The sequence below is a fragment of the Gopherus flavomarginatus genome, chromosome 4 (genome assembly GCF_025201925.1).
Source record: "Gopherus flavomarginatus isolate rGopFla2 chromosome 4, rGopFla2.mat.asm, whole genome shotgun sequence".
Taxonomy (NCBI): domain Eukaryota; kingdom Metazoa; phylum Chordata; order Testudines; family Testudinidae; genus Gopherus; species Gopherus flavomarginatus.
The window spans coordinates 184559112-184700872 of record NC_066620.1 but is presented as its reverse complement, the minus strand read 5'-3'; the positions used below and the strand labels follow the sequence as shown (position 1 = coordinate 184700872).

At 44.1% G+C, this 141761-nt stretch overlaps 2 protein-coding genes across 4 annotated transcripts; both read right to left on the bottom strand.

Moving 5' to 3' along the window:
• Positions 1 to 20775: 20775 nt before the first annotated feature.
• On the bottom strand, positions 20776 to 127663 carry RNF144A (ring finger protein 144A). 3 transcript variants are annotated; one of them, XM_050950952.1, is made up of 9 exons: positions 127298 to 127391; positions 106775 to 106940; positions 61572 to 61717; positions 35165 to 35269; positions 34912 to 34972; positions 31744 to 31951; positions 28763 to 28910; positions 26802 to 26891; positions 20776 to 22539 (listed from the first exon to the last, which is right to left on the bottom strand). In XM_050950952.1, the coding sequence occupies exons 3-9, from the start codon at positions 61704 to 61706 to the stop codon at positions 22408 to 22410; spliced, it is 879 nt and encodes a 292-aa protein (XP_050806909.1). In that variant the 5' UTR covers positions 61707 to 61717; positions 106775 to 106940; positions 127298 to 127391; the 3' UTR covers positions 20776 to 22407. The 3 variants fall into 3 exon arrangements, with proteins under 3 accessions (XP_050806909.1, XP_050806908.1, XP_050806910.1); XM_050950951.1 differs by lacking the exon at positions 106775 to 106940 and having other exon boundaries at positions 127298 to 127663; XM_050950953.1 differs by lacking the exons at positions 61572 to 61717; positions 106775 to 106940 and having other exon boundaries at positions 127298 to 127385.
• A 1343-nt stretch (positions 127664 to 129006) lies between these two features.
• RSAD2 (radical S-adenosyl methionine domain containing 2) lies at positions 129007 to 139344 on the bottom strand. Its single transcript, XM_050950937.1, has 6 exons — positions 138972 to 139344; positions 137712 to 137873; positions 137094 to 137323; positions 134891 to 135040; positions 133506 to 133538; positions 129007 to 132856 (listed from the first exon to the last, which is right to left on the bottom strand). Exons 1-6 carry the CDS (start codon positions 139300 to 139302, stop codon positions 132692 to 132694), a joined length of 1071 nt encoding a protein of 356 aa, XP_050806894.1. The 5' UTR covers positions 139303 to 139344; the 3' UTR covers positions 129007 to 132691.
• Between the last annotated feature and the right edge of the window lie 2417 nt (positions 139345 to 141761).

Here is a 141761-nt window from a genome sequence, read left to right as displayed (position 1 = left end):
TCACATGGATCAGTTCCTAGTATTTAAATGATATTTAAAAACCATTTTATAGATTAGATAATAAGTTGATTGGCAGCAAAATAGTGTTAGCTGACATAATTTTTAAGTTAGTTTTTTAACCCTGTCCTTCCTGTAATGTATCTGAGACACATGGAAAGCTCCTTTAGATTGCTTATTGTACCAAATGGCTGAAACTCTGCCCCCATTGAAAACTCCCATTGGTTTATTAGGTGAAATGAACAATAAGAACTATAAGACATAGCATTCATATAGCATTTTTATCTATGTATCTCAAAGCTTATAACAAAGATAAGTATCCATATTCCATTTTACAGATGGAGACATTGAGAGCTTATGTGACTTGCCTGCGGAGTCAGCTGCAAAACTGGAACAGAACCAAGATCTCCAACTCCCAGTCTGTTGCCCTATCATGCGCTCTACACTGCCTTTGAGTCAAGCTGAGGTTGCGTTGGCTGTCTCAGGGATTTCATGAAATTTCCACGAGAGGTCATTATAAGTAGGGCTCCATGTCTGTCATGGAAATCATGGATTCCGTCACTTTCCACGACCTACATGACTTCTGGAGTGGCCAGTGTGGCTGACCCCAGGACCGCCCAACCACTTGGCTCCGGGGCCAACTGCTCAGGTGGCCCTGGGGACAGCCACACCAGCCGCTGCTTAGGTGGCCCCTCGGCAGCAGTCCCAGTGCAGCCAGAGCTGCCATGGTCTGGCCCCAGGCAGAGGTCCCCGGGTAGCTGGTGAGAGCAGCCACTGTCCATGGCCCCAGGCAGCGGTCCATGGGCAGCTAGCCAGGGCAGCAGCAATTCTCCCCGGCCCCAGGCAGCAGTCACCAGGTGGCCGGCCCTGGCAGCGGTCCCTGGGCAGCTAGCTAGAACAGCCATGGCCCCAGCAGCAGTCCCCAGGAGGCCGGCTGAAGCAGCTGTGGTCCACAGTCCCTGGGAGTGATCCCTGGGCAGCTGGCTGGAGCAGCCGCAGTCCACAGCCCCCGGCAGCTGATGACGCTGGCTTTGGGCATCCTCCCCTCTCCTCCCACTACAGCGCCCCCCCGGAAGTCTTCCACCCCAGCAGTTCCTCCATACCCCCAAGATATAATCACAGATGTTTTTAGTGTAAGTCATGGACAGGTCACGGCTGTGAATTTTTGTTTACTGCCCGTAACCTGTCCATGACTTTTACCAAAAATATCTGTGAGTAAATTGTAGCCTTAATTATAAGTAGAATTGACATGGCCACTAAGTGTTCATTGCTTGTCCGTACCAGAAACATACCTACACTACTTCTGACAGACTGTTACAGTACTGGCAAATGCAATCCCTGAAACGGGTCTCCATAATTTTAAGAAATGGACAGAACAAAAACAAAAATCCTCCTCCACAACCCAAAGTAGATTTATACCATCCTGGTTTTAAACAGATGAGCAAGGAGAAAACTACCAGGCAACCTGAAGCACCACATTAAAATGATCTAAAAGAGCTATACAGTAGAACCTCAGAGTGACAAACATCACAGGAATGGAGGTTATTCATAACTCAGAACAAAACATTATGGCTGTTCTTTCAAAAGTTTATGACTGAACATTTACTAAATACAGCTTTGAAACTTTACTATGCAGAAGAAAAATGCTGCTTTTAACCATCTAATTTAAAAGAAACAAGCACAGAACCAGTTTCCATACCTTATCACATTTTGTTTTTTAAACTTCCCCTTTATTTTGTAGTAGTTTATGTTTGACACAATACTGTCCTGTATTTGCCTTTTATTTTTGGCCTCTGCTGCTGCCTGATTGTGTACTTCCCTTTCCAAATGAGGTATGTGGTTGACTGGTCAGTTTCTAACTCTGGTGTACATAACTCTGAGGTTCTACTGTAATTAAAACAGGTATATTGCTTTTTTTTTTTTTTTTTTTTTTTTTTTTTTAATAAAAGTAGTGTGCATTCAGGAAGAAGAAATTCCACATATTTTAATGGTTTTCAGTGCCCACAATAATCCTTTGTTGTCTATAATCTCAAGTCCACAACCACTGAACATCTGAAGTGTGATGTGGGAATAATAAAAACCCTCTCTCTCTCATTACAGTAAACAAAAGAGCAACTAAATTTAGCACCATCCTGCAAAGAATGAAAGTCATGACTGTGTTTTTCAAAGGACGAGAGAAAGAGAGAGATTGGGAATGCAGCTACAAAGTCTTTGCTCAGTTTTTATGAGGAGGGGGTATATCACATCACCCAATTGCAAAACCTCTGGTAGATATAGGGGCAATAAGGAGGTAGGAAAGCATAGGGGAAAAAGAGATCCCTTACATCAGTGAAGGTCTAAGAAGGGCTCACAGGGAAAAACAGTAATTAAATTATATTAAACTTCTCTTTATTTTTACTTCATTAAGGCTGGTTTTGGACTCAGCCTACATACCCATGCTAGTGAAGAGGAAGTAATAACCCACCTTAGGACCCTAGGAGGGGCACCCAGACTTCGTGTTCAGGTGTTCTGAGTTGCTGGGGGGTGCCCAACCCTCGCTCTAACCCAGGCCCTGCCCCCACTCCACCCCTGCCCCCAAGCTCTTACCCCTGCCCCACCTCTTCCTGCCCCCATCCTGCCACTTTCTGCGCTGTTCTGCTCCCTCCCCCAAGCACACCCTGCCCGTGCCCCTTCCCACCCAGCGCCTCCTGTATGTTGCTGAACAGCTGATCGTGGAGAGCTGGAAGTGCTAGGGGGGAGGAGGAGGAGCTCATTGGGGGGCAGCCTATGAGTGCTGAGTATCCACTACTTTTTTTCCATGGGTGCTCCAGCCCTGGGGCACCCACGGAGTCGGCACCTATGATAGGAGTAAGTGGGGCTACTTGCTTGCTTTTTCTCTCTATGGAATGAATGGGAAGTAGGGAAATCAATGACCTTCAGAGAGATGTGTCTGAGTCATAGAGCGTCCCGGAGCTACTCCTGGGTTAGTGCAGCTGACTTACCACCTCCTGCTTAGGGCTGGTTCTTAAGTCAAAATCTAGTTCTAAATTATTTCATTTTCTTTAGCAATATCTTGTATGACATGCACAAAATATATGTCACCTGTGAGATCTCATTAAAATAGTTATTTCCCTGTTTCTGCCTCCTCAAGACAGAAGAACAGCTAACGATAGCCTAGCATTTTTTTCTTTATTTTGGAAGGTTTTTTAAAATTATCTCTTTCTCTATATAGTTCCTAGGGCTGTTCTCAGTAATGCTGTTGCTTGATTCTGGTTCGCATAAATTCCAAACTATTGCTTTTAATGGAGTAACTTTAGGGATAGCATTGGCCCAATATTGAGCTGAGCAAATAAATTATAGCAAATAATCTGTTTAATAATTTGTGGCTTTTCAGCTCATGAATTGTCTTTGAGCAGCTAATGATATTCTCAGATTTATTTTGATTTAGAAATTTTTAACATTTCAGTAAATAACTCTTGTTCTGTGGATTGCACATGTGCAATATAAGCCTTGTAACATTTGGTGATTTTCTTAAAACCCCCAGCTCTGGGAGTCAGGTGATTATATGAGAGTCTCAACTTTCATTTCATAAAATAATATGTTTCTAGCTCTCGTTGTGGAGAAAAGCCTAAAAATATGAATCCTAGTGACAGAAAACTAGGCAAACAAAGAATCCAAAAATTCTTATTTTTTAAAATGCTATGATTTTTATATCATATTCTTGATTTTTGCAGGTTATGAGTTCTGAAGAGTTGTGATTAGCAATAATGCTTTGTCATTCAGAAATGGCCTTAAGAAATTGGTAGTGAGCTGCGAGATCTGGTAGTCATGGCAAGCTCACAGGATCTCAGGTAAAGGGAACCATAAATAATCCCTCACTGTTAGGGCAAATCAGTGTGACAGATATTCAGAGCTAGCTTTCAAATGTAACAGAATGCTATCTTCACCATAAGAACGGTTTAAAATTACTTTTAAAAATGAAAAACACTTGGATTTTGCAAGGAACTCACATCTAACAATCTATGTAATATGTGAATCCTAAGCAATGCCACTGACGAAGAGAACATAAATAAATTCTGAAAGCAAATTGTTATTTTGTGGAGCAGTATCAAAGAAGAGCAGCATAGTATTGAATGAATGAGTGAAACACCTGTTATGGTCCAAAAAATTGAGTTTTGATTTAAGGTTTCATTGCACAATATCAATTTGTTGTTGAGGCTGAAGTATCACCTAATCAAAAGGAAGTACCAAATATTTCTAAACTGAAACATGTTCTAATGTTATGTATGCATACAAAAATAATCTCTGTTATTTGTGCTTTTCCTGCTTAAGAGCACATATTTTGGTTTCACCTACAGAGTTGAGTAAAGTTTAATAAGATTAGTTTAACTTCATCATTTCCTGCTTTTTCTTCCTTTTCCTTTTTAATCTTGTTTTGTCTTGTGTCTTTTTTTAAAATCTTACTTATTCTAAATCATAATTTCCATTGACAGCTTGCTGCATGCTCAAATTCGTGACCACAAGACTTACCCACTGGAAAACAAAATCCTTAGCAGCAAAGAATTCCATTGATCTTGTTTTGGCACAAATAAAATCACAAGGCAAGGATAAAACCAACATCTAATATAAGTAGAGGCCATCTTGTCTGGATTATGATTAGTTTTGAATTCTTCCTGTTGCCATGACACCATGTATGAAAGGAAATCAGAAAGGCATTGTGTCTCACTCAAGAGCTTGTTTTGTTGTGTTTAAAATTACAAGAAAACTCAATTTTAGTAAAATAAACCACAAGAACACCCACCTTTTACATTTTCCCAAAAGATGATCAATTTAGCAGCTAGCCTGTGTGAAGGAATATGTTCAAAAATCTTGCTGGGTTAAACAAATTAATTGGGAAATGTTGCTTATTTAATCTTTCTGTGGCTGTTTCTGTTGCCCTGAAGTGAGGTTTGGTAAACACTCCCACGTTTAGAAACTGCTCTGATAACTAAGCTGCTGAAATCTGTCCCATGGGCTATTGCAGTCACTGAGACTAGCCAGAACACAGTGCTCTCCAGACATGCCCTTGTACACTCCCTATGCTGGGGGCTGCAATGGCTCTGCATCACTGGGAGAGTACCAAGAAGGGAGTGTTTCTCAGTGAAGAGACCAGCCTGCTTTACAGCCCTTTTATAAGCAGCATGGGCCAAAGGGGCAATTGAGATTCAGGCCCTCAAGTGCTGGCTGCTGTTTATGGACTTAAAGAGACAGTGATCAGAGCTGTTCCATGAGTACGGCAAATCAGGGTGACTAGGCCCTGCGCTTTGGGGGGCCCAGCACTTCGATAAAATCATGAGGAGGCAGGCAGGGAGGTGAGGCGGGAGAATGAATGGGGTCAGGAGGTGGGCAGAGAGGCAAGCAGCCGGGGAGTGAGGAGGTAAGCAATGGCCAGTGGCAGCCCCTACCAGAACCTCCCACTCTCCCCAGTGCTTCCTGCCTGCCGGCAGGCCCCACCAATCAGCACCCCCCCTCCCTTTCAGCGCCTACCACCTGCCACGGATCAGATATTTCGTGGGCTCAGGAGGTGCTGGGGGCAGGGAGGAGGAGCCAGGATGCAGCGCGCTCAGGGGAGGGAACTGGGCGGGGAAGAGGCGTGGTGGGAAGAGGTGGGGTGGGGCAGAAGCAGGGCGGGGTTAGGGCCTTGGGGACAGGGGTGGAGTGGGGACAGGGCCTGGCAGAGCCCAGGGGGAGCACACACACCCCCAGCAGATTAGAAACTCAGCATCTATGTCCCAGGCCCTGCACCCTCTCTAGGGATGGCCCTGATGGTGATACCTTCTGTATAGAAGAGGGGTTTGCTCCCAAGGTGCTGTTTCCCCTCCCTGAACACTGCTGTGCAATGTGCAGCACATCAGCTGACTGTACCTTCTATTCCCAAGCCTTCTGCAGTTCCATAGGATTCTCTGCACCCAATTTGTAAAGTGCCTTGGAATGAAAGGCCCTATAACAATGTAGAGTTAAACTGGGACATCAGTGGCAACTCACCTGATTCAGCCTAATGATTACGAGAGATGACTGCTGGTCAAACTGGGACTATAGGGACATCAATTCCATTGACTAGGGATGCCAGGTGATTCTTACTGCAGGATATAAAGTGATTTACAGGTTTTAAAACTACAGTGAATGCTGGGAGAGGTGCAGAGTGTTCTCAGCTCACTACACTTATAAGATAGGCCAATGCCTTGTGGACTAGCTACAGCGTCTTTGTGAGTTTCTTGTGTGAGGTGGGGTAGAGAATGTTGCAGTACGTCCAATCAAAGGGAAAAAATGCATAAATTAGTACAGCCAGATCTTCACCCAAAAGGGTGAAACAAGCTTCTTCCTAGCCACAGGTAGCAGAATGAGACTTACCTCTGTTTGTAAAGCACTTTGAGATCTACTGAGGAAAAAAACTGGGTATTTTTATTACCACCAGTTCTTCAGTCTTTCCTGGCTTTAATTGAAACCAGTGCTTTCTGGTCCATGCGCTCCCCTCCCCCTAGTTTTATTCCTGAGACGGAAGTGTCTGCACTGGATAAAAAGAATACACCTGCACAGGGCCGGGTTTAGGAAGTGCGTGGCCCAATTCGAACAGTTTCGACGGGGCCCCGGCAGGGATGACTATACATAAAAAAATAACATAACACACACATGGGGCTTGTATTCACCGGGCGGTGCTCCGAGTCTTCAATGGCACTTCGGCAGCAGGTCCTTCACTTGCTCCAAGTCTTCGGTGGCACTGAAGGACCTGCCGCCAAAGTGCCGCTGAAGACCCAGAGCAAGCGAAGAACCCACCGAAGTGTCACCGAAGACCTGGAGCACCGCCAGGTGAGTAAAAATTAAAAAGGCACCACTAGCCAGGGAAGAGATTCTCACTGGGCGTGGGGCCCTCTTAGGCGCAGGGCCCAATTAAGGAGAATTGGTGGAACTGGCCTAAAGCTGGCCCTGCACCTGCATGTCTTCATCACATCGTTGCATAACTGCCACTGTTAACTGAGTATCTTCCCCAGTGGTTGTACATAGATGTACAGAGAGACTAACGTAGTGAATGACCCCTAATGGACTCTGCAGGTCTAGCCATTGGCCAGGAGGCACAGCACCATCTTCCAGGCATTTTGGGAGCAATTAGAAAGGACTGAATGAAGGAATCTTCCCAAACTCCATTGACTCCTGCCAGGACAAGTAGGCTGGTTAGCAGCCACCTGTGAGTGAGCAATCAATGTGACCAGTAGATAGCATCGTATCAGAATCATTGTTCCATCTCTATCTGTTCCCATGAAATGGTTACCCACAGTGCAACCAGAGCTGTTTTAGTTCCATTCTCTAGCCTGGAGCCAGACTGAGAAGGGTTCAGGATGTTTGCACAGGTGATGGTGTCATTGGCATTGGTACACACCCACTTTCTCCGTTGTCTTTCCTAGGATGCACTTTCGCCATTAATAGGCTGGAAGTCTCTGTCTCTAGGCCAGCGATTCTCAAGCGTAGCCCTCAAAGACTTCAGGTGCAGCTACCGTGACTTTTGGAGTCCCAGATGTCCTTGCCCAAGGCCACTGGCTTTGCTCCCTGCAGCAACAGCAGCAGCTCAAGCCCAAGCTGGGCCTGGCTGTGTTTTATTATAGTGTAGCACCGCTTCTGCCTCTGGCTGTGAGAGGGAACCAGTCCTCTCTCCCTACCCCTTTTGCCTTGATTGACAAGGGGGCAGTGGCAGGGCTTTGATTGGCCAGAGTTCCCAGCTTGCCTTCCTTTAGAGGAGGGGAGTGTTACTAATCACGGGCCACCTGGCTGGCTCTGGGCTAATCAGCTTGCAGGGGGGAGGAGCCAGGCAGAACCTGGAGAGGTTGCATGGTGCTGCTGCTGTGGGGCTGAATCCCAAACATCTCTCAGGCTGGCAGCATTGGCCAGGGAATGCAGGTGCTACAGTGACTGTAGGGGCCCAGCAGGGAGCTGCAGCTGCTGCTACGGCAGGGATACAGCCAGACAGAGCTGGAATACAAGGCCAGGGACAGGCCCAAGGAGCAACCTGTATGTGTGGGAAGCACAAGCGAGCCCAAAGGTTCCAGTTGGTAGGAACCACTAGCGAGGGCAGCCCCCACCACAGTAGCAACTTCACATTTTTCATTTGCTACTATGGCTATACAAAACTTGTTTGCTAAAAAGGAAGCACAAAAGCAACCAGCTTATATTGAACCCACTGTGAGTAACAACAGTAACTCTGGCTTGTTGGTACCACTTTTTGCTAGGGAGCCATGACTAATGCAATGAAAAGAGGGTATATAATAGCGAGGAGGCAGAAAAGTATTGAGTTTTGTTGGAATCAGTTCATCCAAAACCCTTGCAATTTGTACTATATGTAAAACAGAACGTTGTGAGATGAAATTGTACGGCACACGCAGGGTCTTATAAAACTCATGAATCAGAAGTAGAGAAATATTATGGTGACAATTTTCTCTGTAAGAAAACTCTTGCACAAACTCAGAAGTGAAATAATTCAACAGCTAAAGAAACTGAAGGACTTTGCTTCCTGAAAGGATGAATTACGTCTAGCAACACTTAAGGCAAGTTATTCCATTGGCAGCACTGCAAACCATTTTCAGATGGTGAATTCATCAAACCTTCAGTGCTTTCTGTTCAACCAGACAATCGTTTCATGATATAGCCCTTAGTAATGATACAGTGCAATGACGAACTCCAGAGCTTGACATGAGAAATTTTGTTACAAACTTTTTTTTTAATTGATGTACTTAGTAATAACTGTGTAACTTTTGTGGTATTATTAATAGTACATATTACTCTTTACATTGAAAAGGTTTATTATTTTATTTACTTGGCACTTCCAAGTAACTAGACTATCTCTAGTATAATATTTTAACTGTCACAACTGCAGCTATTGGGAATTTCTGCAGCAACAGCAAAAAATGTGTTTGAGAGCCACTGATCTATGCCAGCTTTACATAGCCAGTGGCCCTGCCCATTTGGGTATCGGTCTGTTGTAATCCACTCACAGCTTACTTCCTGACAAGGCCTCCCTTCTTTGCCTTGCAGATTCCCGGTCTCAGGGAGACATTGGAAACTGGTATAGCAAAGATCCCCCAAAAAAGCGTGACAGTTCTGATCACTGAAATTTGAAATCAATGATCAGTAGGGGACATAATTTCTTTCCCCCAATTTTCTCTCTCCATTGATCTTTCCCTATCTCTCCATTCTGTCAAGTCTACACTTACCTGTCTGCTTTTAATTGCTTCAAGCAGTAGAAAACTTCAGCAAGCCCCAGAAGTCCTGCATCTTCTACAAGTTACTGGTCCAGAGACAGCAGCTGTCCATCTGTCCTGCAGCACATCTCTTAGATGGGGGAGAACAGGGAAGAAAGAGGAAGAGTCACATCTGGCACCAAACAAGCTGCAGATGAGTTTGAGTAGGCACATTCTCTCTGTATGCCATCCTCTACCACATGGGTATAGCTGGCTGTGCAGGCAATGAGAAGAGAAGTCATCAGCTGGGCAGCAGCGGATGGTATATATGAAAGCAGTACAATGGTAAGATGGTGAGAGACACTGCACCACTGAAAATTCCTAAAAGCAGTGTCCCATGAAAAGAAGAATACTTGACAGATCTGTCAAAGAAGATCATGCAAAGGAAGAAGGGAGTCCTTAGCCAAAGAGAAGCACAACTTGTTCTTCACAGGGGTCCCAAACAGGTTTCACTTAAGATCCAGAAACTCTCTCACCACTATTGGGATGGGGAACATTTGCCAGTCCTCACGTGACATGTACATGGACATTGCAGCCCCAAAGATTATTAATGCACATTTAAGAAAAGTTACAACTTGATGTTGGTATTGACAAGATTTGGATATACAACTTAAAGACATGAGAAAAAGAAAGAAACTAACATTTTATTTTGTTTATTACTCTGTCTGTCTTGTTCAGATAGACTATTTTTGGGAGAAGAGACACCAGCACTGGAAGATGTATAAATAGATCTAGTAAAATTGAAGCAGAAGGACTCACAGCAGGTACCCACAGTAGCTTGACTTCTCAGCCAAATTTCATGTTGTGACTGTTAAATGGAGAGAAAATTATCATTTTAACAGTTGCATTGTCTTTGCTGAACATCTGTATTTAGAACCATAGCTATCGAAGCTGGGGATGGTGGGTGGGTGGGTGAGAAGGCAAAAGAGAATAATTTCTCTGTTGTGAGTTATGAGATCTGTCAGTTCTGCAATATAGGCACTTGCCAATGCATAAACTGTTTTGGACTAACTGCTTTTTCAGATCTGGCACTTGTTCAGTGCCCTTTGACCAGGCCATCAGGTAGAAAAGACCTCTTTTTTATCTACATCTTTCTTCTGCTGTCTGTGGACACCAAACTTCTCTCTATACCTACTTCAGTTTCCCGAAAGAATGTAGTGATTTCTTGTTACAGTTGGTGCCTTTCTGAAAAGGATCCTCTATTCTTCACAACCAAAGAACACTGTAACATACAAAGAGAGAGAGAGTGACTGCAGTACAAGCTGGCAATGTCCATCATTAACTTTATTTTTAGCTATTACATCATTGCAATTAATTCTGTGCCACTCCTTATTCAAATTAAGGCTAGAACCTCTGCTTGAAGAGTATGAGCTTTCAGTGAGATTTATTCATCTGTATTTATATCAAATATTGACAAAGGCATACTTGGTTTTTACTTTTTATTTTTACTTGGTTTAATATTGTGTTCACAGAGTGCACCCTGCTGGCTCATAACAGAACCAATGAAAATGAAAACTTCAACCAAAAGTCAAGTTATAGATTTGGGCTTTTAAATGTGTATTAGAAAATCCTAACCCTATTCTTTTCTTATTCAGGTATCATTCACTTGGCCCTACAGCTAGGCAGTTCTACTGCACTTAAAAATGAACACACTAACAATTAGTGAAGTATTAAAAAAAAATTGCTAAACTATAGCCTTCTGCCCTGACAATTTTAAGCTGGAATTCTGCAAAATGCTTTGTGTTTCTCTTGTGGGTAATCCCACAAAATGACAGAGTCATTTGTGAAGTATAATGGGACCTTGGGCTTTTTAGGCAGCACAAGCATTTCTCCCATACATGAAAACCCACAATCATCAGCTCAAGGGACGGAAGAAAAACATAATCTATTTGTTTTTAACCAGCTTCAAGAATAAAATGCAGCAAGGTTTGATTTCTGGATCTCCACACAGTTTAATTTCGACTACTTTGAGAAATTTAGGCCTGCAATCTTCTAGGCAGAATGGACTATGCTTTCTCCTTCATATACACCTCTACCCCGTTATAACGCCACCTGATATAACACGAGTTCAAATATAACACGGTAAAGCAGCACTCCGGGGGGCAGGGCTGCGCGCTCCAACAGATCAAAGCAAGTTCCATATAGCGCAGTAAGATTTTTTGGCTCCCGAGGACAATGTTATATTGATGTAGAGGTATGTGTCATTTTTGAAGTCAGTCTGTTCTATTCTACCACATTAAAATAGGTCCTGATAGTTGAAGCAAACGACTTTTGATAAAATCATGTCAAACATTTCTCTCCTACAGGAGATCTGTAGGAGTACAAAGAGGAACATGTAGTCATTTATTGCTCACCTAAGGCCCAGTTCAAAGCTAACTGAAATCATAGAAAGACTAATTGATTTCAGTGGGCTTTGGACATCCCGGAGCACCCAATTCTACAAGATTCTTTCTCAGACCATGTTGCACTTCCCCAAACTTCCAGTTGGAAGGAGTGTAAACAAAAATGAAATTACCAACACTAAAAGGGTAACAAAACATCTGTTACAAAAGGAATGAAATCAGTACCTCTTTCAAATAATATACAATATTTCAAAAAATGTCATAACACCTGTCTCAGTACATTTGTTGCATACAATTAACATTGCACTAGGAAAAACTGAATTAGTTGTGCTAAAGAATTATAGCTGGGAAAGAGGGCTCTCTTTTCCAGCTAACCTAAGTGTGCAATGCATGCTAGAAGATACACAAATGATGACTGTGTGTGTGTGTGTGTGTGTGTGTGTGTATATGAGAGATGGGGTGTGTGTGTATGCAAGTGTGAGAAAATTTGTTGTGCATGAAAATGAAAAACTGGGGTCTGGTCTACACCTATACTTAGGTTGATCCAACTACATCACTCATGGCTGTGAGAAATTTCTCACACTGGGCATTGTAAAAGGTCAACCTAACCCCCAAAATAGACCCAGTTAGACTGAGAGAAGAATTATTCCATTGACCTAGCAACTGCCTCTTGGAGAGGTGGATTACCTACATCAACAGAAAATCCTTTCCATCAGTGTAGGAAGTGTCGACACTACAGTGGCACAGCTGCAGCACTGTAGCTGTGCCATCGTAGTGTAGACATACCCTAAAAATATTGGTTATACCTAGATATATTCACTCAGATCCTGGAAACCAGCACAAAGCCTGTGTAGCCAGACAGTATATGCTGGGGATCTCCTCTCTCCTGAAATATTTTCCCATTTTAGTACTTCTGCATTGATTTAAGTATGAATTTTATTTTGGTTTTGAAAAACAGATCACATTTGGGGACACCAGAAAAGAAACTAATTAGCAGAAGAAGTTTTACATTGTTCCTCTTGTGTGAGCAGCAAATAAATGCCTGAAATACTCCCTCTGAGCTATTTTCTAGAAGAGACGATTGAAAAGAGTTTCTATTCAAATAGGAAACAAATAGCAGCTAACAATGAAGCGAGTTTGTTTGATTTGCTTTAGCTAAAGACTATGTGGCATGTGTACTCATTATATAAATATCACACAGACACAGTGATGGAACTAATCAGGAAACAACATACAGTAGCAGAATAACCTGGCTGTGATTTGTTTTAAGTAAATTCTTCAAAAACATGTGCGTGCTACAAAAGTGGCATCTTTCAGGAGGTACTCTTTGTTCTAGAGCCAAATAAGAATCCTGGTTTTAAGGTCCTCCCCAAAGTGGCCTCTGTACGGCTAAAGGAACTGGTTTCAAAATACAACCTCACTTCTCAAAGTTACTATTTTAAATCAAGCCTAGGTCAGGAGTGACCAAAAGTTTCAATCAGCTGTTTTATTGCCTAAGTAAAATGAGTTAGTCTCATCCAAATTGCTGTAAAAACTTCATAAAAACTGCTAGTGTGATTGGCATCCTTCAATCTCAGAAGAAAGGTCAAGGACAGAATGGGCTTGGAGGATGGAACCACTCTCTTGTGGTTCTGGATTAGTGTTGGGAAAGCCTGCACTACCTCTGTATCTGTTGTGTATAAATAAGTCTCTGGCTGCCATTTTAAGATGAACCTCAAATGTGACAGACTGGACATATTGCCTGAGGTTTGTGCTAAAATACCTCACATGCTCTCTCTGGGATGCAGTGAATTCCTTGACTGCTGAGATGCCATACAGGAGGATGATCACACAGAGCCACAGCTCAGGAAATCCTTCTAAAAACAGAATATGTTGAAATCTGCATAGTGGCTGTGGAAATGCCCATGAGACTGAACAATTGGACTGCACATCTGATGGCAAGCTGCATACTTCTCTGAAAACTTAACCTCTTCCCTAAAGGGAATTACTTACCAAAACAAATCCTGATTATGAACCATATTCTGCTGGAACAGAAGGTGGAATTACCAGAGAATAAGGATTGTTCCCGCACTGGGCAAGTGTTAGAAATACAGTCTGAATAATAATTTCAGGAAGCCCTGTGGTATTTACAGAACCATTTACCCAAATGCTTGACTGAAACATCTAAACCGATTGTGTGTGAACAGTTGCCACATTCAGCTACAAAGGAAGGATGAAAGGAATAATAAGTGGGCAGTCATCCTGTGGAGTTGACTTTTAAAATGTACAGAAGTTGTGTCTCTGTTTTGTATGCAATAAAAGCAGGTACTTTTCTGTACAAGTGGCCATTTCCTGTGCAAGTGGCCCATTAGATGCATAAGTAGCCACTGGCACACACAATCATCCCATTCCCCTGCACGCTGCTGTAATTGCACATATAATTCTTTAACAAGTTCAGGCATTGTAGCTTTCACGGATATGGGAGACAACGTTTGTCCAGTGAGAAAGACCCTATGAGGTGCAAGAGAAGAGAATTGTATTTCCCCCAACTTCTGACCAGCAACATAGCCAAAATTTAACGTATTTAATGCAGGGAAATTTTGGTCAGGGACACTGGAGTAAATATCTGCTCTTATAAAGAGGTATATATAACCGCTGGTATTCAGACAAAGCAGAAGACAGGACTTGGGTTTTAAAAGGTCTCATCTAACTGGCTGTTGAGCTAGCAAATAGGATCAGCAAACAGGGGAGCTGAGCAAGGGAATTCTTCAGATGAAGGAGAAGAAACTATGTGATCCTTGGGGTGAGTTTGTGGTCTGTTTGTTGTTGTGTGCTTGCTTGCCATGTGCCTTCTTTATTGAAGTTTATAGGTCTCTGTTGGGGCCTGACAAATTTTGTGTGTGTTTGTATACAAATGCTAGAAGTCTAAATACTAAGATGGGTGAACTAGAAATGCCTGGTATTAAATGATATTGATATAATAGGCATCACAGAAACTTAGTGGAACAATCAATCATAATCACTGGGACCCAGTAATACTAGGACATTTTTATATATATTATATATATATGAATGACAGAGTCAGAGTACGCTGTGCTGGTAGGGGAGTGGCACTATAAGTGAAAGAACGCATAGAGTCAAATATAGTACAAATCTTAAATGAATCAAACAATACCACAATGTGTCTGTGGATAGAAATTCCATGCTTTTGACTAATAAGAGTAAAGCAGTAGGCATATACTATTGATCATCTGACCAGGATGGTGTGATGGTGACTGAGAAATGCATAGGGAGATGAGAGGCTACAAAAACAGAAAACCCAATAATAATGGGGATTTCAACTATCCCCATATAGACTGGTAGTATCTCATCCTGAGGTGATATGTTGAGATAAAGTTTTTAGACACCATTAATAACTGCTTCTTGGAGCAGCTAGTCCTGGAACCCACCAGGGGAGAGGCCATTCTTGATTTAGTCCTAAGTGGCACACTGGATCTGTCCAACAGGTGAATATAGCTCAGTAATAATGACCATAATTAAATGCAACATCTTTGTAGGGGTGAAAATACTAAAGAAACCCACCATAGTAGCATTTAACTTCAAAAAGGGGAACTACACAAAAATGAGGAAGCTAGTTAAATGAAAATTAAAAGGAACAGTCACAAGAGTGAGATTCCTGCAAGCTGCATGGAAACTTTCAAAAAACACCACAATAGAGGTTCAAACTATATATATACCACAAAATATAAAATACAAAGAAAAACCCCACAACCAAACCAAACCAAACCAAAAACACACACACACACACCAGGGAGCCAAAAAAGCACCACCATAGCTAAACAATAGCGTAAAAGAGGTGGTTAGAGACAAAAGGACATTCTTTAAAAATTAGTCAAATCCTACTGAGGCAAGTCAAGTATAATTAATCAGACCAAAAAAGAATTTGAAAAGCGACTAACAAAAGCAGAAAAACTAACAGCATTTTTTAAAAAAACACAAGAAGCAGGAAGCCTGCCAGACAGTCAGTGGGGCCACTGGATGATTGAGGTGCCAAAGGACCTTTCAAGGAAGACAAGGCTGTTGTGGAGAAGTGACATGAATTCTTTGCATTGGTCTTCACTGCAGAGGATGTGAAGGGGATTCCCTGAGCCATTCCTTTTAGGTGATGTATCTGAGGAATTGTCCCAGGTTGAGGTCTCAGCAGAGGTGGTTTTGGAACAAATTAATAAATTAAACAGTTAATTGAAAATATTAACTGTGGTATATAACCTGTTGCTTAAGTAAGTCTTTATAGCTATCCTCAAATCATCTGATAAATGTGATGCTGATTTTTTTTTAAAAAAGGCTCCATAGGCAATTTTGGCAATTACAGGCCAATAAGCCTAACTTCAGTACCAGGCAAATTGGTTGAAACTACAGTAAAGAACAGAACCATCAGACACATAGATGAACATGATATGTTGAGGAAGAGTCAACCCAGCTTTTGTAAAGGGAAATCATGCCTCACCAATCTAAGAGATTTGAATTCTTTGAGGGTGCCAGTAAGGGTGATCCAGTAGATGTAGTGTACTTGGACTTTCAGAAAGCCTTTCACAAGGTCTCTCAAGGAAAGGAGTCATGGGATAAGATGGAAGGTCCTCTCATGGATCAGTAACAGATTAAAAGGTAGGAAAGGGTAGAATAAAGAGTTTTCACAGTGGAGAGAGATAAACAGCAGAGCTCCCCAAGGATCTGTACTGAGATCAGCATTGTTCAACATATTCATAATATAATCTGAAAAAGGGGTAAACGGTGAGGTGGTAAAGTTTGCAGATGATACAAAATTACTCAAGATTCTGTTAAGTCCAAAACTGACTCCAAAGTTACAAAAGAATCTCACAAAACTGTGACTGGGCAAGAAAATGGCAAATGAAAATATTAATATTAATAAATGCAAATAATGCACATTGGAAACCATAATCCTAACTATACATACAAATGAAGGGGTCTAAATTAGCAGTTACCACTCAAAGATATTGGAGTCATTGTGGATTGTTCTCTGAAAACATCTGCCCAATGTGCAGCAGCAGTCAAAAAAGCTAACAAAATGTTAGGAACTATTAGGAGAGAGAGATAAAAAGACAGCATTATGATATTTTCTACTATGTAAATCCATTGTATGCCCACACCTTGGATACTGCCAGCAGTTCTGGTCATCCCATCTCAACAAAGATTTATCAGAATTGTAAAAAGGACAGAAAAAGCGTAACAAAAATGATGAGGGGTCTGGAACAGTTCCCATATTAGGAGAAATTTAAAAGACTGACTGTTTAGCTTGGAGGAAAGATGACTAAAGGAGGATATGAAAGCGGTCTATGAAATCATGCATGGTACGAACAAAGTGAATAAGGATGTGTTATGTATCCCTTCACATAACACATGATACAGGGGTCACGGAATGATATGAATAGACAGATTTAAAACAAATGTAAGCAAGTACTTCACACAATACACAGTCAACTTATGGAACTCAATGCCTGAGGATGTTTTGAAGGCCAAAAGTGTAACTGGGCTCATAAAAGAATTAGATAAAGTTCATGGAGGACATCAACGGCTATTAGCCAAGATGGTCAGGGACACAACCCCATGCTTTGGGTGTACCTAAACCTCTGACTGCTAGAGGCTGGGACTGGATGACAGGAGATGCAGCACTTGATAAATTGCCCTGTTCTGTTCACTCCCTCTGAAGCATCTAGCACCAGCCACTGTCAGGATATTGGGCTACATGTACCATTAGTCTGACCCAGTATGGCAATTTTTTGTTATTGCGTGAAACACCACAGGCACTGGATAGACAGGAACTCAAACTACCCAACGTGGGAAGGTGATGGGCAGAGCTGACCTTGTTGTGACCTGAACCTGTGGTGCTCTGGATAACAGGTATTCCAAACTGATGCTGGGAGCACCAAATTAACCCATTTAAAACGTACTCCAACTGACTGAAACCATCACTGGATCGGACCCATAGCGAGTGCTTTCTCTCTTCTTTGTTCTGATGGAAGGAGCAGATGATATAAATAACTACTGTAACAATATTTAATTTTTCTTTAATTGTATTAATTGTGTATTAATAATTACAAGCCACTACTCTGAAGAATCACAGGAGACGCATTCTTTTAAAATATCTATTGAAATTACAAATTAAACTTTCAGTATGATTCAAAGTACAAAACACAACATTAAAAGGCATTCAACAGCTCTTTTATACATCACAGTGTTAGTGGCACAAAAAGTACTTACATTTCAAATACCATAAACAGAACTTATTTTTACACTGGTCAAATGCATCATCATTTATACATATGCATGACTCCTTCATGCGTATCTCTATACAAAATTAAAATACATCCACGGTAAAATAAGCAAGAAAGGTTCAGTTATGTAGCACGTTCCTGTACCTAATGTTCCCGGAATTCTGTAAAAGAGAGACATAAATCAAAGCAATTATGAAGATCACAGGGCTTTAAACAAAACAGCATGCTTTACTTAGCAAAGAAGCACTGATGCAGGCTTTTCTTGATATCTTTTATGTCACTGTGTGACAACTTCCATGTTCTGTCCATTTTTGTAAGACTTTAGAATATATAGATATATAGGAAACATACGGAGTTTGGTTTCAAAAAGCAAACTGGCATGAAGCTTTATGCATACTGTACATTACCAGGATGAAGAATACTTTTTATTAAATATATGTATATCCTTAATAGGAAAGGGAGAACCTAGAAAATACACACAACCCCATTTTTGATTTCCTACACACAAAATTTTAAAATCACAAAGTGTAATAGCCTCATCTGATCTAGGAATATCGTTCCCCTCGTCCTTCCTCATCAGACAGAATATTTTAGGAATCTTAACTTTAAATATTTTCTGCAGGTCAGGTCATCAATTCTGTGCTAAGAACTGGGCCATTCAGTTCTTCTTTGTGATCCACCATGATTTTAAGATAAATATTCTAGGATAGATTATGATGATTGAAAGAAAAAAATAGAACTTTGCATGATACAATATGAGGATCCATGCTGAAGGTAGTTAGAAACAACTGAAATATTAACGTAAAATAACACTGTTAAGTACTTATATAATGTCCTCTGTCAGATAATCTCAAAAAGCTTTAAAAATAATTAAGCCCCACAACAACTCTGTGAGGTAGGTGAGCATTATCCATCTGTAAAATAGGTGGAACAAACTGAGACTAGGGAAGGATAAGTGACTTGTCCAAGAACACTGTGAGGGCCCAATCCTGCACCCACTGAAGTCAAAAGGAGCACTTTGCTACTCTTTTCAGTTGGAACAGGTCTGAGCCCCAAGTCAGCAGTAGAGCTGGAGGGAAAAAAACAACTACCCTGGCTCCACTCTGTCTTTTCCTCTAACCACTAGAAACTCATCCTTCCCAATAGCACATGCAAACCATGTGCTCTGTTAAATGTCATTAAAAACAGCATTTAAGGCAATGCGAATGAAGTAAACAGTAGAATAGATATGAAACACAATTGGGATTAACTGCATGGTTTCTATTTTCTGATGAAGGTTTATAACAGATTGTATGAAATCTGTTATAAATATTTTCCTTAGAAATGCAACAAAGGCATGAGCATATTTAAACCCACTATTATGGGGCAGTAATGTCAGAGTTTAAAACAATACATTCAGGGTAGTAAATGCCACAGCATCAACAGAGCTTGTAAATCAGTGATTACTGAAGACATCCACTCTAAGGAAACAAAACTGTAGTGGTAAAATTTAAAAATAAGATGTAAGGTTATGATATTCAGCATGCCTGAAAGTGATTACAGAATATTTTTTGTGAACATGCACACATTATTATCCAAATGTCAAGAAGCTGTATCAGCTGACAGCTTGGAAATCTACTATCGTGAACCCAAGCATGCTGAGATCAGACACAGTCCTATATGTTGGATATGATCAGATAAACCCAGGCATTTGTGTCTGTGTTAATGGTGATCATCAATTGAAATCTAACCTTTTAAAAATGTTTGCATCTATAATGCACTGTGGGATTTTCTTCTTTAATTTTGAAGTAAATTTAGTACTCTGCAAAGCTGTCAGTGACAAATGTGAGGAGTGAAGTTCTCTATCAAGGGCATCACAGAATCTCAACACTGCCCTGCTTCACCTCTGATCTGAAAAGACTACTTCTAAGAAAGAAAGTACAGGTTAATCTTTATGCCACAATACCTCAGATACTATATTGATAGGCCCCCTATAAACCAGTTTCTTGGCTGGAACTGCCAATTAGAACCATTTGTGATTTAAAGGAAAATGGTGTGTTGCTAACTGCTCACACAAGTGGGGTGCAGAACTGCTAGTCCAGGAAACCTGGGGTCTGTTTTGCCCACTGAAAAAGTTCTCTGATGCTGCAACTGGATCTGTTCGGTGCAGATCAGGATTGAAGAATAAGGGCCAGAATTCAAGCCTTCCCACACTACCTTGATACCATGCCTCAGATTTGGAGAAACTAGTTATTCATCCAGCGGTACATACCTATTAATCATATACCTCAAAACGATGATTCAAGACAATGTGAGTTAAGTACTATCCTGAATCAGGGTGCTTTTCTAATTCGGTCAGTCTTTTGCAGTAAGGACACACATCCTGTAGGAGGAGCTGGACTGAGACTGAAAGCTCATTAGCCAGTGAAACCAGGGCTGACCAGTGGTGACTAGTTAAAGTATGCCTGTACCATTGATAAACTCTTGTGAGCCATCCAGCCCTCCCATGTTATTTCTGAATAACTAAGCAAAAAAAAAAAAAAACAAACAAAACCCTCAATATCAGGATTTCGCCATTAAATTCTGAATTACACACTGTAATACAAAGCTAATGACGTAATTTACAACTAACATTGCTTGTAATCAGATTGCCATCTTAAAAAGGTTGAACATCTTAAGACAAAACAATTTCTCGATCTCCTGCAAGCATTTCTCATTTAGCCAGTTTGAAATACTAATATTTTTTAAAATCAAGAATATGGAGGTTGGACAGAGGAGAAAATCTTCAAAAGTACCTAGGTGATTTAGGAATCTATTTCCCATTTTCAAAAGTGACTTATGCCCTTAGGAGTCTACATCTCACTGAAAGTGAATGGGCTTTCAAAAATTTTTCCCTGCAACATTTCTGTTCAAATAATAGATATGCGAACTAAAACTAAACAGTTTTTTTGCACTGTCAGACTGCTGTTATGTTTTGTGGCCTTGATCCCGCCATGTCTTAGGTGGTGAGCCCCACTGACTTCCACATATACAATCACTGCATCATTTCCTACTCCATTATATCTTTAGGTTCTCAAACACAGTTTAACTTCCACTAGCATGCTCTGCAGAATAGAGGGCTCTGTGTGGACACAGATCTGCCCATGTGTACCACATTCCATGATCAGGGCCATTACATTAAATTTTTGTCAAATTCTTTTGCTGTTTTTGAAGCCTGCATTTGCAAAGGGGTCTCTTACAGTTTTCTACAAAATACTGCAGAAGAGTAATTTCTGTATATTAACAATATGTTAATTTGGACATTTTACTACCCTGGAAAACTTACAACATTGTAAATTAAAAAAAAGAGAAGAAAAATGATGCCACATAAGGTAATGTTGGAACAAAACAAACTAATCCTTGAAGAGAAATTTGTTTTGTTTTCTCACAGTATGATTATTAACAGCACATATGATATGAACTCTGGGAAATGGAGTATATATTGTAAATGGTAGACAGACCTTTCACGAACACCCCAGGTGCTTTAATTACTAATTATAAGGATGTCTAGTACTTTTCATATATTGTAAAGACAGAAATCATTGTTGAGCTGAGAATCTGGTGATAAGCAGAATAAGTCCTGTAATTTTTTTCCCCAATATCTGCCTTTAAGACAGAAGCGAGCTATCTTGAACTTCCAAATATTCAATAGCACAGATATTTACACATTTGGTTTAATGAGGATTTTTTAATATATAAATAAAAAACTGAGATACCTGGATTAGAAGTTATGTAGCTCTGTAAGTGTACCAGACCCCTTAACAGCAAAAATTAACCACACAGAAAAAGACTTGTGATCCAGTGGTAATCAACACCAACTATACGTTTTTAAAAGAATCTTGATTAGGTAGCAGGTTTGTGACACCACTCAATCTTGCAGCTTTCATATATTTATTTTTTAAAATGTAGTTTTTGATTGAATAGCATGTAAAACTTCTTAAAATTCCTGGAAGGCAGCAATTCCAGCTGTATCCTCCCCAAAATTCAAGAAAGGCATACGATGGCCAATATGCACCTTAATTATTTCCATTATACTTGCAAAAACAAGTACTAAAGAGGCTTTTGCCATTGCAATATTAATAAAAACACAGTTGTAATAAACAGATATATTAAAGCCACATTTAAATGATAGGTGACTCATAGGAATATCAATAAGACACCTCATTTTGATGCAAATGTATATGTGAAAAAATTAGATTTGATTTGTTTTTAGGTTGTTTTGCTGATGCACCATAGCACAGTTCCTAGTCCACCATTATAGCCTCTGTGGGCAACATGAAACCATTAGTTTTATCTAGAGTATCTTCATCTCTTAATTTCAGACACTTATCTTGTTCCACAACATCCTCTAAACACCTGATTTGCCTTCCACTATTTTACCTATTAGTACTTGGTCTATGTAACTGTACTAACAACAGTTCCTGGAATTATGGCACTGTCACAGAAAAGCAGGATGGGGGAAGTAAGGCTACAACAATGTAAGTGCAAGAGGGGGAAAAAATGTGTGTGTGATGAGTCCCATCTTCTCACGATCTAGGTAGGTAGAGGATCATCATCTCCTTTATTACATTTGCACTTGCAGCAAAGGACAAATGGGGTAGCAAGTAAAAGGAAAGGTGAAGCCACTAACAGCAGTAGACCAAATCCCGCAAAGATTCCCACCACCTGAAAAAACAATGGAAAAATGACATGCGTCAGTACTGCAATTGGCACAGCAGGGTTCAAATTCTGCTCCAACACAAAGTCAATGCACTAGGGGAGAAATCTTGGCCCCACTGAAGTCAATGGCAAGACTCCCACTGATTTCAATAGAGCCAGGATTTCACTATAGTTGTACATCACAGAAGATTTTTGTGTTTAATAAAACGTATATAACTACAGTTAACAGGTGATTACTAATTTTCAGAATGGGAGAATGGTAGCAGGCTCTAATCTTGAGAAAATAGTTACTAGACTGCAATGGTCCTTTTCCCCTGTATCAGTCTGAATTCACATCGTGTTGCCTACAAAGTTCAATAGTGCCCGCATGCATACGTTTACACACCCTAGATTAAACAGATGTTAATTTGCACTGAACAAAAAGACAAGGATGGCTTTTCTATGTCTCCTGCACCTACCCACTCTTATTCAGTTCAAGTGGATAGTTCTACCTTTCTTTCTTGCTCAATAAAATGGGAATTTTAAGCCTCTAGCATCTGAGGTGTTTGAGGAATTCTGCTACTAAGGGCAAACATGTTTATACTGGGGAAGTTCCACTGACAGATTCTTACAGATATTCAAGAAGGGACAATGTTTTCCTTTCAGAGAGCAACTATTTGGTCTTAAACAATTTAAAATTCAGTGTGAAGCCATCTTAGATATTTCTATAGTACCTATCAGTACACAAGTAGTTATATGAAATGTTGACTGACATTTTAATGTAGTCACATGCTGTTTGCAAGCAGTAAACACACATTTAAAGTTCCCTTGAAAGATTTAAATCTTTATACAGCTGAGGTTGCTAAGCACTACCTGTGCCAACACATCTAGAGTTTGAGTTCCTTTATCTTTCCTCTGTCACTGAAAAAACCCAATACAATCACCCACACAGCTGATAGAAAAAGGGGAAGGTGTTGGTTTTCCTACCAAGGAGCAGTCTCTGGGACTTTGCTCTGAGGCACCAAACTTTGCATCAGCTTCTGGCTAGCAGGTACATAATACATTTGATCCCCCATCTCTCCCCTCTGATTGCTGAAAGGGAGGAGTATTTTCTCTCCTCCTTTCTACTCTCTCCTCCAACCCGAGCTTCCTGACGGCTAATAGAATGGTAGGGTGATCTCACCATAGTCTATTTCTCCTTCAGCTTCCTGGCTGCTACAAGGTTGTGAGTGGTTCTATTCCTCCCACAGCCTCCTTTTTTTTGAGCGCTTCTCAATGAACAGCTCTAGTGCCTGCTGCAGCACAGAGTGAAACTGACCTATTTCTCATCAGTTTCACTGCTGCCCACAACCATCCCAACAGCAGTAGTGGAAATCGACAGTTTAGGAGCTAGAGGGCTGCTCGGGCAATCTATCCGACCTGAGCCTGAGAAAGTTCAGTTGTTTTACAATCCAACCCCAACACTCCCCTCACCCCCTCAAATTTGTCACTGATGCTACTGCCTCCGGCCAGTGGGGTCAGTGTGGCCGCTGTGAGCCCCACTTCTGCCAGCCGCTGCTCCCTGATGCACTGGGAGCTCTGTGGAGCAAGAGGCACTGCATCTCACTGGCGCACTCACCCCACAGCGCACACACTGCAACAAGTTGGCAGTTGCCAGCAGGAGTCAGGCATGCTGCTGCTGCTGCTGCACCAACCCCACGGGCAGGAGAAGATACTCAGAGGTTACCCGACCCAGCCTGAGCCTGAGAGGGTTGGGCTGGGTTGTTTTCTGACCCAACAAACCCCAATCCAACATTTGTAGTTGGGTCCCACCAGTTTTGGGTTGGGTTGCTGGGCTGAGCAGCAGAAACACCACACAGTTAAGTGAGGCAACTCTGCACTGGTTTCCACTCATTTCACATTTGTAAGATTATAGGTTTTTCTTAAATTGATGATAATTGCCTGAGAAAGCTTCCTACATGCCCTAAGCAAACGAGAGAGTAGATTTTGGAAGGCCTGCTTGCAACAACCTGCCTGCAAGTTATTCAACAAACCTACCAAAAATTATTCACAGAATAACTGTGAACAATGAATACCTATGAAAAATCATCATCTGCTCATGAACAATTGCAATTTGAATGCTAGGGCTCCCTAGGCACTACGGTAATACAAACTATAACAACTACCATCACATTATTCATTAGGAATTCTTCTCCCAGCTCTCGTCAGATACTAAACTTTCTGATTAATTGGCAGATATTTTATTTGCCATAGTGTAGGAACTATACTCTAAACCTAAATTAACAGGCTGACTGATACCTCCTCTACCAGGGACTATTTTTCATCCTGAACACTGGATTTCTTTTTGCAATTTCCTTTATCCAGCTATTTTTTATTCCAGGGCTGAAAATCAATCCTGAGTTCAGCAGGTGGCGCTGTTGAACAAAATGAAGTTTGAGAAGTGATTGCACACTGCTTTATTATGTAATAGTAACAAGGATTCTTATTTTAAAATAAAAAGCTTAGCTGCGGCTCTCCAGAGACACCAATCTCAAATTTCTTTGTCCTAATATTTTTATTTTTTGCCAAAAGACAATTACTTTAAAATATGATGTGATAAGTACCTTTCACCACAGGCAGCTAATCTGATGTGTCTGCGCTTAATGTCTTTGGGGCACCTGCTGACACTGAAGGGTGAAAGCAAAGCCTAGATTCTTCCCTGAGCTTCCTTTAAATGCTACTGAGCTGCAGCTGTGGCCCATACTGTTCTTTGGCAATGGCACATAACCAATTAGCCACCATGTGCAATCTTTTCTGTGTGCACTATGGGGCGCCATTAGCTGAGCAGAGCCAAGCGGAAATTTAATAATATAGTAGACTGGCAAACAGCGCTCTTTACAATCAAACAGGAGGCCAGCTCACATTTTCCTTTCAGCTCAGATATGCCAGTCAGTTAATTTACCCAGGATTTTTAAGATCAGGTCAATAGGTTGTCTGGTGAGAATCAGTGATACATGTTTCACTGGGTGGATTAAGCTGCTATTGAACAACAGGCTATTTCCTAGCACATGTAATGTCTAGAAGTGATTTTTGCACTGGAAGTACATCACTTTGCATTACAGCATCATGCCTTTCACTCTGATGTTATGTTATGCTCCTCTTGGGTAATACTCCCAAGAGTGCTTAACGTAAGGGTCCCCATCCTGCAAACACTAGCAATCGTAGTGCTCACTAACCTGGCTTCAATGGGAATTCTCAGAATATCAAAAATCTCAAAAGTCTCAAATTTAGGATTGAGCATAACAGCTCTTGTATGTCATCCAATTAACAGATGCTCGTGCCACATTTCTTGACACCTCGGTTTTTCTAATTAACAATGCCAGCAACATCAGTCATGTAACCAATTACACCCTAGTGCAGTGTAGCAATCATTACAATGATGGAAGAAATAGACATGGGCAAATATTTGTAACAAGAGTTCTTTTCATTCAAAATCCGCCTGTTTTAGAGTTTACTAAACTTCAGCAAATGTGGGGCAATTTTACAAATCCTTTTAATGCAATTCTGTCTCAAATGTTTTCTACTCTATTTATAAAAATAAAAAAGCTACCTTTCACTGAAGCATTCCCCTAAGAAGAGAGAGGATAGTGCGCTGACAACACATGAGCTGCCTAGTAGATTACCACAGGGCTAGAAACACAGAGGTTCCAAGTTCTAGCCCTACTGCTCACACCTAGTACCAGCATGACAACCGTGAAATGGCTTCTTACATCAAGGAACTGTATCCACTTTTCCCCTGCAGGGCTTGCCAGGCCCCCAAGTCACATGCTGCATCCTCCACATTTCTTGAAACTGACACAAAAAAACAGAGGGCACCTCAGCGAGATATGCCTGTTGCCTGGTTCACTGTGAAACAGGGAGAGACTGAAATCTGAAGCAGGTGAAGAAGTGGGGCAGGGTATAAAAATCCTTTGCTCATGATTGGTTCTTTACTGCTTGACTGACACCAGAGGAGGGAATTAACCTAGTGTCCATGCAGACTCAGCAAACCAGGAACAACTTTATAGTAATAAACTCAACCAGTCACGTCAGTTAGGAGTCAAAATCCAGGATGGAGTCTGACTGTGTTATTCCCTGGTTAATGTCTATCCTTGTACCACAATGCCCTTCCCTCAACTGCTGAATGGTTAAGACACTTTGACTCACATGCTTCATTTGATCTCTTTGTAGATACAACAGAAAGAGAGAGAGAGAAAAAGAACCCATTTTACTGTGAACATTTATGAAGTTTTAAAAAGCTCTGCACCTACTTGTGTTCTGTGCCAGATAACAGATGCCCTGGAGTGACCTAACTTGTTTCGACAAGGTCCTTTGTCATAATGTATAAGGAGGAAATCATCCTATGAAACATTAAACAGAAACATTAGCAATTAATAGAGAGTCTCTTTTCCTTCAAGATGGAGCAGATAGCGGCAGCAAAACAACAACAAAATATCATGGAGGGGAGCAAGTTTGAAGATCCCTGCAAAGCACTGAATATGAAGAGAAAAGTTTCAGAGTGGAAAACCAACTGAAATTGGATTTGTATTCTTGCAGGAGTCAGCGCTGAACAGCCCTTACCAGAGTTGCTCCCCACTGGGTTACTATGGAAGTAATTTCATAAGATAGAACATAATACAAATAAAGCACGTGTTGGTAATAAAGAGAATGAGTGTGCTGTGCCTGGAGGAAAGTCCAATGCAGATCAGAGTAAAGCACTGTGGGAACCCTTCAGCAAGACGACAACAGCAATAAACAAATGAAGAACTAATCTCTCTATTTTTGTGTCTTTTAGATTTCCATGGACCTCAAGTTAATATTGTACTCCCCCTTCCTTCCCCTATTTGATGTCAGGTCACGTGGATTTCCCTGTCTAGCAAAGCCACTGGGTCTCAAGTGCAGCTAAGAATCCTTTTTCTCAGGAAATAAAAGGTCATATCTTCTAACCAGGGAATGAACTGAAAGGAAAAGTGATATCATATAGATAAAAACATTTTCAAACCTGATTGCTTACAGTCTAGCACCTTAATAAGCAGACTGGTTTCCATAGTGCTGTGCACCCACACTTGGAGTCAATAGAGTAGTTGGTGCTCGGCACTTCTGAAAACAAACCTGCTTATTTAAATGCCTAAATAGGAGTTCAGGCAACAGAATTTGAAAATACTGGCCATGCTAGGTCTAGAACATGGGAACAGGAAAGCTACTTCTTGGATCCCAAGCCTCTCAAATGTGGCACTTCTTTTGCAACTGGGAAAGCAAACCAAGGCAGATATCTACCCAGTTCTACAGAGAACGATGTGTCTGCTTCTAGATCTGGATTGGTCACACTTCAGTACAGCAACCAACGCAGGCAAAGGGGACCTCTAATTTTAACTAAGCATGGGAGTACCCAGGATTTAAAACTTAACCGTAAGGCACTCAAACATAACAATTGCAGGATTTGGAGTAGTTCGGGAACATTTTTGGGACATGAAACATTTCCTCTGCCATTGTTAACTAGACTTTGCAATAAAACATTTCCTTGGCTAATATGTGGAAATAGATGTAACATATTGTATATACTCCAGTGCTTGGGCACAATAAGATATTGGCTTGTTTGTTCTTCATACATCAGTTCATTGGCTTTTTCTCTTACTTTGTCCTGAAGAAGAGATCTAATAACCAAAACCAGTCAACATCAAGAAACAACTCTCACTACCGAAGTTCAGCACTAAAATGAATACTGACGCTCTACATGGGATCCTGTATTTAGGGCTACCTTACACTATCATGCAGAGCTAAAAGAAATACAAATATATTCATCCTGAAAACACTCTTTAGAATATACATTCTTCAGGAAGGAGCTGTCTGATGTGTGTGTACATGGTATAGTATTCAGCACAAAGTGAGAAACAAACTATGTAGCTGCAACATGGAGGTGGCAAAGGAAGAATAATTTTCATCAAATTTCAAATTACACTAACTTCTTTCCATCTCATTTATGCAAAGGGTGAACAGCACAACAGCTCTTCAGGCGGGGCAAGTAAGATCAAGTAACCAGCTAAGGTCCAGCTCTGCCCTTGCCTATGCACTTTAGCAAAGAAATAGCTGCTAACAGTAGTGTTACAGAAGGTTCAGAAGAAACACAGAATGTGAAAGAGCAGCTAGTGAGGATATCCATAGGACAGTCTCAAGTCAGCATAACAAACTTGTAAGCTTACAATGTCCACCAGAGCACGCAGTGTATACTCACATCAAGAGATTCCAGACAGTACCAGCAAAAGGCATGTTTGCAGTTTTTACACATCATTTGGGCACAACCCTCATCTCGCTCAATATAAACTTTGCACTTTGGACAGCGTTTGATGGGAGCATCATCATCTTCCATTTTATACACAGAACTGTGGGAAGACATTTGCAAAAGTCTATAAGGTGTGCACCCGTGTGTGTTTGAAGCAAAAAAAAAAGTCCTAACTGAAAAAAATCTGGGTTTGCATTTTAGTTTTGTTATCCGCTTTTTTTGTTTTGTTGTTAAGTACCCAGAAAGCAGCTCTAGTACAACAATTAATTTTTATACTGCCTATCAAACAGCTATGCACTTACCAGACAAAACACATCTCTCATCTACCAACTGTTTTCTGTGATCTGTGACATCAGTGTGTACGTACAATGCTCTCAGCTGAGCATGTGGGAACCAATCTGGAGTCAGGTTTTTACATGCCTAGTCCGTCTGCCTTTCTCCTCCTCTTTTGTTTCTTATGGGAGAAGGAGAAAGGATCTCAGTGTGGAGAACAGGGAGGCTGACAATGCCCAGCTGACCCAGGCCATGGCCCACGGGCCTAGGGATTCCCTGGATGAGAAGGCAAAGGGAGAGACTGAGGGTGTCTTGCTTCCATGAGGATCCTCTCCTAGGACTCTCCTCTCCAAGCCAAAGTCCATTGGGTTTTCCTGGATACCCTGTTCCTCCAAGGCTTGAGTTCTCTGTCACAGTTCAGGGCAACCGCATCTGCAGTTTCCCTCTGTGATCCACTGAGAGCACCTACTTGAAAGCTCTCAGTTCCTCAGCTGTCACTCTCTTGGGTAGACTCCATCATAACCAGGGTTTCTCCGGGCTGCACAGTTCCCTGCCTACTCTGTGATTGCCCCAGCAAGTCAGACTGCCTAAGCAGGCCAGCATCTGCTTTCTCTCCGAAGGACAAGAGAGGAACTGCCCCCAGTTGTAAGTTACCACACAGCTCTTTATAAACAAGCACATTTAATCTTAAAGTGAAAGCATTAGAGAGAAAATATATAAAAACAATACAAGTTCCTGTATGCTAAAAGGTTACCGGGGTCACCCCTCAGTTTTGTGGGGCCTCAGTGGGCCAAAGTCCTTCCAAACCCTCCCAGGAAGGATTGACCCCACCCCCTTTCAACAGCAGATCCTGTCCATTTGCTGGATCAGAAAGAAGGTCCTGAGTCAGTTTAAACTCAGGGTATTTATCCCTTTCTATGTCTCTTGATCTCTGGATAATCCAGTCTGAACCATCAGATATGAGCCTCTGCAAGGGCTGGCCCCCCTCTGGAGGTTTTACAACCTGAGTGAACTTGCCTCATACCCCCTACTGTTCTTGGTTCCTAGAGGAGATGTGGTCACTCTCCCGCAGGGAATTACATGCAATTCCTGGCCCATGACGATACATAAACTTCATACAGTAAGATCTCCCCAGAGATACTGCAGGAAATTGCCTTATCTGTGATATTCCCTCTCTCCAGTGCTGGCAAGGAGTTGCTGAATCACAGTGCAAACACCTGGTTCACAGTGCTGCTTCTCGATCTCACTCCTGCCTGCAGTACTATCACACAAAAGTGGGGGTTCACGCCACATGGAACGGGTCCATGTCAAGGAGCAGGAGTGAGAGGGCATCCAAGGAGCATTTTTTCTTCCCTGATTTCCTGGAAGAAACTTCAAGCTCCTCCTGCTCAGTGAAGGCTTTAGGACTCTGTAAGGTCTGGAAAAAAGGACGGAGCCTCAGACAAAGGTGTTGACAGCAGCTACTCCAATGGGAGGCAGGAGAACAACAGGAGGTTTCTCAGCCTGTAGGATGATGAGAGGTGGGGAGGGGACTGGACAAAGTCCTGACTCCAGATTGGTTATTACTTCCTGACTGATAGATCAGAGGAGACACACCCCCGTGACAACCATGCCATGGGAAAATGTTCTGAACACACAAATTACATTTGTCATTCCCAGCATGTGCTGGCACAAACTGCTGCTGGGACAATGGTCGCCAGCAAGTTGTAAGGACAACTGCCAAATGTTCTAAACCTACAGAAAAGAAACACAAATCAAGAAAAATGCTGAGCACAACATACAAGTCTGTATCATGCCATGAAGCTCACCACACTTGCGCTTTGGCTGAGCGTGAGTGAGAGCACGTACCAAAACTAGGGGTGCTGAGAGTCCCACTGCAGGCTCTGTAGGGCTTTACCCAGGAACTGAGAACAAGAGCAACCTAGCCAGTCAGCTGTCACTACAAGATAGAGGGGGAGAGGCAGTCTTGAGAATAGCCAAGCTCCAGACCATTCATGGCTTTAACGATCATGACCAACATCTTGAACTGCTACAGGAAGTGAACAGGGAGCCAGGGATGAAGCCTGAGCACAGGTGTTATGTACATACAGTGACCTGCCCTATTCAAGTGGGCAGCTGCATTCTCTACCGGTGGAAATTGCTAACTGGTCTTCTAATGCTGCCTTCAACAGGGCTCAAGAATCACTCCCTCACTCCTGGAAGAGCAGCAGTCATGGTGCAACTGACAAAGGCCTCCTAGAATAGCAAACCAGAATCAACCAACCCTCAAGCCCCTGGAACAGCAGCAGCAGTGGGGGGCAGGGGGACATGAGGTGGCTGAATGTGTCTTTGGCATCAACAGAACAACAGATGGAAGGGCAAGCAGAGCTGCAGATGGTGCCAGAAGCCTTGGTCGTCTCTCTGTGCTGCTTTAACTGTCTCCACCTGCTCCCTGATGGTGGCTGGCGGTGGGGCAGCCAAGCCACCAAGGGAGCCATCACCATCCATCTCTGTGTCAAGCACAGTGTCTTAAAAGAAAAGAATTGGAATGGCTGCTGAGGACAATCGCTTAAAAAACTAACAGCAGAAAATGGACTCTTGATTGGAGACAAGGTTATATTCCTCTGTTACACATCAAGTAGACCTGTGCTGCTGTCACTGGGCAAGTTGCAGTACTGTACCTTGTTTCTCCTGGGAGTAAGGTGATTGGCATATTCTCTTGACAGCCTTGTCCTGGATGCCAATTGGATTTACAAGATGAGCAGAACTCTATGTCACAAGCTTTGCATTGGACCAGCTGGGGATTTTGAGGCCCTGATTCTTGTAGTTGGCAAACTGCCTGGCAGGCAGAAGATGGACACCAAGTCCGACATGGATCCAAAAGCACTTCTGCAAAAAAAAAAAAAAAAAAAAGAGTATAAAATAACCAGAGTCAATGACAGCTACAGGAATGTCCTTTAATTATATACGGCTTAAGAATGCTCACATGCTCAGATTGCTCATCAGACCAGCTGTTTTCAAAAGAGGCCTCCAGTTTTGTCTGGCCAGTCACTTATGGCCTGATTTGCAGATGTGTCCAGTATCAGAGATATTTAAAATTAGAGACCACTTTTGCAAATGCGGGCCTACCTCCCTAACACTGCACTTCTGGAGATTGCCTGAACTAATTGCTTTTACATTGCTCACAGAATCACAGAACCACAGGGAACACAAAGGTCATGTAGTCTAACCCCGGCCAAGATGCAGGATTTGTTGTGCCTAAATCATCCAAGACAGATGGCTATCCAGTGTTGTGAAAACTGAAGTAGCTTCCACAACCTCCCAAGACAGTCTGTTCCATTGTCCTACTGTTCTTACAGTTAGGGAGTTTTTCCCAAGATTTCATCTAAATCTGCTATGCTGTAGTTTACATCCATTGCCTCAAAATAAATCAAATTTTTCTCCAATCTTTTTTATAGCACCCTTTCAAGTATTTGAAGACCACTATCACATCTCCACTTCATCTCTTCTTTTCCAAACTAAAAATACCCCCAAGTTCATTCAGACTTTGCTTATATGACTTGCATTCCATCCCTTTGATCTCCTCTGTTGTTTGCCTCTGGATCCTTTCCAGTTTCTCCACATCCTTTCTACATAGTGGTGACCCAAACTGGACACAGTACTCCAGTTGAGGCCTAACCCGTGCTGGGTGGAATGGTGCTATCACCTCCCACGACTTACATGCTCTGCCTCTGTTAACGCAACCAAAAATTGCATTTGCTTTTTTTGCCATAGCATTACACTGACGACTCATGTTGAGGCGGTGATCCACCACAACTCCCAGATCCTTGTCAGCAGTACTGCTGCCAAGCTAGTTATTTCCCATTCTATATTTGTGCATTTGGTTTTTATTCTCTAAGTTGTAGCACCTTACCTTTGTCTTTGTTGAATTTCATTTATAGCCTAGTCCTCCAGTTTCTCAAGATCCCTTTGAATTTTAGCTCTACCCTTCAAAGTGTTTGCAACCCCTTTGTGTCATCTGTAGATTTGATCAGTATGCTCTCTATACCCATCTACAGGTAATTAATAAAGATGTGAAATAAAAGTAGCCCTGCAACAGATCCTTGTGAAACTAATTGAGACCTCTTTCAATCTGACATAATTCCATTAACAGTTACTATTTGTTTGCAGTTGTTTAACCAATTATGTAACCACTTAATGGCAGTTCTACAGAGCCCGCATTTCTCCAGCTTACTTATCAGAATGTCAGGTAGGACCATGTCAAACCCTTGCTAAAGTCCAGGTACATTATGTCCATCGCATGCCCCCTATCCACCAAACGAGAGATCTTGTAAAAGAAGGATATCCAGTTGGTTTGGCATGATTTGTTGTTATAAATCCATGCTGGCTGCTAGTGATTACCCCTGCATCCATAAGGTATTTGCAAACTGAATGTTCTATACATTGTTCTAATACCTTCCCAGGTATCAAGGTCAGGCTGACTGGTCTATAGGTCCCCGGTGCCTCCTTTTTAAAGATAGGCACTACGTCAGCCCTTCTCCAGGCTTCTGGGACCTTTCCTGTCATCCATGAGTTTGCAATTACTATTGCTGGGGCTCTGAGATTTCTTCAGTTAATTCTGTCAGCACTCTTGAGGTGAATAGCATCAGGCTCTGCTGATTTGAATTAATTCAGATTGGTCAGATGATCTCTGACGTTTTCTTTACTTACCCGATCTGCATCCCTTCCCTTTTATTGTCTGTAATAACTTTGTTAGTCAAAGTTAGTGTTCATTTTTAATTTATGGATTAAAACCGTCTCTGAGAAGGGGAGGGGATATTTTAAATTTTATTGAACAAAATTATGCAATTAACAGATCTTATTTCAGATTGGTCGACATGTGAAATTCTCACAATAGAAGTGTTTGTACAACGCCCAGCCCACGGGGGCCTCATTTAAAGTTGATTGGTAGGCACTACCATAATAAAGATGACAAATTAATAAAATAAATAAAAATAATGCAAAAGAACAGTATCTCGTTTTCCTGGAGGCTGGTTTACTGGTAACTCAGGGCCTGATCCAAAGCCCAGTGAAGTCAGTGGAAAGAATCTCATTGAATTCAGTGGATTTTGGATCTGTCGCTAAAAGAACCATAACCAAACATAAACCCCAGTCTAAGTTCTCTCCCCTAGTGTTAGCAGTTCTCAAGCTATTCCACCCAGACTCAAGTTCCCTTTGCCTCTTAGAGTGCCACACAAACCCCTCATAGTCAGAGTAGAATCAACAAGATGCACCTGTCACTATGCCTCACCAACAGTTACCCAAGACCTGAAGAAAGCTCTGTGTAGCTTGAAAGCTTCTCTCTTCCACCAACAGAATTTGGTCCAAAAAGAGAGATTACCTCACCCACCCTGTTTCTCTGCTCCCCTGGGACTCAACACAGCTATAATACTGCAAACACTAATTTTCTTGCAGGATTCCAGCACCCAAACTTAGATTGGCTCCATAGAGGACCCCTACATTTCTATACAGTCCCAGGTACTGCCATCCTACCATCAGTGCTATATAAAGCATACAAGCGCATGATGCCCAGAGAATTCCCCTTTCAGTAACATACTAATACAATATGCAGCAGTTTTCTGTCTGCAGCTCAGTTTCCATCACATGGTACATGGTAACATGCATGCACTAGCAGATAAAGGAAGAAACAATTTGAGCTTTCTTCTGCTCACAAATCATATAAGGTTCCAACAATACACAGGACCACAGTATGATCTCTGTGACATGGATCAATGTGGGGGTAACACTATTCCCATAGATTTGGAAGCCAGCCATTGGTCTGGAGTAAAGACTGATGTTTCATACTGTACCTCTTTCAAACTGTAGCTTCTTGTACCTTTGCATGATTTCCGATGCAACCATACACTCAATCTGTTAAAATAAAAAAAGAGAAATTACAAATTAGAACAGCAATAATCTAAGCCCTTTCAAATGAATGGAGACCCAGCATTCAACCTTTATAAATGATTAAATCATATGCTGGCAATAAACAACAGCTGTAATATGCCCTGAGCAAGACACGTCTGAATATACTGAAAGAACCAACGTGCAGTAAAAACATACCTCATATTCTTGTAGATGACCTCGTTTTGGGCAGGAAGCATCAGGGCAACTAATTGCTGTTTCTAGACCTTCTTTGATCAAAAGTTCCACATACTGTTTCAGGCACTGTAAAAGAGGAGAGTGTAACTATTCTTCCAAATATCAATTTTTCATGCTTTCTTTGACTTGCTCATCTGAAGGTTTAAAATCACTTTGCACAGGTGGGTAAATATTATCTCCCTTTTACAAATGGGGAAACAGACTAACACATTCAGAGACTTTCCAAAGATATACACTAAACTAAGTAAGTGGCAGGAACTACATCTCCTGAAATACATTTCCATGCTCTAGTCATTAGACAGCTCTGCCTCAGTTACAAAATACACAGTAAATAAGAGGCAAGTAAAATGGAATGTTAGGAAAATAAAAGATAAAATTAGATTAACCAGTCTTCATAAATCCCTCAGATTTATATCACCGGAAACCATAACAGCTTAGTAAGCAGTAGCTACCCATTAACAGTCATCTGTCAAATACAACAGAATGGGAAAGGTTATTTGGCTTGTTTCCCATTACACAGAAAATAACTAACTGAACTTCTTGGTGAGGATATATTTCATTCTCAATGTGAAGGAAGAATGCACAAATGAGGACTCAAAAAAGAATAGCTATTTCTATATCAATGTCCTGCATAATAAAACAATTATAAAATTAATAAATAATAATAATGCTGCATATAGATTGATAGATAGATATAGTATTCTTCATCCCAAAGGATCCCACTGAGCTTTAGAGATAGCAGAATTGAAATTATGGTCTCTAAAAGGGTCGTATAAGGAAAGGAGTGGTTTGGGCTAAGGGCAAACCTCTTCACTTATGAAAAGAGCCACAGAGGGATCAGATTAAGCCAATATTATGTGATGTACTAGCTTTTCTTTTTAACCCTTAGCCAGTCTTATTTCCCCTCAGCTGTCATCTTGCCCTGGCTCTCTCCTCAGCTCCGCTCTTACCAGCTTCCACCTTCTTGATTTATGATGTCAGTACCATAGGTCAACGGCAGAAATTTTTAAAACTTGGCTGTGTCTAACTTTTGAGTTAAAGGCTTGATCCAGATCCAGTCCCCTCCCCAACCTCACCCTCTCCCATGTGGAAGAGAGGGCTACCACCACATCAATATGCGCCAAGCTGCTGCTAGAGAAGTTGGACCTCCTCTTTCCTTCACAAAACTCTTCTTTGGAATCAATCTTCCCCTCCCACAATCTGCCTTGGAACAGAGAAGGGCTGAGTCAACCCTGCTGGAATATAAGCCACCGATTCCAGAGAGCCTAGGTGAAGATCAAACTACTAAACCATCCTACTCCAGTTCTAGGCAATGGAAACAAAATACCAAAATTATAAATAGCACTTTAGTCCTGCCATCTCCTAACTGATAGAAGCATCCTAAGCATCAACATCTCACTTTTACTTTTTTACTTCACCTCAAATAACTGAGTATTTTCAGTGCAACGGTAAGTATCTGAGAAGCTGAATCAAACTAACCCAACCAACCTAGTGCCAGAAATAACATGAGTCATGTAGACTCATGTTATGCTTAGAAATACAATAGCAACTCAAACTTCCCTCTCTGCTCTACAGGGGAGAATCACAAGTAAATAAATAAATAAAACTTTAAAAGAACTCTCAATTGGCTTTCAACTGAAATGAGTGGTGAACAATTTCTCCAGTCTTAATCATACCAATACATATAATGCACCCAGTAACTGCAGAGATCCACATTTATATTCTGCTCCTTCAGTCTTCCCTATGCACACTGTGCATTCTTTAAGCCTGCCTGCATGGCTCCTTTGTGAGGATTTGTTCTTAATCCCACACAGATATTTTGACTTCCTCCTCTTGCGACTGTAGCAAAATCCTCGCTTTCTCCCAACATCATCATTTCAACTACTGCAGTGTGTTACTCCACTGGTGGCAATATAGCCCTTTATAGCCCAACAAATTCTTTTGTCAGATTCCACATTATGAGGGGTGCTGTGTTTTTTTTCCAGAAGAAACAATAACTCAGTTTCTTGGAGAAAAACAGAAAGAAACTGAATAGCTGATACTTTTAAAAATTACTGTTTCCACAGCAACGGTAACTCCGCATCTTTGCAGACAATATATTAAGGCCCAGCTCCTTGCCTTTGTCAGAACAAAAGCAACGAAGACAGGGATTCACTTCAGGAGATGCTTGGCTCCTGGAGCGTTTCTGAGCTACAGTCTCCTGCTCTGCTGGGGTTGGGGCTGCTGGAAGTATGGCTAGCAACTACACCTCTATCCAGATATAACACGATCCTCAGGCACCAAAAAATCTCACTGCCTTATAGGTGAGGCCGCGTTATGTTGGGTTTGGTCCAGTACGCCGTCCCGGACTGGACCAGCTTTCCCGGTGGGGATTTAAAGGGCCTGGTGCTCCAGCTGCTGTGGGGAGCCCTGGTCTCTTTAAATCACTGCCAGAGCTCTGACAGCGGGGCTTGGGGGGGGATTTAAAGGGCCCAGGGCTCCCCACAGCAGCTGGAGCCTCTGGCCCTTTAAATTACTGCCCAAGCCTGGCTGCCAGAGCCCCGGTGGGGATTTAAAGGGCCTGGTGCTCCAGCTGCTGTGGGGATACCACAGGAGCTCTGGCAGCGGGGCTCGGGTGGGGATTTAAAGAGCCCGGGGCTTCACAGAAATTTCGTTATAACACGGCAAAGCAGCGGGGCTCGGGTGGTACTTAAAAGGGCCCGGGACTCCCTGCTGCTTTACCGCATTATATCGGGTCGTGTTCTGTCGAGGTAGAGGTGTACCACAGACAGCTGAAATCTGTGAGACCAGGGCCCTGGGCTGTGGATCTCAGCACCAACAGTGGCAGGGGTATCAGTCCTACCATGGTGCCATTGTCGGCTCTTCCCATCCCCCCCATCTGTAAATGGTGAGCGTGGATTCAGATGAAACAGCATACATATTTAATGACAACGCTTAGCACTTAAAAGAACGCTTTTCGAGCTCAGTGCACTTTACCATCATTAATGATTAATTTGGCAATTCTCTTCACCACCCTGTTTGGGACCTTTGCCAAAGCCAGTCAAACATTTGATTCCCTTTTCTAACATCCTCTAGGAAAGGGAGTAGCTCATCTCTGCCTGTCCAATAGTCAGTGCCTTCTCTATCCACTAATTTAACACTGAGCTTCCCATACTCTTAATACTAGCCAAGCCAAAATGTGCTTCTCCTGCTACATCTGCTTAGAAACTGCCTTGAAGCCAGTAAGTGTCAGGCAGAATCTGTCCCAGGTCCTGTCCCATAGGGGTTTTATTTCAGGCAAGGTTCTGTTCAAAATTCCCTTTCCCATAAAACAGAGGCTCCTGGGGCTGAAGAAGCAGCAGTGTGAGCTCCCTCCTTTTGGGTGGATCTCTCCTCCACCCACTGCCTGGAAGTGAATGCATGAGGTGCCACCAGCGTTAGAAAACCAAAACTGATAGCACAGTTAGAAATTCTCCACTGCATCAGCACATCACTATGTCCACACAGGGAATGAAATACAAAACGGATTATGGTGCCCAGTTCACAATCCAGGGCTCAGTAACTAACCTTGATGCTATCTCTTTTAAACCATCCCAGTAAAATTACTGTAGGATTTTCCTCCTGTTATACTTTTTGTAAGATTACCCCTTTGTTCTTCTAGGAATAAAGTGATTTAAAAAAACCAACCATCCATGAATTGCTATTTGAATGCAATCACTGAAAATTACCTGTAAAATGATCAGTGCAACGTAATAAATCTCCTAGGAGGGAAGGGGAATTGAGATTAGCTGCCTACTGGCTGGAATGGGTGAGAGAAAGTGACAAAGGCATCCACTTGTTATATGCAGGCTCTTGTGAATACCAACATGTTAAGCAGCTTATTTATTTTCCTTGTAACTGGACTAAGAAGAATAATCTGTATCTACAAAAACCAATATCCATTAACTTGGTCATGTGTCCTTACTAACAATACTTAAAACTTGTAAATAAACAAACAAAATTTAAACATACCATTGCAGATGCGTAAACTTGGCAACTGTGAACTAATTATACAAACATTAATTCTTTAGTCTCAGTAGATCAGTATCTGAGGTGATGGAAGTCCTGCTCAGAGAAGTTCTTCATAACTACATGCATCCGACGAAGTGGGTATTCACCCACAAAAGCTCATGCTCCAACACGTCTGTTAGTCTATAAGGTGCCACAGGACTCTTCGCTGCTTTCATAACTCATGATATCTTTGTTTCTCAGCAAGGGAGAGTAAAGCAGCCAGAGTGTGGCCAGTTTCCCCCAGCTCCTGACCTCCACATTCCTCTGCACATGTGCACACACTACCATTTTCCCTGCCTTTTCCACTTCCTTCTGTCCTCACTTTCCGCCTCCCAACACAATTTGCCAATCCACCATATGAGCCGAGGCATTAAAGGCTGTTTAAGTAAATGAAAAATAATAAATCCACTGGTCCCAATCCCTTTCCAACCTATGTTTTCCAACATGGAGGAAATCTCATGCACAAGTTCTTTGAATTTTTCCTCACATATCTGGCTTCAGGAAATGATAACGCAACAACTGAAAAATTCCAGCATTGTCACCATTTATAAAAAACTCGAAGAGCAACTGTGATAACTCTCTCAGTATCTCTTTGCTTTCTGTGGTCTGCAAGATTCTTGTACGGATCCTCTTGAACCAACTCCTGAACCAAATCATCAAAAAAGTTCTGAGTCACAATGCTGCTGTTGTGCTCGGTGGAGCACTCCTGACACGACTTTCATAATTCAATAATTACAGGAAAAATGTAGGAAACATCACCAGCCTTTGTACATTGTGGTTCTCAATCTAAACAAGGCATTGTATGCAGCCCACTGCACTGCCCTTTGGAAACTGCTGGCTAAATTTGGATGTCCAGACAAATGTATTAACATAATTTGGCAATTATAACAGATGCATTTCCAATCATAAAAGCGGTAAAGCAGGGATGTGTCCTTACTCCTAGCCTTTTTGGTCTATTCTTTGCTGTGATGCTGAAAGAAGCCCTTTGTGGTGCTTTAAATGGCGTCTTTACACACCTCTGCGCTTGTAAGCTCTTCGATCTTGCTCATCTATACACAAACACCAAGGTGACAGAAATGCTGATCCAGGAACATGCTGGATAATTGTGCCCTGATGGTGCACTCTGAACCAGCACTAAAAGATCTCACAAACAGCTGTGCTTATCAACTTACTAACTTTGGCCTCGCCATCTGTCAAACGAAAACTAAAGTTCTGTATCAGCCAGTTCTTCAACAACCTTACCAAGATCCCTCAATAAGCCTGGAATGTATCATGCTCCAAGCTGTCAAATAATTTACTTATCTTAGCAGCATGTTGAACAATTAAGGGACAATTGACCGCAAAGTGGATGTGCGAATTAAGAAAGCCAGTGTATATATGGTCACCTCTCTCATTGAATCTGGAAGCAACATGGAATCTGTGCAGATAAAACACCAAAGTCTATAATGCTGTTGTCCTCATGACATTGCTCTATAGGTGTGAAACATAGGCCTATTAACAACACATTAAAAAGCTAGATCGTTTCCATCTGTGATACCTACAGCGATTGCTGGGCATCAAATGGCAGGACCAGGTTTCCAATACTGAAATCCTGGTGAAAGCTGACTTGGTCAGCATCGAGACTAATATGATCTGCGCCAGTTGAGATGGACTGGCCATGCAATTTGAATGCCTGAGACCTGTCGACCTTTACGGTCCCTTTTAGCCCTACAATGCTATGGTTCTAACACAAGTCTTACATTCTGAATTAAACCCCCGCAATTGTAAGCGAGGAGGGCACATGAAATGTTTCAAAGGCACTCAAACAAAATCTGTGCAAACATACATTTCTTTGAGCAACTGGCGACTGATAGTACTGCATGGCACCGTAAGGCTGAGTGTCCATGACTTGGAGAAGAATCACCTGGAAGCACAATGCCAGGCATGGAAATAGGGCCGGCTCTGGCTTTTTTGCCGCCTCAAGCAAAAAAAAAAAAAAAAAGAAAAAAAAAAAGAAAGGGGGGGCGGAGTGGCAAAGCAGGAGGGACACCTGCAGCACGGGGAGTGGCAAAGAAAACAAAACAAAAAAACGTGTGGTGTGGCCGGAGTGGCAAACCAGGAGGGGAAAAAATCAAAACAAACAAAAAAACCTGCAGCGTGGCCAGAGAAGCAGGGGGGGAGGGACCTACAGCGCAGCCAGAGCGCCAAAGCAGGGAAACAAAACAAAAAGAAAAACCTGTGGCGCGGCCGGAGCAGCAAAGCAGGTGTAGAGGGGAACCTGCAGCACGGCCGGAGTGCCAAAGCAGGGAAAGAAAACAAAACAAAAAACCTGGGGCATGGCCGGAGCGGCAAATCAGGGGGAAAAAAAAAACCAGCGCGGCTGGAGTGGCAAAGCAGGAGGAAAAGAAACAACAAAAAAAACCCTGCCGGGCAGCCGGAGCCAGGGTGCAGGGGGACACCCTGTGCTGCAGACGTGCAGCGGAATGTGCACCCAGTCTAGTGGGGAGGAAGGGGAGGGAGTGGGGAGAGAGAGAGAGCAGGGGGGGCGGCCAGGGCTTCAGCGGGGCACTTGTCCCGCACTCCTGACCACTGTGCCGCCTGCCGGGAGGGCTCTGCTCCGCTCCAGTCGGCGGAGAGGGAAAAACGGGCTGCCCTGCCCAGTTTGCTGCAGGGCACTCCCCTCCTCCGCAATGCCGCCCCCTACAGGGTGGCCGGAGCGGCAAACCAAAAAACAAACAAACAAAAACAAACAAACAAAAAAACCGGCCGTGCTGCCCTAGGTTTGGGCGGAATGCCGCCCCTTAGAATATGCCGCCCAAAGCACCAGCTTGCTCTGCTGGTGCCTGGAGCCGGCCCTGCATGGAAACAACTAAGCAATCAATACAACTAGGCAAATGGCTCTGTGGCCAGTTCAGTGAAGGGTTGTTCTTCCCAAACTGGGCTGTGGTGTTATGCAAAGACCCATTAATACAAACTATGATGGTTGACAAATCCTCAAAAATCGAGGTGACCATCATCCTCCTCCTCCTCCTCCTCCTCCTCCTCCTCCCCCCCACACACCTTCCCTGGTCCAACAAATCTCCTTACACACCACCCTTGACCCTTCCTCCAGGCTGCTGTCTGGAAGAATTCTTGATTCATGCAGTGGTCCAGGATTTTGAATATAATGGATTTTGTAGGAATGCTGCTGTCCTTTGACTGCTTGCTTTAAGAGGAGCCTGTCTGCTGTCAGGAGCATTGTTTCTTGAAGAAGCTCCCTCAGTTCAATCATACATATGGTTGCAGGATGCAGGGGGAGCTGCCTCCTGTTTTCACTGCCGCTGGAGGCGATGCTCTCATTACTCCCTGGTGTCTGCTGGGCTAGATGCAGGAATTACTAGTTGACATTTTAAGTTCTATGTTAGGAAGGAGGTTGAACTAGATAACCATAATAGTCTCTTTTGGCCTTAAACTCTGTAAAAGAATGAAATCTGTGATGTCCTATGTCTCAGAGCAGTTTACATTTGGTTTGTTACAGCTCCCAATCTACATTCTGAGCCATGTGTAACTCTTCTGGTGAAACGATACTAGACAGCTGCTCAAATGCTACAGTGATGAGTTTAGAGAGACAGATGAGAAATGGAAGTAACAGATACACAATGTTATCTCTCTCTCTCTCTTTTTGCAATAGTTAAATTTTACAAAGTTGTGTGTGTTTGCTATGAAAGATGATCTTCTGCTTTACAAAACGATCATTCTGTGTATTTTTGTTGCATATCCTCACATGTAAAATTATTTTTCTCTTATTTGGGGAGAAGGAATTCCTTTCTAAGGAAGACTCAGCAATGCTGTATTTATGCCCTTGCTGCTGCACATAGCAAGATATCCTATGTAACATTAATCATCATATCAGACTGACAATTTCAATTTCGCAGCCAGTTTAGCAGATGAAGTGGTTAAACTGGTAGACAGTTTTACCCACCTCCCAGTGTCTGGCCTTTGACTTAACAGCAGAGCTGGGACATGGCATGCAATGTATTCCTAAAGCAAAATACAAGGAAAATACAAAAAGGTAGTTTTGTTCGCTGTTTTTAAGCTTCTCTCTCATCTAATAGCTTGTGTGGCTCTACTGTGTAAAAGGCTGGCAGCAAAGCTACCAGCATGACCACTGCTCTGTAATCACTGAAAGAGAAAGTCCTTAACCTTGAGAAGCTCCAGTATACACCCTTCCCCCATCACTGCTTCTTCAGTGTGCAAGATGCTCTGTGGCATCTACAAATCTAGTTACATTTCTTCTTAGCACCACACTAATCCTACTTGGCTGACAAGCAATTTACTACACAACATCTATGCACATTTAATCATGGAGAGATTTGTAAAAAGCAACTGAAGTGACTGTGGGAGGGATTCCTCCTTAAAACAGCAGTGATTGACCATATGTCTACTAAAAAATCAAGTAATATATTACAGCATCCATTCCCATAGATCACCTAGATACCATGGTGACAGACGTGTGCTAGACAGATCTTTATCCCAGTTATTCCTTTTTGAAAATGATCATTTTTATAGACCTGTTCTTTGAAACAAAGCTCTATATTAAGGCTAAAGGGGACAAGGCCAGAAGCCATGACACCCTTCTAGTGTGCATGTGGCTTTCTGCAAGGTCTTCTCCATCCATCTTTTGTTGGATCCAACACAAAGCTGGTGGGATAGTATGGACTCCAGCATATGGTGCAGATGGCAAAGCCACCTGAGCTGACATTGTCACTTGGGAAGACATTGGAGGCTAGTTGTTCCAGCGCCTGACATCCTCATTTGTAACATGATGACATCACCATTTGCCTTCAATGTATCATTGCTGTTTCACAATGAAAGCATTCAGCACTGTGTCTTTGTGGAGGCCTCTGTTTCAGAGCAATACAAAAGGACAGAAGCCACTGCTGTTTGATAGGTACACATCTTAGTCTGAGTTGACATGTGGCCCTGAGACAGAAGACACCATCAAAGAGCATCCATAACACCCACAGTCTTCCTGATTCCATGTTTCATGTCAGCAAAGCAACTCCTCTCCTGCGTGACAACAGAGCCATGATACTCAAATGAGTGGACAAATAATGCTGGTTGGCATAAACCAGCACTACAGGTCCCTCAGTACTGAGTGGTCTGCTTAGAATAGCGGCTCCAGTGAAGGAAGGTGCCCACAATTCCAGCATCAAAGACCCAATATGGTACAAAAAGTAGGTGGCACCAACCAGGGAGCACATTGATCCACTAAGCAGCTTCAGCCAGCAGGACTTGTATGAAACCTTGGACATAACTTAACACTACCCCTCAACTAGTAGAACCAAGGGAAGTAAAGTGGCCAACAGACCTCCAGTTGTGCAAATTCACTAATTAAAAAAAACACTCGGTGCGGGGGCAGAGCTACCAATATAGTCCATGGACTGTACTAGTAAGTCCTGCCGAAGCTCTTCCACTACCCAGGGGTTTTTAGCCAGCAGATCCACATACTCATAAACCCCACTAAGCATGTGTGGAGCACTACCAAATTCACAGCCATGAAAAATGCATCATGGACCACGAAATCTGGTCTCCCCCGCCGTGAAATCTGGTCTTTTGTGTGCTTTTACCCTACACTATACAGATTTCATTGAGAAGACAAGCATTTCTAGAGCTGCGTGGCCGGACAGTGGTGGCTGCTGATTGAGGGCCCAGCTCTGCAGGCAGCATCACAGAAGTAAGGGTAGCAATACCATACCACGCCATCCTTACTTCTGCACTGCTGCTGGCAGCGGCTCTGCCTTCACAGCTAGACTTTTGGCTAGTAGCCACCAATCTCCAGCTGCCCAACTCTGAAGACAGCGCCGCCGCCAGCAGCAGCACAGAAGTAAGGGTAGCAGTACCGCACTCCCCCCCCCACCCCCGCTTACAATAACTTTGCGACCCAATCCTCAACTCCCTTTTGGGTCAGGACCCAGACAATTACAACACTGTGATATTTCAGATTTAAATAGCTGAAATCATGAAATGTACAATTTTAAAAAAATCCTATGACTGTGAAATTGACCAAAATGGACCGTGAATTTGGTGGTCATGTGCCTGCTCCTTTTCCCACTGATGCAGCAAACACCCCCAAGGAACATCTGTGTGCGCTATCCAGAAAATAACAGTGTTCCTCTGTGTTGTGCCTTGCTGCAACCTTTACCCTGGGCAGAACAACTGCCATTCTACTGCATTAAGGGATTTCTGCACTAGTTTGGGCAGAGGGAGGTGGTCCTAAAACCATGGCTGTCAAAGTCATGTACAATCCTTCTTGCTCCATCATCGAGGATGGGGTTGTGTAGAAAAAGATTTCTGTAAAGAGAAGCCCTGTTGGCTTCTAAAGCATTAGATATGTAGTAGAGCTGAAGCTAAAAATCCTTTGAGACATTATAACTGATCGCTGTGGAAATCATTAGCATGCCAGGTTAGGACCAACAAGCAGGAAACAAATGAGCTCAAAAACAAAAGCCTGTTTCCAGTCAAATATCTCAAGTAAGACGAGGAACGGAAACACTGAGCTTGGAAAGTCTCGCTGATGTGTATGTAAGACTAACACCCTCAGGATTCATCTTTGCTGCAATGCTTGTAAGAAATCAGCCAGTTTATAATGTCTGGAGGAGCAGATGGGGATATTTGGCATTTTATGTACTTAGAATTATCAGGATAGAAGTTGCAAGTGAATCTACATATACAAAAATTCTACATATTTGATTGTCACCCATCACTCCTACCCTAGTAAATCACTTCTTTTCTCAGAAGATGAGCACAGAGACCATATTTCTTTGGGTGTCTGCACTGTGCACAGTACCATGGGGCCAAGGGCCTGACCATAATAATGGAAAATAGATAATACTCCGGTACATACACCAAATCAGTTCTAAACACAGTGCTCTACAGCGTTCCCCATAAGGTGTTATTGGGTCACCATGGATAGTCTGTTCACACAGATAGTTGGTGCATTACAACCTACCTGGCTAGGTTCCACCAACATTTTGGGCCTTGGTATCCAGGCACCTTGTCCATCTGTACAAAGACAACATACAACAGCTGGGAGCTGTGTGATGTTTTTCATTCTGGTCACACTGTGGTGTGATCGGAGAGAAAGTACTATGAACCAGGGTGCTTATCCCTTATGCTCATGCTCTGGCAACAAATAACTGTGAACTGGGCCCTCTGCCGTCACTCTCTCACTGCTGTGTCCCATTTCCAAATAAGAGTTCCAGACATATTCACCTACATTTTCAAATTAATTTCAGGAAGCCTCCCCGCTCCCAACCGCCCCCCTAGCCCTTCCCTCAACTCCCTTTGCTAACCCTACTGCTCCCTCCACACCACCAACAACTCCACTGAAAGTCCCACTAATACCGCCTGTCAAGGTTCCTCCCCCACTCTGAACTTTAGGGTACAGATGTGGGGACCTGCATGGACACTTCTAAGCTTAATTACTAACTTAGATCTGGTAACACTGCCATCATCCAGAAATTTCAGTGTCTGGAACACTTCCTGTCCCCCCAAAACCTTCCCCTCCTTGGGTAGCCTTGAGAGACTCCTTCACTAATTCCCTGGTGAACATGGATCCAATTCCCTTGGATCTTAAAACAAGGAAAAATCAAATCAGGTTCTTAAAAAGAAAGCTTTTAATTAAAGAAAGAAAGGTAAAAATCATCTCTGTAAAATCAAGATGGAAAATACTTTACAGGGTAATCAGATTCATACAGCCCAGAGGAAACCCCTCTAGCCTTATGTTCAAAGTTACAGCAAACAGAGGTAAAATCCGCTCAGCAAAAAGGAACATTTACAAGTTGAGAAAACAAAAATAAGACTAACATGCCTTGCCTGGCTGTTACTTACAAGTTTGAAACATGAGAGATTGATTCAGAAAGATTTGGAGAGCCTGGATTGACGTCTGGTCCCTCTTAGTTCCAAGAGCGAACAACCGCCAAAACAAAGAGCACAAACAAAAGACTTCCCCCCACCAAGATTTGTAGTTTCCTGAGGAAACTACAATGCATTGGTGACCTTCCAGAAAACACCATCCTAGCCACCATGAACGTAGAGGCTCTCTACACGAACATCCCACACACAGATGGAATACAAGCTGTCAGGAACAATATCCCTGATGATGCCACAGCACAACTGGCTGCTGAGCTCTGTGCCTTTATCCTCACACACAACTATTTCAAATTTGATGACAATATATACCTCCAGATCAGTGGCACCGCTATGGGCACCCGCATGGCTCCACAATATGCCAATATTTTTATGGCCGACCTGGAACAACGCTTCCTCGGCTCTTGTCCACTCACGCCCCTTCTCTACCTACGTTACACTGATGACATCTTCATCATCTGGACCCATGGGAAGGAGACTCTGGAAAAATTCCACCACGATTTCAACAGCTTCCACCCCACCATCAACCTCAGCCTGGACCAATCTACACGGGAGCTCCACTTCCTAGACACCACAGTGCAAATAAGTGATGGTCATAATAACACCAACCTATACCAAAAACCTACCGACTGCTATGCCTACTTTCATGCCTCCAGCTTCCATCCCGGGCACATCACACGATCCATTGTCTACAGCCAAGCACTGAGGTACAATCGCATCTGCTCTAACCCCTCAGACAGAGACCAACACCTACAAAATCTCCACCAAGCATTCTCAAAACTACAATACCCACATGAGGAAATAAGAAAACAAATCAACAGAGCCAGACGTGTACCCAGAAGCCTCCTACTGCAAGACAAGCCCAAGAAAGAAACCAACAGGACTCCACTGGCCATCACATACAGTCCCCAGCTTAAACCCCTCCAACGCATCATCAGGGATCTACAGTCCATCATGGACAACGATCCCACATTTTCACAGGCCTTGGGTGGCAGGCCAGTCCTCGCCCACAGGCAACCTGCCAACCTGAAACATATTCTCACCAGTAACTGCACACCGCACCATAGGAACTCTAGCTCAGGAACCAATCCATGCAACAAACCTCGATGCCAACTCTGCCCACATATCTACACCAGCGACACCATCACAGGACCTAACCAGATCAGTCACACCATCACCGGTTCATTCACCTGCATGTCCACCAATGTAATATATGCCATCATATGCCAGCAATGCCCCTCTGCTATGTACATCGGCCAAACTGGACAGTCGCAACGGAAAAGGATAAACGGACACAAATCAGATATTAGGAATGGAAATATACAAAAACCTGTAGGAGAACACTTCAACCTCCCTGGCCACACTATAGCAGACCTTAAGGTGGCCATCCTGCAGCAATAAAACTTCAGGACCAGACTTCAAAGAGAAACTGCTGAGCTTCAGTTCATCTGCAAATATGACACCATCAGCTCAGGATTAAACAAAGACTGTGAATGGCTTGCCATTTACAAAACCAGTTTCTCCTCCCTTGGTTTTCACACCTCAACTGCTAGAACAGGGCCTCATCCTCCCTGATTGAACTAACCTCATTATCTCTAGCTTTCCTGCATATATATATATATATATATATATATATATATATATATACACATACACATATACATATACACATATATATACATATACACACACATATATACATACACACACACACACACACACATATATATCTTCCCCTGGAAATTTCCACTACATGCATCTGATGAAGTGGGTATTCAGCCACGAAAGCTCATGCTCCAAAACGTCTGTTAGTCTATAAGGTGCCACAGGATTCTTTGCTGCTTTTACAAGATTTGAAAGTATCTTGTCCCCTTATTGGTCCTCTGGTCAGGTGTCAGCCAGGTTTACTGAGCTTCTTAACCCTTTACAGGTAAGAGAGACATTAACCTTTAACTATCTGTTTATGACACCGCCACTGACAGCCTGTTGCCCCCCAGATACCCCATTCAGTCTCCCCCACCCAGTGCTTTGTACTCCAAAGAACACACAGCGAGGTGAGCAGAGTTGCAACTCACCTCCCTCAGGCTATAATAAGCTCATCCATAGGTGGCATTTGGGGAGGTAGGGCCGCAATTAAACCCAGGGAAGAAGGAAAAGATGCTCGCTCTTAGCAGGGTGTTTGAGGTAGAATAGAAAAGTATGGGCCCAGTCCCTCTCCTCCTGCATCCAAAAGACTGGGGAGAACAGGGCATGGACTCCCCCCCACACCTGATACTCAACCCCCCCTTTCCCCGCTGCACTGAGTCCCAGAGTGAGTCAGCCTGTTCCCCCTCTCTGAACCTCCCTTCCCCTACCTGCTACAGCCAAGGCCTTGGGGAGAATCACCCCATCCCTGACTTACTGACCAGCCCCAGTTCACTCACCTCGTGCTGCCTAGGCTCTCAAACACCAGTGCATCCCCACACTTCATATCTAGGTTTGGTCTCAGGTCCCCGTGAATCATGCTCTAGCCCTCTTCTGAAAATTGTTTTAAGTCAGAATTATGACATGAGAGTGCCACAAACTCATTAACACTGCTCAGTACTGTGAATCACCACCAGCAGTATTTCCAAGCCAGAATCCAAGGCCACTGTAGCAATATCAGCTGCTCCTATATATACTTTTTCAGCACTTCTATTATAAAAAAGGAAAGAAAACTGCAACTTTTCCAAAGCAATAGTAAATAAAAGGGTTTGAGGCTTTTGTTGAAGAAAATACATATAATAGGTCAAGATAACAGCTAACAATTTTATTTTGACTCATATCAACTACATTTAAAAACTTTAACTAAATATTTTAGTCTGTTTTCAACAACTCCATATGTGGGAAGGAATTCTAAAACCCTTGTTATGTAAACAGAATACATATTCCCTTATGATGCAGTTTGAGGAAGATTTCTTGTGACAGAATAGGATGAATGCTGTAGGAATTGGAGAAATGTATAGCTGCAGGAAATGACTGGCCTTCACTTTACATATTCCAACCCACAGATAACAACCCACTAGTTTTCATGACATCCAAATGATGAAGATAAGTATTAATCTCATTTTGCAACATGATAGCAAAGAGTGAGGTGAACTGACTGGACCAAGGCCTGACAGCAAGTCAGGAGTCCACGATTCCCAGCTGCAAGTTCATTCCTCTAGGATTAGACTATTTCATTATTATTAATTATTATTATTATTGTTGTTATTATTATTGTGGTAGCACTTCAGAGCCCCTGTCATGGATCAAGAACTGATTGTGCTAGATGCTGTAGAAACACTGCTACAAGTCTGCTTTATTCATTTTGCCTAAAGAGTGTTTGTATTTGTTTAGTGAAAGGTGAAGAATAATATGCCTGTTGAAAAGTTACTAGTTCTTGTGAATATTCACAAGGAAATTTTCTTTTCTTGTGTTGGGGTGCCCTCCGGTGTTTATTGTTTGAACTGCAGGCTCTGTTGCCTCCTGGGGTCTGCCTAGCAACAGTGCCTTTTTCCCTGTCTTCCTAGCTAATTTTTTAATGTAAAGTAAACCAGAAAAACCACTTTATTTGCATGAGTATAGTGCTGGTATCTGCCTCCTAATGGGAGTGCTATTGTCACAAAAGACCCTTAACAGTTTCTTAATGGTTGCTTGCTTAATATGCAAGCCACAGCTGCCAGAGAGAGCAGAGAAAAAAAAAATTCTCTCTGGTTCCCTTTTAAAACCAAACGTTCCTCTCTGCTAAAAAGCCCCTAGCAGAGAAAAGAAAAATATAATATTCCTAACTGGCTTCTGGATTCTATCTTTCCCATAAACGCTGCCACCATGTCAATAACCTAGTCCCAGATTTGGACCTTAGCGTCCAAAATATGGGGGTTAGCATGAAAACCTCCAAGCTTAGTTACCAGCTTGGATCTGGTACTGCTGCCACCACCCAAAAAATTAGAGTGTTTTGGGGCACTCTGGTCCCCCCAAAAACCTTCCCTGGGGACCCCAAGACCCAAATCCCTTGAGTCTCACAACAAAGGGAAATAAACCTTTTCCCTTCCCTCCCCTCCAGGTGTTCCTGGAGAAAGACACCGAAGTAACCTCCGTGAATCTAAACAGAGGGATTCCACCCTCCCCATTCCCAGCCTGGAGAACAGAATTACCGAGAGTCAATCTCTCTTCCCCCTTCACCCAGAGTGAATGCAAAGTCAGGCTAGTACATCTAACACACACAGGTTTTCCCCTGACTTCTTCCTCCCACCAATTCCCTGGTGAGCTGTAGACCCAATTCCCTGGAGTTCCTCACTAAAGAAAAACTCCAACAGGTCTTAAAAGAAAGCTTTATATAAAAAAGAAAGAAAAATACATACAAATGGTCTCTCTGTATTAAGGTGACAAATACAGGGTCAATTGCTTAAAAGAAATATGAATAAACAGCCTTATTCCAAAAGAATACAATTCAAAGCACTCCAGCAACTATAGACATGTAAATACAAAAGAAAAAAAACCATATAACTCACTATTTGATCTCTTTGTACTTACAACTGGGAAACAGAAGATTAGAAAAGCAGGAAATAGAAAAATCCTTCTCTAGCTGAGAGAGATTCAGGCAGAAGACAAAGAACTCAGACACAAACTTCCCTCCACCCAGAGTTGAAAAAAGTCTGGTTTCCTGATTGGTCCTCTGGTCAGGTGTTTCAGGATACTTTTTTTTTTTCAGGTGAAAGAGACATTAACCCTTAGCTATCTGTTTATGACACTAACAATCAAACCAAACAAAAGATCTGAATGCGAATATTCTTAGAGCAAAAATTTGAGGCCCTTGATGCACTTTGATCCCAAACAAAGTAGGATTATGGTGCTCATAAGTACAGTGTTTAGGTGCTAGTTTTAAAAGGAAAAATGTATGGATTTATTTTTCCAGCTCTAGGTGACTATTAATTGAACCACCACATCCCCAAAATTAGGATTGTACATTGCAGTGAAGACTTAGCACTGTATGAGCGGTCTGCTGTTCCCTAACTTTCACTGTTGAAGGTGACTAATAAAAAAAGACAGTACAATGACTTTAAAAATCTGCAGTTTGAATACAGACGCCAACATAAATGCAATTTAGCTTTAAAAATGATAATAGCTTAGACACAGTTTGGCTTCCAGGAGGACAAAGATAACAGCTTTTCTTGTGACCAACAGTCAAAAGGATATTAACAGCAGGTAGTTTATTTTCCTCACATTTCCTAGATTCCTGCAACTGTACCACACTACACAGCAGCTGAAATATTCCCAATGGATTTCACTGTGTACACAAAATTTAGAGAGCTCACAGTCATTGTATGTGCATTAACAATCACACTGAAAAAGCCCATAATGGAATACTGTAAAAACAATCACAATTGACTAAATATAATATGATCGGAAATTGTAGTGTCTTTGCCACTCCTCTGCTGATAAGGCATAATCGGCTCCATTCAATTCACTGGCAAGTCAGCCAGTATGCAAAAGGAAACAATACCCACATTCTATCTTTCCAAATAGCAATGTTGTGGTATTGTGTTAATGTTGGGAGGAGATAATCCTTCATGAGATTCTGACACTAGCACTTCCGGGGTCATATAGGGGTCAAAGACTCCTCAACGCTATAATATTTCTGTCTGTGCAAATCAGCACATTGATCTAAGTTCTGCATTCATTCTGCTGGTACCGCACCGAAAGACCGCTTTGAGAGTAAAATATTCTTGCTCTCTCTCTCTATATAGAATATGTTAGAAAGTGACTCTAGAACTAACACCGAGAAAATCACCACAAAAATACCATTCACATTTTTTAACCAATGTGCTATGATATTTTTTTCATTCTTATTCTGTATTTCCGTCATAGCACTTGGACAAAAACTTTGCATGCACTGGTTTGTGAAGAGCTTAAACACATACTGAGTTAAACATTTTGCTGGTGTATTTTCACTGACACTGGATGAGTTGTACAATGGATTCACTAGTCTACTGTATTTAGGGCGTAATCCAAAGACTGATGAAGTCAATGGAAGCCTTTCCACTGACTTCAATAGGTTTAGGATTTGGCTCTTGGTAAAATCAATTGCAGTCTTCAACGCAATTTGTTAAACAGTAAATGCTTCAGGGCAGAGACTGAGGCCTTGTGTTTAAGGCATTCATGAATTCTCAGTTGAATTCCCAGCTCTGCCCCAGACTTCCTGTCTACCACTTAGGGAAGTCAGGCTGTCTCAATTCCCCATCACTATAAGGGGGATAATATATCCCTATATCACAGGGAGCTTGCAAGAATAAATGCATTCATGTTTCTGAGGTCCTCAAACACTACTGCGCTAAGGGCCATGTAAGTACCGAGAGAGATAGACTGTTTAGGTTTTTGTGTAATGCACCATCCTGAGCAGACTATCGAGGATAAACAAATACTAATTCTAAAAACTGATTAATGTACCTGATTGAATTGGAGACACTAAGTTAATGTCTCCGTGTTAAGTTTACTTAAACTGTTCCTTGGGCACAGTTTATCAGCACTTCCTAATGATTTATCTAGAAATAGAAAGCAATAATGATATTCTACCAGGAAGAATGGAAGAAGTGAGCAACAGTAGGGAACATGTCAGGGAAACATACCTGGTGTGGCAGTTCTTCTCTGGGCTATCATTTGGAAGTTACAGTGAAATGAAACTAAAATATCCAGCAGCTGATTTAGGGAATAAAGATGTGCAAAACCTAGCTGTGAATATAAAAAACTATCCTATGGGCAACAGACTGGTTTTGCATGGAATTATTTCATACCCTTTTGCATACTTGACCAATCGCTCCCTAAACAAGGGCACAATGAAGCAATTCTTATTTTAACTGAATAGGCACAGTATTTGTCCCAGGTCTCACACTCGCATTTTTTTCCCCAATTCGAAATCATGGAATTATGATATTAAGAAGAACTTGAAGAAAGAAGTGACATCGAGGATAGAAAATGCATCCACAGCATTCACTAAACTCATATGGAAATAAAAGATTCACAGCACAGAACAAAACTGAAATTTTTCAACTCAAACAATCTCAGTGCTAGTATACAACTACAAGAGCTACCAAAATGGTAGATGGGGAAAAAAAAAATTACCTACCTTTTCGTAACTGTTGTTCTTCAAGATGTGTTGTTCACGTCCATTCCACATTAGGTGTGTGTGTGACGCATGTATGCATGAGTGTCAGAAATTTTTCCCTTAGCGGCTCCCGTTGGGCCGGCAGGGGGCCCCCGCCTGAGCAAGAGCCACTGCGCCGTGCATATATACCCCCGCTGGCCCAACCCCCTCCAGTTCCTTTTTGCCAGCAACTCTGACAGAGGGGTAGGAGGGCAGGTGATGGAATGAACATGAATGACATCTCGAAGAACAACAGTTACGAAGAGGTAGGTAACTTTTTTCTTCGAGTGCTTGTTCAAGTCCATTTCACCTTAGGTGAATTACAAGCTTACTTTCGGAGGAGGGTAGGAGTCATGGAGCAATTGATCGGAGGACTGCCCTGCCAACCGCCACGTCCTCTCAGGCCTGCTGGTCGACCGCGTTGTGGGTCGTAAAGTATGCCCCAAGGACCAGGTGGCTGCTCTGAGATCTCCTGGACTGGGACCTGTGCCAGGAAAGCCGCTGAAGCTGCTTGAGCCCTGGTTGAGTGGGCTGTGACCACCAGGGCCATGACCCTCAGAGGTCATAACATGCCCGAATGCAGTCTGTAATCTAGGAGGGGATCCACGGCGCCGACACCGAGAGGCCTCTCATCCTTTCTGCCACGGCCACAAACAGCTGTGTGGATTTATGAAAGGCCTTGGTGCGCTCCAAGTAGAACACTAACGCTCGACAGACATCCAGGGAGTGCAGACTGTGGTGACTCAGGTCTGCGTGGGGTTTGGGAAAAAACACCGGCAGACAAATATCTTGGAATTGTGAGACCACCTTTGGGAGGAACTTGGGGTGTGGGCGGAGCTGTACCTTGTCTTTATGAAATACTGTATATGGCAGCTCTGAGGTGACTGCCCTCAGCTCAGATACCCTTCTGGCCGAGGTAATGGCCACCAGGAATGCCACCTTCCAGGAAAGGTGGAGGAGAGAGCAGGCAGCAAGGGGCTTGAATGGGGCCCCATGAGCTTAGAAAGGACTAAGTTGAGATTTCATGGGGGAACTGGGGGACATGAGTAAGGGAACGCCCTCTCCAGTCTTTAAGGAACTGCCCCACCACTGGGTGGGAGAACACCGAGCCCCTGAAAACCCCAAGTGGAAGGCGGAGATGGCTGCCAGATGCACCCTGATAGAGGACGGGGCCAGTCCCTGCTTCTTGAGGTGCAGTAGGTATTCTGGAATGGTAAGGACCAGAGACTGGCGTGGCTGGACCTGTTAGGGCCCCACCAGCACGAGAACCTTTTCCCCTTGGCCAGGTAAGTCGCCCTGGTAGAGGGCTTCCTACTACCTAGTAGAACCTGCTGCACAGGGAGGGAGCACGGGCTCTCCAAAGCGTTCAGCCACAGAGCTTCCATGCCATCAGATGCAGTGATTGCAGGTCGGGGTGGAGGAGCCGCCCTCCGTCCTGCGTAATGAGATCCCGGTGTAGAGGCAGGGTTACCGGGGCTTCCACAGATAGTGCCAGGAGCATGGTGAACCAATGCTGGCTGGGCTAAGCTGGGGTGATAAGGATGACCACCACTCTGTCCCTGCACACCTTGAGCAGGACCTTGTGCACCAGAGGAAGCAGGAAGAAGGCGTATTTTAATTGCAAACACGTCTCCTATTGAGCCCGGGTTGCTGGCCTGGAACAAGCAGAACTGTGAGCACCGGGCGTTGCCCTGGCAGCAAACAGGTCTACCTGGGGAATCCCCCACTTGAAGAACAGCGAATACATGATGTCTGCTCTGAGCGTCCACTCCTGTATGCGGTACGACCTGCTGAGGTGGTCCGCCAGTTCATTCCACACCCCTGGGAGATGTGACGCCTCAAGGTGAATGGCATGGGCTATGCAAAAGTTCCAGGAGGAGGAGAGCCTTGTGGCAGAACGGCAAGGAATGGGCTCCGCCTTGCTTGTTTATGTAAAACATGGAGGTCGCCCTGTCTGTCAGAACTGTCAAGCTGTTACCACTCGAAGTGGAGTGAAAAGTCTGGCAGGCTAAACCAACTGCCCTGAGCTCCTTCATATTGATATGGAGCGACTGCTCCACTCCCGACCACAAGACCCCAAGAAAGCCGCCGCCACCGCTATGCATTTTGTGAACACCTGTGGTGCCGCAGCTAGGCCAAACGGGAGAACTGTGAACTGGTAATGTTCTTGGTTCACACTGAGGTGCAGGAATCAGCGATGCGCTGAGTGGATGGCGATATGAAAGTACGTGTCCTTCATGTCGAGGGCAGCGTACCATTCCCCGGATCCAGGGAAGGGATGATGGTGCCCAGAGAGACCATGCGGAACTGGGCCTTGACCAGGAACTTGTTGAGCCCGCCCAGGTCCAGAATGGGACGAAGGCCTCCTTTGGCCTTGGGAATAAGGAATTAGCGTGAGTAGAACTTTTCCCTCTTAGGTCCTTTGGCATCAACTGTACCGCCCCCGCCTGTAGGAGTGTGTGAACCTCCTTTTCCAGGACGTGCTCATGAGAAAGGTCTCTGAAGAGGGACAGGGAAAAGGGGTGAAGGGTAGGCAGGGAGGAGAACTGAAGCCTGTAACCACTTCGTACCATGCGTAACATCCAGTGGTCCGACGTAATACTGGACCACACACAAGAGAAGCAGGACAGGTGATCCAGGAAACAAGGAGAGGGATCTGCTGATTGGTCCGGTACGCTGTTCTCGAGTGCACCTTCAAAAGCCTGGTTTAGGGTCGGGTTCAGACTTATGTTGGCCTTGGCTCCGGCCTGGCCTATTGGAGCTATTGTTATTGCGCTGCCTCCTGTTATCCCCATTTCACTTGTGGTAGGACTCCTGCCTAGGACGAGGTTGGTAGCAACACTGAGGAAGCGGCTGCAGATTGAAGGGCTTTCTTTGGGTCGCCAGGGTGTGCATACCCAGCGACCTGAGTGTGGCCCTTGAGTCCTTGAGGCTATGCAGCTTTGCGTCCATCTGGTCCGAAAAAAGTCCGGACCCTTCGAATGGGAGGTCCTGGAGCGAGTTCTGGACCTCAGGCAGCAGAACTCCTGCAGCCACGCCGAATGTCACATGACCACGCTAGATGCGATTGTCCTGGTCGCCGTGTCCTCCGAATCCAAGGACACCTGGAGAGAGAGGTCTTCGCTATGGCCTTGCCTTCGTCCACCAGCGCCGTAAACTCCTGTTGGGAACTCTGCGGGAAGCTGTCCTTAAACTTCCCCACTGCCACCCAGGAGCTGAAGTTATGCCTGTTGAGGATGGCCTGTTGGTTAGCAATCCTCAACGGGAGGCTCCCTGAGGAATACACCTTCCTGCCAAACAGGTCCAGGCGCTTTGCTTCTTTGGCCTTAGGGGCTGGGGCCTGCTGCCCATGGCACTCTCTCGTTTACTGCCGAGTACCAGGGAACGTGGGCTTGGGCGGCAAAACAAGAAGTCGTACCCCTTTGACGGGGCGAAGTACTTGCGTTCCACACCTTTGGCTGTTGGGACACTGGAGGTCAAGGTCTGCTATACAGTCTTATAGTTCGACTGTATGGTCTTTGTCATGGAGTATAGGGGAGACAAGGCCCTGCACCCCTCTTCCTGAGATTCATTGAGACTCTCAGCCAACCAGTAAAAACAGAAGGATTATTAGACAACAGGTACACAGTTCCAAGCAGAGCGTGTAGGTACAATCAGAACCCCTCAATCAAGTCCTTCTGGGGGTTTCAGGGAGCTTAGACCCCAGCTTGAGGTTCCCTGCGTTGCACCACCCAGCCCAAACTGACCCCCAAAATTCCTGCAGCAGCTTTCTCCCTCCCTCCCCTCTGCTCCTCCTCTTCTTTGTTCTGTCTCCTGGACAGAAGGTGTCGGATCGGGACCGACGCCGTGAGCCTGAACGGCGTCTTGAAGCTGAGCGTCTGTCGGACCGCGACCTGGAGCGGTGCCGGTCTGTTACACTGACCGAAGCTGGTCTGGTCAGGGTCGGCTTGCCCATAGAACACAGGACCCGCACCGGCGGTGCCGGGGGTAAGGGCATGGGTGCCTCCGTAATGGCGATCAGCTCTCTCGCCGCGGCAAATGTCTCCGGGGTAGTAGGTGTGGAGAGCTCTACCACTGCGTGTACCGGGGAGCTACCAGGTGCCGGACTCGACGGACCTCGCGGGGCCGGAGTCGACGGTACCGGTTTGGGCGGTGCCGCGGCTGGTATCGGTGCCGGGCAATCCGCTTTCTGCGCAGGGTCTGGCTGCGGGGCAGCTGATGGCGAGACGATTTGTGCCTTCGCCGCCTTCGGTCTCAGGGAGGTGGAGCGGCTCTGGCTCGGTTTCGGTGCCGCCTTCTTGGAGGAGGTACTCGGTGCCGCGGTGCCCTTGCTCACCGGCTTGCTTGCGCTCTGAGCCGAGGGCGAAGGTGTCAAGGCTGCTTCCATTAGGAGCTGTCTTAATCTAATGTCCCGCTCCTTTTTGGTCCTTGGCTTAAAGGACTTGCAGATTGAGCACTTAGCAGTTAAGTGCGACTCCCCTAGGCATTTTAAGCAGGAGTCATGAGGGTCTCCCACAGGCATAGGTTTGTGACAAGCCGCACAGGGCTTGAAACCGGATGAGCCGGGCATGGGCTCCGGCTCCCCGTGTGGGGGGGGGTACCCCGATCCCCTCGCTACCACTAAAAACTAACTAACAACACTAAATTACTAACTATTGACAACTATAAACTATCTATGTACAATAACTAACTATATACAACGAAAGCTAAATGAGCTGCTAGGGAGTGTGGAGGTCAGCGAAGCCGCGCTCCACAGTTCCAACGACCAACACGGGTGGTAAGAAGGAACTGAAGGGTGGCCGGGTCGGCTGGGATATATATTGGGCGCCATGGCGGCGCCACTCCAGGGGGCGCCCAGCCGACCCGACTGGGTTGCTAGGGTAAAAAGTTTCTCCGACGAACGTGCACGCGGCGCGCGCACACCTAACTGGAATGCATATGAGCAATCACTCGAAGAAGAACTCCAAGTTAAGAGCAACCTTACGCAGCAGCTCTTGGTGGGCTCTGTTGTCTATTGGCAGAGGTCCTGATACCGCTGTACAGGCCACTGCTTCATCCAGGGATGACAAGGTGGTCAGCAGCTGCTCCACTTCCTCCTGCTGGTCCCCTTAGTCCCCCTTCCCTGAAGGAGGGGCTTCCAGCTCAGGCCCAGACAGCTGACCCTGGGGAGGCACTGGACTCAATGCCGGTTTCTCTGGGGTCTCACTTGGCGATGGTGCAGGCGGTCTGGATGCCATGGCTTCCTGCACAGAGAAGCGTCGGTGTGGGGACCGGGACTGGTGCACTGAGTGGCTGGCCCTGGAGGGAGCCCCTTGCTGCTGGTGGTGGGCCCAGGGGATCCAGAAGGGCCAGTGTCCCAGTGGTCCCCACTGGGGTTGCCATCCAGCTAGGTGTTCTCTGCTGTCCGGTGCGGATAACTGTACCGGCCCAGGTTGGCGCTCGATTCTGGAGATGCCGAGCACAAAGGCCACAGCGGTGCCGTCGGTCTGTGCTGGCGGGAGGTCGACGAGCAGCTTCTTGCCGATCGGGAACGGGACCGGTACCGCTGTTCACGGGAATGGGACTGGTATCAGTGCTTCCGAGACCTGGACCGGGCCTGGCGACTTCCAGAAGCCTTCGGTGATGGCCGGCTTGGCTTCTCCTGGTGCTGGTCTCTGGAGGGTGCTGGAGAGCGTCGGGTCCCTTGCACTAACCCCGTGCGCTGACTCGTCTCCAGTACCGAGGCTTCCCTCTGTGTCAGGGGTAACAGAGTCCACAGACTTGACGCTCGACCGGGACTAACGCCAGAAGCGATGCCGGGACGGTGACCTCGAACAGCGCACCATTGCCAGCTTTCTCCTTGACAGCACCATGGGCCCGAGTGCTGTAGGATTCTCCCTGATCGGGAGGGGGCTCACCACTGACAACCTGAGGTGGCCCTTTGCCGCCTCAAAGGTGTCAGGGGTGGAGGGCTGATCCATTACTCCCTCAAGCCCGTCATCCTCACTGAGTTCACTTATGACTGGACTTAGAGGGACTTGTGGTGTGCACTGGTACAAATGTCCATCCCGCTCTTTCCGGTGCCCGGGCCCTTAGATGGCACCAGTCTCCTTTGTGGGGAATGTCCATGCCCTTCTTTTGGCTTGGCCTTGGGCCACACTGCGGAGGATGAGCAGTGCCGGGGCCTACTTTTCTCTGGGGCCAACAGCTTGCAGTGCTTGCCCAGCACTGGGTCTTTTGACGACTCCGGGGCACTCCACACCAAGCTGGAGCAGCTCTGAGAACATTAATCATTTGATTTCTGTATAGAGTTTGGATGATGGCGCTTGCTAAGTATCACATTTAAATGCTCATGACAACTACAAACATACAATATCCTGTATTTAACTGTCACTATGCTCTTTCCCCTCTCTCACCCAAGGCATGTACTCACGCAATAAGGCAGTGCTGATACAGAGTTGTTACAAAACTTGGGTTATTCATTATTTGTTGACATAAGCACCCATACTGTGCCATGTACTTTCCAAACACAAAAGAGGGCCTAGCCTCTGATCCAAACAACAGACAAAAGGAAAGAGGATAGTTTATAATGTCTGAGTAAAGTGGTCAAGGAGGTAAACATCCACAGCGAAATACTGCTTGATTATCCCAATTGCTTCCCCACCCTTTTTAGGTGGGGCATAAAATTAATTGCTAGCTCTAGGTTAAAAAGTGCAGCACAGATCTTAATTCTCAGTTCAAAGGCTCTAACTGCTGCTCACACAAATTAAGAAAAACAAAACAAACATGTTTGACAGATAACCTGTAACTCCTTGATTTTTCATCTTTTTATATGTAAAAAGTGTAAGTCACACAAAGCCTGAAAAAACAGGATGAGAAAAATCAGAAACAGGGCATGAGGCAGCTCTGTAGCCTTTGCACAGACAGAATTCCAGCTCCTTGACTTTAATAGGATGTATAATCCTGACACACCTATTACACAAGGATTTGTGACCACTGGACCTGTGTGTGATTGCAGATGTAACAGATAATTCCTCTCCTGTCACTGGCCACCCTGTAAGCCACATTCACCCTCCACATTGGGATACATGAGCCTAGCTGTGGGAGATTTTCAGACTGGAAGTTGCACAGGACCCCTGCATGCCTACCCAGAGCACAGGGGTACCATGGCATTGTTGTACTTCCAATGCTTTGGGGACCGTCTGCAGCTACAACACTTTTGAGTGAATTGTACTCTACTAAAATCAACATAAAAAACAATGCCTCATCCTGACCCTGAGATATTATTAGGCTACATTTTTTATACACACAATAAAAAAGCAAACCAACCAGAGTACAGAAGATGCATTGGCATTGTGCTATTGTTGTCATCTGTTCCACGGGATATTCCCCAAGACAGAGTTTACAGGACACCAAAGGGTCAAGTACCAAGTCCCAGGTAGGCCTGTATCTTGCTGTAGTCATTGCAGAGCAGTCTGAAAAAAAACAACAACAAACATAAAAAAATAGAACATTTCCATCACAACCTTACTACATTCCTGGGCAGTGCAAGGCCTTATTTTCCATATCCACTGCTGTCTACTAACTGTTAGGAAGTTAAACACAGTAAATTATTATTATTATAATGTGTACTGTGGTAGTGTACAATGTACTGTATTACGTGCATCTCAAAGATACAGTCCCACACCTGAGAGAACATATGGTCTAGATAGATAAAGGATACGTGAGAAGTGCGGAAAAGGGATGTAGCATACAAGCAAAGTGATCACGGGGATAGTAGGCAAGGAAACATCCCATTAGTTGCAGATTTCTCTTTGCTGGAAGTTACACACTAAACTCCAACATCCCCCCCGCCCCCTTCTGGCCCACAATTCTGCCCTCATCTTTCTTCCACACAGTATATCAGCTTCCTTTCACTCTCATTTTATCCTCCATCCCACATAAGGGCCTGATATAAAGCTCACTGAAGTCACTGGAGGCCAGATTTACAAAGGCATTTAAGTGCCTAATGGGATTTACAAAAGAACCTAAGAAAGGCAGGTGCCTAAGCCCCACCGAAGTCAGTGGGAGTTAGGTGCTAGCTTGTTTTACACAATCTCATCAGGTGGCTAACTATCTTTAGGTGCCTACATACTTAAATTTTAAATCTGGCCCAGGGAATCTTTCCACGAGCTTCAAGGGGATTCAGCTCTGGCCTTCCATGAATGAACAAGCATAGCACCACAGTGCAACAGTGCCAGAATTTCAATTAAATGCATGAGTTTATAACTTGGTCATAAAAGTTCACTTGTAGGTCATTCATTTAATTCTGATCCATTTGGGCAGTGACCAAAAATCTGAAACAGTTAGCTCTGGTGGCATGTATGAAACGAATGTGTGGGCTCTATCCAATTCTCAGTGGGCAGTTAATTCAAAAAACCCACAAATAATTGCTTCTCACTAGCACCTCTATCAACTACCTCGAAAGTCCAAGGACTAAATAACCCTCTTCGTCCTTGGAGGAGATCTTTCAGGCCAGTGTTCAGGCACAGTGGTGAGATAGCATAGGATAGGCTTTCATGGCTTTATCTATTTTCTGGCTAAAGAACTGTCACTCTCCAGCACCGAAAATTCCATGAAGTGTTAATATACTTACTTTGGAAAAGGCTTTGCTCATGGCAGAAATGATCAGAGGCAAACAAACAATATTTCAGTTCAGCCATTGTTAAGTCACACCAAAATAGTAATTAACTGCAAATTCCACAAGGCTTTTGTGTATAGCTGTGACGTGCTGCTTATGCTGTTCAGTTGCAGGCCCTGATCCATAAAGCGACACTTAAATGGTTGAAAAATTAGCAAAGTGAGGGCTATCAAAGGCACATGAGCATTATTTTTCACAACAGTAAAGCCCCAGACACCCTCATTTTTCCTCTTTAATTCATGCTTCAAAAAGGCACCAAGTTGCGTTCACCTGTTCTCCTGGCTGAGGTAAACCCCTCTCTGAAAGGCTTGCTTATTTAAAAAGAAAAGCCAAGTTCTCCCCTCTTGGGATATGTGCGCTGCCTCTGCGCTGCATTATTAGAGCTGAATATGATGCAAATCATGATGTAGCCAAAGAGACAGGCAGAGAAACCATTTGAAGTTGGGTGTTGTTTCCATTAAGAGCATCTGGTCATCGTTACAGTAGAGGCTCTGTAGCAGAGGCTGAGGTACAGGGATGCCTGAAGAACAGACAGGCAGAGAACCTCTACCTTGATAGGAATCACCTTCACGAATTGCTCAGTATTCACTACGCCCACTCCTAAAGAGGCACTGCATTGCAAGAACCAATATTTGCTGATATTTTTGTTTCTAGTATCAGTAGCAGGCTGACTACTTCACTGGTTTAATTTTAGAGTGATTTTAGAGAAAGAATCAGAATGGGCTAGTCCTCATCCATGCTCCAGTCTCCATTAGATACTGGGTACAGTCACTTCGCACTCACTTAGATGAGACTGGAATGTAAAGCTAGGTGTCATCAGGATACTGACCACACTGAGACCCACACTGCCTCACTAATTCCCCCTGCATGCAGGTTGGACAAAATAGGACCCTGTGGAACCCCACATGACACAGAGCTTAGGTCAGACAAACAGTTGCCTATTCTTACCTAGAAAGAAAACATACCTGCTCAGAGTATGCACTCAACAAAAGTACCTCAGCTCAAAGACCTGAGGACTCCGGATACTGCTGGGAGTGCTTCACCATACCAGGGAAGTTAATTAACCTTCCAAAAAATGAGAGCTCCATAAAAGGCTGACAGAACTGGAGAGATTATCTACATTAGAAAATGGTTTCTTGAATAAGCATCTACATTACATTTTGCAAGATACGACAGTACTTTGTCTTCCCTCAGGGAAGCACTGACTGCTCCAAAAATGGCCATAACGCTTCTACATCGGCTTTAAACAGGCAGGAAGCACATGGATCTATCTTACTCTGTATCTGTGGATTTCCCAACACCTCCAGAGCTGCAATAAGTATCAGAAGCTGAGACTCGGATGTTAGCACTCTGCAAAACTTGGTGTAAAGGCTTAGATAGAAACTCAAGCAAGAGGTGTCATTTTGATCCAAAACAACCTACATACAGCGTTCAAAGAAATGTTAACAGTTAAAGCCCAAGTCTGTTGATATTTGCTACATTGCAGATACGATTCCCCGAAAGTTTACAAACTCACTGAAGAGAGCAGAATTTTTGAAGTTAGCCATCCATCTGTTAGGGAAGCTTAGGCTGTTTACACTGCAGTTGGGAGCGAGTCTCCCAGCCCAGCTAGTAGCTACCACACTAAAAATAGCAGTGTGGATGTTGCGGCTAGTCACCTGAGCGAGACCCTGGTCAGCCTGAGCTGTCACCTGAGTGGCAACATCCACGCCGCTATTTTTAGTGTGCTAGCTCAAGTGGACCTAGAACAAGTCTGTCTACTCGGGCTGGTAGGCTTGCTCCCAGCAGCCACACAGACATAACCTTACAGTCTCCAACCCGCTAGAAAATGCCCTTTTAACGTGAAGAGGAGGGCGCAAAAAGCAGTATCCCATCGTATTTATTTTTAGTGAAAACTGATGTAGCCATGAGGGAGAAAAAACATTCTGGATTGCTACCTGTGAGCACTGACATGCTGTTTCAAAGAAAATATAAAAGTACTGGAGGACTGCATGGCATAATGGCTTGTGGTGTGCTATGCAATCTGACTTGACACACTCTGAGTTCAGACATCTCCAGGTGCCTCAAACCAAAGTTTTGAAGAACTTTAGCCAGTTTCCTTATTGTTTATCCCCACTGCATGCATTAGAGAAATAAGCATCAGCAAAAGTAATTTCTCCACACCAAGCCCTAATTTTACCTGGCATTGTTTACATTTACGCACCGTTCCATGAAGCACTTGAGCTTGAATGACCGCACACGTATTTCTGTGTTTGTACTGGCACCACATAAGAATGCATTTCACTAGGCAAATTTATCGTCTTGTTCATTGGCATGTGTTGCTTATGGTAACAGACAGCAGGAAGTATGAGACAGCAGGCAGTGGGGAAAGACATGTACGGGAGTTAGGGATGGACTTGCATGGCTCAGGAAGACCAAAATGCCACAGGTTGTTGTGACATTTCCAACCCACGCTGAAGGAGTGGGTGCTTATGCAACTCAATCTAAAACCGCAACTAAATACACCAGTCTATGCAAATCTGAGTTTAGTCACTAGGGCGCACATGCCTGGGGACAATTCCACTCCCCACACTTGTCTGTCCACGGTGTCCTTCCACAGTCTTACTGTGACAGCTTCTCTCCTGAGCTATAGGTTGAATAGCCTTCCTTTGTATTGCCATCTCATGTGAGGACATCTCTTCTCCTTCAGCTATTCCTCTGTGACACTGACACCTGTCTCAAGCAAGCACCCTAGGGGTGCAGCAGAAATCGGTTACCTAATACAACTGTTATTTAACTGATGGCCTCTTGAACTCAGTGGGACTCTAAAGATACAAGTAAGCAGAATTTGACAAGGTTCAGATGGCAGGCAGAGGGTGCCACTATAGGCTTGCTTAGAGCACCTTTGACATACCAGTCGTCAAACTGAGACAACAGGACACACAACAATTGATGATAAACAACAAGTGCATTTATAATGCAATGATGTAAAACCAGTTAGTTGTTCCCATAGTCATTTCAAGAATCACTACTACTTAATGGCATCTTTTAATCAAGTATTAATTTCAGTTTCTCAATATATTACAGCATTTCATGCTTGACTTCTCATCATTTTACAAACAGACATATATGAGAGTATGTATCTTTACATCTTTCTCCTGGTTTTCTGCAATCTTAATCCAAGGCTTCCAAAATGATTACCCACTGCAACTTGAATCTCTGCCAAGTTCTTACTATCATATTCTTAGTAAGGAAGTTTGGCACCCACTGGTAAGAAAATACCCACATTTATCTGTGGTGTAAAACCAAGAGCAAAGAAACCTGTCTACTTGTTAGTGGAAAAATGTTTTCCAAATCCAGCATTGTCTTTTTTCTCTGTTGGGAATTACAGCGTATTAAGCTCTTCAGGGTGCAAGCTGTGGCCTTCTTCAGGCTTGCTTGGCACATATGGAAAAATACCACAATATAAACAACAAATCAACACATCAAAATATCCCTACACATAATAAGACAATTCAGCTACCAAAAACAACAGAAGCAGAGACAAAACATGTTCTGTCAAAATCCATTCATCAGAGTAATTCTTCCAGGGGATCCTAGCTACAGACGCTAAGATTTCAGAGTGTGTTCCTATGTCTTTTAGTGACACAGAATGTTGCTTACAGTAAGAACAAGAAAAGTCTAAGCAGTTGGTCACCTGTTGCTGGGTGCCTAAATACCTGCTGGTAGAGCTGGGACACCTAGAAAATGAGCCTGTAAATATATTTCAAATACAGAGGAGTAAAGCCTTTTACCCAGTGTAGTATGCTCCACTCACTTAACAGATTTTATCCCATTGTGAATTTAGACCATTATACATGTACTGAGAATTGTCAATTCAGTATGTGGTGCATGAGAGCTCCTCAGGTATTATTAGTAGTTTGCATAATTGAACCTTCATAAGGAGGGTTGAACACAAGAGTACAACTTGATCTTAAAATTCACCTCCAGATTTCTACTGCAGTTGATGGCAGTTTCATGCACACACCTGAGCAAAATTTGGTCCACACCATTGGGCAGAGAATTTGTAAGACATGCCAGCATGACATTTCCTCTTCTGGAATAGTTTGTATTGAATGCTGGGAAAAGAGATCATCATGAGCAGCGATGTATTCACGTTACTGAGTGATCCAGAAGCTATTCTCTCACATATAATCAATAAGCTGCCTCACAGCTATCTGATTCTGTAAATTACCAACCATGCTCTGCACATCGCTACCTGGAAATGAAATCAGTCCCAAGAGTGACTCACTGACTCTTTAGAGTTCTGTTAATGTAGCATGACTATTTAAACACCTACGTATTTACATTCAGAAGGGAGAAAAACACCCTCTCATCGAACCTAATATTTACTTTCATTATTTCTATGCAACACCCAATGATCCAAAGCAACATAATGAAGATAAAATGGCTTTCTGTAGCACGCCTTGCCTTTGGGCAATCCTTTCTACTTGTTATGTGAAGATAAATGGCAATATTAATTTACTGATAAAATAAGCCACAATGTTTCAAGATCTTTAAAAGGCAGAGGGGATGGTGCATGGAATGAGGGAGGAATGAAGCGGATGCCCACCTGCATAAATCTCAAATAATTAATGCAATAAGAATTTCTAAGCTACATCATCACTGTAGTATCTACATACAATTGCTGTCAATGCCGTACTAATGCTCCAGATGCCTAACTGGAAAAAAATATGATTGCAAGGTAGTATAATGGATTATATTGAACTACAGGTGTATTTATACTGGTGGGCCAACTCACCACCCAGTGCTACAAATAAAGCTCCCACAGCAAAATTTCAGGCTCTTTTTATAGGGATGGGTTTATTTCTCAAAACAGTCCAACACAAATCAAACAGATAAATTGGGTTCTGCTGCCTGGCCTTTTTCCAGCTCCTTTACCTTGACCCAGGGTCTTCTACACTACAGGAGCTCTCTCACAGCTGAGCAACTTGATGGCCTTTTGTCAAAGGACCAGGTAACCTGCCAGCCTATACATGTGCCAGGAGATTTCTGACTGGGTTATTTAAAAACCCTAAATAAAATAAAGAATTATACCATCTTTGTATCCATCTGCTGTGGACTGTAGGCCTATAAAAGCAGACATGTGACTTAGGAATGGTAGCTATCCTAGAAACTTACATGCCTTCCTCACCCCCATCACAGTAGTATCTGGCCTCCTCAGAATCTTTATCACCCCAAAACCCCTGCACGGCAGGAAGTACTGTTATCCTCATTCTATCACTGGGGTATGAGGAGAATGGCCAGATTTGATTTCAATGGGACTTGGGTACTTACCCTGTTCAGGTTAGTGGGGTTTCCAAACCTGACACCTATCTGCATCAGCAGCATCGAAGTGCCTTTGTAAAAGACTTGCTGGGAAGGTTCTCGGGGCACCCAGGACCGGGAGTCACATTGTTACTCCATCACCAGCGTGAGGGACTATCTTGCCTGTGGTAACTGGGTGTCAGCTCTCTAACCCCACCAGACTTCAGCCACTCAAGCACTCTCCTCTGGGCTACGCCAGCTCTATCTTTGCCTTGCAGATTAACAATAGGTGCACCCTAGTCCTCGACTCCTTCTGAATCATTCTCCTATGATATCCAGTGCCTAACACTGGCTAATCACAGACACACCAGATCCTCTGCTCGTGAAGGAGCAATAAACCACAGTTTACTAGTTTTATCTTAACCCCCCTGCCCCCCCGCTCCCATATCACGCACAGGACTTGTGAACTGTTATAATAAAACAAACATAGGTTTATTTAAGAAAGAATAGAGAGCTAAATAGAAACAAAACAGAGTGATGAAAACAAATGATTAAAATACAAAACAAACCATAAAACGTTAACTTGGTTCTACACTTATTAACAGTTACTTTTCCTGTCTAATAAAATAGGTTCTCTCTCCACCCCCACGCCCCCAAAATTCAGTCTGTTGCACAGCTGACTGGCTCCACAGGAACCAGAATCCAATTTTTCCATGAGAACATCCCTCCTGCCCTCAAGATGTGAAAGGATTTAGACAGTCTCTCTCCTTCCTTGTTATACTGAAAAAGCCGTTTGTCTTTATTGATTGACAGGGTGAAACTCTGTCTAATGCAATGTTTCCTTTTCACCTCCAAGTGGTCTGAATGTTTTACATTTCTCTCTGATGGTTTTCCATTCATAGTTTTGAGATGGAGCAAGGGTAGACAACTAAGCCTTGAATTACATCACCACCTAAAGAAGGAGGGGGTGACAATTGCCTCCTGCATGAATGGGCCACCACCAAAACATATTGTCCCCTAGTGACTAATTTTTACATCAAGACTATAAAGCACACTTTCAATACAGTTACGTTATGCCTTACGTATTTCCCATATATTGCGCAAGAATTATGAGTCTGACAAATTACAAGCTTTCTGTAGACATCTTACATTACTTTGATGGATAAATACCCTGCAAGACATGTTTGGAGTCGTAAGTTTGTCAGGTGTGAGATGAGAGTTGTTTACAATGAACAGGGAACCTTTGGTCAAGGAGCTTCTGTGGGTATATCTACATAGGAATGAAGAACCCTCAGCACAGTCACCGCTGGCCCGAGTCAGCTGACCTGGGTTCAGCCCGTGAGCCTGAAAAAAATCACAACGTAGGCATTTGGGCTCCAGCTGGAGCCCGAATTCTGGGATGCTCCACCCTTGCAGGGTCCTAGAGCTCGGGCTCCAGCACGAGCATCTACACTGTGATTTTTTTCAACCCTGGAGACTGAGCCCCACAAGCCAGAGTTAGCTGCTCTATGCCAGCATGTGTTTGTTTATCCCTGCGTAGATGTAGCTTGTGTCAAACTTGCCCAAGATGGCCAGCCATTCTTCTTATTTTGAGCACCTAATGTGCACACAAACTGCTTCCAAAAAGTGAGTGTCTGATTCTCTCACCATTACCCATATAGATTCCAGGTCAGAAGGGACCACTGTTATCATCTATTCTGACCTCCTGTATAACCCAGGCCATAGAACTTCCCCAAAATAGTTCCTAGAGCCGATGTTTTAGAAAAACATCCCACCTTGATTTAAAAATTGTCAGTGATGGAGAATCCACCATAATCCTTGGTAAATTGTTCCAATGGTTAATTACTCTCATCATTAATAACTTACACTTTAATTCCAGTCCAAATTTGTCTAGCTTCAACTTCCAACCATTGGATCATGTCATAACTTTGCTAGACTGAAGAGTCCATTATTAAATATTTGTTTCCCATGTAGATACTTATAGACTGTAATCAAGTGACTCCTTACTCTTCTTTGTTAAACTAAATAGACTTACGAGCGACTCAGAAAGAGGTGATGCCATTTCTGACAGAGCGTCACTCCCCCTCCCGTTTTGACCATTCGATCCTTCGTAAATAGGTTTTAACCACTGATTTCAACGTTCTAACAACTGTGCGACTCATACCACCATGTTTCAGTAATACCACCAATATCAAATGCATGCTCATAAATGAGCAATTCCAATTTCTCATTAGTTCTGCCAATTCTATAATTAACTCAGCAGAGGCTTGGGATTGCTATCTGAGCGTGGAGCCAAGGGACAGAGGGGGTCGAAGGTTTGGTGACTAACCCATCTCTGCCAGTGCCAGAACGACTACGTAGCTATTTTTACTGTACCAGTGGAAGCCTTGCTAGCACAAGTCTGTCTACATGGATGAGAGACTCGCTCTCACCTACAGTGCAGCCGGACTAACCCTTTGAGCCGAACAAAGCAAAAAAGTGTGCAGCTTCTAGTATAAACTATATTGGAGATACGACAAGCCAAAGAGAGAGTCAGGAAAACATTCAAGACATGAAAATCTACTTTTCTGAATGCTTGATTCTCACACGTCATTTGTCTAACTTTTTCTCTGGGATATTTGAGGTTAATATTATCCTAGCACAAACTGAGATGCACAATATCAGGCACATTGGTTTAGTTACGGCACAGCTGGGGAAAAGATTTAAAAACTGGGATTATAATGGAAAGCACCTACTAACTATGAATCTATAAAAGTCCCCTCCCTCAAACACATCAGAAAAAAAAAGAAGACATTATATAGACAAATATAAAAAATAAAATAAATATAGACTTAAGATTTCTGCCCCCCAATTTTGATTAACGTATACAAATAAATGTGCCAAAGTAGTCTTTAGAAAGACTATCCCAAAAGCTTGATGCATGTAGCCTACTATCCCAGTGTGTAGGAAGCAAGCCCTGGTGAGTGAAAGGCTCTGTGATTTATTCTACACCACCCACTTATGCAACTAAATAAAGTCATTATGGAAAAAACACACTTTTTCTGGCCTTTATGCATCTTCCTGAGTCTACATGCAGCTGCAGGGCCTCTGCTGCTTCGTATAGCTCTGCCAAGCAACAGCAATATGAAATAAACAAAATTCCAGCTTGTTGCACAACAGTTAAGAACGCTGTAGGCAGCAGTGAATGTAAAAGAAAAAAATCTGATAGCAGCAGCTGGGCACAGGAGCATTCAGTAGAGGGAGGGAGGGAAGGAGTGTGTGTGTGTGTAAAAGTTGAGAAGAGGTAGAATAGCAGACACCTTCCCTTGAACCTGCAGCAACCAAGAGGCTGGGAGGCGGGATGGGGAAGGGAATAATGTGAGATGGGCAGAAAGGGAGGGAGAAGAATGCAGAGGCCTGGGATAGCTCCCTGATAAAAATCCCTGCACCATCCCCAGCTCATAGACTTAATGGCCCCTTCTGACCTTAATGATGAACTAGTCTGACCTCCTGCACAATCCCACTAGTTAACTGTGAGTCCTGGGCTTAATGCCAGGGCACTGTCCAGAAGTTCACTGGTGTTCCTCCCGCTCCTCCATTTTTCAAAGAAGCCTACGGCTAGAAAGTTTAGCAGAGAGAGTGGTAATGGGGAACTGCTCCTTCTCTGTGAAAACCCTAACCCTATCACCCTTCTCACTGGGAGAGATAGTGAGACTCCACGGGTTCAGCTGCCAACAACATGCAAGAGGCCTCCAACTAGCTATCTTAGTCACAGATTGAGACCAGAAGGGACCCTGCATAACACAGGGAACAGAACCCCATCTGGTAATTTCTCTATCAAGCTCATCATTCAGTTGGAGCTACTGCATGATGCATTCTCTACTAATGTAAGCACGGTCACCACTACAAAATTCATGTGCCTACAAGAGATCAGCCTTGGGATGAAGAACAGCTGGCTCAAGCTGAACACAAGCAAGACTGAAGCGTTACTGGTCAGGAGGGACAAATTGCTTTGAAGAACTTAGACACTGTCCTCCACCTCCAACTGAAGACATGCAGTACCCCCTTTATCAAAGAGGTGTGGTGTGGAGCCTCAGAGCCCTGCTTCATTTTCATTAAGCTTGGATGACCAGGTACTAGTGTTTAAAAATGCCTTCCTTCTCTTCCAGCTCACTACGAAACTTTGTCTCTTTCTCCTCGACGAGGACCTGGCCAGTGAGCCACGCATGGGTCACCTCCAGGCTGGATTACTGTAACTCACTGTATTTGAAGCTAAGCGAAGACAATGCATAGGCTCCAGCTGGTACAGAATGCAGTTGGCCCCTTCTCCCTGGCTCAGGCAGCTGTAAACTCATCAGATCTGTGCTCAAGTCCCCAGATCCGAGCCAGCTATTGATAGCCATTTAAGGTCTTGGCTCTACTCATCACAACAATGAATAGCTCAAACCCTAGCTACACTGAAAACTGAATTTCAATCTACAAACCACTGTTGCAGCTGTATTCCTCTGGGACAACGTGCAGTTCAAAAAAGCCCAAGACAAAAGGCAGGAGAGCTGCAGACACTGCCTTCTCTGTTGAGGGGATCTAGCTATGGAACAGTCTTCCAGAAGAGATTTAGAAGAGTCTGACAGACTTCAGGAAACACCACAAAACCTTTTACAAAAAGGCCTTTTCACCATAGAAAGAATGACACAACACGGACACTCCCTCTACCCAAATGTCCTCCCCTCTCTCCCCCAAGCAACCCATACCTGAAAAACCCTACCCTGAAACACAGCTCTTCACCTCAAAAAGGGAGAAGTGCCAGAGACTCCTTGAAGTTCAACAGGTTCTTCACTATTATGACTATTGGGTCACAGTATAAAATACTAGCAAGAGGGGCTAAGTTTATTTGCGAAGAGCTCTCACCTCAGACCTGACACACACACCTTATGGGATATTTACCCAGCTACAGCAAGCTCATAACTTGTCAAGAGTGAAAATCATTGTAAGATGTACATGTGGATAATATTTATGGAGTAATGTATTTATACTGAAAGTATGCTTTATAAACTTGGGAGTACAAATTAGTCATTGGGGGAATATGTCTTGGAGACGACCCATTCAACCAAGAGGGAGTGGTCATCCATCCCTAGTTAGAGGGCAAGGTATCACAAGGTTCTATTGTTTACCCTGGCCACACCCTAGGACAGTAAATAGAAAACTGTCAGAGATGACAGACAAAAAACAAAACAAATCAAACCCACTTAAAGGTAGAAAAGAAACTTTGGAACAAGGCAGAGGTTCTCCTTGCCTGTGAATAGAAACAAAAGACAGTTTTCAGTATAAACACAGATTAGGGAAATGCTGTGTATGCATTCAAGGAGGAATACCCTGGGCGAAGAAGGGATGCTTTCATGAACAGTTGTTGTGAAACCAGACAGCTCTGTAATGGACTGAAAATTGGTGGGGATGGGTGTAGCCTACTTTATTAGATAGGAAAGATAACCAGTGATAAGCGTTGACGCAAGTTCACATTTTATTATTTTGTTTTGGGCTGTAATCACCAGTTGTTTCCAGCACTCTCTCTCATTTCTAGGTAAATCTTTATTCTTTCTTAAACAAACCTACTTTTGTCTTACAATAAGTGCTCACAAGTGCTGTGTGGTTTACAGGAGCAGTGGTTTAAGGCAAAAGAAGTAAACTCGGGTACACTGCCTCTTGGGGGCAGAGGATCTGGAATTTCTGTGAGTAGCCAGTGTCATGGGCTGGATCTCACAAGGGAACAATTCAAGGGGACTGAGGTGTACCTATTGTTAACCTGCAAGGGGAAAGAAGAGCTGGCATAAATAAGCAAGAGTGCTTGACTGGCTGAAGGGCTGGCAACATCAGGAAGTTGACACCCAGCTACCACCAGCAAGACTCCCCTGGCTAGCGGAAGGGGGTAACAAGTTGACTCACAGTCCTGAGTACCACAAGAACTGTCACAGTGCCTCAGAAGCTTTCCAAGCTCTGTGATGCATATCAAACAGCAGCCAGGGCCTATTAGATTTTACGTTTAATAATGCTACAATTAGCTAACCAATAATCTATAAACAAATGGCCCACCATAGAGACAGCAACCTGCAGTAATAAGCCTTTCAGATCAGAAGCAGAAATTCAAAATTAATGGAGCCAGTGTAATGATCACAGAAACAAGGAGGCTTGACCCAACTATTAGCAGAATGAGACTGAACTCTGCTGAGAGTCAAATATAAATCAAAGCAGAATGATGCCATCTTTCCTGAAGGGAGTTAAGATGTGAATAAACATCTCAACAGATGCTCAAGAAAGCATCGGCAACAATCTGGAGACATTCTTCCAAGTAAAAGACACATCTTGCTGCCTTCATTTTTTTAATATATATTCAAAAAACAAGTTCTGATTGTTGTTTCTGAACTATTTTTCCAGCTGAGTGTAGGAGGATTATGTTTCTATCACACGAAAGGAGACAATTACACGAAGCTTTCAGGTTGTTTTCTACTGTTTATAGCCACCAGCCTTGAAAACATGATTCACATTCAAAGTCGTGATAAAAAAAGGTACACAGCTATAGCTCACTGGTTTACAAAGAAAGCTCAAGTTGTACTTAAAAAATTAAGTTCCAATTGAGTAGAAATAGCCAGCAGATATTAATTTATTATATGTAGTGAGGTAGCAGCTTACCTCTATCAAATCGTAGATCAGAACCCCATGGAACTAGACACTGCTCCAATACATAATAAAAAGCCAGTTTCTGGCCTGAGGCATTTACAGTCTAAGTTTAATAAAAAAGAGACATAGTAAAGGACTTAAAATTGTACCAAAATCAAAACTCTGAGACAACGTACTGACAGAGAGGACATTACATATCCTGATTTGTGTGTGTGTTTGTGGTGGTGGCAGCCACAGGAATGGGGACATGGACAAGTCCCCCATGCTCTCTGAAATACAAGGACTCCAGTTTTAGTTGTCATTTTGGGTTCAGGAATTCTCTCCTAAGCATTCCCCGTTGAAAATCTGCCTCTCTATTCCCTCTCCCGTCTTTCCTAGCATACAGTTTCTTCCCCTCTTTTCTCCCATCTCTTATTTCCTCCTGGCCCCTGGATTTACAAGGAGCAGTGTTCCTGTATTATACCAATAACCTACCAAGCAAGTTTCAAACCCTAACATATGACAAGGACTTTCTTCTTGTTAATTTCAGGCTCTTAGGAAAGTAACTGCCATGCATATGCAATGACCAATTAGCTCTAAATCCAAGTTGTGTTTTTTCTCAGTTGGCAAGAGGAGGAAAATCTGGGAAGCTTGAAGCTAGGCAATATATTTAAAGACATGACAGACCCTTATTCAAGAAACTCAAAAGTGTGCAAAAGAAAGGGTTTGGAGTCCTGAGATGTAGTCTTGGCTCACATTTCCTCTGTCACCTTGGAAAAGTTGTTTAACCCTTTTTGCTCAGTTTCCAGATGTCTAAAACAGAATCAAAATACTTAACTACCAGAGGTATGGTGAAACTTACTCAATGTGTGTAAAGGACTTTAAAACCCTCAGATGAAAGATTCAAAGTACATTTTAAAAAAAATCCTCATTTTCTGCTATTTAAGTGCTAGCAACAGAGCCCACATCACAGTTGCATGGCGATATCAATAATGTGGGTGACAACCTAAATGGCTTCAGATGCTTCATATTCTCTTAAAGTGGATACTTCTGCAACAGAAAATAACCTTAATCACAGCAAGCAGAAAAAGAAGGTTACTCACCTTTGTAACTGTTGTTCTTCGAGATGTGTTGCTCATATCCATTCCAGTTAGGTGTGCGCGCCGCGCGTGCACGCTCATTGGAAGATTTTTACCCTAGCAACTCTGGTGGGTCGGCAGGTTGCCCCCTGGAGTGGCGCCGCCATGGTGCTGGATATATACCCCTGCCGACCCGTCCGCTCCTCAGTTCCTTCTTGCCGGCTACTCCGACAGTGGGGAAGGAGGGCGGGTGTGGAATGGATATGAGCAACACATCTCGAAGAACAACAGTTACAAAGGTGAGTAACCGTCTTTTCTTCTTCGAGTGATTGCTCATATCCATTCCAGTTAGGTGATTCCCAAGCCTTACCTAGGCAGTGGGGTTGGAGTGAGATGTCGCGGAGTGCAATACGGCGGAGCCGAAAGCTGCGTCATCCCTAGACTGCTGAACCAGGGCATAGTGGGAGGCGAAAGTGTGGACCGATGACCAGGTCGCTGCACGGCAGATTTCATGAATGGGCACGTGCGCGAGGAAAGCAGTTGATGAAGCTTGAGCCCTGGTGGAGTGCGCAGTCACGTGGCCTGATGGGACGTAAGCCAAGTCATAACAGGCGCGGATGCACGATGTTACCCAGGAGGAAATGCGCTGCGAGGAGACAGAAAGCCCTTTGATCCGCTCAGCCACCGTGACAAAGAGTTGGGGGTTCTGCGGAATGGCTTAGTTCGTTCTATATAAAAAGCAAGCGCTCTACGAACATCAAGGGAGTGTAGCTGCTGCTCCCTGCGAGACGAATGCGGTTGTGGGAAGAAAACAGGGAGGAAGATCTCCTGGTTAACGTGGAAGGCTGATACCACCTTGGGAAGAAAGGCCGGATGTGGTAGCAACAGCACCTTGTCTCTGTGGAACACCGTATAAAGGGGGTCCACCGTGAGGGCCTGAAGTTTCGAAACCCATCTCGCAGACGTGATGGCCACCAGGAAAGCGGTTTTCCAGGAGAGGTAGAGAAGGGAGCACGTTGCTAACGGTTCAAATGGAGGGGACATAAGTCTGGCAAGAACCAGGTTAAGATCTCATGTTGGGGCAGGGCAGCGTACTTGAGGGTAGAGGTGCTCTAGGCCCTTAAGGAACCTAGACACCATCGGATGGGAAAACACCAAGCGGCCATCCTCTCCTGGGTGGAATGTAGAGATGGCCGCCAAGTGGACCCTCAGAGATGATACCGCCAAGCCCTGTTCTTTGAGGAACCAGAGGTAATCCAAGATGTTAGATACGGATAGCTCAGTGGGAAGGAAGTTCCGCTCCACACACCAGCACGCGAAGCGCTTCCACTTGGCCAAATATGTAGCTCTAGTGGAAGGCTTCCTGCTGCCCAGGAGTACCTGCTGCACCGGGGTGGAGCAACACAGCTCAGAGCGAGTCAGCCACGCAGGAGCCACGCCGTGAGGTGGAGCGACTGAAGGTACGGGTGACGGAGCTTGCCGTGGTCCTGGGTAATCAGGTCCAGGTGAAGAGGCAGGGGAACAGGGTCGGCTACGGATAGGTCTAGCAGCATGATGTACCAGTGCTGCCGAGGCCACGCTGGAACTATCATGCTCAAGCGGGCTTTGTCCCTGCGTGCTTTCAGTAGGACCCTGTGCACGAGTGGAAACAGAGGAAAGGTGTAGAGCAGGTGCATTGTCCACGGCACAAGGAAGGCATCCTCCATCGACCCCGGTGAGAGGCCTTGAAAGGAGCAGAACGCCTGGCATTTCCTGTTCCCGCGGGATGCAAAGAGGTCTATCCAGGGAAACCCCCATTTGCGGAAGAGTGAAAGAGCAACGTCTGGGCGAGGCGACCATTTGTGGGACAGGAAGGATCTGCTTAGGCGATCCGCCAGCGTGTTCCGAACTGCTGGGAGAAAGGACGCGACGAGGTGTATGGAATGGGCTATGCAGAAGTCCCATAGTTGTAAGGTTTCCTGGCACAGGGGTGAAGATCTCATGCCGCCTTGTTTGTTTATATAGTGCATGGCTGTTGTGTTGTCGGTGAATACCGATACACAACGGCCCTGCAAGTGTTGCCGGAACGTCTGACAAGCGAGGCGGACCGCTCTCAGCTCTTAGACATTGATGTGGAGGTCCAGCTCGTGAGGTGACCAACAGCCTTGGGTGCGTAGGTGCCTGAGGTGAGCCCCCCATCCGAGGGACGATGCGTCAGTTGTCAGGGACGCCGAGGGTTCGGGCGGGTGGAACGGGAGCCCCGCACACACCATGGTGGGATCTAGCCACCACTGGAAGGAGTCTAGCACGTTCGAGGGAATGGTGACGACCATGTCCATAAGATCTCTGGCTGGACAATATTGCGAGTTGAGCCAGGATTGGAGGGGCCGTAGGCGCAGTCTTGCGTAGTTCGTTACGAACATGCAGGCCGCCATGTGGCCCAAGAGAGCAAGGCAAGTGCCTATCCAAGTTAGCGGCGCTGCTTGCAGCCTCCGGATGATGGCCGTGAGAGCCTAGAACCGTGGCAGTGGTAGGCAGGCTTTGGCAAGAGTCGAGTCCAAGGTGGCACCAATAAACTCTATCCTCTGAGTAGGGATTAGAGTTGACTTTTCCACATTGATCGTTAGACCAAGATGTAGGAAAAGGTTCTTGACAATGCGGATGTGACTGATGACTCGCGTCGCGGAGGTCCTGCGGATAAGCCAGTCGTCTAGATACGGAAAGATGTGTATCTGACTGCGGTGAAGATGGGCGGCGACTACAGCCATATATTTTGTGAATACCCTTGGAGCTGTAGAGATGCCGAACGGGAGGATCGCGAACTGAAAATGCTGCTGGCTGACCACGAACCGGAGGAACCTCCTGTGAGGTGGAAAGATGGCTATGTGGAAGAAGGCATCTTGCATGACGAGGACAGCATACCAGTCTCCAGGATCCAGGGATGGAATAATGGTCCCCAGGGATACCATACGGAACTTACTTTACCGTGTATCTGTTGAGTTCCCGCAGATTGAGGATTGGTCTGAGACCTCCCTTCGCCTTGGGGATCAGGAAGTAGCGGGAATAAAACCCCTTGCCCCGTTTGTGCTCTGGTACCTCCTCTATGGCTCCTTTGGCGAGGAGCGCTTGCACCTCCTGTAGGAGGAGTTGCTCGTGAGAGGGGTCCCTGAAGAGGGACGAGGGAGGAGGATGGAAGGGGGGGGTTGAAATAAATTGCAGATGGTATCCAAGTTCCAACGTGCATAGGACCCAACGATCTGACGTTAGCTGGGATCATGCAGGGAGGAAGAAGGAAAGCCGGTTGGAAAAGGGTGGGGACGGATCCTTCAAATAAACTGGTATAACGCCCTTGGGCGCACCTTCAAAAGGAAGGTTTTGGCCCGGGGGGAGGCTCGGAGGAGCTTTGGTTCTGGCCCCCTTGGTTGCCTGATTGTCTCTGGCAGCCGTTTCTGCCTCGCCGTCTGGCAAAGTCTTGTCTCTGCTGAGGTTGAGGGTAAAGGCAGTGCTGTTGGGGTCGGAAGGGCCTGCGCTGAGTTATGGGCGTGTGCATCCCTAACGAACGCATAATGACCCTGTCGTCTTTTAGGCTCTGCAGCCTAGGGTCAGTTTTGTCCGAAAATAGCCCTTGACCCTCGAACGGAAGGTCCTGAATCGTGTGCTGGAGCTCCGGGGGGAGGCCAGAGACCTGCAGCCACGAGATACGGCGCATAGTCACGCCAAAGGTCAGAGTCCTGGCAGCTGAGTCTGCGGCGTCCAGGGAAGCTTGGAAGGAGGTTCTCGCGATCTTTTTCCCCTTGTCGAGGATCGCAGAGAACTCCTGCTGTGCATCCTGTGGAAGCAGCTCCTTAAATTTGTCTGCTGCCACCCAGGTATTGTAGCTATAGCGGCTAAGGAGAGCTTGCTGGTTGGACATCCAAGACTGGAGAGCTCCCGCAGAGTAAACTTTACGCCCAAGGAAATCCATACGTCTCGCATCCTTCGATTTAGGGGCTGGTGCCTGCTGGCCATGGCGCGCCTTCTCATTAACCGACTGGACGACGAGGGAGCAAGGAGGAGGATGTACATATAGATATTCATAGCCCTTTGAGGGCACCATGTACTTGCGCTCTACTCCTCGCACTGCGGGTGGAACAGAGGCCGGAGACTGCCATATTGTAGTGGCATTGGCCTGTATGGTTTTTATAAATGGGAGAGCCACTCTAGTGGGGGCATCGGATGACAGTATGTCCACCACTAGATCTTGGACCTCTGGGACCGCCTCGGCTTGTAAATTCATGTTCTGTGCAACATGTCTGAGGAGGCCCTGGTGGGCCCGAGGTCAATTGGAGGAGGGTCAGTTGACGAGGTTCCAGCCACCGCCTCATCAGGAGAGGACGAAGATGAGAGACCTGGAACGAGCGGGTCTGAAGAGGGCTCCGCCTGAAGCATAGTGTCCGTCTCCCTGGGGAGCTCGGAGTCCTGTGGCTGGGTCACCCCTTCCTCCATAGCAGGAGGGGGAGGGCAGGTAATCGTGGCCTCCGGTGCCCTGTGTTCCGAGGCTGTGGAACGCGGTGGACCTGGGGGAGGGCCTTGGGCTTGATGGTATGCCCAGGGCTCCAGAACCCCCACTGCTGCAGACCATGCTCTTGAGGCTGAGGCTCGCTGAACAAGCTGGCAGGCACGTCAGTGTCCGGGGCGTACACACTGTCCGCCTGAGAGGACAGGGACGGCTGACGGGACGGCCATGGAGGAGCCGAGCGAGGCTGGTATGAGTCCCTTGCTCCCGTCGTTGGAGATCTCCTTGGTGCCGGGGATCGGTACTGGGAATCGTATCGGTGCCGAGACCGAGACCTGCAACCAGAGCGGTCCTGGGAGGCCGACCTGGATCTCGATCGTCTATGATGGGACCGGCTGCGAGAGTCTCGGTGCCGGGAGCGATGCCTGGAGCCGGAACGGTACCGAGAGTACCAACCGGGACGAGAGGTGGATCTGCGCCGCAAGTACGACCGGTGCTGCCTGAGTGAGCAGTGCCGGGACTGCAAGCGGCGTCGAGATCGGGACCAGCCGCGAGATATGGAGCGGTGCCGAGAACTGGATCGGGATCGGTGCCGGCTCATTGACTCCAGCGAAGGAGGCCTCATAGCGGCAGGCTTGCCTCTGGACTGGAGAATCCGCACCGGCAGTGCCGGGGGTTGAGGCAGGGCCGATTCAGTCATGGCTATAAGGTCCCTGGCCGAGAATGTCTCCAGCGTGGAGGGGACCGTCAGCTCGACCACGGGTCTCACGGGGGAGCTCTCCTGGACCAGACTCGATGGCCCTCTCAGGACCGGAGTCGATGGTACCACAGGCTTCGGTGCCGCGGCATGGGTAGGTGCCGGGCGATCCGGGCGAGTCTGCACCGAGGGCGTGGAAGAGGATGAAGGCCTTCGATCAGGTCCCTGCATCGGAGAAGGCCAGTGCCGAGGTGTCTTGGCGGGGCCGGCGTGGTCCGGTGCCGGAGAAGCGCTGTCAGCGCTCGGTGCCGAGGACGGAGGGTTACGGGCTGCCTCCATAAGGAGAGTCTTTAACCGAAAGTCCCTCTCCTTTTCAGTCCGCGGCTTAAAGGTCTTGCAAATGCGGCACTTGTCGGAGATATGTGATTCCCCGAGGCACTTTAAGGAAGAGTCGTGGGGATCACTTGTGGGCATCGACTTTTTACAGACCGAGCACGGTTTAAACCCTGGTGAACCGGGCATGGGCCCCGGCACCGGGTGCAGGGACAGGCTTGAGCCCAAACCCCGCTAAACTATGTACAACACTAACTAACAACTGTAAACTATAAAACTAGGATACTAAGAACTAAGTCAACTATTCACAACAAGAGATGCGACGAATGGAGAGAAGCTAGGGAAGTGGAGGACAGCTAAGTCGCGCTCCACTGTTCCAACGACCAACACGGGCGGTAAGAAGGAACTGAGGAACGGACGGGTCGGCAGAGGTATATATCCAGCGCCATGGTGGCGCCACTCCAGGGGGCGACCTGCCGACGCACCAGAGTTGCTAGGGTAAAAATCTTCCGACGAGCACGCACACCTAACTGGAATGGATATGACCAATCACTCGAAGAAGAACCCTGTTAATTTAGCTGTAACCTGCGGTCTCCTATTCCTGGCACTCCTGTGGTTACCCAGCCTAACTGCAGCCAAAATCCTTGCAGCACTTTACCAGAAGGAGAATCTTTCCGAATCACTATCTTTGACTAAGCGCTTCAAGTCTTTTGCCCCAATGCTACATTTAAATTTTCCTTGTTTTGGAGAACGGTCCCGCAAGGTTCACCCCATTAACAGGCTGAGGGTATGTTAAGGAAAGCAATGTTTATTAGAAGAAGGCAAGTAAAAAAGCAAAATGACTGTATGCCATAAGGCTTGTCAGAAAAAGTCATCAATACACAGGGAAAGAGAGAGGGACATTCATGAAAAATATTGTGTGTGTTTTCCTCCAGCCAGCTTTAGTAAGCATTACAAAATCATAACTAATCCAAGGATTAGGTAACATTGATCAACCCCACCAGTGCAGTCTCTCTGCAGTAACAATCACGGAGCCATTACACTTCTTCTGGCCATTACAGCACTGTAAGAACTATCTTGTCTCTCCCCAACCTCTTCTAAAATCTTGACCAAAAATGGAAGACTAGATCCATATCAAATGCTAGACAGACTGTCAGCATTAATAACTGACTTCAGAAGTGAAGGCTATGCACATGGCTCCATCAGACCAATCTGCATTCTGCATAGCAGCAAGAGCCCAGTAATGCCCTGTTAGACTTCAGCAGACAGAGATGGCGTGGATCCAAACCACAAGTTGCGGGGTACAAATTCTCATATCACATCCAGAAGCTCAGCAAATGACACTGCTCAGACCAACTTGCAAGGGTTGAAGCAAATAACCTCTTCCATTCCTCCTCCACAGCCACAGTGTAAGAGTTTCTAAAACCTTTGCGCCACAATCATTTGGCTTTAGCATGGACTGATGCTACTTGGGGACTCCAGCTATTTTTTCCATGCAATATGGTGGCAAATAAAGCCAATCAAGTTTAGGCTTGAATGTACTGTACAAGTTATCACATCAGAGATCAACAAGATCATAGCCTCTGATCTGAGGCACTGAGGAAACCTCACCCAGGTCCTGCCCAGACATTTTCCCTGTGAGGCAGCTAGCATTGTCAGTGACATCAGCTGCTCCTTCCGTTTCAGTTACTCTCTTTAGGCTGAAGATTCACAAATTTACCACCTCATCCCCTCAGCTATTTCTCATTTCCCCCTCTCCAAATGTCTCTCTCACATCACTTGCTAGATGATACTAGGGATTATTCCATGTATAACATGGCCAAACCATTGCTTCTGCCTCTCATCTCCATCACCTATGGTAACTTCATTGTCCTTCCAGCCACCCAAGCTTGCACACTGAGAACTCATGTTCTCCCCTCGCCCCATCCTGTGACTTATTTTTCTATATAATCTCTCCAAAGTTGATCCATTCCTCTTCCTTCTCATCATCTTCCCTGAATAAAGTGCTGCTGCAAAAATTCCTTCCCACGCTGATCATGTCATCCTCCAGTTCCTTTTACTTCTTTAGTCATCTTTCTCCTTTTCTGAGCCCAGTTCCAGCTGCTCAGCCTCATATTCAAAGACGTGCACAACAATGGCACTCAAAATGGCTGGGTATATCAGTCAATTATGTGTCGCAGGTCATGTCGTCCTGCCTTCGCCATACGGGGAAAGTCAGACTGTCCCACCAGAAGACTGATCCGGAAGGAATCTTCCCTTCAGGGAATAGTCCTGAGAATTTTGTTTTCCCTTTGTTAGTCCACTAATGTGGATTTGAATTCTATTATGGCACTGTTAATGGCTCAGCCACACTGGCCTCCAGAACAGACTGGCATTTGGTCCTAAATCTCCTTTTGCATGTTTCAGAATTACATGTTCCGAGGAGAAATTGCTTTTGGTAGAGTATCAAGAAACTCTCTCTCTAAACCATGAGGCATTCAACCAGTCTATACTTGGACAACTGAAATTACACATTATTACTGGCAGAGAGGCCTTAAATAGTTGTCTCGCTAAAATGCTGTCACCGTATGACAGAACAGTCAGACAGATTCCAGATATATTGTAGTCAAATCACTACTATCTGTGGCTCTTCTACAGTTGAGGTTAAAACCAGCTTTCTGTTTAAAGCTTGGCTCTTCTAAGTGAACTAAAATCCACATGGTTATCTGGACTGCTTCGAAATTTGGTGGGTCTCACGGGGCACAGGAGTTCTCCAGACACAGTCTCTCCAAAAAAAAAACAGAACAGTTTTTTTTAAATAGATTCTGGCAACCTATTTTTGATCACAGATAGAGATCAAGCCAGGGCTCAGGGTTACTCAAAGAGCGCATGGCACCCACCAGACCTTTGGGAAAAATCAAATTAAAGCTTCCTTTGAAAAAGATTTTGTTTCTCCAGTTAGGCACACGAAGGCTTATGAGCCTACTGGGCACCCAACTGATTTTATTTAGCATGTCCACAGACGGATAGTTCAAGGAGATAAGCAGTAGTCCCTTGAACTTGACAGTGTCAGGCGTTGTCTACACTGGCACTTTGGCAGCAAAACTTTTGTTGTTCAGGGGCATTAAAAACACTCCCCCTTGAATGACAGAAGTTTTACTGATGAAAAGCACCAGTGTGGACAGTGCTTTGTCAACAGGAGTGTTCTCCTGCCGACAAAGCCACTGCCGCTCATAGGGGGTGGAAGCTTTTTGTTGGCAGGAGAGCTCTCTCCTGCCAACAAACAGCAGCTACAATGCATGCCGTTTAGCGCCACAGCTGTAGCAGTAGACACCGTGTCGCTAAAAGCCTCATAGTGTAGCCATAGCCTCAGTTAAAGAGAGTGTCCCAGAAATTTGGGAAAAGATGGATTGCATAATGCCAAAACCTATCTCTGTAAGGGGGATTTATTTGGGGGGAACGTATGTGTAAAAGATAACTGAATGCATGCTGGCAGGGGAGGGGCATTTTAGGGGTGGAAAAGTGGGGAAATAAGGGTGAGGAGTTTGAGGCTGCATGGAAAGTAGGAAGATAAATGGGACTGGGTGATAGGGTGGTGAGAATGATTCGGGGTCTCAGGTAAGGGACACAGAGTTGAGTAGCAGTGGAACTGGGGGAGAATAGGGGCAGGGGCACCTGTCAAATCCACATTCTCCCCTTCAGTGTGCGCGCGCCAAGATCTCAGGATTATGAGCCTCTGTCCCTATCCCACTTGTGAGCTGGGATCTGGGGGTGCTGCCTCCAGGAGTTTCTGAGCCCCACTCCCTGCCCGTGTCAGGATCTGGGTCCTGATGCTCCGGGGGGGTGGGGGCGATGAGCCTTGTTCTCTGTCCCACTTCATGTGAGCTAAGGAGGGGATTTGCCTCTCTGGAGATGTCTGAGCCCCATTCCCTACCCCCTCATCTGTGTTTCAGGATCTGGGGGACCCCTGCCCATCAATGGAGATCTGCTCCCTGCTCTATGTGCCCCCTTATGTGAGCCAGGTTCTGGAGAGGGCATGCCTTGCCTCTCTGGACATCTGACCTCCATTCTCTGCTGCCATGTGTGCGCCATGATCTGGGGGCCCTGGCCCCCCATGTTCCCTTCATGAGAGCCCATTCTCAGCTTCTCTTTCTGAGGAGGTCTGAGCCCCAGGGCTTGTCTACACTGGCACTTAACAGCGCTGCAACTTTCTCGCTCAGGGGTATGACCTCCCACCCCCAAAGCGCAGCAAGTTTCAGCGCTGTAAAGCGCCAGTGTAGACAGAGCTGGCCCTGGATGCCGACCTCCAGTCTCGGTGGCACAGTATTACGCTCTGTTGGGTGCTGGCCCAGGAAGCAGACTTCTCGCCCCGGTTGTGCAGCAGTGTGCGAGAACCCAAAGTGCAGACCTGGGTGCCGATCCCTGGCCCCGATCACACAGCAGCGGGTACTGGCTCTGAGTGCCAACCCCTGGCTGCATGGCAGCTGGTGCTGATCCCTGGACCTGGGTGCCAATTCCAAGCCCTGGCCATGCAGCTGCAGGCACTGACCCTTGTCATAACTTTCCTACTCAGATCTGAACCTTAGAGTTCAGAACATGAGAAGCTAGCATGAAACCTTCAAACTTAATTTCCAGCTTGGATCTGATATCGCTGCCCCCAGCCAGAATTCCAGTGTCTGGCTCACTCTGGTCTCCCCAAAACCTTCCCTGGGGGATCCCAAGACTCAGATTTCTTGAGTCTCACAACAAAGGGGAATAAACCATTTCCTTTCCCCCTCCTCTCCTCCAGGTGTTCCCTCCCTGGGTTCCTGGAGAGAGATACAGATTCAAGCTCCGTGAATCTAAACAAAGGGATTCCACCCTCTTTACCTCCTCCCAGATTTCCCCGCCCTGGGTACTCTAGGAGATTCCCTGCTTCGAGTCCTTGAAACACCACACCGAGAAATCAAATATTTCTCTCCCCTCACCCAGAGGTTATGCAAATTCAGGCTTAGTAAATCTAACACAAAGATTCCCTCTTTCTTTTCTTCTTCTTCCCACCAATTCCCTGGTGAGCTGCAGACTAAATCCCCTTGAGCCCCCCCCTCCCCCCAAAAAAATCCAACAGGTCTTAAAAAGAAAGCTTTATATAAAAAAGAAAGAAAAAGACATAAAATTGGTCTCTGTATCAAGGTGACAATATACAGGGTCAATTCCTTAAAAGAAAAAATGAATAAACAGCCTTATCCAAACAGAATACAATTTAACACATTCCAGCAACTACACACATGTAAATACAAAAAAACCAATATAAACCTATTGTCTTACTATCCTTGTACTTACAACTTGGAAACAGAAGATTAGAAAGCCTGGAGATTCCTGTGGTCACTCTCAGAGCCCAGAAAGAGAACAGCCCAAGAACAAAAGACTCACGCCCAAACTTCCCTCCACCCAGATTTGAAAAAGTCTTGTTTTCTGACTGGTCCTCTGGTCAGGTGTTTCAGGTCACTGTTTGTTAACCCTTTTATAGGTGAAAGAGACATTAACCCTTAGCTATCTGTTTATGACAACCCTGGGTTCCAGTGGGGCCTGACAAGGCACTGACCCACCACACGATGGCAGGGCTCCCCCATCCATCATCCCTGGCCTCTGCTGCTTCACCCCCCCAACCTCTCCATTCATCCTCTCTGCCTCACTCCCCACCTCTCCATCCAGCTCTTAACTTGCCAGAACTTGCTGTGAAAAGTGATATTAAACATACAAATATCACTTTTCACAGCATTTTTTTTAATTATTGAGTATGCAAAAAAAACCCTCCAACAACCTACATAAATAAACTACAATGAACTGGGTGTGTATACATGCATATTTGTTTTTCCTAAAGTTAACTGAGTATTTTAGGAAAAAGGACCAGTGCGGTCACCAGCAAGAGTTGGCGGCGCACTCTGAGGCCACACTTGTAAAATCTAACAGCCACTTCACTCTCTACCCCCAGGATACCATCTAAACTATACATTCTCTTATCCATCAACAAACCCACAGACTCCTCTCATATGCCAGCTCACTACCAACAATTCCTGAGACAACCCCCACCCCCTACCCTAGTGCCTTTGGACAACCTACACAACTTTGCAATAAAATTATGTAAACTAGCTCCTCAGGGAACACATGGTCTCCTTTCCTTTCCTTACACACATGGCGTGGGCACAAACCCTGATCTCATAACATAATCCCAGTTGTAAGGCTCCTCAAAGTAATCCCCATCTCTTCAACTCACAAACACACCTCTAACCAACCTGCCACATCTACTGTGTCCACCAATTAAAGAATCAATACAGCTACAACTCCTACACTGAATGCAGTCACAGTGCAGGTAGATAATTTGCAGTAGCCATTGCCAGCTCCAGGACACAGTTGTGTCTGGGAAAAACCTTAACCGGGCATGTCAAGGCTGATTTTCCACTCTGGCACTTCGAGTGAAAAAGGTGGGGCCCACAATGATTTTAAAAATTAACACTTGCCGCTTCAGGCTTGTCAAACTCCCAAGGTTACAGCTTCTCTCTGACTTTGGCTTGATAAATGCTGCCACCACCCAAATGCAAAACCCCTCTTGGAGACCAGGAAGGCACACATGGGAATTCTTTCCTGTGGGGTATCCTCAAGCCCTTTCACCCCCTCCTCCCCCTCCCGGGGAAGAGCTGAGAAAGAAATTAAAGGAAATTAGCTGTTGCCACCAGCTAATTAAACAACATATGCACAAACCTCTTAGGACACCAAAAATCCAGTCCTGGTCTTAAAAAAGATACATTTTATTAAAAACAAAAAAGAAAGAAAATACATCTGGAACTTAGGCTTGCGCTAGATTTTAAAAGAGGAATTCCAAAAATTAAGCACCCAAATAGCTTTCTTGGGAGGTCAGCTTAAAGGTTACAAGCTGTCATGGTATAATTCCCCACTCTGAACCTTAGCGTCCAAAAGATGGGGTACCAGCATGAATTCCTCTAAGCTCAATTACCAGCTTAGAACCTATAGCGCTGCCACCAACCAGGAATTCCAGTGCCTGGTACACTCTCGTCCCCCCAAAACCTTGCCCGGGGAACCCCAAGACCCAGACCCTCTGGATCTTAACACAAGGAAAGTAAACCCTTTCCCTCACCGTTGCCTCTCCCAGGCTTCCCCTCCCTGGGTTACCCTGGAAGATCATTGTGATTCAAACTCCTTGAATCTTAAACAGAGAGGAAAATTTACCTCCCCTTGTCCTCCTCTCTCTCCCTCCCAGACTCTCCCTGAGAGAGAAAGTAATCCTAACAGAGAGAGAAAATTAACCTCTCTTCCCCCGCCTTCCCTCCTTTCTCCCCACCAAGTCCCTGGTGAATCCAGACCCAGTCCCCTGGGGTCTCACCAGAATAAAAAAAAAAAAAAATCACATTCTTAAACAAGAAAAGCTTTTAATTAAAGAATGTTTGTTAGTAAAACTTTTTTCGGTCCAGAGTGTGCTGATTGGGGGGAGTGGCGGCAGCCAGGGCCACGCCCCAAACTGAGCAACAGGCCCTTATATAAGGCAGAGAAGCCAGGAGCACACTCTCTCTCTCTCTAGCTGTAGAGCGAGATGGACCTGGCTGCAGGGAGCTGGAGACTGGGTGCCCAAGTGGAGCAGGGCTGGGGAAGGCAGAGGAGCTGGGGAGCTCCTGCCTGGAGCCCAGGCTGCAACCTAACTTTAGGCCAAGAGGTGGTGGGGGTTGCAGGAGGAAACCCAGGGGTAGGCCAGGGCAGCAGGGCCAAACCCTCCTTGTCAGTGATGAGTTGGCTGATACTGCAGTCTGCCCCAGGGTGTGAAGCTAGACAATGACTAGCAGTAGCCATACACTGAGGCAAGGTGGGAATAGAGGGCGGGGGTTCCCTAGGGAGGGGAGACCCTGAGAACAAGGGGTCACTGCCAGGGGGCATCACCCTATGTAAAAGGGCACTGGGCCTAGGGAGGGACATGGGGCCAGTAGCTGGAAGGGCGGATCACCGGCCTGCAGAGGGCGCTCTGGACACTGAACTGAGCTAATTCCCGACGACGACCAGTAGGAGGCGCCGCGGGGGTGAGGCCGCCAGGTTACACCATGGTACACCCACATCTTGAATACTGCGTACAGATGTAGTTTCCTCATCTCAGAAAAGATATACTGGCATTAGAAAAGGTTCAGAGAGGGGGAACTAAAATGATTAGGGATTTGGAACGGGTCCCATATCAGGAGAGATTAAAGAGGCTAGGACTTTTCAGCTTGGAAAAGAGGAGACTAAGGGGGGATATGATAGAGGTATATAAAATCATGAGTGATGTGGAAAAAGTGAATAAGGAAAAGTTATTTACTTGTTCCCATAATATAAGAACTAGGGGCCACCAAATGAAATTAATGGGCAGCAGGTTTAAAATAAATAAAAGGAAGTTCTTCTTCATACAGTGCACAGTCATCTACAGTGCAGTACATCTACCCTGCACATCCTTTACAGAAACACGGAGAGTACATATATTGTATGCAACCCTAGCATGGGTATAAACAGCAGTGTAGACAGTGAGACACTACTTAGACAAGTAACACTACCCTGAACCCTACATGCCCGAGCTGTGCCTCTCCCATCTACACTGCTATTTTTGGCAGTGCAGTGTCCCATTGCCATGGTATTTCTCTGCTGCAGGGAAAGACTCTGACAGAGGAGATGAAATGCAGAAAGGCTCTGGCAGCTCCTGCTGCCTCCCGCTGACGGAGCCTTTCCCCACTGCATCCCCCTTGCCCTGTCAGAGCCTTTCACTGTGGCATGCAGCTACGTACAGCATGTGGATGCAGCCTGCTTTTCATTGAGGCGTGTAAATACATGTAGTCTCCATACCACCACCACCAGTGTGTGCAATGTAGACATAGCCTCCTCCCCTTCACACCGCCTCCATACACACACACACAATTCATCCTAAAGGGCAGGCTGTTTAAAAGATGGGAATCAACTGCAGCGGATAATTGTTGAAACTAAGCACTGAACATGCAGTTTAAAAAGCAGGCTTTCAAAGTCCTGGCATGATAATCATGCTGTACGAGGGCAGGTAGCTAGACTAGGCTTGTGTTGGTTTGTGGTCCTACACACAACAAGTGCACTTTGCTAAGTCCATACACTCTACCTGCTGCTCTGTAATTTTAAGTAGACAGGGTTTAGAAACTGAATCCTCAGCAGATTTCAATGCTCTACCTACTTTTCATATGGAGCATGCAGAGCAGAGAAAGGGTGCGCATGTGCTTACTCATGACTCTTTGTTAGTTCCTCAGCAAGGAGGCTAAAAGTTCAGCCGTGCTGCAGTTAATTGCAGGTCTAATGACACTTATTCCAGCATTAGAAGGAAAAATATTTTTAGGCGAGTTTAAGTTCAAGCCCATCATCTTTGAAAGGATTTAGTTAAATAAAGTACTTTTACAAAGTTCACAATGGTAAGGACCCACCATGCTTGTTTGGGTCATCAGCATCCGATTTTAAAGGGAGTTTTGATTTGAGATCAGGAAACTGTCATTGCCAGATTTAGCCATTTGATTTGTTACAAAAAAAATTAATACCCAAATGTAAAGCACTGAGATGCATCCTCCCATATAACCCCACATGCATGGAAGACGCTCCCCATAAAGGTCCATAAGGCCACTACATTATCCTCCTTTAAACCTCTTCTTAAAGTCACTCTGCTACAATGTCCAGTGAACACTTGACAATTAGGAAGCTAATTTACTGTGGCTGATTCTTATTCCACTGTTCATGACTGTCACTATTCCCTTGTTCTATCCCATGCACCTTCACCCTCATCCCCTAATCTTTTTCTCATATCCACCTATTGCCTCTGGTTTTAGATTTAGATTGGAAGCCCTTATGGACAGGGACTGTCTTTCTGTTATATATTTCTACAGCACCTAACACAATAGGTCCCCAGCCTCTTGGCACGACTGCAATACAAATAAAATTACAAAACAGTAAAATTAATTTAACAGCATTACTGCAAACTGAATTCTCTACCATAGAGAATGCACCAATCTTGATTTTTATTTGTTTAAACTAACAAACAGTCTTTTACTCTATGGTTAGTTGGAAAGAAAGTTCTCTGAAATAGTACGTGTATGAACAATTTTGAGTCCTGGATTTTGTAGGACATAAATAGGAGTGATCATGCCCACTCAGCATTATATCAATAATTAAATAATAAACAACAATAATAAAAAGTGGTTCAGCAAAAACTTATTCAAATCTCTATTCAAAATTTGCTGTTTAAGATATTGTACATGTTCAAGAGACTATTTGCTGAATATTTTAGATAACAGGAATCTTTCCAAGTTCAACTCATGATTTTCCAAATCAAACCAAAACCTAAACCACTGAGCTCTGTCCTCTCTTCAACTTTCAGAGAGATCACAGATGAGGCAGTCCTCTGGAGCCTGATCTGAGTCATGTGGCAAAACAAAATCAGCTCTTGGGACAGTGACTCCTATTTAAAGAATATCCACTGTACCAAAAAAGTTTCATTTCTCAGTAAACTCTAATTATTGCTCTCTACTATTTACTTTAATGACCACCGTTTTCTTAATATAAACATGGCAGTGAAACAGCAGTCATGCTGGTCTGACTTACCATCTGAAAGTTAAACTTAGGACCTGCTTTTCAAAAGCGCTCAGGCTAGAGTTTGTACATTAAACAACCTGAATTACACTCTGTTACTTAAATTAGCATTTGTGGGTTGTTTTTAGTCATTTCTAACAACAAACTCAATCTGACTGCTGCCTCTTGGTTGATTTTATTCCACCTAGCAATCTAAGAGACTATTAATAGAAACTGCATTTCAAATACTGCTATTATAATCTATAAAGAGGATCTATACCATGAATACCATACTTCTGAATTGATCCTAGAACTCAACTTGTCTGTCCAAATCAGAGGTGGAGGAAGTAGGTGTTCAGACAGAAGGAAGATAGGAGCCTTCCAAGTACTTCGGTAAAAGTTAAGTCTGATTTTAGTGTTTACGTATATGCAAAATTCTCAAAGAAAGAACCCCTGAGATTTTCCTAGACTGCTGTTTTATTAGTGAAACAAAAGTGCTAGAGAGAGGAAACATCTCACTGCTAAAGGTTCCCCAATTTCTTCTTTGTTCTCCTCACAAAGGGAAGCCAGAAATAATTGATATAACCCAGTCATCTGCTCACACAGTGAGAAAAAAACTGTGCCTGAGTGAACAGACTAGGGCCTTGTCTACACCACAAAGTTGCAGCGCTGGTGAGGGGGTTACAGCGCTGCAACTTAGGAGGTGTACACATCTGCAGGGCATTACCAGCGCTGCAACTCCCTGTTTGCAGCGCTGGCCGTACACCCGGTCGAACCTCGGGTGTAGAGGATCCAGCGCTGGTGAGCCAGCGCTGGTCATCAGGTGTAGACACTCACCAGCGTTTTTCTTGACCTCCGTGGAATAACCAGGTATCCCAGCATACCTGAGGAAGCCTCTCTGGTAATCAAGCAGGTATCCTTCCCCGCGGTTTGCTCCGGTGTTCCCCGAACCCCCCCGCAAGCAGGTCTCCTTCCCCGCGGTTTGCTCCGGTGTTCCCCGAACCCCCCCACAAGCAGGTCTCCTTCCCCACGGTTTGCTCTCGCGTTCCCCGAACCCCCCTGCAAACCGCGGGGAAGGAGACCTGCTTGCGGGGGGGTTCGGGGAACACGAGAGCAAGCCGCGGGGAAGGAGACCTGCTTCCCCGCGGTTTGCTCTCGCGTTCCCCGAACCCCCCAGCAAGCCGCCCAACAGCGCTGCAGTGTGGCCACATCTAACACCACTTGCAGCGCTGGTTGCTGTAAGTGTGGTCACTCTGCAGCGCTGGCCCTATACAGCTATACTAATACAGCTGTAACAACCAGCACTGCAAAATTGTAGATGTAGACATACCCTAAGTAGTCACTGGCTTCTTCCCTGGAGGGGATGGGGAAATTCACAAGGCAGAGAGGTGCAAATGCGTTTGCTACTTTAACAGGAAGGGAGGGAGGGGCAGAGTGGTTGCTGATTTTCCAGAAGTGGAGCAAACAGTAGAGCCCCCATAAGGGAAAAGGCAGAGGAGGCGCCAGGAGAAGGAAGACCTCTTAGTGCCTGGGACAGTGGCAGTGGAAAGAGAAGTGGCAAGAGCATTAAAGCTCTGAACTGATGTGCTCCGGGAATTGACTTATTGGATGTAGGTGGAGTCCAGAATTCATGTGTTTCTGGGAAGGGTGGGGAGAACTGAGGGTTCATTGGTTAAAGAGGGAAGAGGGTCTATTCTAGTCTATATAGACTGTTATACCAAACTCATCACCATAGTACCTGTAGGCATATAGGTCCATATTACATTTTGATAAATGGTAGTTTTAAATTGAGCTGAAGTATTTGCATGTGCAATAGGCCCAAAGAATGTGACCGAAAAGAATGAGATAATGAGAAAGAAGAGTTGTGGTGTTAAATTTGTAGTGACCCTTTGAAATATCAGTGTTCTCTTATTTAAGGTTTGGGCTGAAGTGATAGAAATAAAACATGGTTAATTGGGTACCAGGTGCAGTAAATAATTGGCTATATAAGAAACTTCTTCATCTGACCTTAGCTTAGCCGATAATTGGCAATGACATCACTTGTTTGTTAAAGAGTATAAAAAAAGTAAACGCTTAAAGGCTTCATTGCTAATACCTGCCTGACAAAGTTGGAGCCAACCAATATGGGCCTAAGCAACCCTGGGTTTGTCAGTATCTTGATCAAACTCTTATAAAATATTTTGTTATTGTTTAGATGTGGTAAATTGCTTATTATTTAGGCTCTTTAGGCATGTTTAGAGCAACTGTATAAATACCATTTGACCTCTGGATTTAATAAAGGAATTTATGGTCAAGTTAGCATCATGCTAACACCCTGTGTAAATAATAATAATTCCAACAGTATCTGAGCACCTTCCAGCAGTGTATTAAACAACATGACTACACATCTAGCACATGTAGTTTGTTATCTCATCCTCTCCTCAGGAGAACTGTATGCACAGTGGAATTTTTTGTTTTGGTAGGATTATGTTTGGAGTGTTTTGTTTTTCTTAATATGCATGCCGCTCTGTGTTTACATTAAAGAAGACAAGGTCAAGACACGTGCTTTGCATTTGTTGCAGAAGGTGATTAGGTTTGTGATGTTTCATAGTTCCTAGGCAGTTCATTCCACACTGTGACCGGCACCATCGTAAGCTCTGTCCCCCGCAGACATGAACTTTACTCTTGTGGTAGGAAGTTCCACTGTGCCCAAAGGTGCAGAGTTTGTAGACTACTGTCTTCCTCCCAGAACTTTAAATAACATTTAAGATATCATGGGCCCAGGCCAAGGAGTGCCTTGATGATAAGGACTCAGATCTTGAACTTGACCATTTACTATGTGTGAATAACAGCTATAAAATAGCCTCCTGACCAGAAGATGGTGGCTAAGGCTGGAGGAGCGGGGCTGAGGCTTAGGATTCCTTTCCTGAACAAGATGCAGAGCACTTGGGCAGCCAGTTCCTAGGGGTGATTCCTGTGCTGGAAGGAAAGCCACACTTCCCACTGGTTCCAGTGAGACTAGAATGAGACATGCAAGATGAAAAGCCAGAATTCATGAGTGGGAGAGGTGGGAGGTGTCATAAACAGATAGCTAAGGGTTAATGTTCTTTTACCTGTAAAGGGGCAACAACAGTAACCTGAAACACCTGACCGGAGGACCAATCAGGAAAAAGACTTTTTCAAATCTGAGTGGAGGGAAGTTTTGGGGTGAGAGTTCTTTGTCTTGTGTCTGTCTCTCTCGGCTCTGAGAGTGATCTTTCTGTCTCCTGGCTTTCTAATCTTCTGTTTCCAAGTTGTAAGTACAAGGATAGTAAAACAATAGGTTTATATTGTTTTTTTTTTGTATTTACATGTGTGTAGTTGCTGGAGTATATTCTTTTTGGATAAGGCTGGTTATTCATTTTTCTTTTAAGCAATTGACCCTGTATAGTGTCACCTGGATACAGAGACTATGTTTAATGTCTTTTTCTTTCTTTTTTATATAAAGCTTTCTTTTTAAGACCTGTTAGAGTTTTTCTTTAGTGGGGACTCCAGGGAATTAAGTCTGCAGCTCACCAGGGAACTGGTGGGAGGAAGAAGTCAGGGGAAAAATCTCTGTGTGTTAGATTTACTAAGCCTGACTTTGCATACCCTCTGGGTGAGGGGGGGAGAGAGATTAGCTCTCTCGGTACTTGTGTTTCCAGGACTGGAAGCAGGGAATCTCCTAGGGTCGTCCAGGGAGGGGAGCCTGGGAGGAAGTAACAAGGAAACAAGGGGAGGGGATTATTTCCCTTTGTTGTGAGACTCAAGGAATCTGAGTCTGGGGGTCCCCCAGGGAAGGTTTTGGGGAGACCACAGTTAGCTAGGCACTGTATAATTCCTGGCTGGTGGCAGCTTTACCAGGTCCAAGCTGGTAACTAAGCTTGGAGGTTTTCATGCTAACACCCATATTTTGGACGCTAAGGTCCAAATCTGGGAAAAAAATGTTATGACATGCTGGCAGTGGTGGGATAGATAGAATCCAGAAGCCAGTAGAAATATTATATTTTCCTTTTCTCTGCTAGGGGCTTTTAAGCAGAGAAGGTTTGGTTTTAAAAGGAACCATGCCTTCCAAAGAAAAAAGGGAGGCAGAAGAACAAATCAAAGAAGCAGAACACAGGCCACAACTGGAAAAAAAGAGAAAAAGAGATGGAGCTGAAAGAAAGAGAAAAACAGATCAAACAGGCAGCCCATAAAAGAGAACAAGACGCCAAAAATGCAGCCCACCACAAAAAACTACAAGACGACGAGATGGCCCACAAAATAAAACAAGCAGAAGAAGAGACAGCCCACCGCCAAGAAATGGAAAAACAACAAAAAGAAAGTGAAGAGAGGGAAAAACAGAGAAAACATGAACTGGAATTAGCACAGGCTGGGCAGCATGCTCCTGCCAATCCTAATAACCCTTCGCCAATTATGGTTCCACATCCCAAGAAATTTCCCACCTATAAGGCAGGTGATGACACCGAGGTCTTCTTGGAAAATTTTGAAAGAGCCTGTCTTGGGTACAGCATCCCTGACGACCAGTACTTGGTAAAACTGAGGCCACAGCTCAGTGGACCTTTAGCAGAGGTGGCAGCTGAAATGCCTAAGGAGAAAATGAACGACTATAAACTTTTTCAAACCAAGGCCAGATACAGAATGGGGATAACCCCGGATCATGCCCGTCGGCGTTTCAGAACCCAAAAGTGGAAACCAGATGTGTCATTTCCCAAACACACCTACTACGCTGGGAAAAATTATGAGGCCTGGATATCAGGAAACAATATTAAATCCTTGGACGAACTGCACCTCCTCGTACAAATGGAGCAGTTCTTGGATGGTGTTCCTGAGGACATAACACAGTACATACAAGATGGAAAACCCAAAAATCTCACCGAGGCGAGGGAGATTGGAGCCAAATGGATGGAAGTGGCAGAAAGCAAAAAAGTTACTGTCAAGGGGAACGAATACCCCAGAGGACACACCGATAATAAACCCTACAACCGAGGGCAGCCAAAAACCCCACCTACAACCCAAGGAAAGCCACAGACACCCTATTCTCTCACCTCACCAGTCTCCAGTAACTCACCTCGACCCAGTGACCAGTCAGCTGGGAAGATGCTTTAAGTGTAATGAACTAGGACATATCAAGGCCAACTGCCCAAAGACCGCCAACCGAGTGCAGTTCATTACACCACCATCACACCAAAGATCCCCAGGCCCAGATGCCTCTCAAATACCCTTGGAGCGAAGTGAAAATTTGAGAGTGGGCGGAAAGAAGTTTACTGCGTGGAGAGACACGGGGGCACAAGTGTCAGCTATCCACCAATCCTTCGTAGACCCCAAATTCATCAACACAAAGGCCCAAGTGACAATTTACCCCTTCATGTCACAAACTGTAGACTTGCCTACAGCTGAACTACCTGTCCAGTACAAAGGCTGGTCAGGCTTGGCCAGGTACTACAGGCGATTTGTACCACACTACAGCCAAATCGCTGCCCCACTGACCGACCTGACCAAAAAGACCCAGCCAAATGCAGTTAAGTGGACTGATGAGTGTCAAAAGGCCTTTACCTAACTTAAGGCAACACTCATGTCTGACCCTGTGCTCAGGGCCCCGGACTTTGGCAAGCCATTCCTAGTAACCACAGATGCATTTGAGCGTGGTATAGGAGCAGTTCTCATGCAGGAAGCAACGGATCACAACTTCCATCCTGTCATGTTTCTCGGCAAGAAACTGTCTGAGAGGAAAGGTCAGTCAAAAGGAATGCTATGCCATTGTATACGCGCTGTAAAAGCTACACCCATATGTTTGGGGACGGCAGTTCCAGCTACAAACTGACCATGCTGCACTAAAGTGGCTTCTTACTGCCAAGGGGAACAACAAGAAACTTCTTCGTTGGAGTTTAGCTCTCCAAGATTTTAATTTTGAAATTCAGCACATTTCAGGAGCTTCTAACAAAGTAGCTGATGCTCTTTCCCGTGATAGTTTCCCAAAATCCAGTAGTTAAAAAGTGTTCTTACAATGTAAAAGTCTGTTAGTTATATACTTAGTGGTATATGTAAAGGTGCATGTGTTGTATTAATCTGTTTATTTTAAAGTTCTAGGAGGAAATCGCCGCCAGTGAGATTCCCCACTGTCTGCAATTTGGGGGGTGTGTCATAAACAGATAACTAAGGGTTAATGTCTCTTTCACCTGTAAAGGGGTAACAACAGTAACCTAAAACACCTGATCAGAGGACCAATCAGGAAACAAGACTTTTTCAAATCTGGATGGAGGGAAGTTTTGGGGTGTGAGTTCTTTGTCTTGTGTCTGTCTCTCTCGGCTCTGAGAGTGATCTTTCTGTCTCCTGGCTTTCTAATCTTCTGTTTCCAAGTTGTAAGTACAAGGATAGTAAAACAATAGGTTTATATTGTTTTTTTTTTTGTATTTACATGTGTGTAGTTGCTGGAGTATATTCTTTTTGGATAAGGCCGGTTATTCATTTTTCTTTTAAGCAATTGACCCTGTATAGTGTCACCTGGATACAGAGACTATGTTTAATGTCTTTTTCTTTCTTTTTTATATAAAGCTTTCTTTTTAAGACCTGTTGGAGTTTTTCTTTAGTGGGGACTCCAGGGAATTGAGTCTGCAGCTCACCAGGGAATTGGTGGGAGGAAAAAGTCAGGGGAAAAATCTCTGTGTGTTAGATTTACTAAGCCTGACTTTGCATACCCTCTGGGTGAGGGGGGGAGAGAGATTAGCTCTCTCGGTACTTGTGTTTCCAGGACTGGAAGCAGGGAATCTCCTAGGGTCGTCCAGGGAGGGGAGCCTGGGAGGATGTAACAAGGAAACAAGGGGAGGGGGTTATTTCCCTTTGTTGTGAGACTCAAGGAATCTGAGTCTGGGGGTCCCGCAGGGAAGGTTTTGGGGAGACCACAGTGAGCTAGGCACTGTATAATTCCTGGCTGGTGGCAGCTTTACCAAGTCCAAGCTGGTAACTAAGCTTGGAGGTTTTCATGCTAACACCCATATTTTGGACGCTAAGGTCCAAATCTGGGAAAAAATGTTATGACAGGAGGAGCCCAATATATATGCATCTCCTGGGGACGGGAGGTGAATCCAGGATGTAGTAATTAGGATGTGCACATGTGAGCAGGGCATCAGAACTGATTTTCCTTGGAGGAGGGGGAGTTAATTTACTGATGGCGGAGTTCAGATGTGATAAAGTAAATTAAATGAGCATGGTCTGTAAACTTAATCTTCAGGTTAGAAGGTGGAAAGGAAGTTTCATAAAATCTACGGAAATAAGCTAGTTTGTGTTACAATGAATATGGTTCTCTATCTATGTGTACCGATTCTCCACACACACGAAGTCAAGAACCAGACTGGTTATATGAATGCATCCTGATGCAGCATATAAGGAGACCAATCAATGGAGGGATTGGTAAGCATGTGGGAGCATCTAACCCTTCTCTATGCACATCAGAAGGCACACCTCAGATATACAATAGCTTCCCCAGCATCTCTTCCCATTTCTTACATTGCCCCCATTCCAGCACCAGGCTGCTGCTGTTTCTGCTCCCTCGATAGAGAGGCATGTGCCAACAATGGTCCCTTCCCTATGCTCCCTCTTCCCACCTCACACTTAGAGAAGCAGGTGATGAAACTGGATTATATAACACCTCTCCCATTAACTTTTCTAGTCCCCTCATAATAGAATAAAAATGCCCTCTCACACACACACTGGACCACACTATTCAGACACCTAGCTTCCTATATGACACCCTCTCACAAATCAGACATTTATCTGGCCTGAATGAAAGGTTTTGTTTCTGGGGAATATAAACTTTCATTAAAAGAAAAAACAAACAAGTAAATGGATAACCCTATCATTCTGAGAAACACTTAATCTGAACTAACAGTAAACCAATGCTGTTTTTCCTTCATTTGTCTGGAGACAAACAGGCTGAAACAAAACTCCAGAGATGCAATCTGCCCCTGTTCATCTCAATATTTGAGCCTGTTTCTGTAATTTTCACTCCATGCATCTGAAAGAAGTAGGCTTCTTTATCCATGAAAGCTTGTGCCCAAATAAATACAGTCTTTAAGGTGGCAATGGACTCCTTGTTTTTGTGGATACAGACTAATACGGCTACCACTCTGATTCTTTCAGAGCTACAATTTTAAATAATTTAGGTGCACTACTGTGCATCTGATGCTTTGTCTACACTACAGAATTAGGTCAACATAAGGCAGCTTATGTTAACCTAACTATATCAATGTCTACACTACAGCCTTGCTCCTGCCGATGCAAGTGCCCTACTACACCGAGAGGCATAGAGCTTAGGCGGTGTAGTTAGGGCGACAGTGTCTGTGTAGACACTTCATCCCTTACATTGGCTGTTAGCTGTCTTGTCTCCAGCTGGGCTGCTGCTGGTCTCCACTCCAAGTGGGGCTGCCATCCAGCTCCTGACTTGGGCTGCCGCCCAGGCTCCTCACTACCCTCTGTGGTCCCGGCTATCAGTTCTCTGCCAGGAACACAGAAGCTGACTGGACTCTGCGCTCGCATCTCCCTGCTGGAAGTGAAAAGCCCCAGGTGCCTGCCCTGTCCCCACTCCCGGCTGGGAGCAGGGAGGCCAGAAGCCCAGGGGGTAGCTAGGCTCCTCGCAGGGAGCTGCAGAGAGCTGAAAGCCTTGGCGCTCAGCCCCCCACGCTGCCCCTCTTCAGTTGGTGGAAGCACTACTGGTGAGGACACACACTATTGACAGGAGAAGGATAGTGTGGACATCAGCCACCGCAGTAATTACTGTGTGGCTGTAAGTCAACCTAATATATGTTGACTTAAGACTGTAGTGTAGAAAAGTCCTTAATAGTGGAATGCCACATTTGCACAAATGTGCAAACAGCCAAGTAACAAAAAATGAGATGGAGTAGTGGTTCTAAAGGGGCCTAGTATAACTTTATTAATGAAAAGTTTAGCTACTACATAAAGGTCATATCCTACCCTCAATCTTTGTACACGCTTTCCTTCATTATCTGAGGGAGAGCTGCTGTGGACTATGGGCAGCACATAGCTCTAATTTTGTAGTTCTGGCCCACAGACTATAAATTTTAAAAAGGTACTTTGGCCCTCACCACAGAACAAGTTCTAACACCCCTGCAAGATGGCTCTTCCTTCCTTTTCGAGACCATAAATAAGCCATTTGACCTGTGTAGGCAGATTATACTTACACGTCTTCAGAATCCCAATTTACCCATCAATTATCAAAGTTTCCAAATCAGAATACAGGAAACTAAAACAAAGGAACTTTTTCTGTACTCTTCATAACAGCTTGACTACATTACCCAAGGTTTAACTAATTTTTTAATAAAAAAGGAGGAAATCATACAACACGTGTGTATATGTTTGTTACTGGAACTAAACTATTAATACTGCACAATTTATCAAAAATCATCATTATGCTCCACTGCCCCTGCTAACATTAAGGCTTTCTTAAAAGAAGTGACATTTGCAGTAGCATCTGAAGCAAAGCCAAAGCACAGTAGTGGAGGTTTTGATTCCCTCTGCTACAGCAAAGTACATCACTGCAGCTATTTAAAAAGCTTTAATGGTCACAACTGCAGTACAGTAGAAACTTAGAGTTACGGACACGTTGAAATGGAGGTTGTTTGTAACTCTGAAATGTTCATAACTCTGAATAAGATGTTAGGGACTTCAGCCACAGGGGTGGGTAGGTAGGGGCTGCAACCCTGAGGGGATGGGAGGCTGGTCAGGGCTTCTGACTCTCAGGGCCCAAGTGGGTGGTGGTTGGGGCTTCTGACCCTCAGGAGCACTGGGACCCAGGCCTTTTAGACCTGGGAGGAGTGCTGTGGCTCAGGGATTCAGCTCTGCAGCTCCATTCCTGGTTTCAGCTCTGCAGGGGGCTCTGGGGCTCCCCACAGCTCCGCTCTTGGTTTCAGCCAGGGGTGGGGGTGCACCAGGGCTCAGGGCTGAAACCAGGAGCAGAACCACAAGGAGCCTTGGCGCTCCCCCTCGTAGCTAAAGCCCTGCCCCTCTTCCTCCCCCCATGGGGCTGATGTCAGGAACGGAGCTATAGGGCTTCAGCCCCAAGCTCCAGCACTTCCCCCAGGTGTAAAGCCCTAAGCCCCAGTGCTCCCGAGGGTCAGAAGTCCCAAGCCCCTCCGCCTGGGCCCTTCCCACTCTGTGGCTGCAGCCCCAACACCTCCTGGCTGAAGCCCGGAGCCTCCCCCTTGTGGCTGACACGCCAGGCCCATCTCCTGCTGGTCCCGGAGTTTTTACAGTATGTTGGAGGAGGGCCTCAGAAAGAAAAAGGTTGAGAACCCATGCAGTACTGTACTTGGTGGATTTTGTTTGTTTCCACTTCTGCCTGATTGATTAATTCTGGTTCCACATGGTGTCCAGTTCACTGGTCAGTCCATATCCTTGAGATTCTGCTGTATATATAGTAATTCAACTGACTTCCAAGCTTTCATTCATAGTCAATGGCTTTATCCTCCATTATACACATTTTTTGTGGACAAGAAGAGAGCTATTAACTAGCTCTGAGCTGTATGACTCCATTTGTCCCCTAATGTAGGAGGTTATATAGAAAGTATGTTTGGAATACCCACACTGTTTAGGCATACGCCTCCAAAAACAGTTTGTGCATTCTTAACCTTCTCCCACCAACCCTACCTGTCACCTATTAATCTGTGCGCTTGTTCAAAAATCAATACCATCTGAATGAGCAAAATTTCAGAGATACCATGTTCTGACATTTCACATGAGCAGCTTTGACCAGTGTTTATAGATTCATAAGGTCAGAAGGGACCATAGTGATGATGTAATCTCATCTCCTGCACATTACAGCTGTTATGTAAGCCTCCGCTCAAATGCAATTGTAAGATCTGTACCTTCATCATTAAGTTCTGCAACCTTTTTGCAGACTTTGTAACTTCAGTTATTGTTAGCCTAGCCTTTTAAGTTTTGTAACCTTTGCAAGCTCTGTGGCCTTTTTAGATTGCCACTTGTATGAACTTCCAAGCTTTGTAACATCCCATCCCTCAGAGAGAGTGAGAATGAGGGAGTGTGAACAAGGGAGTGTATGTGGGACTGGGTGGAGAGGAACTGCAAGGAGATAGGTGTGTCTGATACAATCTGCCCTGAGAAGGCAGTCATGAAGTGCTGAAAAGAAAAGAAGAACCTGGTATGCATGAAGGGAACTGGTCTGGGAATGCTTCTAGGTGACAGACACAGAAAGGAAACTCAGGAGCCGCCCAGTTCCAAAATAAGAGGAAGAAGGCATGCACACAAGCTCCTGCTTCTTGACTCTCTCAGCAGCCTGGATTCTTGACCGCAGACACACAAACCAGATCTACCATGCTTCGACTTCTCGGCCTCCATGCTATCTCCGGTAACTGTCTGCCTGTGTAAGTGTGTGGGTGCATGAGGGTATGAATGCAGTAAATGTGTGCGTGTATGAATAAGCTCCATCTATTTTTTATCTGACCTAACAGCGGCATTGTAATAAAACTAAGACAAGTGTGACCCTGGGTTGGTTTTCAGGGGAACTTAGGTAACAACAGCCAACAGAACCTCAACCATCTCATACTGTAATAGACCCCTAATCTCTGGCTAAGTCACTGAAGTCCTCAAATCACGGTTTAAAGACTTCAAGTTACAGAAAATTCACCATTTACACTAGTTTAGATCTGCAAGTGACCCATGCCCCATGTTGTAGAGGCAGGTAAAAAACCTCCAACAACCTGAATCTGACCTGGGGAAAATTCCTTCCCGACCCCAAATATGGTGATCAGTAAGACACTGAGCAGGTGGGCAAGACCCACCAGGTAGATACATGTGAAATAATTCTCTGTCGTAACTCAGAGCCCTTCCCATCTAGTGTCCCGTCTCCAGCAGTTGGGGATTTTGGCTACTGGCAGTCACCAATGGGCCACATGCCCTTGTAGGCAGCCCCATCATCTCTCTCTTTCCATAAATTTACCAAGCTCAGTTTCTGTAGGACAGGATCAGCCCTTAAACAGAGTGAACCAGTCTTTCAACATCCTACTGGCTCTGCAGTCAGCCCACTTGTATGCCCAAGCTGCTGAAATAGCATGGAAGCATCTTGTCAAATTCAAGAATATCATCTGGCAGTATATGTATGTCAGTTTTTCTCCAAAGGCTTTTTTCTACTGTGTAAAGCAGAGCAAAACAATCATCACAGTACAGTCATTAGAATAAGTGAACATAAATTGCAAATAAAATGGGGTGCAGCAAAAAGTCACAATTTGCTGTATGAAGCCATGATCAGAGCATCACAGGAAGGATTCCTTCCTTTTAGTTAACTGATATGTGGGTTTTCCTTACTTGGAGGAAGGACGAAGCTACCCTTCTGATGGTTTCTCTGAAGCAGTCGCTCCAAAGAACTGTTCAGGATGAGATGAGATGTTAGGAGCGTGCAGATGCTCTCTGAGATATCAAGAAGGTCTGTCAATATCTAAATGTCATATCGATAGAGTGGAGGGTTCTTGTTTGTTACTGGCAGCCAGATAGGGAAACTAGAGGCCAACACATATCTTCTTTCCATCCAATGACTATTTAGTGCTTTCCATACTAAAAGCTAAACTCTGCATGCTACAGTTCAATCTGGTAAGCACATCTCTCAAGATAACCCTTTCATCATCCACATACCATGAATATTTTCAATACAGACCCTTACCAACATACCCTAGATCTCAGTAGCCCTTCAGGAGAATCACAGTGGAACAAACAGTTATAGTGACAATGAATAAAGTAGGCAGGTATTAGGAAAAGATTTAGTATCAAGCCAAGATTTGCAAACTCATCCTGAAAGCTGTACACAGAGTCTACACTGCAATTAGACACCCACAGCTGGTCTGTGCCAGCTGACTCAGCCTAAGGGGCTGTTTAATTGCAGTGTAGATATTCAGGCTAGGGCTGCAGCCGAAGCTCTGGGACACTCCTACCTTGCAGAATCCTAGAGCCTGTGCTTCAGCCCAAGCATCTATCTACACCACAATTAAACGGCCCCTTAGGTCAAGCCCCACAAGCCTGAATCAGCTGGCATGGGCCAGTCATGAGGTTTTAATTGCAGGGTACACATATCCACACAGACCAATATCTGATGTCTTTTCTTCACCACTAAAAATGTTCTTTAAAAAAAAAAAAAAGAAAAAGAAAAAGAAAAAGAACCAACCAACCAATTCAGGGCTATTCCAAGGTAAGAACACAGTGAAGACGAGGCACTTCAGTTATACCAGGATATAAACTTCCAGCATCAGCCCTATACTTTCAGCTGGGGTTTACCTCAGTGACTTTACCTTATGGTTAAACTAAAAGTGTTTTATCTTCACTAAGCTTTTACCTCAGGATATCCCATGCACTTCAGTTACCCTAAGAAAAAACACATGTGATGGAAGAATTCTTCTGTCAACCTAGCTACCACCTCTCCAAGAGGTGGATTTAGAACAGTGACAGAAAAATCCCTCTATTGCTATAGCAAATGTCTTCACTGCAGCGCTACAGCTGCAGTGCAGCTTTAGTTAATGAATATATTTGCTGTAAATCAGATCAATAACTAGGATGTAAAAGATGAGCTAGACGACCAGTGAGGAGAATTAAGTTTAAATTAGCTGGCTGATATTTGAACTTTCATGGAAAATTTCACAAACTAATTTTTTTTGTTTGTTTTGCATTAAATTTCTCCTTTAATTAACAAAAACATTAAAACAAAAATGAAAACTTTCATTTTTTCAATTCAAAACTTTTATTTCATTGTTTTATTTTTTTCTCCTCCCCTTTTCCCTCTCCTCTCCTCCCCTCCTTTTTATTCTCCTCCCCTTTTCCCAAATGAAAAAAACCAAGAAACGTTTCAAAATGAAAATTTTCATTGCTGAAAAATATTGTGGTGATCAAAAAGAAAAAACTGCTGATGAAAACATTTCAAAGAGCTCTGCAACCAAACAATATTTTTAAAATTTACCCAAAAGAAGTATTTCCTCACTAAACCCCCAACTTGTTATGTAAAACCCACAAACTCCTCAAAATGAAGAAAATGTTACAACATTTTGGTTGCACAAGGTTATCTAACTTGCTTAGATGAAGCGAAATAGAACATGATTTCATTCTCCAGGGCTAAATCGATAAGAGGAGTCGGAAGGGGAAGTGTATATTTTGAGCCACTAGAATTAACAAAAAGCTGCCACTCTACAACTACTATAGCAAAAAACCACATATAAACATAAAGCCTTTTCCAATATTATTGCTAGAAGATGCATGAACATAGAGATGGCACAGACTGCAGAGCAGGAAGGAGCCAAAAACATTAATTGCAGGGCTGGGAGGTAAAGAACTCAGAAATTTCATCTACTTTCTGCATATAGGTTTGTATCAGACTAACTATATAATGTAGCATTTTTTAATTTTAATCTCAATTATAAGGTGATATTTTACAAACTACAATTGTTGATAAACGGTACATTTCATTACTTATACTAGAAGGCAGTAAAAGTATCAGGGTGAGCTGACAAGTGCAACCTGTAGCTTTTAGTCAACTGTGTACACAACTGTTGTGTGTATCAACAGCAGCAGCTTCATAACATGTACAGATGTGTGTCTACCATTAAAAGGAAAATCAACTTTTGTAACTTTCATAATTTCTTATTTGGAATATAGCTTTAGAGCTACTTAAAAATGAGAATGCATTTATTATGTAACATTATTTTTAAACTGAGCAGCACATATAAAATCTGACAGGTTGTTTTGAAGATGTGAAAAACGTAAGCTAAAACGACTCACTTTAGACACCAACATGCAACTGTACTTTGCAGCTAGCCAAATGATAACACCAAATCAAATCTCTCTTCATAGTGGAGTCCAGAGCACATGAGGTTAACTGGAATGTACATTTTGTTGTCATCTTCTGCTCATTTTGGTAGAGACAGAGCCTTTCATTTTAAAGCACCTAAATTAAAAACAGACTCCGTCAGATTTCCTTCTCTAATGTAACTTGGCCTATGCTTTTTATTTTTATAAAGAAGTCAAACAAACCAGCATTTCCAAACAGTCAGTAAAACCCACCACTAAAAATCTTCTTCTAGCTCCTATTGGCATAACATTCTTATAAAAGAATGGTTGCATTAGAAACTGAGTCTGTCTGTGTATAGGCCAAATGTTTTCAAGACAGATAATGCAATTTCCTAGTACAACACTCTCGCCTTTGTCAGTCACGGGGATCCTGTGAGAAAGCCAACCAGTCTGGGAATTTGGATCAGCAGAGCATGAAAGGCTGGAAAATAAGGGTCAAACTTTATTGAGATTGCTAGTACAAAACTAGAACTAACTGTTCCCTGTGGTCAAAGAGCCTTTAAATTATGACGTTGTGGCACTTCTGCTTGCAGCAAAATAATCTAAAATTCACACCATTAACTCTTTTTCCATGTCTTCACTTTTTAGTGCAGGCTGTATTAGTATCTGTGTGGAAAGGGCAAGTGTCCTCACACAGAATATACTTTTGAGGTTGCACTGTGCAACCTTCTAGAGGGAGGGTGGGGGAATACCTCTTACTGGTATACTGCAGCTCTAGTAGTGGTGACTGTGATGTATAGCAGCAAAGAATCCTGTGGCACCTTATAGACTAACAGACGTTTTGGAGCATGAGCTTTCGTGGGTGAATACATCCGACGAAGTGAGTATTCACCCACGAAAGCTCATGCTCCAAAACGTGTTAGTCTGCAAGGTGCCACAGGATTCTTTGCTGCTTTTACAGATCCAGACTAACACGGCTACCCTGATACTGTGATTTATAGGATATTCTATAGGATCCAAAATAGCATCTCCATACAGAATACTGAGATACTGTGTACAAAAGCTACAATGAACTGAAACAAACTTTCCACTCATTTATCAATGTGATTGCAGTAGCCATTACATGGCAACTGAATAAATTTGCTCAGTACTGAGCAAAATTAATCTATTTCTTGAGCATTTTACTGAATAAAACAGGATGGCAGAGTGGAGGAAAGAGTGAATTCAGGGCAGATCAGTTGCCAGCAGCTCTAGTTCCACTTCAAATACAAGCTACTTACTACTTACAGAGTCATCCAGCAGCATTATTTTTAAAAAACATCATTGGATTGCTTTGCAGTGAGTACTTGCATTCAGTTTGAGAAGACAGGTTTCATATGTAAACTGCAACCATAAAAGTCATCTCTTGGTGGTGACACTTGAAAAATCTGTCCTTGAAGTAAATTTATATCCAGGCACAAGAAAATGTTGGGTTTCCTTAATTTAAATGACATGGCTTATAAAACAAGATGACCATTTAAAAGTATGTAAATTATAAAGCCTTGGATTAAAATTTTGGAACTTGTTCTAAAGATGACTGCTTTGCATCCACAACGTGTTCATATAGCTGGAAGCTTCCTCCTCCCCAGTCCTCAGTAAGGAGATACAGAATAGTTAACTACCATATATATTCTTTCAATAGCCTATTCATTTATAAGCCAACCCCCCAAGACGGGTAGGCAAAAATAGCAAAAAAGCGATGATCCTTTCATAAGCCGACCCTATATTTCAGGAGTTGGTAAACTTTGGCTCCTGGCCCTCAGGATAAGCCACTGGCGGGTTGGGACGTTTTGTTTACTTGGAGCATGTGCAGGCATGGAGCCCCTCAGCTCCAAGTGGCCTGAGAAGAGCGAACCGCGGCCACAGGGAACTGAGGGGCTCCATGCCTGCAGACGCTCCAAGAATATTAAAACGACAATGTATTTGATATTCAATTCAATGATTCCATAGAGTTTAAAATCATCAAATTTTGGCATAGACCTGTTTAGAAGCTGACCCCCAACTCTTTGATGAGTCAGTTTTTTACCAAAAATATTCAGATTATGAATGAGTATATACGGTACTTTTCCATCGAGACTCAAAAACAAAGCAAAAAACACCCCTGCCCCCCCACTACGTGTAGGGATTGTATATGGCTTGACTGTCCTCCTGATACCTAAGCTGCAGAAGCATGTTTTACAAGCTCACATATATGCACGGACACAAGGGAAAGTGTGACACTGATGAGGTATCGCATACATTAGGGTAGGACATTTAAACCTCTGCTCCTATTCAAATCAAAGGTAAGACTCCAGTTGACTTGAATAGTAGCTGATTTAAGCTGACAAGGAGCATTTCTGAAAATTCCACCCACCCTCTGCCTCTCTAGATCCTTGCTCAATATCTCCCAGCATTAACTGAATAATGTTTACTCTGACAGCAAGTACAAGTATGGCATGGTTACTCATCTCGGCTGATTCATGACAATAAGATGCTTTTTGTCTGATGGAGGCATGCTTTATGTTTATAAAAACCACAAGGACAGAAAAGCTCAAAGATAGTTTAATGGATCCATTCACATTAATATCTCAAAATAGGTGTACCTGACCTTGTACATATTGGAAGTAGAGAAATACATTACTGCCACAACACAATATGTCGGGAGGCATAATTAATAGCTTTTCCTTGAATCTAACAACTGTTAGAACTCCCTACATTCTCATGGGTGCAGACAGAAAAAAATGCTTTTCTTTTAGACTCCTGAAAATGGCTGGTTGCATTTAGAACTGGTTTTACTCTACTATGCACAACAGCAAAGCACAGACAATTAAGCACTTAGTGGCAAATGATTTTTCCCCTGAATCTGTGACACACCTAGCACTCAGAAGCTGGAATGAACAGTGGCTTTCCTGTCTTTGTTTTTCACTTGCAAAGAATAAACGTTTGAGCACCATCCTTAAAATAATGAAATCAGGCCTTGACATTTTCCTGTGTAAGAAGGTTTTGAATATGCTTCTGATTTTGTCATTCCTCTCCCCGATTGCCGCAGAGTTGAGCAAATATCAGCTGCTTTGCAAGGATTCCTATCGTGGAACATGCAGGATGCCCATCTCAGGTTTGTTAAGAGGGCAACACTAAATAGAAAACTGATTTTCTCAGATGGTTTGCTAACTAAGTGCTTCAAGGCAAAACGTTAAAAGAATTTAACTAATATTTGAAGGAAAATGTCAAGTGCTACAGCATGGGCAACACAATAGAAATTGTATGAGCTGTTTTGCACCAAGTCTCTCTTTCACATTTAGAAAAACAGCTAAAAGTAGCTCTCCATTTAAAACACTAAACATGTGTTTAAGAGGCTATCAGCCTAATCTATAATTCTACATTGTTATTAATACAGCCTCTTTCTAATAGTCATTAATAAGGGAAAAGAAGAGGTTGAAGACTGGGAAATGTACATACAGCACAGTTATTGTTAAACATATGAAGGGGAAAAAATGAAAAGAAGAATCTTCATGGTCTGATTTTAAATATTCGGGGCCCACACTCCTGCAGTCCTTAAACAGAAAGAACTCTAAGGGCTTCAACACATTGGGGGCTTAACTCTCATAAAATGTTGGCTGGGTTGCTGGGAGGTACAAGGGCAATTCCTGTCCAACCAGAGACCATCCATGCGGAAGAGTTTTTAGCAGTGGCATCGTTAGAGGAGCAGATCCGTGACTATATCCAAACCAGACACGGCCAGTGCATAAACTAGTCGGTGGGAATGGTAAGGCAGTGCTGGTATGGAAGAACACCACTCATAATTTTGTTGACGTCAAAAACAAAACACACACAAGAACAGTGTTCCCTCTAATTTTTTACATCCATATGCAAAATGAATTTTGTTATGTGCACCAATACGGAGGTGATGTGTGGTGTGGGTGGAGCCGAGGAGTTCGGACTGTGGGAGGGGGCTCATGGCTGGGGCAGAGGTTTGGGGTGTGGGAGATGAGGGGATTGGGGTGAGGGAGGGGGTTCAGGACTAGGGCAGAGGGTTGGGGGATGAGGGCTCTGGCTGGGGTGAAGGCTCCGCAGTGGGGCCGGGGATGAGAGTTTCAGGGTGCAGGAGGAGGCTCATGGTGGGACAGAGGGTTAGGGGTGCAGGGTGCCCCAGGGCTGCGGCAGGGAGAGAGGACTCCCTCCAGCCCTCTCTCGCCGCAGCAGTCGGGGCCAGTGAAAGGTGCCTCTCCCCAGCCATGACAGTTCCAGCAGAGCTGGGCCGGAGCAGAGGTGCCTCTCCCCACCTGTGTGACCCTTGACAGCCTGCTGCATGGCCACGCAGCTTACAGGGAACTTAAGACAAGAAACTTGGCTCAGTTACTTGCAGAGTGGATCATGTGGTCAAGCAAGAAGCAGCACATGGTGGAACATGGTCTCTCTTTGAAAGATACTCACACCTTGCAGTTTCAGTATTTAGATTGGTTGGCCCCTCAATGCAACTGTAGAACTAATGCATTCTGCACACTTGGTGCTCCTTCCCTTTCCCCGTAGTTTTTATACTAAATAACTGTCTTCAGCAAAGATGTTGCATTCATCAGCAGAGGACAGTGGATTTATGACAGAGGTGGGAGTTGAATAATGTAGGTTTTATTCCCTATTCTGCTACAGACTTCCTGTATGCCATTCAGCAGTATACTTAGGTCTATGGTTTTAAGTTTCAATAAATTTTGGGTGACCACACAGACATGCCTAAGGCCTGATTTTCAAAAGGTGTTGAGCACATGAAGCGACTGCTTATTTTACTTGGAGTTGTGGGTGCTCAGCATTTCTGATAATCAGGCCCTAGATGTCACAAGTGAAACACCAACATTTACATTCTAGCCTTAACCTCTGCCCCTTGGTTTCCTCATCTGTAAGAGAGGATAACTACCCATCTCCAATGGGCATCAAAGATTCTATCAATAACATTTACAAAATGCTCTGAAATTCTCAAGTGGAAGGTTCTGTACAAGAGCAAAATATCATTGTTGCTTGGTGGGCTGATTTCAGATTCGGAGAGACCTCTGCCTCACATACCTTTTCAGAACAAGTAGCAAGGGTCTCAAGTAGCAGTGGGGGAGATTTAGGTTGGATATTAGGAAACACTATTTCACTAGGAGGGTGGTGAAGCACTGGAATGGGTTACCTAGGGAGGTGGTAGAATCTCTTTCCTTAGAGGTTTTTAAGGTCAGGCTTGACAAAGCCCTCACTGGGATTATTTAGTTGGGTATTAGGTCCTGAGCAGGGGGTTGGACTGGATGACCTCCTGAGGTCCCTTCCAACTCTGATATTCTAAGATTCTATGAATGTTATAAAAAAAAAAAAAATTCTCTCAGCCACCCTTTGCAATCTGAAACAAATTTCTCCCATAATGTACACACACCTCCGCTAACTACATGCATACTCATTTATATGAGCTACTTCAACAGTAAGGGCTGGTCTACACTACCATGGTAAATCGATCTAAATTACGCAACTTCAGTTACATGAATAACCTAACTTAAGTTAACATAGTTAGACCCACTTACCATGGTGGCTACACTGCGCTGTGTCGAAGGGAGACCATCTCCCGTTTACTTCCCTTACGCTTCTCAGGGAGGTGGTGTATACAAATCAATGGGAGAGTGCTTTCCCATTGATTTAGTGTGTCTTTACCGGACCCTAAATCGATTGCAGCTGTGCCGAACTACTAGTAAGTTTAGACAAGCCCTAAGTTAACCATCAAAACACTTCAACGTGGCCCAGTGATGGGTTCCTCAAGTTAAGGATGGGGATGTGAGAGCTGTGGATGGTGGCAGGAGGTAGTTGAGGTTGAGTAATAGAAGGTATGGGTAAGTAGTGATGGAATATTGGAAAGCTTAATTGCTCATTTCCTTCGTTGTGTGGTTGGATTTGGCAAAATATGCAGTTTAATTTGGATATTTTTGGAAGGTAGGGGATATATTCAAAACTTAAAATTAGCATGGTGGCCAGTTAAGATTGAGACATACTACAGGTACTAGGTGCTGATCCTAGTACCTCACTCCCGAGGCTATTTGGACAAAGAACAATTGGATGGCAGAGTGCCTAGCCTGGAGCAGACTGTGGGAAGCAGAAAAGGGGAATATTTCCAATTACCAAAACAATGAACTTGTTTATTAGGCAATTAAGAAGCGATATTAGTGAGTTCTGAAAACAGTGCCGTCCAGTCCTCTATAGCCAAAGAAAGGACTGGGACAGGGAAGGGCAAAAGGAGGAGGCAGAAAAGTGGAGGGAAGCAATCAGAGTTCTGAGGCATCCTGCCCTGCCAGCCCATAATCATCATATCAAACAGTTACAAATGGGTCATTTAAAATCATTTTTGACCCTGCACTGCATAGTCTGCTGTTATATATCTATACCATGATAGCAACCAAAGGCCCCAATTAACTTGGATCAACCAATGTGAGGAGCACTGGACAGCCCCAGATGAAGAAAAGGTCCCTCTCTCTCTATCATTCCATCATATGCCCCTGGGATGGTATGCCGTTTACACGTGCATAAAGTCTTTGTATCTTAGATAATACAGTGTCTGAATTTTTAGCATGCATCACATGTCCAGTGTTCTTGTTCCTATTGAGACAGATTGCTTCGAAGCCATTCCTTTTGTATTTACAGCATGTGCTTTGCTTACGTAGTATTACCCAGAATAGAAGACATCTGCCAAAACACATTGTGTTGGAGGTGGGGGGGAAACACTACATGCACATCATTCTTTGATTGCTGAGGAATTTGTAATGAAGCTAAGAAAATAGCATAGCTTAGTTAACATTCCCATGCCTCAAGAATAGCAAATAAAGTACCTTATTGAAATAATCTAATTAAATAACCCTTCATTTTCAAACTGTCCCATTCTCCTTGTTTCAATGTCTAGGACTGATGAATGAAAATACAATAAAGATAGAGGAGGAAGGGAGGGGCTTTTTTTTGTTTGTTTTTGTTGGAGATGCAGCTACTTTAAAGAATATATGGGAACACAATATTTGGAAGAGTTCTCAGGCAACTCAGGAAACATTTTCTGATCCCTACACAGAGTTCCCAACACTGCAACCATATTAAAATTAAATGACTGGAACACTCTGCGATTATAGGGATAGTGAATTCTCCATTTTTGCTTAGAATCCTTAAGTATTCATTGGTGCTACAGCAGCAGATAGTTATTGTGATCGTCTCTTCCACAACTACTTATACATATGTACACTGAGCCTCCTGATCTTGGTATTCAAGGAGAGTTCCATCTTAAACATAAATAAATCAAATAGAAGACATATTTTCTTAACTCATTTATACCCTTTACTGTTTTTAGCAGGAAACAAGCAAAGCCTAGTTCTTAACATCACAAATATACTGTACATACTCGTTCATAAGCTGAATATTTTTGGTAAAAAAGTGATGCATCAAAGAGCGGAGGTTGGCTTATAAATGGGTCTACAACAAAATTTGATGATTTTAAACTCTATGGAATCATTGAATATCTAATACATTGTCACCCTGTGGCCGCGGTTCGCCATTCCCAGCCAATCCCACGCCACTTCCCACAACTCCCATTGGCTGGGAATGGCAAACTGCAGCCACTTGGAGCTGAGAAGCTCCATGCCTGCAGATGCTCCAAGTAAACAAAATGTCTTGACCTACCAGAAGCTTATCCTGATGGCCAGGAGCCAAAGTTTGCCAACTCCTGAAATACAGGGTCAGCTTATGAAAGGATCATACAGTTTTTCCTATTTTTACCTAACCATCTTGGGGGGTTGGCTTATAAACGAATGAGCTAATGAACGAGAAACTTTTGTAAATAAAACAATGTTCAAAAGGGGGGCTCACCCACTAATGGAAAATAAGAGTTGGGATATATTTTAGTAGGGGAAACTGAAAGGCAATCTGCAATTTTCTACCATATAAACACTGGGATAGTTTGAGAAGGAAGGTGGAAGTGGGAGAGAAAAGTGTGGATAATTCAAATGGGCCCATAAGGCGAGGTCTTCATTGGTGTGAATCAAAGTAACTCCACTGAAATCAATGAAGCAACCTGGAGGAGGATCCTCTCCTAATTGAAAACACTAAGGAGAAAGCTGTCCTCCATGGAGGACAGTGACTTCCACACACACCTCTCTCCCACCACAATTCTGTTGTCTCCAATCATGTGAGGGGAGAAGTAGCTCTCTCCCCCTTCAATCACTACCCCAAAAACACTGCTACAGCAGAGCTTGGAGGCAGACATCACCTCTGGCACCTTCCTCTCCCCTCCTCCCCTTTTGTTATTGTTTTCTAGCTTTCAATAGCGTACAAGATACCTTTCTTTCTTGTGGCCCTTCTGCACTGGATAAACTTGGGGCCCCAATTTTCCACTTCCTTACACCATGTGTGTCATCCACATTTGTGCAAAGCAGGTGTAAAGCTACTGCTGGTGTGAGTGAGTAGACTATTCCCATTTGCAAGTGGTCTACACACACGCCTTGCATTGGTGCAGATGACTACACAATACACAAGATATAAGGCAGTGGAAAATACAGGTCCATTGTTCCTGGAGCAGTTTGGGACTATACAGTTTTTACAGATATGTCCTTGATTTGTATGTGTCAGTAAAGAACCGGGATTAGGGTTTGCTACTTATGCTATAAAGCCAGTGAGGGGACCACAAAAAGTAGAGCCCAAAGGATACTTTCTATCAGAAATCTTTAAATGAGATGTATCTAAGGTATGTACATATATGGCCTCCACCACTCTAGTATCTGAGCACCTCATAATCTTTAATGGATTTATACTCTCACCCCCTATAAGATATGGAAGTGCTATTATCCCCATTTTTACAGATGGAAATTGAGGCAAAGAGACTAAATAAGAAGCCCAAGGTCCCACAGCAACTGTGTGGCAGAGTAGGGAACTGAATCTGTCTCCCCCAAGCCCTAGGATAGTGTTTTAACCACTGGACGATCCTTCCTTTAAAGCTTGGGACTGTAAGTGACTTGGCAGAGGTCTACTGAACAGGTGCTTCCTCTAAATATACCTCCCTAAACCAGTTTTGACCATAAAGATAAATGAATGTTTGTTGGAAAAGAACAAGAATTTACTCAGTCACCAAGAGACCTGTTCATATCGAACTCAGCTAAAAAACACACTAAGATGTCATAAATATTAGTAAGGCTATGGTGACTGGATGCTTCCCATGTTACTGCTGCCTGACAGGTGTATCATACATGAACAAATGAAGCAATACCCAAACATTCAGGAAAACATCTGGACTTAAATGTTAACTATAGCTAGCTCCATCTGCGATAAGTACAGATGCATATTCTCTAACTATGCCTTTTCTTCCACAAGTCCACTCTGGCATCTCATTAATGAATTTTTAAATGTTATTGCCCTTCTGTCAGCGGCAGCACAATACAAAACTCTCTCACTCCTCTTTAACAGGTCAAGCATGGAATCAACTGAATTGTGACAGACACCCAGCCCTCCTCAGCCGAAAGAATGGGTCAGCCCAACGTGGGAATCCAAAGGAGGAAATAAAATGAAATTCAGAGGAAGAGAGAAAAGCAGAGATCCTGAATGACCCTCCTACTCCTTCATCCTCCCAAACGGCTACCAGTGCCAGCTTTGCCTGTCAGGGAAACGGGGCACGGCTATTATTAACGTCCGCTGGTTGCACTGTCCCTGACACAACGATTTGCCTCTTCCTCTTACTTGCTGACAAGAACTGTTGTCTTTGGCTGGGACAATTCAACACAATGCTGACCAGGCAGGACAAAGGCAAAGAAAGCAACTCTGTGTTGGCTTGGAGGCCAGCACTGTGGCAGCCTGCAAAGAGACTAAGCAAAAACAATACTTTCTGGGTAACAAGAGCCACCCCGGAGAATCCATTTACTATTAACAACAACAATAAGAAATGTCAGGAAATAAAATAGTGTTTAATAGTAGCTAGCCTAAATCAAAAGAAAGGAACATCAACCAGATGTGCAAAGCTTCATTCAAATCTTTGAGCTTCAACTGTTTGAGGAGTTAATGGAAATGTTAAATGACTGGAGAAAATATTTAGCACTAACAGACAATTTGCTAAGAAGATGGCACTCTTTAGACTTACATGTCTCCTAAGGATTTGTCATAGCTTGATTTTAACCTAAAACATTTAACATACACTCCAGTTACACTGCATTGCTCCCTATGAAACCAGTCTTCCAACAAGTTTGTTTTAAATAGAATGCCATCCTGAAACAAAAGAGAACGACTCAGAAGTGGGATATTATTGTGCTAGAAGTGTCTTTTCAGAGATGCAAGGAGAGTGCGTAACAAGCAAGAGCAACTAGATTTTTTCTCCTAAATGACAATTAAGAGCTTAGAGAATTTTACTGAAACCTGGAGGAAGGATTCTTAAGCCATGGCTACACTGGCATTTTACAGCGCTGCAACTTTCGCGCTCAGGGGTGTGAAAAAACACACACCCCGAGCGCTGCAAGATACACCGCTGTAAAACCTCAGTGTAAACAGTGCCGCAGCGCTGGGAGCGCGATGTGGAGTATGTGCAGCGCTGGGAGAGCTCTCTCCCAGCGCTGGTGCTGCGACCACACTCAAAACTTCGAAGCGCTGCCGCGGCAGTGCTTTGAAGTGCAAGTGTAGCCATACCCTCAGCCATTTAAACCCGTGCAAGTGGGTGTCACATGTGTTCTCTGGCTTTGTAGACTTACTCTCACTTTGCACAGGTTTAAATGATTTCACGAGATGCATGGTAGTGGAGAATCAAGTCCATATAAAGAGAAGAAGAGGTGGATATCGGTTGCTATACCTAACACTTTTAATGATAACAAGATAACGAGGATAGCAAAATTATTTGGGCCAGATTTTGGCAGCTCTTGTCCAGGTCAAAAGGAATGCCCACCTCCCTTGAGCACCAGAGTATGATCACCCAGAAACTTGCTCTCCCCAAGAGGAAAAAGATGGATCCACAGCACTTCCACTAGTACTAGACAGCAAAATGAGCATGGATGGGTGGAACACTAGTCATGACCCTTCCACCACATTGATTGTCCAGGGCAACACATGCCACTCTCTTAAGGGAGAAGTTGTCACATGCCTTCATTAGTGTACTATCTCAGTGCCTTACAGCTTTTAATGCATTTATCCTCACAACAGCCCGATGATTTAGGGAAGTATTATTATCTCAATTTACAGATGGGGAAAATGAGTCAGAGAGAGATTAAGTGATATTCTCAAGGTCACACAGGCAGCCTGTGGCAAAGTATGGAATCAAACCCAGGTGCCTCAAGAGCCACGCTAATGCCCTACCCACTTGACCACCTTTCCTCTCCTGTGTTTGTCCACCATGCCTCAGTACCCACAGAGGCACTCTCACTCTCTAAGCACCCCCAAAGGCAGAATGCTTTCCCAGTCACTGCCTAACCATGGCAAGTACAACAATAAATAAGGTTGAGATTCTGTCACAGGTATTTTTAGTAAAAGTCAGGGACAGGTCATGGGCAATAAACAAAAATTCATGGAAGTCTGTGACCTGTCCCTGACTTTTACTAAAAATACCGGGGTGGGAAGAGGGGGGGTGGACAAATAGAGCACAGTCAAGGGCTTGCAGCTGTTCCAGCCCTGCCGCTGCTCCTGCAGCAGGGGCTGACCACTGCTACCCCCACCGCAGGGGGCCTGACCGAACCCCAGCTGCTGCTTCAGTCCTGGGGTCACTGCTCTGGCAGCACTGGGGCTAACAGCTGCTCCAGCCCTGCCCCAGAAGAAGTCACTAAGGTCCCAAAAAGTCATGGAATCTGTGACTTCCATGACAGAATCGTATCCTTAACCACAACCTAATACTTCGAGTTAGAATATGATTGCTCCTGGAGTTCCTGGGCATCCTAGGAGGAGATATTAACAAATGTTAAGGCAAACAGAGAAGAGGAACAAAACTGGTAAGCAAGTTGGAGACTGATTTACAAGGAAAGATTAAGAACAGTTAAATATGGATCACTTGCCCGCCCTCTAATTAAACAAGGTACCCAGTATGACATTACTCAAGTTTGTGCTACATCTTTCCTCATCTATACCCATTAAATCAGTAGGGTTATGCAGATTAAGTCCAGACAAGATTTGGTCCTACATTAGCAATCTGAACAAGTCCAGATGAAATGGGGCAGGGAAGTTTACCCAGAATGCTCTGGATACGTGACTGGAACTGCATAAATACTTCAGCAGCTTCTTCCTTCGTTTGTTACCAAATTAATGTTAAAACATAATGAAAGCAAAAAAAAAAAATTAGTATTCAACAGATGCCAGTGTGAGAGATTGGGCTGTGGAAATGACAGGGCCATAGACTGATCATCTTGCTTGTGCAAATGAGCACATGGAGTTTAAAAGAGGGAAATATGACAAACTGAATTCAGGAGTAGAGAAAGAAGACTAAGCAGAGCCATGTTCTAGATTCAGGGACTAACCTTCAAGTGAGATAGTGACAAGGAGAATTCTGTCTGGGTCTCAGAAAAACACTATTACAAACGCCCACATCAGCAAAGACGGGGAGCGGGGGGTTAAATTCTGTACCCTCTATTATAATATACCTAGGTGGAAAACAGCCACTTTCTTCTCCTCTGTTTTTGGATCATCACTCTGACTCGGAATGATACAATGTTCAGATTAAAGCTTAGTTAACAGTTAAATAATTAGCTTCTTTTTCAACACTCAGAATAGTCACAAAAAGGTGAAAAATAAAAGGAAATTACCATATTCTACTTTATTTGAGAAAAGTTTTGAGCATTGTTTCTTAAACTGTATGGACTGAATGTAAATGCTTTGACGTTGGTAATGACAAATAAAAGTTCAATATGCGTTGGATAGTTGGACTGCCTCAAGTCATATGGCATTGATTCAGACTTTCGACTAGATGACTGTAACACTTAATATCAGGTGGAAGACTTGGAGAAAAAACAAAACAAAAACAAAACAGGACATTGACACTCTCATGAAAAAGTAACAGGGAACATAGGATTAAAAGAATTTTAGAAAACAACCCTTTTCCTTTGGGGGCCATACAAGCCTTATCTGAAGGCATCATGTCTTGAAAAACTAGACTATAGTACTTCATGGGAATAAGTTATACTGACATAAGCATCTACATTCCTGCAAAACTGAGTTTACACTAAAGGACTGCACTATGTTAAAAGCATCAGTTTCTAAACTGTCTTAGTTGCAGTGCTATAAAATTTGTAGACAAGACCTAAGATTTATTTGCTAGGTGCAGAGATTAATTCTCTCAGTATATGCAAAATAATTTACACACTTGATTGCAGCTGCAGAGCATGTGAGCTGATTCTTGTTCAGCTCCTGTAACTGTCTCTGTGGCAAAGCTCTGGCAACAGGCCTCTCTGCTGCATTAAGCAGCAGCCGCACATAAAAAAGGCATTAACTGTCTTCACCAGTCATACGTATGTGGTGTTGGGGAAGTAGTTACACTCAGGGAGGATAGAGAATTTGGTCTGCCAAAAAGCTACATTTAGATACCAGGCAAGTCTCAAGACGATATCCCTAACATCAGCACTAGCATAGACAGCTTCATCAGCACATCGTGGCACTTCTGCTAGTCTCAAAGGACAGCAGACTGCCATAAAGAAATAACATCTGTTTGCACTGTTTGATTGGGTTGTATTGACAGTCTGGAATCAGGGGGCACGCAGAGGATGTGGTGCAGGTTGTCCAATAATACTGATTTCATCTGCATCGCTTGTGTCTGGAGACGATACATTTCCAGGGTAATCTGTTGAGAAGAATAATGCCACAGAACTCTTTACTCAGGATTACGTGGAGTACCATTAGGGAAGGCGCTACTGGGCAGGATGGAATTGCTTACAGGGGTGTGCTGCTAACTCCACCAAAGTCCAGAGCGCAACTAGTGGGAAGGGAGCCGACAGAGGGCCAGTAAAAGTGGGCTACAAGACTAGTAACCGGGGATGACGGAGATTCCCATGGTATTCTCTCTACTGCTCCTCACTGCCAACTGGCAGCTGCAGCATGGATGACAGTGTCTGGTGAACAGCAAAGGCAGAAATTATGTGTGGGAGCATCCTAATGTTGTGACAGCTACTGGTGGACCTATAGTGGACTTGTGTCAGGCTACATGCTCCCCTGCTTAATTCATCCTCACGTACTTCTCCTGCTACATGAGTATTTAAGGCCATCAGGGATTTAGGGAAGAGACAGAGTAGGCAATCTTCAGCATACAGAAAACACTCTGTTTTTTGTCTCTAACTCAACCGATCCTGCTCATGCAAATTACTTAGTGTCTTTTAGAGACAGAGGCGTGGATGAAGTCTGAGAGCGGAGCTCCACCTAGATCAGATGGTGACAGTCTTCACAGGGTACAGGACACGGACTTTGTTATATGATACCCATGCCCTTATCACTTCAAGATCAGAGGACTGTGATGTACTCTATTGGGGTTGCTTTTTGAGACCACAGGAACTGAAGCTGTTACTGAACGCATTGGCTATTTTCTGAGTGGAGGTTTGTGCTGCCAGCACATAACCTCAGTGCTTCAGGTGTGAATTGGCTGCCAGCAAGTTTCCACAGGAACTCAACATGTTGATTTAACCTTTAATGACTGCAGTGGTTTGGGACCTAGCAGCCTAAGAGTCTATTTCCCTTCATGCGCAGTACAGCCAGAGCCCTGCAGTCGGGGAGGCACTCAAACTGGAGCTCCCTTCAGTACAGAAGAGAGAGACCTGCACTTGCTTCCCCCTTGGTCTACCAGAGTCCAGATCTGATCATCTTCCAGACACCCTGCAAGGCCTCATCTTTTCTCCCAGGCACGTGGGGAGGGGACTTGTCAAGGTTCCTTCCCCACTCTGAACTTTAGGGTACAGATGTGGGGACCTGCATGGACACTTCTAAGCTTAATTACTAGCTTAGATCTGGTATCACTGCCACCATCCAGAATTTTCAGTGTCTGGATCACTCCCTGTCCCGCCAAAACTTTCCCCTTCCTGGGTAGCCTTGAGAGACTCCTTCACCAATTCCCTGGTGAGTCCAGATCCAATCCCCTTGGATCTAAAAACAAGGAAAAATCAATCAGGTATTAAGAAAAAGGCTTTTAATTAAAGAAAAGAAAGGTAAAAGAAAACCTCTGGGAGAGATTAGTATACCAGCTACTGTCACAGACAACAGATTCAAAACACAGAGGATGTTCCCCTAGGCACAAATTTAGTTACACAAAAAATACCCAAATACCCAATTTTGATAATTCCCTAATGATACCCAAGACAAGTTACAAAGAAAATAAACATAAACCTATTTATCCCTTTCTAAAACTTACTACTCTGATAAGAGGCTGGTTTCTTGATCTTTTTCACTCCAGCTGAAACTGAAACTCTAAAACAAAGGAAAAACTTCCTTCCTTCCTTTTGAAACATCTTGTTCCCCCATTGGTTCCTCTGGTCAAGTGTTAGCTAGGCTAGGTGAACTTTTTAACCCTTTACAGGTAAAAGAGGCATTAACTCTTAACCATCTGTTTATGACAGGACTACTGGAGGGAAGTTCCTGTATGTGCTACATAGAAAACTGGAGGGGAGGAAATAGCTATTTAGTAACTTATGATGGAGTATTTAGTACACGTTTCTATTGGATACCACAGGAGATGGTCACATTTAACTGCTGCAGTAGTGCCCACAGGACAGCATAACTAAAGAGCTCAATGAATAAGACTCCCAGCAAGTGACTATCCCTCATGTACCATGGTTCTCATTTTCTACTAACAAGATATAAGGGATGTCATAGAACGAATGCAGCAACTGCTGCTGCCTCTCTAGAGCCTAGGACCAACCTACTCCTCAGATGCCTTCCTCTCTTTATGGCTACACATCATTTTATTTTTCTCACTACCTCTCTTTTTTCCTTCCTTTTTTCTCAGCAGATCTTTAAAACTTGGCCTCTCAGGCAACTCTAGTGTGATTAGAAAGTTCACTATCTGCAAACACTTAAAGGGGCTAGCTGAAAGTCTGCGTTCTGCAAGAATTCTCTGACTGCGCCAGGATTCACACACAGTGTACATTGAAGGGTTGTGGCATAGCTAACATGAGTTTATATAAATGGCTTCCAGAAGCAGGGAACCACTCCCATTACTAGTGTAATGTGAATGCAGCGTGGCTACCATGTATCCAAAAGCTGTACCAAGGTCATAGCTTTTAAGGATGTTTAAGGGACCGTTATGATCATCCAGTTTGTCCTCCTTCAGAAAGGAACTCACCAGCTCCCAGAGAGATGAACAGCACACCAGTGACTCACTTCTGCACAGCTAGTTAGAGACAGCTGTTTATAAAAACACCGACAATAGACCAAGTAGTATACAGAATTATTAAACCACTGAAACTGAGTAAGTGCTGTGCTAGGTTATAACTGGTTTGTGCAGTTTGAGAGTTATAAAAGGAAACTGAAAACAATGTGGTCAAGAAACCACACACATACTATTAATACTACAGCCTAATTTTCATGATGGTAAGAAATTTTAAAGCTTATGGAACACACTTAGGCCCTAAATTTGCAATCAGATCCACAACGGCAGAAGGGTCTGCCTGTGGGGATCCATTCGTAGGATCAGGGTTAGTTTTTGCAATGGATGAGCATTGAGAAGTCCAACAGGAGAAGGCCTCTCCCAGGTCAAGAAAGGTCTGTGGGCCTTTTCCAGATAACGCCAGGTACACTAGCACCATTCTTACCAACATATGTTTTGTGCAGCCAAAACTGATGCTTAAGTCAACAGTACAAGGCTAAGAGTTCAGCTGGGGGGGATAGATGTCAAATCTCGTATTACATTATGAACACTTCTCACAACCACAGAATCTGATACATGAAAAGATTTTAGAAAAAGTAGTAATAAAAGCCAACTATGTATTTGTAATTCTCCAAATGGCTCCTTACAATATATGTTTTGTATATTTTAAGCTTGAAAGTGGACAAAGTTAACAGTATTAATAGGGTGTCTCCTACCCAAAAGTCTATGGGTACCTAACATAATACAAAACATCGAGACAATCTAGCCCAATAACTACCAGCATTGGTGTGGGAAAGATAATCTACTATCAAACTGCCCGAATACAATGAAAACATCTTTTATTAGCTTAAAATCAAAGTTTATCAGCCTCACACTTATTGTGGCAGTGTCTACAACTAATGTACAATCTGGCAATCAGTTTGTGCGCGTGTATAAAGAGACACACACACGTACACACCTGGTATGTTTTGTTACTGTAAATATATTCATCATGACCTGTAGTTTAGATCAGTGAATGTCAAATTACACATTAACATTGGCATAATAGAATACAAAGATACATATGTAAGAAAGATTACTTGCAGGACACTGGCGACACTAAGGGTGAAATAAAGCATGAACCAGACCTACACTTCTGGCCTAATTTTTTCCCTATTGAAATCAGTAGCAAAACTCATTGTCCTCAAAGAAAGAAAGATTTGTCCCTTTCTTCATCTCATCTCCAAAGCACTATTGCTAGCCAGTCTGGGAACATAAGAACCACCATATTGGGTCAGACCAAAGGTCCATCCAACTCAGTATCCTGTCTGCCAATAGTGGCCAGTGCCAGGTACCCCAGAGGGAGTAAACCTAACAGGTAATGATCAAGTGATCTCTCTCCTGCCATCAAATGAAGACATAACTTTTACAAACGAATCATTTCACCATGTAAACAAACCAAAAATAAGTCCATCATTCATAAATTATCATTGTAAAGCTCAATTTGTTTCAAAAAAGGAAGTGACTGATCATCTAGGGATATGATCGAAATTAAAATGTATAATGTCGGTTTTCATTCCTCATCAACTTCTATCCTCAATTCAATGGTCCAAGGGCAAGTACTACATACAGGCCTGGTCCACACTACACAGTTAAATCGATTTAAACAGCATTAAATCGATTTAACTCTGTACCCGCCCACACTACAAGGCACTTTAAAACGATTTTAAGGGCTCTTAAAATCGATTTCTGTACTCCTCCCCAACGAGAGGAGTAACCCTAAAATCGATATTACTATATCGATTTAGGGTTAGTGTGGACGGAAATCGAAGTTATTGGTCTCATTCCTTTCATGTAGCTACCCAGAGTGCACCGCTCCGGAAATCGATGGTAGCCTAGGACCATGGACGCACACCACCGAATTAATGTGCCTTAGTGTGGACGCATAAAATCGATTTTATAATATCGGTTTTATAAAACCGGTTTTAGTAATTTCGATTTTATGCTGTAGTGTAGACGTAGCCATAGTGATATAGTGCTTGCCTTTTTCAAATGAATCTGAGGGTGGTAAACCTTTCAGAAAAATCAGGCTAGTTACGATCTGGTTACTACTTATTCCTGTGTTGATAAGATCAAGGACAACATCACTTTTGTATCAGTGGGAGAAAAAAATCAGAAACCACTTTTTTTCCACTTTTATAACCCAAAACCAGCCAAACCTTTTCACCCCTAAAACGCTGACTAAAAAGATATGGTTGCTGTCCATAGCTCAGGAGGATTCACGCTTATTCATTCTCCCTATGAGACGTGTTCCCATCACTATTCAGTAATAGGTAGCTCTCCTTCCTTCAAGATACAAAATTGTTTTGAAATGGTTTAGTTCCTCTCTAACTATCATATCACAGAAGATATATGAGTGTTAATAAGTATGGAGTATGATCAGGGTTTTTTAAGTTACAGTTCCTGTAAACAGCCTCTGTGAGCTATACCATCTTTAGCAATTTTTCCTCATTTATTACGGTATATCTTTCATAATAGCTGGTATAGTTTGATAATGTCTCTAAATTGAACAGCCTTTGCCAGAGGTTCTTTAAACTGAAATAAAACCATTTCTGGCAAAGAAAAGTCAAAAAACCTTCACAGTTCTTTAAGACTTGTTGTACAAAAGGAGAAACATTTATTTTTAATTACTCGTTAAAAAAAAAAAAAAGACCTCAAACCAGTGACAGGAGCTCACACCCCCTTGTACAGGGGGTATGTAGACTAAAATAGAGCCCTTTATGTAAGTGGATTTGAAAAACCCTATGGTGACCTACAACATTAACTAACTGTGCCCTAGGTTCCTGTTCAGCACAGAAAGCAAGCACAATTGAACAGCCAGGGACAAAAGGGGCACAGAGGAGCACGGCACAATACACTAGGGCAGCCTCATTTCTTCCCTCCCCCACCCAACCTACAGCCAGCTCTCTCTAATGCAATCACTAACTGCCCTTGGTGACACAGGATGGGTTTCCTGCAAGCCCTTTCATAAGGCTTTGTTTAAAACATGGACACCAAGAATAATAGCAGCAGCCGAATTCACAGTGAGTGGGGCTGTCATAGCCAGGACTGGAGTGTGCATGGAGCCCTCTGTCAGTTTTTTGTTCCCCTGAGGTAGCGGCCACACAGACACACACTAACTCTGTTTCTTCTTTCCACCATAATTTGAGACTCTCTGCCTATTCTGGGGTTGTTAGGCCTCGGCACCAGCTCCCTACAAGAAACCTGCACCCCCACCTTGCAGCACAAAGGCAAATTGTTCATATGATCACAACCCACCTGCAGCAGACACAGGTGGAGAAGTCTGGGGGAAGCAAAATAAAACCTCCTCCCTTTATAACAGAAAGCTGGACACAGCACAAAGGGATCAGAGGGGTGGAGGGGGCACTACCCTGCCAACTACCCACACCAAAAAAAAAAAAAAAAAAAACCTAGCCCCCCCACCCTCCAGACAGCCAACCCTCCTCCTCCACCACACTTCACAACTCCAGGCAGAGCCAAGGGCTGGCAACTCTTGCCTTTTTTTCCTGCAGAAAATCTGTCGCTCGAAAGGATTAGCCTGAGAGATTGTCTCGCTAACAAGCCGAGTGGAATCGGGATAGATAAGTGGCAGAGGCGGCAGCACCCGTCTGGCTGCATCTTCCTCCTGCTGCTGGGCTTGTGCAAACCCCAGACTCTGCCCCACACCTGCCTGCTTCTGGGGCAAGAGATGCAGGGGGTAGGGGGCTGCACAAATAGGACCACAGGCAGTAGCAGCAATTGAGCTCAGTCACAAGGGTGGGCGCCAGTGCTGCTGGGACAGGAGGCTACAATGGTGAAGTCACACACACACACACACACAATATCAATGCACTCTTGCCTCTCTCCTGCGCGATTACTGCTGGGGCACGAAACAGCCCGAAGACGCCGTGGCTCACTGCCATGCCATTCATTCACCGCGGGTATGGAGGGCAGGACAGACCCAGATCCCCCAAGTATTCTCTGGGTGCTGGGCCCGACACCACACATTGGCCTAACCTACAACCCCACCTGGGGCGGCTCTATAGCTCTGACACCCCCTCACCTCCGCAACACACCCCGCGCGGCTGGCTCCGAGGTGCCACTGGCCTAAGCACCACCGCCAAGTTCACGACACCTCCCAGCCTCTGGGGCGATACAGGGATGCCCAGGATGCTGCCCCTCGCCCCGCTTACCCGTCTGCCGCTGCAGCCTCGGCGGGAAAGAAGAGATGCTGCTGTCGCCTCCGTGCCTGCGCCGGCTGCCTCCCCAAAACGGGCGCCTGCTGCGCCCTGCAGCCGCTTGCATGGACCATGCACCGCACGCTTAGCAGCCTGGGCAGGGCGGCGGCCGCCCGACGGGCACTGCTCCGAACCCAGCCCCCTGCTCCGTGAGCCGCGCAGCCAAGTTGCGCCGCTCGCGCCTTTCCGGGGAAGGGGGGGAAGGCAGCAGCTACTCTAAGCACAAAGACGCCATTAAGCTCCAGTGGTTTTGCAGCCGCTGACTGGCTGCCTAGAAGCGGCCGCTAGGTTTCCAGCACGCCCACGTGGGCGCCCTCTGCCGACCCCACGTTCCCACTACAATTACATCCTCCCACTTCCCCCCCCCCCCCCCACAAGTCTCCCCCATGTGGACGCAGCCTCCCTATTGCGGGGCTCGTTTGGGGGCAGTTTGGAACGTGTTTCCCTTTTGCCAGCCATGCTGGCGAGGCATACCCTGTCTCCCACTTTTAAAACTGCCCTAATTCAAAGTGGTCTACGTTACCGTTCCCTGAGTATCTGAACAGTGATGCTGGAACTAGCGGTGCTGCTGGCTTGGAGTAGTTATAACAAACACCAAACACATGGTTTCCGTTCCGTCATCAGCAGCCCCACTATAAAATTATTCCAGCACCCCATATCTGAATGCTTGGTTCCTGCACCATTTTCTCTCTTCCTGGTTCATCAAATCATTCAGCAGTTGAACAGAGACTATTGAAATTAGAAAAGACAGATGCAGGATAGATTTGCCTGCTAAAGAAGCAGGAGGAAAAGTTTATTGAGGAACATTAATGATTTTAGAAGGGACGTCAAACAATGGCCGGTTGGTCTGTCTCTCTCTCTCTCTCTCTGCACAAGCCAAGAGAGGAACAGTGGCAGGAGAAGATAATCCTAGACATTAGAAATGGGAAATATTCCTTTAAATCAACTAGACTACATCCCTGCCACTGGGAGGGAAAATGTTAGTATTGCAAAATATAGTAAGGCCAGCCATGCAAGCCTACCTAAAGAATTATGAAACCTCAATCTTTTGGACCTCAATGCAGGAGCTTACACTGTACCCCAAAGATAGGTGGATGATGCTATATAGGTATCACTTTCAACTACTCGCACCTTGGAGCCACCAGGTTTTGTCACTTCTATCTACACAGGCAAAGAGATGATCTAGCCCTTTTGTGCCTTTCAAATACGTATAGCAAGATAGGCTGTCAAGTTGACAATACAATGTAACATAATTGTGTTCATATAACATGGAGGATCAACTCAGCCATATAATACTGATATCTAGCTCTTACACGGCACTTTTGGTCAGTAAATCTGAAAGGACTTACAAAGGTGATTTGTATCATCCCCATTGCATAGATGGGGAAACTGAGACAAAGAGACAGGATGTGACTTGTCCAGGGTAGTAAAACTGGGAATAGAACCCAAATTTTTTGTGTCCCAGTCCCACATAACAAATGCACTGCAGTAAGAAAATAATCTACATTTAGCCCCAGATCCTGCAATCAGCTCTGCATGGTCAAGGCATTCTTACAGAGTTTGTTGCTAAACTAGGACCTTAGATTCAAAATTGAACACTCCTTGTGAATATGATAGATTATATGGTTCTGTGTTATATGTTACAAAAATAAACTATAGGTACATTTAAGAAAGTTAAAAGACTTTATTACAATGCAGAATATATTAATATAAGCTTTTTTACAAAACATTTAAAAAATTTCAGTAGTAATAATAAATAAATTCAACATCATATTTCTGCAACACACTAAAATATTACAGTTACACTTTATAATGAAAGCTAAGCACATCAAATAGGGCATATCCTACACTACTTACTCAGAAGAAATTCTTACTGACTTCAAGTGCATTGAGTTCTTTCTACCTGTCACTTTTCCTAATACGAAAAGCAATAAAAGTGCTAACAAATTACTGTGCAAGCTAATGCCTGATCCTGCAAACACATATTCATGTTCTTAACTACCATGAGATTACTCATGCTAGTAATGTTAAGCACATATGTGTTTCCAGGATTGAGACCTAAAGTCACATATTTAAAGTCAAGCACGTATATAACTGATCAGGGCCTAAAATATACAACTTGTTCTAATAGGAACACATTATATACATTTTATATATTTTATTTATTTTACATATATATTTTACACATCTATATACTGGATCTGTGTAAAAATAGCACACATCATTCTAGATTAATACTGAAACTTATAGCTATTGATAAAAACTCTTCGTTTTGTTACAGTAAAAAAACGAAAACTTTAAACAAGGATTTTTTCATTCAGAAGCACCTACAATTTTAAAATGTATAAAAAGTGTCTATTCACTGCTAAGGTTTAGCCTTCAAAGTATGCTAAAAACTAAAGCAAGTTCTCATTGTGATGTATCTTGGTGCAGACAATTTCCATCTCCCTTGAAGCAATACCACATACAGTGGGTTTGGGGGTTTTTTTATTGCATATTGTAGTAAAGATGATGAAAATCCCACAGGACTGAATTCCATGTGAAAAGTAAGAATACAAATCAGAACCCTCTTCATAGCACTCTGAAAATTTTGGCTCTTTATCATTCTTTTCAAATATTTCTAAATGTCTGACTGTTTTTTAGTTGCTTTTCTATTTGCTTTTTAGCTTCTGCTCTCTAACTCTTTTATTCCTGTAGCAAAACTGTTGCATTTATCTTGTATAAATGACAGAGAGGCAAGAAGGGTGGCAAGATTAAAAGAGTCTGCATAGGGGTCTGATGAAGTGGGTATTCACTCACGAAAGCTTATGCTCCAATACATCTGTTAGTCTTTAAGGTGCCACAGGACTCATCGTTGCTTTTTGCATAGAGGTTGTATACTTCTGTGTGTGTGGCTCATACCTGAGGAGGCTCCCTGCATGTTGCTACACAGCAGGCATTTTGGGTTAGCAGTAGGCTCATGGATTTAATGATACAAGGATACACTAGCCATTCCTCAAGCTGGGGCTAGACCAGCAATCAGAGAAAATTCAAACTCCTCAGCTGACTGGGTGCAGAGGATATATGCTGGATCCAAGATTTTAGCCATAAGAAAAAATCATACCCAAGGACACAAGTATATACTTTGGGTGTCGTCCCACAGTCTTTACTCAGGGAAAACTCCAACTGAGGTCCTGGGGAATTTCACCTAAAGATTGTGGGATAAAGCCTTTTAATTCTATCTGGAGCAGTTAAAATGCCTTGAAGGGGAAAAAAAAAATCTATGTATAGGCAACGTAATGATTGCAGAATTCTCTCGACACTCTTTTGTTCTTTAAGGACTCTACGTCATTATGGTTAGGAAAATAAAATACGGACCTAAGGAATTACTATTTAAAAATATTTCCCCATTTTTTCAGCTGGGCATAATACCATAAAACTATCTAGAAGCTGTGACTTCTATTACATTTAATTACTTCTCCCTTTCATAGATTCCAAGGCCAGAGGGACCATTGTGATCATTTAATGCTGCAGCTTTAAAGAGTGAAATTAAAAGTTTAATTTCTCTCCGAAAATACTTTACCTATTATTGTTAAAACAAGAAGTAAAAGTACTATAATTGAAAGAAATTCGAGAAAACGTATATTTCTCTATTATTTATTTACACTAGCATTGGACATATGCTGTGGCCCAGATGCTGCAAACTCTTATGCGTGTAAGTAATTGTAAGCATTGAGGCCCATATCCTCAAAGATATTTAGGCACCTAACTCTCACTGATTTCAATGGAAGTTAGGAGCCAAAATATCTTTGAGGATCCAGGCCTAAGTTCAATGGGACTATCTGAATGAGTAAAGTTACTCACACATAAGTGTCTGCAGGATCAGATCATCAGTGAGTTGCCCATTTGTAGGGTTTTTCACACAAAAAATAAAGAAGAGAAAAAAAACATTTTTAAAAGTAGAAAAACATAACTGTAAAACCACCACGATTGGCAGGGGGGCTCAGGCACAAGTATAATAACTGAAATTACTTCGAACTCGTGTATTTGAGTTTACTATATTTCAAGTTGATGCTACCCCTTTAAATCAAAGGTGGCTGTTATTAAATTTAATTGGTTTCACTCACAGTTTGTATGTTATTGGTGCAGCAACTAAATAAGGGTGATTACTAAGCCAAGCTGACTTCTAAATGAAGACATATGGTATGTGAACTTTGTGGTTTCTGACTTACTGGCTTAGCAAAATATACAGCAAATAACTCTAGCATTTCTTTAACACAAGGCAGCCTTACAGAATTCTGTCCACTCTCTCTAAAAAGAGCTCCCCCACGAGAGCTGGATGTGGGGAAAAAATCATTTAAAAAGTAAGATTTGAGTGAATTCATGTAAAAAGCAAAATATTTGGTTTTTACCTTGAATACTTTTTATTAAAACAAAAGGCTATTTCCCATGGGAAACATGGTTAGTTTCCAGTGAAATAATGTTTGCCATCAAGGGTAAAAACATGATTATGTTTTGGGAAAAAATTCATATTCTCCTCTAACAAAAGTAGTGTGCTCTAGTAAACAGGAGAAAATTGCATCCTGCATCACATTTACAAATACTGGAGGAAATATGCACTTTCACAAATAAATGCTTGCAAAGTGAAAATTGGATGTTTCACTTGGCACTGGTTTCCATTGAACTTAATTTAGCCTATGTCTCAGTCATATATTATGGTAACTAGCCCGATTCAATAGTTCTTACTCAAGAAAATGTCAGCATTGTCTTCCAAGCGCTACTGATTTGCCCCCTAGTGACCTAGCCTGGAATTGTAACTTGTTATTTCTTAAGAACTAGGCAGAACAAGCTTCATGATAAGAAATCTACCTGTCTAACTGGTCATTAAAGAAATATATTATGATGTTGCATTTGTTGTTTTTCCGAGTCACTAATTTATTATTTTAAAACTATTTCCTATATGACTTTTTCTAATTTAATGCAATACTCTTTATGCCTAGAACTACATATATTTTTACAATATATTTTACCATAGTGGAAGGTGTAGTCTAAGAATTTTAAGAGACTAGGTAGGTACTAGATTTGGGAGATCATCTTATATCTAAATTCAATAATTATTTAGCAATCCCTGAGCACACAGCAGATGAAAACAATCTAAATTTCAAAAAGATTAGTTTTAAGTAAGCTAAAATTTAAAGTTACACACACTATTTTCTCTGCAATTAACATTACTCTACTTTTAATTAAAAATGGTATTTGGCATATATATAAATCATAAAAATAAGAAACAAATATACAATACTCATGTCAAAAATAATAATTATTATTATCGTACTACAAAGCTCATGTGCAATAAAAAAATACTTTGAGTCACCATTCTAGCTTCATATCTGCTTTACTCCACACATATTTTCCTCCTCGATTCAGAAACATCTTCTCATCAAATCCACTGAATTTTATAGCATGTTCTACGCCTACATCCAGGATAGATTTGGAAGGCTCTTTCCGTCCATTTCTACAGTTCAGAAAACGCATCTAGGAAATTCATAGATTAAGAAAATTAGAAAGTGGCTAAAAGTGGAATATTTTTACAAAATGAATTAACTTAAACTCCAATCCTGTGAAGGCTCATGCGCATGGTTAGCTTTATGCAGAGTAATTCCATTGAAGCCAATGAAACTACTCGCAAGTGTAAAGTTAAGCATATGAGTAAAGCTTTGCAGGACCAGAGTCTTTTTTTCTCCTAAAAGATGGTACAAAGAGAGTTAGAAAATATCCTGCTTAGTTTACATATAGGTAAAGAATACACATTCCCACACAAATTAGGTCTGCAAATTGAACTTCACAGTGAGGATCAAATATAACAAATGTGTAAACAATTATCTTGATCCTGCAATTGGTTGCATGCAAGTGGACCCCTATGCACTTGTGAAGTTGCTCACTCAAGTCCATTTGCAGGATCAAGTCCTGTGTTTGACTTGTCTAAATGTTTATGATGATGAATACAATTTCCTTGCAGCCACATGTAGCAGGCCATTCTTTCAGAAACATGTGGAAAGTACTGTATAGGGGTAAAATTAAACTGAAATACTTGTAATTTAGCCTGCTAAACCATGAATAATAGCTTAGCCCATATTAACTGATAGACAAATATTAACTCATTAAGTAGCAAACAAAAACTTACATATTCATCCAGAATGAGGTATGAGTCTCTCATCTGTAAAAGCATAGAAAAAAACTATAAATTACTAGACAAACTAAAATCTATGCTTTTAGTGAAAGTTAGGGGATAAGGAAGGTATAGGCATAATAAGTATCCATTCCCTTAGGGCCTGATCCAAAGTCCTTTGGAATCAGTTGGAGTCTTTCCATTCACTTCGATGAACTTTGGATCATGCTCTTAGTGAGTAGCAGATAGAGAACCATGAAAGTGGCTTTTTACGAAAAAACAAATTGTTGCTTGACTACCATTTTTTGTTTGGTTTAAGGATCAGATTGAAATTCATCTTTGATTATTAGCAGGTAAATATGCCCAATGGTCTGTGATGGGATGTTAGATGGGTTGGGATCTGAGTTACTACAGATAATTATTTCCTGGGTGCTGGCTGGTGAGTCTTGCCCACATGCTCAGGGTTTAACTGATCGCTATATTTGGGGGTTGGGAATCTTCCTCCAGGGAAGATTGGCAGAGGCCCTGAAGGTTTTTCGCCTTCCTCTGCAGCATGGGGCACGAGTCACTTTCTGGAGGATTCTCTGCACCTTGAGGCCTTTAAACCACGATTTGAGGACTTCAGTAACTCAGACATAGGTTAGGGTTTTGTTCCAGGTGTGGGGGGGTGAGATTCTGTGGCCTGCATTGTGCAGGAGGTCAGACTAGATGACCATAATGGTCCCTTCTGACCTTAAGTCTATGAATCTATGAAATATGGGTGCTCAAATGGATACAGGTGCTTTTAAAATATATCCAATCACTTACTTGGATGTTCACATCAGCATTTAGATATGTACAGTGAATACCCATTTTACATGTTTAAATGATTATATGAAATTCAAACGGAAGGATATAGCCTATTGAGGCATCCACATTTGAAAACTGGGTTCTGAATTTTAAAAAACTTATTATCTATTAAAATGTGACCATCCTTAAATGTTGTGATCTGGCACTAAATTCCTCTGGATTCTTTTTTGTTTTATTTTGTTTTAAATTCACTACGCAGGTTTTCGCTTAGAAAACCTAGCCTATTACTGTTATGGTATTGGTATTTTTAATGCTCCAATCTACCTTCGTACCACCAACATTGCCTGGTCCAGCTACTACAGAAATCAATTGCAAAATTCCCACTGATTTCAATGGGGGCAGAATTGGGCTCCAGAACTGTAAGTATCCCAGTGTTATGTGCTTTTCACTCCATATGTAATAGATTTTTGTAAAAAATTCTCCAAATATAAAAAAACCAGCTGCTATATTGTCTAACTTCTAAGCAAAGTATTAGTAAGCAAAGCATTAGCTATCATGCTATTTTCTAGTTTCTGATAATAAAGAATTATCAAAGAATAGCTTCATTTTACCTTCTGATTAGATTCTGGTACTAAACATGAGACCTCTCTATGGCGATCTAGGAATTGTTCAAAATCTTCATTGCTGATAATAAATCTCTCTGCTTCTCTCAGTGCATTTTCACCTGTATTCTCTCCTTCAATGAGCAGGCATTGGAATACCTGAAAGACAGAAAGTATGTGATGAAGGTTGTATTATCTGTCATAATTACCATGGGAAAAAACAAAACATAAACTCCACCATGACTGAGAGGCCCTGAGTCTCTCTTTTCACAGTGGTTTCAACTGGCTGAATCTTCAGTGAAGTCAACGAAATGACACCAGCATACCATGGAGCGTAAAACTAGCATAAATGAGAGACACCAAAAGGACGAAATCCTGGCCCCATTAAAGTCAATGAGAATTTTGCCATTGACTTCAGTGGGGCCAAGATTTCTTTTATAATATTTTTCCTAGCGATCAAACTGCTTGATGCTCCACTCTGTTACACCAGTTTTATTCTGGTTCAATTATATTTATTTCAATGGAATTAAAATGCTGCAAACTAGTGTAATAGAGTGGAGGATCAGGCTCTAACTATTGAGAAAGACTCTTCCATGTGTCTTTGCACATTTAAAAGCATGTGAGCCTTACAAGATTTTAAACTAAAGAGGACAGCTATTTCACACTTTTCTAATGAAAAATATACTTAATAATAATTAATATTGTGTATTCAGACATCTTCCTTTTTTCAAAGTAATATGACATTTTCCATTTTTTTTCCTATAAAAAAACCATGATGTTCCCTATATGTCCCAAAATCACCAGACTTCTGTATGGTAAAAAAATACTTCCTTGCAAATAACACAAAAGGGCAAATTCTTGACAGTATCTGAGTGTCACTCAAATGCAGTGAGGGAGATGGCCTGTCTGGGATTCGGTTACGGATCCTTGATACTAAGTGCCATCAGAAATTAGAGCCACAGCTCTATCTCACCCAATTGGAAGATCAGGCATAGTAGAGCTCTGCTCCACCATGCCCCCTTCCTGGAGGGTTGCCAACTTTCTAATTGCACAAAACCAAACACCCTTGTCCCGTCCTTCTCTGAGGCCCTGACCCCACTCCCTCCACACACACACCCCCCATCACTCACTCTTCCCCACCCTCACTCATTTTCACTAGGCTGGGGCAGAGGTTTGGGGTGCAGGTGTGTGAGGGCTTGAACTGGGGGTGCGGGTTCTGGGATGGGGACAGAAATGAGGGGTTCAGGGTGTGAGAGGGGACTCTGGGCTTGGGCAGGAGATTGGGGCATGCGAGTGGGTGAGGGCTCCGGTTGAGGATGCGGGCTCTGGGGTGGGGCGAGGAATGAGGGGTTTGGTGTGCAGGATGGGGCTCCATGCTGGGGCCAAGGGGATCATAGTATGGGAGGAAGGTCAGGGCTGAGGGAGGGGTTTTGGGTGTGGGCTCTGGGGTGGGGCCTGGAATGAGGAGTTTAGGGTGCAGGAGGGGGCTCCAGGCTGGGGCCAAGGGGTTCACAGTATGGGAGGGGGCTCAGGGCCAGGGGAAGGGTTTGGGGTGTTGAGGGGGTGTGGGCTCTGGCTGGGAGTGTGGACTCGGGGGTGGGGCTGGGAATGTGGGAATTGGGTGCAGGAGGGTGCTCAGGGCTTGGGCAAGGAGTTGGGGTGCAAGAGGGGATTAGGAGTGTGGTAGGCGGTTAGGGGGTTCCAACCTGGAGCAGTGTGTTGGGGTGTGGAGGAGGTTCAGGGTGCAGGCTGTAGCTGGCTGGCACTTACCTCAGGCGGTTCCTGTAAGCAGCTGGCATGTCCAACTCCTAGGTGGAGGGGCCAAGGAGCTCTGCACCCTGCCCATGCCCACAGGCGCTGTCCCTGCAGGTCCCATTGTCCACGGTTTCCAGCCAATGAGAGCTGTGGAGCCGACACCAGCACCCCAGGCTGGGGCAGTGCATGGAGCCCCCATGGACACCCCTGCACCTAGGAGCTGGACATGCAGCCACTTCTTGGAGCCGTGCGGAGCCAGAACAGGCAGGGAGCCTGCTTTAGCCCTGCTGCGCACTGACCAGACTCTTATAGGCCCAGTCAGTGGTGCTGACCGGAGCCGCCAGTGTCCCTTTTCAACCAGGCATTCCAGTCAAAAACCAGATGCTTGGCAACCCTACCTTCCTGGTTCTCCCCTTTCCCTGAGAAGAGAACATGTGGCCCTGTATTTCTTGCTTACCTTCCATCGGACAGGATTTAGTGCCTTAACCTGTTCATTCATATCTTCGTCAACATTAAATCTATTAATTACTGAATTTAATTTAAAAGCCACAGCATAATCTTCGCACCACTTTCTCAGTCTTTGGAGATTCTCAATGTGGTTCTTGTTTCCTTGTCCACGGCCAATTAAAACATTGACTTCCTCATCAAAACTATCACAGGAAACTGCAAGAATGTCTAAATATTCACCTGAAATAGACAAAACATTAAATTATATTCAATGTCTGTAGTCATTAAGTCCCCAGCTTTGCCACCCTCCACCTTCAAGTACACTCTCAAAACCCATCATGAGGAACCCTATCAAAGAGGATTCCACATGGTCTTAGGAGGACTGGAGAGCATCTCAAAGGTGACACACCCTCTTCTACACAGACATGGGGACACCTGGGGCTAATGTATTTAAAGTCACTCTAAATACCTCTGATCTAAAAGTACATATAAAACTATTTGGTTTTGTTTGCATTTACTGTAAATATATTGTTAAAAAATATCCACAGACTCCTTACTATAAAAGTTGAATTGAAAAGATTCCTGAAATCTGTGCATCTTTATAAACATATACATCATTTTTCCTTACCGTAACGCCTGAACCATCGTTCTCTAATCATGCTGCCATTGCTCACAATGCTGACACTTGGCAGTTTTAGTTCCTGCTTGCAAAACTGGACCAATTTGCCCACAAATTCTCCTCTCTCTTGCAGAAATGGCTCTCCTCCTGAAAAGTTTATTTTTTCCATACCTAGTATTTGACAAAAGAAGAGAAATGCTATTTAGATTGGATCAATTTAAGTTTTGGGACCTTTTTCTCACAACATATGCACAGAAGAATGCAGATGATTTGCACAGATATACTAATGGTGAACCACAGTCCATAGAGCTCCCATTGAGTTCAATAAACTGTTTCAAATATGTATGAAGAGGGGAAACCCCTTTTTTTGCTAAAGTTTTGCTATGATTTTCATAAACATATGAAATTCCCATTGACTTCAACGGAGCCAAGATTTCACCCCTTGTCACTATTCACGATGTAAAGTACCATGCACATTATTGTATTGAAGATTATTTACAAATCATTAAATTATAAGGACAATATTTTCAAACCAGGGTATCTGAAAAACTACTCCTAAATCCACATTTAGATACTTTCTTTATGGATTTAGCAGGCTATCTTCAGGAACTCAAGCTTTGAAAATGTGGGCTAATAATATAACCAATCCTCTTTACTTGTAAACCAGACCTTTACAAGTCTGATTTGCTTCCCCACTTCTAGATGATACCAGCCTCTACTTCAGTTTTTGTATCTTCTCATTTTTAAGGCAGCAACTAGATTTTAACTTTCAGGTGCAGTTTAAGCTCCCTTCTAGCTGAACCAAAACTAAACCTCTTCATCTGAAATGGCAAAGGAGGTTTATTTTTTTTTTTTTACCAGGGAGAACTTTTGGTTACATTTTATGAAGATGCCACACAGCAGCACTGCTCCAAATTTGTCCCCTATACTGTATTTTCAATACTTTTTCAGCGCATGACTGAATAAGGAGAGAATTGGAGACTGAAACTACTCTGCTGGGCTTTTTTAGGTCTGGGTCACAGCTTTAATTGAGGGCTAGTAGAAAAAGGTGCAGACGAAGGGAGAATTAGGGAATTTTTTGATCAAAAGGGGGAATTTTGTCAATTCCCTTCCCCATTAAATTCAACATTTGGATACTATATTTAAAATAATCATTATTAATAATAATAGCAATCAGTCAGAATCTGGACCATGTCAGGGCCTACAGCCCTGGTCCCAGCAGCGGAGTTCACCCCGGAGGTCGCAGGGCCAGCAGTGCGGCAGACTCACCCGCCTCCTTGAGCATGGCCAGACCCCTCTTGGCCTCCTCGAGGGGCAGCACGAAGGAGGTCTTGGCTGTGTGGAAGCAGAAGCCGCAGCGGTAGTTGCACTGGCGAGTGAAGTGATAGTTGACGCTGATGGGGACCGTGGGCACCTCGGCGCCACCCGGCTCCCCAGCGCCCTCCTCCAGCAGCGGGGGGCTCCTCCCCGGCAGCAGCGCCCCCCGGAGCCGGCAGGAGAAGGGCGCTAGGCAGAGCCATAGGGCTTTCAGCTGCGCCTGGACGACCCGGAGCAGCATCGCCAGCGCCTGGGGCAAGCCACGCATCTCGGCCAGGTGCATCGCGGCGCTGGGCTGCAGCCCTCTGGAGCGCCTGGCAGGGGCGCGGGCCCCATTTAATAGCGGCGAGCATGTGACGGGTGCTGCTGCCTGGGGAAGGGAAGGGGCAGTTTCGGTTTCCTTTACGGAGAAGCGAAACTTGGCCCCGGGTGGCTGCAGCGGGCAAGGTGTGTGTGGAGACCGCGGCGAGCCCGTTTACACCGGGCCACCCCGACTCCCTGCCTAGCTCCAGCTGCCGGCTGTGCATCCCCCTCCCCACTCTGGGCTCTTGCCCCGCACAAGCTTGCGCCAGGCTCCGAAACCGGCGCTTGGGAAATATGCCCGACTTCTGGTTTCAGCTGGTCAGAGCCCTGCTTCCCATCCACACGAACGGAGCGCTACCCTACGGCTCTGATTGCATTGGGTATGCCCCCCCCCCCCCCCCGGGAATCCCCTAAACGACACATGGCGTGTCTGCAAACCGCATTCCAGCCAGCAGGTGTGATAGAGGTGTGTGCATCTTCACAACTAGCCATAAGGGCAGGGATACCCTCGGGCTGTAAAGCAGCAGGGCGCTGTGCAGCTGGCCCATAAGGAGGAACATTCCAGCCTGGGCTCCTACCTCCTGCTCTCCCCCTTTCCTGGGGATTTTCTGTCTGTTATAAAGGCCCTCTCTGGGGGTGCTCACAGCTGGCACAAGTTAATACGGCCTCAGAGGACCAGACCAAGGCAGAGCAGCCTCAGGCTTGAAGAAGTGATGCAAAATTTCCAGTCACCCAACCCCCCAACCTGTGTGCCAGTCTCGAGCTGATGCTTGGGGTTAGGGTGACCGGATGTCCAGATCTTAGGGTCTTTGTCTTATATATGCAAATATGTCCTCTCCCCCTCCCCACCCCCCCAAAAAAAGACATCGGCCTTAGCCTACCCTAAACCCAATTGTCCATACTATTTGTAACTGGGAACATCTGACAGTGGCATCAGCGCAGTCCTCCTGCAGGATCAGGGGACTGGGCTGCAGCTGGTGGCGTATGGCTCCAGAGTTGTGAGTGAAGTCAAGAGGTAGTTCGGTGCCTGCGAAAGGGAGTTACTCTGTAGTTTGGGCACTCAGCCACTCGGAGTACCTGGCAGGGATGTCCCCTGTCATCCTCAGGACTTCCCACACCCCAGTAAGGTACATCCTCTCTGGTCGTGTGAACGAGGGCAGGGTGTCATCCCCTTGTTTGGCCAACTGGACCCGCAACCTCCTGAATTGAGACATCACAGTGCAGAGATCATCCTTGTTGAGCATACTACCGTATGCATTGCTGACCAAACGCCAGGAACTTGAGTGCCGACTTCCAGCAATGGACCTAGTCATTCTGTCATGTTTCTGGATCGAACCCAGCTTCAGTAAAGCAAAGGAGCAAGGTTTAACCATCTGGGCTGCCAATGGAAGTAGCTATTAACAGGATGGCCTCCCAAGGACTGGGTACACTGCTGTTCAGCCCTTTTCACAGCAAGTGTTGCAAGGAACTGTCAAGCCCTATTCAGCACAAACTGTGGAAGTGGTGACAATAGTAGCAGTACTGTATGAGGAGGACAGAAGCAAGCACCTGTGCATCTGTTCCAACTCAGAATGGATGGTGTGAGCACTTACATCCTGGATGCCCATCTGGATGCAGCGGAGCATGAGATCTGCCGATTAAAAGCCAGTCAAGTACGCAGTGTACTTGAGATGTACATGGGAGCTGGTTCCAGTTTGAATTTGCCCTTTTTTTAAGCATGGGAGATGAGAACTGCACACATTATTCCAGATGAGGTCTCACCAGTGCCTTGTATAATGGTACTAACATTTCCCTATCTCTACTGGAATTACCTCTTTTTGCCTTTTTCACAGCTGCATCACATTGGCAGCTCATAGTTATCCTGTGATAACCAACACTCACAGGTCTTTCTCCTCCTTTGTCATTTCCAACTGATAAATCCCCAGTATATAGCAAAAATTCTTGTTGTTAGTCTCTAAATTCACAACCTTGCACTCTGCACTATTAAATTTCTTCCTATTTCTATTACTGCAGTTTTCAAAGTAATCCACATCTTCTTGTATGACATTCCAGTCCTCCTCTGTATTGGCAATACCTCCCAATTTTATGCCATCTGCAGATTTTATTAGCACACTCCCAGTTTTTGTGCCAAGGTCAGTAATAAAAGTGTTAAATGAGATTGGTCCTGTAAGGGGGTCCGCTGTCGAGAGAGGGGCTCTTCGTTCTCCTGGCGCCTGGGAGCCAGGCCGCCTCACTACCCCGAGCAAGCAGTTCAGTCTGTCCAGCCCAGGCCCTGGGTTCAGGGCGGGGCAGCAAACACAGCCAAGTCAAATAGGCTCAGGCCTTTAAGCAGGGCTAAGCAATAGCAGTTCTGGGCCCAGCCCTTGGGTCAGGGCGGGGCAGCAAACACAGCAAAGTCAAGTAGGCTCAGACCTGTAAGCAGGGCTGAGCAATAGCAGT

Coding starts and splice junctions, on each gene's coding strand:
- RNF144A (XM_050950951.1), bottom strand. CDS start 127,409: ATGCAAGCGGCTGCAGGGCGCAGCAGGCGCCCGTTTTGGGGAGGCAGC. Junction 31,952..34,911: donor GAAGCTACAGTTTGAAAGAG/GTACAGTATGAA, acceptor TTTTTTTTGCAG/AAGTGCTTTTGGATCCATGT. Junction 26,892..28,762: donor ACTGTCTGGAATCTCTTGAT/GTGAGTATACAC, acceptor AATGTTTCATAG/GATGATTTCCTCCTTATACA.
- RSAD2 (XM_050950937.1), bottom strand. CDS start 139,302: ATGCACCTGGCCGAGATGCGTGGCTTGCCCCAGGCGCTGGCGATGCTG. Junction 137,874..138,971: donor GGCCATGCTCAAGGAGGCGG/GTGAGTCTGCCG, acceptor GTCAAATACTAG/GTATGGAAAAAATAAACTTT. Junction 135,041..137,093: donor TAAATCCTGTCCGATGGAAG/GTAAGCAAGAAA, acceptor TCTGTCTTTCAG/GTATTCCAATGCCTGCTCAT.